The sequence below is a fragment of the Ascaphus truei genome, chromosome 1, assembly GCF_040206685.1.
Source record: "Ascaphus truei isolate aAscTru1 chromosome 1, aAscTru1.hap1, whole genome shotgun sequence".
NCBI classification, from domain to species: domain Eukaryota; kingdom Metazoa; phylum Chordata; class Amphibia; order Anura; family Ascaphidae; genus Ascaphus; species Ascaphus truei.
In genome coordinates this window covers 313594438-313737481 of record NC_134483.1, presented here as the reverse complement: position 1 = coordinate 313737481, position 143044 = coordinate 313594438, and the positions used below count along the sequence as shown (strand labels likewise).

The following is a 143044-nucleotide window of genomic DNA, read 5'->3' as shown; positions in this document are numbered from 1 at the left end:
CCCCCCCCCCCCAGAAGAATCTTCCCCCCCGCCCTCGGGGCTTGTCCAGTTTGCGCACTGCTGGTTTAGTACATGCAGATCTTTTTTAAACTGGGCACAGTAACACCACTTTTAAGGGACTTCAATCAATGGGATTAAGGAGATAAATCGAGCCCTTTGATTACCTGTTCAATTCTTTCCTATGAACCCTAAGGCCTCGGTCATGGTCAGCGCTTATGCGCTGAGGCGTGCTGCTGCTCGGAACTGAGCCCCTGCTGCCGCAATGAGAGCGGCTTTAGCAGGGGCTTGTGGAAGCGTGTGTCACACAGTTTTGAAGTTTGGCGCTCGCTGGAGCGCAGGGCCTGTCACGTGAGTGGTTCGCCCAATAAGGGCGAACCAGCTCCGCGACGTCACTGGCCCGCCCCCAGACACGCCCCAGACACGCCCACGGACGGCGCGCTGTGTAAGGCCAGGCCTGAGCCTCAGCGCGCCTCCGCACTGTTTTGGGCACTATGTCCCAGGCCTAAGGCCGAGTCCACGGTCCCTGCTGGCGTGCTGAGGCGCGCTGAGGCGCAGGGAAAACGGGTGCTTTCCCTGGCCTTGCGGTTGCTTACCGCAAGCGCTCTCAGCAGCCGTCAGGGGGCGGTCCGGGGGCGGTCCGGGGGCGGGCGCGTCACTGGCCGGGGGCGGGCCAGTGACGTCACGGAGCTGGTTCGCCCTCATTGGGCGAACCGCTCACGTGACCGGCCTGTCTCGCCGGCAAGCGGGGGAATTTTAAATTCCCCCAAGACCTGCGCTTCCGCAAGCGCGCGTAAGCGCAGGTGAGCCCCTACTAAAGCCGCTCTAATTGCGGCTGTAGGGGCTCAGTGCTGAGCGGGAGCGCGCCTCAGCGCGCTTCCGCCAGCAAGCACGTAACATGGCCGAGGCCTAAGGCCTCGTCCAGGCTGAGTGCTTGCTCGCGAGCACTACAATTAAAGCAATGGTCGTGTCAAAGCTGCGTGAGCGTGCAGAGACACGATGCTTACCCTGGTCACATGCGCGGTTCAGCCAATGAGGATTAAACCGCTCACATGATATCACGGGCACGCCCCCCATGTGCGCAACTTGCTGGCCAGGAATTGCCCAGCGCCTGACGTCACAGCGCTCGAGCGCTAGCGAGCGCGCTCCCACTCTGTACGAGGCCTAAGGCCTGGGACATAGAGGGTTCCGCCGCGCTGCTCTGCCTCGCCTGCTGAAAATGGTGCTTTTTTCTGTACTTGCAGGCGAGGCAGTGAGTGTGCACTGGGGGAGGGGGAGAGGCGGAGCGGAGGCGTGTCAGGAGGCGGAGCGGGAGGCGGGACTAGTCCCCCGCTCCGGTCACGTGACCGCTCCTTCGCTTCCCTGAGCGGCAAATTTGAAACGTGCCTGTCTCGGCAAAGTTTCTGAGCCTCCGCACGCATCAGCACGCATGCGGAGGGGGAAACTATAGCCGCGCTGATGACAGATGCAGGGGGTTAGTGCATCTGCTCAGCACGGCTCAGCCCGCCTCAGCGAGGTTGAACTTATGTCCCAGGGCTAAGGCTGCATCCAGGGTGAGCGCACGCTAGTGACATCATGCACGCCTTTAGATGCAGCGATTTGTGGCTTCGGTAGACGCGACTTTGAGGCGTGTCGGGGGCGTGACCGTGACATCATTGGGCGAACCACTCACGTGACCCAGCCATCGCGCCGCAGAATCAAATGTATTTGATTCTAAGTGCGCCTATCGCACTGGCACACGCGCATGTGCGGTCTGTGGCTGCAATCATTGCCTTAAAGCCTCGATTATACCAGTTCCGGCTGGGCGGCAGCGCGATTTGGTGACATCACCGCTGCGATCCGGCAAAGCGGCAAGTGAACTGAAGTCAAGAGGCAGCGGGAGGAGACAGAGAGGTGTGGCGGAGGCGTGGCCATGAGTGGTTCGCCCTCATTGGCTTAACCGCTCACGTGACGCAGCCGTCGTCTGCTCGAAACAAAATCTCATGCCTGCTCTCCAGTCTGCTGCCCTGCAGTTCCAGGCGGCGTGCGAGGTATGTTAGCTTTAATTGGATTGCTGCAATCTGTTTTGAAGCCGCGCTGCATATTTTGGTATAATCACGGCCTAAGGTATTTTGATCTCGGTCGCGGTAACCATGGACGTGACCTAATTGTGTTACCGTAACCTACCTCTGAACTTAATATTCAGATGACAAGTGTTTTTTTTAAATATTTTTTATCTGGTTTGTTTAGGGTTGATAAGGGTATTTCCTTTCCCCATGATGACAGTAACTTGTTTACATAATAACCCAATGTTGAGGTCTAAGCTCTAAAGCCCAGATCTAGAAAAGGGTGCTAAACTGTAGCGTGCCTCTACTCCCATTCATGTGAATAGGTGCTGATGTGTGCTAAAGCTCAGCACCCATTTGTGGATCTGGGCCTGACAGTCATACTACAGTATATCTGCTGAAGCGGTTGTTCGTGCTGTTTTCGGACAAAATGTCCATTAGTCTATGCAGACTTTTGTCTGACAACGACTTGAATGACCACTTCAGCATCTATACAATTACCCTCCGAACTCTTTCTGTGCCCCATGACATTGGGCAAGGTCATATTAAAGCTGCAGTTCAGGCAATATCCTGCATGTGTGTTTTTTTAATAAATCAGTTCTGTAGTAAGAAAAAATACTTTTAGCATTTTCTGTTTTTAAAAAAACAACTTTGAAAGACCAATTTTCTTGTAATCTATTTTAACAAACATTTACTAAGGCACTGGCCCTTCATGTCCTGTCACAAGCCCTGGCACACGCCTTTGTGAGCCCTGCCCCCCCTCTTGCACATGTCAGTGCAGGAGTGCTCATGAATATTCATGAGCTTTCCCTGAGTGACAGAAACAGAGGAAATACATTCACCATATTTAAAGATGTCGCCAATCTTTGCCGATCAATAGACGGAGAACGAATTGACCAGCAGCTATGCAGTTCTTTAGGTAAGTAGAGATTGCCCACATGAAACTATTGAAGTAAAAAAAAAAACTACATTTAAAAAAAAAAAAGCCTGAACTGCAGCTTTAAGTGGCACTCTCTGGTCCTTAAGACATTGCCCCGACCTTATTGATGTTTTGCTCATTACTAGGTAGGGTTGCCAGGTGGCTTGTCCAAAAATACTGGACACACTGCTAAAATATGCGAGACCCGCACCTCCCCCAATACATATACAAATATACCACCCCAATACCTATAAAATATACCCCCATGCCCTCAATACATATAAAAATCCCCCCCAATAAATATACAAAATACCCCCACCTCCCACTACAAATAAAAATATACCCCAACCCCCCACTACATATAAAAATACCCCAACCTCCAGTACAAATAAAAAATACCCCAACCCCCCACTACATACAGTTAGGTCCGGAAATAATTGGACACTGATACAAGTTTTGTATTTCAGCTGTTTACCAAAATAAATTCAAGTTACAGCTACAACTTTAATATGTAGCCCCCTCTTTTTCAAGGGACCAAAAGTAATTGGACAATTGACTCAAAAGCTGTTTCATGGACAGGCGTGGGCTATTCCTTCGTTATTTCATCATCAAATAAGCAGGTAAAAGGTCTGGAGTTGATTCCAGGTGTGGCATTCGCATTTGGGAGCTGTTGCTCTGAACCCACAACTTGCGGTCAAAGGAGCTCTCAATGCAAGTGAAACAGGGCATCCTTAGGCTGCAAAAAAAAAGAAAATCCATCAGAGAGATAGCAGGAACATTAGGAGTGGCCAAATTACCAGGTTGGTACATTCTGAGAAAAAAAGAACACACTGGTGAGCTCTGCAACACAAAAAGGCCTGGCCGTCCGTGGAAGACAACAGTGGTGGGTGATCGTGGGATCCTTTCCATGGTAAAGAAAAACCCCTTCACAACATAAAGCCAAGTGAAGAACACTCTCCAGGAGGTAGGCATATCATTATCCAAGTCTACCATATAGAGAAGACTTCACGAGAGCAAATACAGAGGGTTCACCACAAGGTGCAAACCATTCATAAACCTCAAGAATAGAAAGGCCAGATTAGACTTTGCAAACAATATCTTAAAAAGCCAGCCCAGTTTTGGAACAGCATTCTTTGGACAGATGAAACTAAGATCAACCTGTACCAGAATGATGGGAAGAAAAAAGTATGGAGAAGGCTTGGAACGGCTCATGATCCGAAGCATACCACATCATCTGTAAAACACGGTAGAGGCAGTGTGATGGCATGGGCATGCATGGCTTCCAATGGCACTGGGTCACTAGTGTTTATTGATGATGTGACAGAAGACAGAAGCAACAGTTTGGTACATTCTGAGATAAAAAGAACGCACTGGTGTGCTCTGCAACACAAAAAGGCCTGTGTGAGGACTCGGGGGTCATGGCGGTCGCAGCGTGATCTCCCCTCACCTCTTTCGGCTCCCACTGCTGTGGGGCTCCGTTCTCGCCGCTCCCGCCCGGCCTCTGTGGTTGGGGGCTCCCTTGTCCTCTCCGTCAGGCTGCCGCTGCTCCGCGTGCGGCTGGTGCTCGGGCGCCTGCCATTGCCCTTGCGCGCGCATACCCTCCCGTTACGGAGCGCGCGCCGACACAAGTTAATTTATTCACTTCTCTTGCATTGAAGCCACGCCCCCACCCACGCGCTGGTTACCAGTTAACCCTAAACCTTACCACCTGGCGGCCTATTATGGGGACCAATCCTGGACAGCTCCTCAGGCTCCTTCAGGCCTGCCTCCGCTTCCCATTGATCAGCCACAGTATATAGTACCTGTCCTACCTCTCTCACATCGCTCGACATAGTCTCTCTTGTGGATGTCTATTCTGGCTCTCCCTATTGTCTTTGTTACTCAGGTTACGACTCGGCTTGGCGGACTTCTCTCTTTGGCTCTCGACCCCAGATCCCTCTGACGACGCAGCTTCTTTCTCCCCTGGACCCCTGCTTGGACCCCTACCTTCTGGACCTCTCCTATCACTGGCCTTGGCTAACGGCAACTACTACTACTCTGCTCCCGGTACCGGCAAGTATTGCTACAGCTATTCCCACCTGGCCAGGCAACCCCAAAACACCACACTCCGGACACGCTCCTTCTGCTGCGGGTGCGTGCACATATACGTCCTCACCTCAGTATAAGGGATGGGTCTGGTCTACGGGCAGCACCGGCGTAACAGCCTGGACGTCCACAGAAGACAACAGTGGTGGATGATCATAGGATCCTTTCCTTGGTGATGATGATGATGATGATGATGATGATGATGATGATGATGATGATGATGATGATGATGATGATGATGGTGGGGGAGATGAGGTAATGATGATGATGGCAAGGTAGGAGAAAAGAAGAGGCTCACAAAATATAGTGGAATCAAATGATTTCAAAATGTATTAATGCATCAGAGCTTATACTGCACCGACACACTTTATTCGAGCAAATACCCAGTATGTACCTGGCAAATACCTGGAATGCGCCGCTCCTCACCTCTGACAAGCCCCGTTGCGTTTGCCTTCCCAGCCTGGGTTCATGCCTGGCTGACGGGCGGCTGATCTGTTAAATGATAATGATTAGGATTTAATAGGCTGCAATGCTTCGCGTGTCTACCAGATGGCATAAATTCATGAATTGTAATGCAGTATATATATATATACTGTGCAGTATTGCAGCCAGCGGGAATAAAATGCTTCAATCCCTGCTTGGAAAATACCTCAATGCACTCGGGCAGAAAACAATCATAAACCTCAATACACCCGGGTATACCCGAATTCGTGGGACTAGCCGAGCTCGAATAAAGTGTGTCGCCAGTGTAGTGGTAACGTTTCAGGACACAAAGTCCCTTCCTCAGACCAAACACCTCAAAAGTGATAAACAATAGCACATCTATATATACCCCCAAAGGTCAAAATAGTTACCTTCCCCAGTCAAAACCAAAAGTGTAACCAAGGAACAAATTTGTTAGAGTAACCTTGGAATGTTAATAGGTATAAGGCAATGGTAAATGAGTTAGAAGACCCTTAGCAGTCCTGGTCTTATTCGGGATCATAACCCCGTATTGGCCATCTGCAAAGAGTTGGGTCTACTTAGGAGGCTGACCCGTTATTATAGGAACCAGTGAAGCTCCAATCTTTCATTCATACCCCTAGGAGCAACCGTGTCAAGTGTATGGGTCCACTTCGCCTCTTTTTGTAAAATAATTCTCTATCCCCTTCTCTGCGGAGGGGTTTCACATGATCGATCACTTGATACCTAAGCTGCAAGATGTTATGTCCTTTTTCTCGAAAGTGTCTTGCCACTGATGTGTCTGATAATGGGTTTCTGATGTTACTCTTATGTTGAGTTATACGTTCCTTGAGTGAATTAAACGTATAACTCAACATAAGAGTAACATCAGAAACCCATTATCAGACACATCAGTGGCAAGACACTTTCGAGAAAAAGGACATACTGTAAAGATTGTCTTAAGAATACATGCAGTATACGTACAAATAATGGCAATATGTTCTAACAAAGTTTCATTTTATTTACAGCTTTTTTTCTCATTCTTATGGACTTCTTTTTCAAAAAGGACTGTCAGCAATTGATTAGAGTGGACACAACATTAGAATGCTACACTGGTGCATTATGGCACTATTATTTTCTCCTCTCCATGCTTCCAGAATAGCCCTGCTATATTATCACTTAGTAAATGACCCTACTATAATATCACTTAGTAAATGACTCTGTTTATGTATTTGTATGTTTTTCTTCCCTTTGTTGTCTGTTGCCCTAGCAACGAGACGTCATTGCGCATTTACGTCGTGACGTCACATGCGTCGTGACGTCACACCACGTGATGCCGTCAGTCACTGTGGGCAGACATCTTGGGATTGTCTACAGGACACACCATTCTCTCATTCCTCTTGTGGGCCGTCACTGGGCCGAATGACGTGGCGCTGCGCGGTAACGTCAGACGTCGGAGGCGTGCACAATTAGGTTGTGAGATTGGATGCAGCCCTGCACTTTTGATTTTGACGGGGGAAGGTAACTATTTTGACCTTTGCGGGTATATATAGATGTGCTAATGTGTTATCACTTTTGAGGTGTTTGGTCTGAGGAAGGGACTTTGGGCCTCATGCAGTAAGCGTTGATAAGGGAAATATGGCCATTTTATAGCCAAAATTGGGTTTGAGATTCAGTAAGCGCCGATAAGTGTTTCATATCGCCAGGTTTCGGAGCCGATAATTTGGTTATGGCCAGTCGGCTGCCGATAAGCCTGTTTTCGACACTGATCGCCACTTTTTTAAATCGGCTGGATTCAACAAAAAAAAACAGCTTATCGGGGCTGATCGGCACTACGAAATTGAGATGTTATGGCCGATTTCTCCCGCCAACTAAAGTTGGCAGTTTGGACGGGAGAACGATCGCTAAGGCTGCCGGAACGGCACTTAGAAAAAAAAAATCTTCTGTACATCAATGGAAGTCAATGGAGCGGGGACGTATAACAGTATAGTACTGTTTACGTTTCATTGCTCACAATACAAGGGGGATTTGCATTACAGTGTGGGGGCATTCCCTGCATTGTGTCACAGCTGACGTGTCTTATTTGCATAACATTCGACTTTTACATGTTTTCAGCATTTGCGGGTCACATTACTCATCATGTGATGATGTGGCAAGGGAAAATACTATACTACACTCTTAAAGGAGAACCTCACATCATATCACACATTTTACTGAACTCAGCGACAATTATTTACATGATGTCACACATGTCACACATGTCACACATACACCGTATATTCATGTTCCTTTACATTACACAATGCTTGTAATGTGTCACGCATCTTTAAACCTTCATGTACATCTAAATTCTCATGTTTACATCTACGTTTGGGTCCTCCCTATTTTCATGACGTCACTTATTGGACGCTCAATCTCATTGCATGTTTACATTGTAACCGTAGCATTACAAGCACTTCAACCTAACTTATACACACATGTACAGTAATTCATCATTGGGACACCTTGTAAACTCATTCTATAGCAACTATCCTCCTTACAGAAATGCATGCATATGCACACGACTATTCATTGTTGCCAACATGTGACAATAACATGGATAATTACACATGTTACACAAAACTTTTCCCACGTCAATCTCAGCCTTTTTGTCTCATTACATGACTGACTCTTGCGTTCACAAGTTTTACATGCATTGCACATGCAACTATTTATTTGCAAGCAACGTTTGTACAAAGCTTCACGTCACATCATTGCCAAATATCATCATTCCCTGGAGAATACACACAACAAATACTTATAACAACAACTACACACAGCTTGCCACACAAGTACTTTATTATGTTAATGTAACACCTTGCATTTTACTATGTCACCTGACATCATCACATACCTATTTAAAGGACGCCCATTACCTGCTCATTCACAGCTACTCATTTCAAAATGTTGCGAATGTTTAGGAGACGCAGGAACATTCTTTTCTATGACATGCTTGCTGATCAAGAGAATGATATAGGGCAAGGAAGGGACACACCGAGGGACAGTGACAGGGACAGTGACGCGGATACGACAGGGACAGGGAGAGGGACAGGCCGAGGGACAGGTAGAGGGACAGGAGATCAGAGGAGAAGACAGAGGAGACAAGTTGTGCCTCGTCCGCGTCTGTACAGGGAGAGAACCCTGTTAGATGGGATGAGTGAGGAGGAGATTGTTAGTCGCTATCGTTTGAGTTCAGCAGCAATCTTATCTCTTTATCAGGAGATAAGGGGATATTTAGATTTTTTCACAGCCAGAGGTCGTGCAGTCCCTGGGCTTGTTAAAATGCTGTGCTCATTACATTATCTTGCTTCCGCGTCATACCAGACAACTGTGGGCATAGTGGGCGGGGTCTCGCAATCTACATTCTCGCGGGCCTTAACCCAGTTTCTCTATGCACTCAATAGACGCGCTAGGAATTATATTCATTTTCCTACAGAGGCAACAGAGTGGCTGGAAGTCAGGACTGGCTTTTATAATATAGCAGGGATACCATCTGTGCTGGGTGCAATCGATTGCACACATGTTGCTTTGGTTGCACCTAGTCAGAGTGAGCATGTGTACCGCAATCGTAAGCACTACCATTCACTCAATGTACAGGTGGTATGTGATGCCACGATGAGGATAATGCATGTGGTACCCAAGTTCCCTGGTTCCAGTCACGATTCCTCTATCCTGAGGAGCTCTTCAGTCTTCCATGCGTTCGAAGAGGGACATTTTGAACCTGGTTGGCTGCTGGGTGAGTACAGATTTACATGTTCTAACACAAAACACATTTTTATTTAGGAATGTTGGCATTGTACAATTTGATCACTAATGTCAGCTTATGTGTGCTCCATTCATTATAGGTGACTCAGGATACGGAATTAGGCCGTGGCTCTTGACTCCGGTGCTAAACCCTCAAACTGAAGCAGAGGAGAGGTACAATGCAGCCCATATATCTACAAGATCTGTTATAGAGAGGACATTTGGCCTACTCAAGACCAGATTTAGGTGTCTGGACAGAACTGGTGGGGCTCTTCTATACAAGCCTCAAAAAGTGTCTGATATTATCCTTGCCTGTTGCATTTTGCACAATGTTGCACTCAGGCACAATGTACAGTCAGACCTAGCTGAGGCTTTGGTAGACGAGCATCCCACCCATGTAGCTGCTGAAAATGAACAAACAGCCAGTGGTGGCCAGACACGCCAGAATCTCATCAATTCATTTTTTTCTTGTAAGTAAAAACTGATATGTTCCAAGTTCTACTTTTATAGTTACATTATGTTATCTTAACAAGAATGTTTTTTTATATACCCTTCTGGTAGGACACAGATGAATATGGGTTGCACACCTTTCTTTTCTCTGCTGTGTGCACAAAGGGATGTGGCACCGGTATGTTATTGTTGCACAGGTTATAGAATCCCTCTTCAATTGTACTTTAGTTGTGTGTATGTCAATACATCTGGGGTAACAAAGCAATAATATTTGAGCATTGTGTTATTCCTTATGCTAAGACAAAACACATATTATGCCCATAATCATTCATGCTTCTAGTATGCTTACATACTATGTTATTGGTGCAGTGTAACATGTACATCCAGATGATGTGTACACCAGGCTGATTTACATTTTGAATGTCATTAAATATACATGGTGTTGCACATGTAACACCAAATACACACTTTGATGTGTTCTTTACGGTACTGAAGATGGCATGTCAATGTTTGCAATTTATATATTGTTCCTTTGCATTATAGGTATATTTGCAGTATGACTGATCATGGTATGTATATTTGCTGACATCTCTCATAAGATGTGGCTACCTCAATCTTCCTATAATTATTGGAACTAAAAACCCAACATATTGGTTTAAACACAAATGTTACATATATGTACTTTCTGTATCATGTATATGCATTTAGCTACTCTTGAGGTTTCATGTGCATTGTATTACAAAATGATTACTCACATTTCATCACATTTTATGTATGTTTCCTTATAATTTCCATTAATGTAATATAGAGGTATTTTGGAGAAAAGGGGATAACTGTACTTATTTGTTTACTTACGGGAGCACATTCATCACTAGCATAGACACACTTTTTAAGACAACTGTTTGTGTCTCTATCAATTGGTGTAGGATCCATGTATAACACCGACAAATGATAACACCAGCTTTATTATGGTAGCTTATATCATCATATTGACTATACTATGTATTTTTAAACGATTAATAAACACCGTAAACTATAGTTAGTTAGGTTAATGAAATATACACAGAAACGTACTTCATAACATGATGGTGATGTCATATTCAGAACATCATGCATTGGAGGGGACCATAACATCTGGCCAGTAACATTATTTGCTACAGTCCCAAACCATTTTATCTACATACCCATGTAACAAGAGATTTTAAAAATAAATGGCTACTTGGTTGTAAGTGTCCTTTACATTGGGAGAAGGAGTGGCTCAGTGAGTAAAGACACACACTGGCACTGATAGTTTGAAGCAGGGGAGTCTGGTTCAATTCCCGGTGTGGGCTCCTTGTGACCTTGGCCAAGTCACTTTATCTCCCTGTGCCTCATGCGGCAAAAAAACATTTGTACGTTCCACGGGCCAGGGACCTCAGGCTGAAACATGTGTCTGTAAATCGCTGCGTACAACTAGCAGCCCTATACATGAACATGCTCATATTATTATTATTATTATTGTTACATAGTTTCGACAGTCATACGTTCCATTACACAATAGAATACACAAATGTGTTAGCAGAGTGGGAATGGTTGTTATATAAAAAACACACCATGTCATAAAATGTTAGTAGTCATTAAAGAACACTCAAGAAAAATTCAAGAGGCACTATTTTGCAACATCATTATGTTAATTAAGTGCTTATGCAATATAGGCATAAGGGTATCACTTTTTTAATTGTTTGTTAATAAGCGCTGCAAGCAATATAAAATTAGTTCCATATGTAGTATAGTAGTCGGTGGCTCCTCCTCACAATCATCTCATATAAAGGTAGACTCTTCTGAAATCATACATTGATCCGATTGTATCTTCCCCGACATCTCTGAAATACAGCAAACACATGATGGTCAAATATGGCACCTTACTATATATGTATCCGTGACAACGCGTTACACAGCTCTATATGATTGTGTACATACACACGTCACTCACTTATATGTTACAACTACAAGTGTACATCAGTATGTAATTTTTATTATCATTTGTAGCAGCCATAACTATGTATATGAAGTGAACGTTGCCTGTATACTGAAAAATGTGCGCGCACATCTTAGTGTGCGCACGCACTTCACGCTTGGCTCCACTAACTGTTAGCGCATGCGCAAAACAAAGCGAACGTTGTGCGTTCAATACATGTAGAAAATACCAGTAAACATCACATCTTTATTTCAAATACAATGAAGATGAAACTAAAATCATTCTAAACGAGTACATCTGTATTCTTTTAAACCAGACGTGTTTGGACAGAAAGGACGGCCGATAACACAATGCGCAAATGCAATACGTGTGACGTCATGTTAAGCCAGCGTGAAACGCACGCTAACACTCCTCCCACTCAATTAACATTCGGCTAACGCCCAGGGTACGCCTACAAACACTGAGCCGCACGCATCACACACTGCAGTTACCGTTACTATAACAAAACATGACAGCCAATAGGCTTTGAGGCGCGCACGTCGCTTGAGGGCGGGACTTACATCCGTAATCCTTTTTAAGGACGCCTTGGCCCATGACAAGGGTCCCACGTCATACGTGGTGGACCCGGTTTTCAATGTTGTAGATGTTGCATGATAACAAAACAGGTATGTGTTAGAGTTATGGAAAAATGTTGCTAATATGTTTAAAGGGATAGGAAAGTACGTATATTTATTCCGTCAGCAATGTGTACTACTCTTTCAGGTTCTACTATATTGTATTAGGAAACAATTTGTTTGTGATCGCTACATGTTATGCAGTCTGCAATGTTACGCTGTATCCACGCATTGAAAGTGAAAATGGTGGTTACAAAAAAAAAAAAAATTTAAACGCAGAGTCAACGCATAACGATTGTTATATTTACCATTCTTCTAGAATTAACTCTTCGCCTGGCTGCAACTGGTCGCTCCAGAAATGCAAGGCATTTTCATCCACGCTTGACCCAACCGCTGAATCCAGTATGACACATATCTCCTCCAGGAAGCGCTCATAGGAATCGCCACTGCTTTCTTCAAATAATTGGTCGGGAGGTAGGTTCATTTCTTCGGGTTCCCATTCCAATGCATTTTCAGCTGAAAGGCTTGGTACATAATCATAGTACTTTTGTTCTTGTACAATGTGGGTTTCAGGAATGGAGGCTGCAGATATTGCAGCACGTATCGATTCAAACGGATCAGTAGTAGCGGATACATTGCTATTGCCATTAGGAATAAATATGCCTTTCACGACAATATAAGTGCCGTCTTTCAGGAGAAATTGTTTTTCCGGGGCAATCTTCCAGAAACCATAGGTGTGTTGTAGCTTATCCTGGTCACGTTCAAAAAAGTCATTACTTGATAAAGTGAATCTTATTGAGGAATTAAAATTCCGTGCATGCTTACGGTCTTGGTAATAAGGATATTTTGCTCGAATGAAATCATCAATTTGGCGTGTGCTTGCTTTCTGTCCGCGACTGTTCAAGATGGCTTCACAGATCATGTACTTATACCCTAAAAGGGGATTAATATTGTTAACGAATTCATCAGCCATGTCTGAGTAGCACAAAAGCTGTGTGCAGGTCTGTGTTATTTGCTCATCAAAATGAATGTGCTGAATGGCTAACAAACTCCTGTTTTTCCTTGTCAAGGTCAACAAAACTAACTACTTTGACTCCTTATTTCAAACGCCAATTGGATTTGTATTTCTAATTGGGTTAACAGTTGTGGTTCGTGATATGGGACTGTGGGAGAAACATTTATCCTTCTTTTATCTCGTTTCTGAAAAACATCCCTAGACTTTGAATTCGTTCACATAGTGTTTTCTTGAAAACTAACAAAGAACACTGTGTGAAAATAGTTCTTAGCCAGGCATATCAGTAAAAACACACACCTGCAAAAAGAAATGTTTTTTCCCCGCTTACATTTCTGTGTGTATGTGAAAGTCTGGTTAACTCCCTGTCTGCATGAGTTTAAATACGTGTGTATATATATATATATAAATATATCTCTCTTATAAAAATATATATATATTTATATATTATATTTTATTTTTTTTAATATTGCAGGAGTACACACAACATTGATGGCAGTAAGTATACCTTGTATGAAACCTATTTAAATGGTGAGAAACATGATTGAATTAAGTAATAAACATTTGTTTAAGCACAATACTGTTAGAGTCTCATACTTAGGATATTTCTCAAACATTAGGCCTGTATTATTAAAATAGTGTGCTTTCACAAGGAAGCATGAAGTGTATTAGTTTGTAAAATACATGTATACCAGTTTATATAGTACTATATATATATATATATATATATATATATACACACACACACACACACACACACACACACACACACACACACACACACACACACACACACACACACACACACACACACACACACACACACACACACACACACACACACACACTCAGTGTGTGTGTGTGTGTGTGTGTGTGTGTGTGTGTGTGTGTGTATATATATTATTATACATTCTGAGATGTTATTGAAACAAGAACACACAAATGATTAAAGGACAAAATTACAATGCCCAAGCAAGGCAAAGGTAAGTAATAATTTACACATAATCCTGCTGTACACGTACAAGAAAGATGTTTGCAGTTACTTAGGTGTTTTTATAATTGCATGTGACTAATATGCATATGCAATTCTTACATCAATTAACACACCCAAATGCAATGTTTTGCTGCAAAGTCAATGGCAGCTTCTCTAAACTTTGCAACTGGTTCCAGGTAGACCATTACTGAACAGACGATTAATACATAAATATTTATAACACTATTCATTAATTGAGTGTTAACATTTCCAAAACTTCACGTGTACAAGAACATACTGCACCGACACACTTTATTCGAGCAAATGCCTGGTTTGTACCTGGCAGAAACCTGGAATCCGCCACTGCTCACCTCTTGCATGCTTCGTTGCGCTTGCCTTCCCAGCCACGGTTCATGCCTGGCTGACGGGGGCCTGATCTTGTTAAATGATAATGAGAATGATTTACTAGGCTGCGATGTTTCGATTGTCCACCAGATGGCATAAACTCATGACTTAAGTAATGTGTGGCCTTTGCAAGTTGTTTCGTTTCCAAAAAAAGTTACTTTATCCCAGTACAGTATGCTATTGTGTAACTTGTCCTTGAGACTGAAGGAATAGTTGCAAAAAATGTATCAATTTAGGCTTTACATACAGTAATGTATTAAATAAAGACAAAGATCATTTTCACTTACACTATTCTACAGAGACATGAGTGAACAAGTGGAGCCCGTGTTCCAAAAACCTGACAGAAGTTATGCTTATTTGATATGGGCCGCTATAAATGCAACAGAGGATAAGATGGCAACAGTTGTTCAAATTTATCAGTATTTTATCGAAAATTATGACTTTTACAGATTTTCGCCAACTCCTCATTTGTGGAAGCATGCAATAAGGAAAAGGTTATGTAGTGACCCCTGTTTTCACCGTATTGAGCCCCAATTTGTTGGAGGGTATTGGTGTGTGTCACAGGGTTTTTCCCGTATCTATGATAATGGAGGCGGCAAAAGGCGAAGGGTCGTGTTAAAACGAAATAAGAAGCGACAGTCCCTGCCAAGCAATGCGCCAGAACCAGAACCAGAACCAGCAGCAGCACCAGCTTATCATCATGGTCCTGCCGTCGGTGACAAATCTGAGATGGATTTCGCAGCCAGTTTTGATGAAGCTTGCATGTACCTAAGCGATTTCCCGCTGACTACAGGTGGGCTAGTCCCTCTGCAAAATGATGAAAGCTGGACTGGAAGTGGGCCGGCGCCAGCGCAAGCTGAATGGGAAATTTAGTAATACTGTACTGTACAGTATGGTGAGTACTGTATTTTTGCCGTATTATTTTGGTGGGGCTGGCTGGGAACTTCTTTAGGGGGCTGACCATTACTGTACATTAAAACTTTTCATTTTGTTTTTCCTCAGAAAAGAAAACGGCTAATGGGGGGATTTCGATGGATTATATTGTACTGTATGCTGATGTTTTCCGGCCATACAGTATACTGTGTAATAAACCCGAATAAATAAAACTACTGTATGCATTTATTCTACAGTACATGTTCAGTAAATTACTGCACATACTGGGGGCGAGATGTGTTTGCAGCAGAGAGAGATTTAATAATATTGTACAGTGAGCAGGGGGTTCCCTGAGCCAGAAATTAATGCTCAGGGAACCCCCCTGCTCCTGATCAATATTATTAAAAATACGGAAAATGCTGCGTCATTACCATAGCGGATAGCCGCTAAGGCAATGAAGGGGTTAACCCACCGTGCCCGCTTTATTGTGTGTAGTGGGGATGGGTGAGGGGGGTATTTGGCCCTTGGTGTGAGTTTAGGACTTGCGGGAGGGGGGGGGGGGTTGCGGGTGCACTTAACCCCTTCACGATCGTAGCAGTTAATACCGCTACGGTCATGAAGGGGTTAAGCCCTCCCGCTACCCCACCCCCCCCCCCCCCCCGCAAGCCCTCCCCAACCATCGTTGGGGCGAATACCCCATTCACCCACCCTCCCGCTACCCACAATAAAAAAATACACACACACAGCAGCCGCCAAAAAATAAATAAATAAATGACAATAAATACATTGGAAATACATTTTTATTGATAGTGTAGATGTGCAGGGGGTCTCCGGAGCTGAACCGCGGTGGTTTTAGGTCTGGGGACCCCGTGCCCCCCGAGATACAGGCCCCTTTAGGGGGTGCCGGTAGCCCTCTGCTTGGTTTAAAGGTCCCGATCACGTGATCGCGGCCTGTAAACCAAGCAGAGCAGAGGGATACCGGCACCCCCTAAAGGGGCCTGTATCTCGGGGGGCACGGGGTCCCCAGACCTAAAACCACCGCGGTTCAGCTCCGGAGACCCCCTGCACATGTACACTATCAATAAAAATGTATTTCAAATGTATTTATTGTCATTTATTTATTTATTTATTTATATTTATTTATTAATTGTGCTGCTGCTGCTGCAAGTCGTAAACTCACACCAAGGGCCAAACACCCCCCTCACCCCCAATAAAAAAAATTCACGCACAGCAGCCCCACAATTAATAAATAAATCTAAATAAATAAATAAATAAAATCTATGTAAAACCCCCTCCCCCTATTCTCGCTTTTAAAACGCCCTGCCTTCTCTCTAATCTATGTAAAAAAAACCTCCCCCTATCCCCCTATCCCCCTATTGTGTGTGTGCGTTAAGCTTCCCTGCAAGCTATGTAAAAAAAACCTCCCCCTATTGTGTGTGTGTTTAAATCTGGCTGGCCTGTGTTTCTGAGTGCTGAGTGCTCTGCGTTTAACCAAGCAGAGCAGAGGGATACCGGCACCCCCTAAAGGGGCCTGTATCTCGGGGGGCACGGGGTCCCCAGACCTAAAACCACCGCGGTTCAGCTCCGGAGACCCCCTGCACATGTACACTATCAATAAAAATGTATTTCAAATGTATTTATTGTCATTTATTTATTTATTTATTTATATTTATTTATTAATTGTGCTGCTGCTGCTGCAAGTCGTAAACTCACACCAAGGGCCAAACACCCCCCTCAACCCCAATAAAAAAAATTCACGCACAGCAGCCCCACAATTAATAAATAAATCTAAATAAATAAATAAATAAATAAAGACATGAAGAGAAATAAATACTGTATATACTGTACAGTATATACACTGTATATATATATATATATATATATATATATATATATATATATATATATATATATATATATACAGTATACATATATACACTGTGTATATATACTGTATATATATATATATATATATATATATATATATATATATATATATATATATATATATATACATACTGTATGTGAGTGAAAAGAGAAAAAAGTAACCCGTATGGGAGCACTCAGGTATGCAATTGATATATTTGTTTATTTATTTGACACAGTGCAAAAAGGGATGAATAAACAGTACATGATTTAAAAACACTTAAAAAAGAGGCATGGACCCTTAAACACTAATGAACAGCACTAGGGAACGACACACACTGTCAACCCTAAACATGAAAAGGATAGTGACTCAAAAAACACTAGGGAGAATCAAAGTGAATCACAATACAGTAGGTTACTGGGTTTAAAGGCACCTACAGTATACAACGCTAAGGATAATGCACACTACAATACCAAAAAGTATTTTAACCAAGCAAGTAAACCAAAATCAATATATACTGTAAGTAACAACCAGAAAAGACAATTTAAAACCAAACTAACCCTTACAATACCAAGGATTACATCTATCTAATTGTAAAAAACCTTATACAGTACATTATACACAGCATTGTTTAAAAAACCCTTCCCCCCTAATGTTTGTGTTAAGCAGATTACACTGAAGGGAGAGAGATATAAAGGCCTAAAGCCCCTTCCCCCCCTAATGTTTCTGTTAAGTAGATTACACTGAAGGGAGAGAGATATAAAGGCCTAAAGCCCCTTCCCCCCTAATGTTTCTGTTAAACAGATTACAGTACATTGAAGGGAGAGAGATTTTACAGAAACACACATTAGGGGGGAGGGGGCTTTAAACAGATTACAGTACATTGAAGGGAGAGAGATGTTTCTGTTACCAGTAAATCTCCCTCCCTGCATTGCTAACCACCCTCACCCCCTACCCACATACCGTTAACCCCCCCCCCATCCTGGCCATGGCCCCTCCGCTTCTGCAAAACAGACACAAAAATTAAAACATACAAAGTAATGTCCCCTAACCCCTTAATCACCATAGCGGTTATTAACCGCTACAGTCATGAAGGGGTTAACCCACCCTCACCCACCCACCACTCGGGATGCCTACATACCCTCCCACACTAACCCCCCCCCCACCCGTGAGGCCTAACCACCCAATCAGTTCCCACAAGGGAGGCCTACCCACATACCGTTGGGGAAACACCCCACCCCCACCCCAGTACCCACAATAAAAACAGTACAATCACCCACAATAAACAGCATTCTATTTATTAAATACATTACCCACCCCCTGTGCCCCCCCCCCCCCCATAAATACAAGATTTATTCTTTTACATTCAGGGTCCATAACGCAGCCCCACGCTAGTCCCCGGTGGGCTGGCAGGGCACCTGGACAGACCTACAGTTTACCAGCAGCATTCCACAGGTTCTGGAGGCCTGCTGGTGGATCCTGCCAGCACCATGGCGCCCAGGTGGTCTCCTTGGGTCACCGTGAGCCTCAATTGGGTCCACACGGTAGGCCCAAGGATGTCTGGGAGCCCCGGGTCAAACCCACAGGTGTCTGCGGGGCCTCGGGTGGTTCCCATGGGGGTCTGGGGAACTCACGGGTGCTCACTACGGGTCCGCGGTGCCCCCACAGAAGTGGGACCACACATCATCATCCCCGCACCTACGGCTCGGAGGTGCCCCCACAGAAGTGGGACCACACATCGTCATGCCCGCAGACTACGGGTCCGCGGTGCCCCCACAGAAGTGGGACCACACATCATCATCCCCGCATGTGTCACCCGTGGAACCACCAGCCTGCTACCCTTTAGGATACCCGAGGATTCCCCGCGGGTGGTCTCCAGAGGTCCCACGCAAAACCACGGAAGTAACCCTGAATGTAAAAAAAATAAACCTGGCCAATACATTCAATACATACACCCTCCCCCCCAACACCTACAGTACAATAATGTGCAAAATAACTATTATCCAGATATGGATAATAGATTAATTGCCCATTATTAAAAACATTAACTAGCATATACAAATAAATAAAGTACTACTGACCTCATCAATACGAAGTGTCCGATGCCAGCGCCTTCCTTCTCTTGCCCACACAAAACATAGCCAAAACCAAGCCAATACATTGCAATTACATTCAGATATCAATTAACCCCTTAAACACCTTATCGGATAATAACCGCAAAGGTAATTAAGGGGTTAAGCCACACAGGCACGATACCCACCCTTCACCCATGAATTTGTACTGTGGCTTCATCATGCAACTATATATATATACTGTATATATATACATACAGAGAGACAGAGAGAAAGAGAGAGAGAGAGATATATACAGTATATATATATATACACACGTTATATACACACCCATGATAAACCAAATATACAGTACAAATAAATGTAGAAGGGTTATCAAAACCATACTGTTCTACAACCAAACACTTCTCCATACAGACACTACATTAAAATCAATTTCCTTTAAAAATCCTAACTGATCTCACAATTTACTGTACTGTATATGATCACAAACCAATGAAAAAAGTCACATTCCAAAATGCATAAAATCTATGCACCATACTGTATACATTCTGCAAATTAATCAACGTAAACAAAAATCAATTAGCAATCATTATTTAGATCTCTAAACATTTCACACTCAATCATGAACAATGAAACCATTAACAGATTCACGCCTAGAGCAGAACAATTAAGCCTTTGAAAAAATATAAGTACCGACAAAAATACAACCTTTACAGTACAGTACAACCAAGGCTATCTATCCCTGACCTTCCTCAAACACACAATACAATACCAAGGAATAATACATCTATCTAATTTTAAAATACTTTAAACTCACAAAATAATTAAAAACACATCTAATCCAGCTTTTAAAACATCATCATTTCTTACCCTGAATGTATACTGTACTGTATATCTCTCTAGACATATATATTGTACATACATACATACAGTGGCAAGAAATGATATACCACAAAAAAATAAAAATACACAGGTTAAAAAACCTTTTGAAAAAATTAACAAGTTAAATAAAATACATTTCTTTACTGTAGTTCACTTACCATTACTTGCCCCCACCGACTCCCGTTGCCCAGCTTACTCACGAACCAATCCACGATCAGGAACCCATAAAATAATAAACCATTGAAAATAATAAACATTAAACTAAAAATCCAAACCAATCCACGGGTCTTCTACTTGTAATACACCTTCATCTGTATTCTTCTTTCTTCTATCTCCTTCCGGGCGGGGCAGGGCGTGGTCTTCTTTCCATCATCGGCCACGCCCTTGTCTTTTTCCTTCTCCGGAGGTCCTTCCTCCGCGGCGTCTGGCTGCAAAATGAGACGACATAGGCTTTTAAAGGCCTATGACGTCACATTTTGCGTCATGGTTCCCACGGTCCTGATTGGACCGTGAAAACCATGTGTGTTGGCCGATAATAAAAAAATGATGACGTCACTTAAAGGGAATGAAAGCACAGCCAATCAGAATGGCTTTGCTTCAATTGCCTTTAAGATGACGTCATGAAAAGGCACATGGCCGTGCACACATGGTACTAGAGCCAATCAGAGCGTGGGAACTTTATGCCTACTCTGATTGGCTCTGGTATACCATGTGTCAGGGGCTTGGGGGAGAAAGGATGTGACGTCAATGAAAACCTGTCACGTGGTACGGTAGCCAATCAGAGCGTGGGAACTTTATCCTTATTGACGTCACATCCTTTCTCCCCCAAGCCCCTGACACATGGTATACCAGAGCCAATCAGAGCGTGGGAACTTTATCCCTACTCTGATTGGCTCTGGTATACCATGTGTCAGGGGCTTGGGGGAGAAAGGATGTGACGTCAATAAGGATAAAGTTCCCACGCTCTGATTGGCTACCGTACCACGTGACAGGTTTTCATTGACGTCACATCCTTTCTCCCCCAAGCCCCTGACACATGGTATACCAGAGCCAATCAGAGTAGGCATAAAGTTCCCACGCTCTGATTGGCTCTAGTACCATGTGTGCACGGCCATGTGCCTTTTCATGACGTCATCTTAAAGGCAATTGAAGCAAAGCCATTCTGATTGGCTGTGCTTTCATTCCCTTTAAGTGACGTCATCATTTTTTTATTATCGGCCAACACACATGGTTTTCACGGTCCAATCAGGACCGTGGGAACCATGACGCAAAATGTGACGTCATAGGCCTTTAAAAGCCTATGTCGTCTCATTTTGCAGCCAGACGCCGCGGAGGAAGGACCTCCGGAGAAGGAAAAAGACAAGGGCGTGGCCGATGATGGAAAGAAGACCACGCCCTGCCCCGCCCGGAAGGAGATAGAAGAAAGAAGAATACAGATGAAGGTGTATTACAAGTAGAAGACCCGTGGATTGGTTTGGATTTTTAGTTTAATGTTTATTATTTTCAATGGTTTATTATTTTATGGGTTCCTGATCGTGGATTGGTTCGTGAGTAAGCTGGGCAACGGGAGTCGGTGGGGGCAAGTAATGGTAAGTGAACTACAGTAAAGAAATGTATTTTATTTAACTTGTTAATTTTTTCAAAAGGTTTTTTAACCTGTGTATTTTTATTTTTTTGTGGTATATCATTTCTTGCCACTGTATGTATGTATGTACAATATATATGTCTAGAGAGATATACAGTACAGTATACATTCAGGGTAAGAAATGATGATGTTTTAAAAGCTGGATTAGATGTGTTTTTAATTATTTTGTGAGTTTAAAGTATTTTAAAATTAGATAGATGTATTATTCCTTGGTATTGTATTGTGTGTTTGAGGAAGGTCAGGGATAGATAGCCTTGGTTGTACTGTACTGTAAAGGTTGTATTTTTGTCGGTACTTATATTTTTTCAAAGGCTTAATTGTTCTGCTCTAGGCGTGAATCTGTTAATGGTCTCATTGTTCTTGATTGAGTGTGAAATGTTTAGGGGTGTAAATAATGATTGCTAACTGATTTTTGTTTACGTTTGATTAATTTGCAGAATGTATACAGTATGGTGCATAGATTTTATGCATTTTGGAATGTGACTTTTTTTTCATTGGTTTGTGATCATATACAGTACAGTAGATTGTGAGATCAGTTAGGATTTTTAAAGGAAATTGATTTTAATGTAGTATCTGTATGGAGAAGTGTTTGGTTGTAGAACAGTATGGTTTTGATAACCCTTCTACATTTATTTGTACTGTATATTTGGTTTATCATGGGTGTGTATATAACGTGTGTATATATATATATACTGTATATATCTCTCTCTCTCTCTTTCTCTCTGTCTCTCTGTATGTATATATATACAGTATATATATATAGTTGCATGATGAAGCCACAGTACAAATTCATGGGTGAAGGGTGGGTATCGTGCCTGTGTGGCTTAACCCCTTAATTACCTTTGCGGTTATTATCCGATAAGGTGTTTAAGGGGTTAATTGATATCTGAATGTAATTGCAATGTATTGGCTTGGTTTTGGCTATGTTTTGTGTGGGCAAGAGAAGGAAGGCGCTGGCATCGGACACTTCGTATTGATGAGGTCAGTAGTACTTTATTTATTTGTATATGCTAGTTAATGTTTTTAATAATGGGCAATTAATCTATTATCCATATCTGGATAATAGTTATTTTGCACATTATTGTACTGTAGGTGTTGGGGGGGAGGGTGTATGTATTGAATGTATTGGCCAGGTTTATTTTTTTTACATTCAGGGTTACTTCCGTGGTTTTGCGTGGGACCTCTGGAGACCACCCGCGGGGAATCCTCGGGTATCCTAAAGGGTAGCAGGCTGGTGGTTCCACGGGTGACACATGCGGGGATGATGATGTGTGGTCCCACTTCTGTGGGGGCACCGCGGACCCGTAGTCTGCGGGCATGACGATGTGTGGTCCCACTTCTGTGGGGGCACCTCCGAGCCGTAGGTGCGGGGATGATGATGTGTGGTCCCACTTCTGTGGGGGCACCGCGGACCCGTAGTGAGCACCCGTGAGTTCCCCAGACCCCCATGGGAACCACCCGAGGCCCCGCAGACACCTGTGGGTTTGACCCGGGGCTCCCAGACATCCTTGGGCCTACCGTGTGGACCCAATTGAGGCTCACGGTGACCCAAGGAGACCACCTGGGCGCCATGGTGCTGGCAGGATCCACCAGCAGGCCTCCAGAACCTGTGGAATGCTGCTGGTAAACTGTAGGTCTGTCCAGGTGCCCTGCCAGCCCACCGGGGACTAGCGTGGGGCTGCGTTATGGACCCTGAATGTAAAAGAATAAATCTTGTATTTATGGGGGGGGGGGGCACAGGGGGTGGGTAATGTATTTAATAAATAGAATGCTGTTTATTGTGGGTGATTGTACTGTTTTTATTGTGGGTACTGGGGTGGGGGTGGGGTGTTTCCCCAACGGTATGTGGGTAGGCCTCCCTTGTGGGTAGTTAGTGGGTGAGGGTTGAGGGTGGTTAGGCCTCACGGGGTGGGGGGTTAGAGTGGGAGGGTATGTACAGTAGGCGTCCCAAGTGGTGGGTGAGGGCGGGTTAACCCCTTCATGACTGTAGCGGTTAATAACCGCTATGGTGATTAAGGGGTTAGGGGACATTACTTTGAAAGTGTTATTTTTTTTCTCTGTTTTACTGTACAGCAGCGGAGGTTGCCATGGGTAGTGGGTAGTGTATTGAATGTATTTATTGGTTATTATGCGTTAACCCCTTCATTACCTTAGCGGCTATACGCTATGCTAATGAAGCCTCGTTTCTGAACTTTTAATAATATTGTGCAGGAGCAGGGGGTCCCCTGAGATTAGATTTCTGTCTCAGGGAACCCCCTGCTCACTCTACAATATTATTAAAAAGACAGAAATGCTGCTTCTTTACCATAGCGCATAGCCGCTAAGCTAAAGAATGATTCTTTAATGATGTGTGTGTTTTATTCACAGTGTAGATGTTCTCCGGAGCTGAAGCGCACAGGTTTCAGGTCTGGGGACCCCGTGCCCCCCGAGATACAGGCCCCTTTAGGGGGTGCCGGTATCCCTCTGCTCTGCTTGGTTTACAGGCCGCGATCACGTGATCGGACCTTTAAACCAAGCAGAGGGCTACCGGCACCCCCTAAAGGGGCCTGTATCTCGGGGGGCACGGGGTCCCCAGACCTAAAACCTGTGCGGTTCAGCTCCAGAGACCCCCTGCACATCTACACTATCAATAAAAATGTATTTCCAATGTATTTATTGTCATTTATTTATTTATTTTTTGGCGGCTGCTGTGTGTGATTATTTTTTATTGTGTTTAGCGGGGGTGGGTGACGGGGTTTATAAATGTGAGTTTATAAATAAAATAAAGAATATTATTTATAGGGGCCTTAGAACAGAAGTTCCCACGCCAATTGCGCGCTCATTGCTCTTTTGTTACAATGTTGCTGGTCTTGCGGGTTTGCAGTCTGGCAGCAAAAAGCAGTTTGTACTGTAGTACTGTGTGTGAGATAAAGTAACCAGTTCTTTTATTGCTGAAGTCGCCACTAAAAACTTTTATTTACAAATACAGTACAAAAACCGTGCAACACACAACAACATTCAGTATCCTTTGTTTAAGTACAGCAGGTACTATAGGGTAAAACATGTACTGTACAGTACAGCACAACATTACAGTATGGTCTCACTGAAAGTCCTCCCCATTTTCCAGCCATGGCCGATGCCTTGCATGGCGCAAAACGCCATTAATGCAGTCTCTAACGCCTCTCATTACAGGATCTGTAACAGGGTAATAGCGCTGCATTTCTTCCACAATCTTTTTCCTTAAATTGGCAGGAAGGGCATTTTTTTGGCGATTCCCATCATAGTTCACTTTGAACACCCACTCGCAGTACAATGTGTAGGGAACATGGTGTTTAAATATGATCAAGGCATACTTGTGTGGTATACCAGCACTCCTCACCCTATACTTCTCCCTCAGCGCCGGTGTCAGATCGCACAGGGAGATGTCGGGCACTGTTTGTATGCGAGCGGGTGTAGGAAGTCTTTTGGGAGCGGGTGTACTTGAGGCGATGGGCAATGGTAGGGTGTCTGGGAGGAAGCTTTCCTCCGGTAGTGGTCGCCGGGTTGTCTCCTGGCGTGGTCTAGATGGGGTTGTCATGTCCTCCTCAATAGCATAGTACACTGTATCTTCTGGTGGAGGGTGTGTGCTTGGTGATGGAAGGGGGTCGAAGGTACCATGCATCACATCCATGTCACCCCCCTGCTCCAGCATCGGGGAAACAGGGGCATTAACACCGAGCAAATAATGTATGCCCGCTATGTCTGCCTCTATCTTGTCCATCCGTTGATCCATCCGTTGCTCCATATGTAGCATCCGTTGATCCAGCCGTTGCTCCATATGTAGCACCGACTCCAGAAGCAGATCTAGCTTTGCCAGCACACTAGAATTCCCGGGGAGATCCACACTTAGCCCATTCAGGATCCGGTCCAACGAGCTGCTTGTGCATGGCATCTGGAGATCTGGGGGGATGGGTGCAACGGAGGATGAGATGGGGGTTCCCTGGAGAGAAGCGGCATCGATGGAGAGTGGAAGAGGTGACCTGGGGATGCCCGGTACAGGAGAAGCTGCAGCGTGGTGGAAGAGGGATGGAGAAGGTGACCGCTGGATTTCCGGGAGAGAAGCAGAGTCGTCCAAGAGCAAAGGAGACAGTGACCCGTTGATTTCAGAGGCAGCAGCATCTTCAGATGGAACCGGAGAAGATGGGGGTGGAGAAGCCGGGCTGAAGATTTCCGGGACAGCTACAGCAGAGTCGTCGAAGCATATGGGAGCAAGTGGTCTGCGGATTCGGTGAGTTGGCTGCCATGCGTCTTGCGAACCGAGCACAGTACCGTATTTCTTCTTCACATAATAAGGCTGACGTGTTTTAAAAGCCTTAGCCTTTGGGGTCAGCAGAAGGTTTTCTTTGTTGGCCTTAGCCTGTCGCTTTGCCTTTGGCTTGGGAACGGTAACTGCCTTTCTTTTTTTCAGTGTGGCAGGCACAGCAGAGGTGAGATGATTCTTTCTTCCATAGAACCGGGGATGCTCCATGTAAGCGGGAGGCACAATGCAGTATCTGGACAATGCCTCAGATAAAGATCAGCAAGTGGTGGGCTATGCAACGTGTACAACCTTTTATGCATGGTGGCCAGGTACAGGTGTTGAAAGTGGGTGGTCTGTTATGTGAGTCATTAACATATAAATACACCATCCATTTTGTGGATTCACTGCACATTGAATACACATCGACTAAACATCGAATACACATTCTTGTGTTTGTATTTCTTTCTACAGTACTCGCAGCAATGCCTGTTAAGAAGATTTCAAAGGATCTCAGCATGAGAATGAAGGAGATGTACACGAGCGGACAACGAATTGCAGATATCCAGCGCTGGTTAACTGCTTCTGGCCTCGTTGTGCCATCAAGCACTGTGTGCTATCATGCACAAGGAAAAAACAGAGACCGCAAAAAGGCACCAAGGGTAACAAATGCGTAAGTATACTGTATTTATAAAACTTAACCAAAAAAAATATAGAAAACTGTAGTGTACATCTACAGTATACCGTATTTATATAGTATATTTATTATATTACAACAGTATATACTGTAGTGTACTGTATGTGTGGTCAATTTATATTTTTTGTGCAGCAGTATACACTTTTGGTATATTGCAATTCATCTGACAACGGAATATACAGTATATGATGTGTATTTATTATGATATAACAACAGTATACCGTATTTATATAGTATATTTATTATATTACAACAGTATATACTGTAGTGTACTGTATGTGTGGTCAATTTATATTTTTTGTGCAGCAGTATACACTTTTGGTATATTGCAATTCATCTGACAACGGAATATACAGTATATGATGTGTATTTATTATGATATAACAACAGTATACCGTATTTATATAGTATATTTATTATATTACAACAGTATATACTGTAGTGTACTGTATGTGTGGTCAATTTATATTTTTTGTGCAGCAGTATACACTTTTGGTATATTGCAATTCATCTGACAACGGAATATTTATATAGTATATTTATATTACAACAGTACTGTATACTGTATATTTTGTCTATTTATATTTATAGTACAGCAGTATACATTTTTTGTATATTTATATTTACTGTATATTACAACATTACATGTACAGTATACAGTATACATTTTATATTGCTGCATATTAATAACACAATATAATTTCTTTGCATTGTAGGGAGACTACTCTTCTGGTGGACAGAATAAGTGAGGAGAATGATGAGAGGAGCGCATTAAGGGTTAAAAACACTCTTCAGGAAAACCACAATCTGACTGTATCCGAGAGCAGCATAAAGAAGATGAGACGCAGAATTGGATGGAAATATGGACGTGTGAGGTTAGTAGTGGACAGTACAGGAGGTACTGTACTGTAAAGTAAAAATGTTGTTTTGCAAACTGTACTGCGCTGTGACGCTAACATTTTTTATTCATTGTCATTACAGAGCGTACCCCATGATACGGGACGCAAACAAAATCAAAAGAGTGCTCCAGGCCCAGGCATGGATCGACAGCGGTGAGACTTTCCAGGATTGCATCTTCACTGATGAGTCTACTGTGTCGCTGGAGAGATTTGCAAGATTTGCGTTCCACAAAAAAGGCCGCATAACTTTGAAGCCACGGCCAAAACACCCTGTGAAGCTGCATGTGTGGGGTGCCATCTCTAGGCGTGGACCGGGATGCATTGTCGTCTTTGAAGGTACAATTTCTCAAATATAATGCCGCCTAATGCACTGTACTTGACTAGTGTTGCCTTACCGTATGCACTGTACTGTACTATTGAGCACTTTTCTTTTCTTGCTATAGGAATCATGAATAAAGATTTCTTCCAAGACAACATTGTGCCCGTGATAGTGCGATACATCACACAAGACTTTCCCAATGGTCATCGCTTTTACCAGGACAATGATCCCAAGCACACCGCGTCGACGGCGCATATCCTTGAGCGCGGCATCAACTGGGTGAAGACGCCAGCGGAGTAAGTGTAGTAGACCGTGTCCCATTTATATGTTCCCCACTGTTTTTACTGTGTACTGTATCTCTTAAACTAATTGTCCTTTCTTTCCAATCACAGATCACCAGACTTCAATCCGATCGAAATGGTCTGGCATCAGCTGAAGGACCACATCCGTAAAGTGGCGAAACCCTCCAAGAAGGACGAGTTGTATACAGCCATAATGAGTTTTTGGAACGATGTACTCACCGAGGAACGATGCAATAAATATATAGACCATATTGCCACTGTGTTGCCCATTGTCATCGCGCGCAATGGACAAGCATCAGGAAAGTAGTACAGTGCTGTAGTATTGTACAGTAGGTACACTATGATACAGGTAAGTATGGCACAGATTTTAGCTTTCCCAATAGTCAGAGTTTACAGTAGTTCCAGTATACAGTACAGTAGACTAGTTTGACATACTACAGTAACTGCCTACTAACTGCTCCATTTTTTCTTTCCAGAGAAAGCTGCACCAGCCACCTACTGTACAGTAGGTCTACCATAATACAGTACGCACATACAGTACAGTACAGTAACTGAACAAAGTTTTTGTTTTCTTGTCGTTCCAGGAAAAAGGGTGCACCAGAGGGGAGGGGGGGCCTTGTGTTCGTCAAATCTGCTTGTGCAGTCAAATGTACAGTATATAAACAGCAGTAATGATGTACACAAAACCTCTCCTCTCTCAATGAACTACTGTACCGCAGACACAATGAGGATACTGTTACAGTATGAAGGGAAAAAGAACAGGATGGGTTATTTAACATTACAGTATACTGTGCAATATTTATACTGTATATTTATATATACTGTATTTTTATTCTAAAGGTATTCGAGAATGTACTCTACTAGATGAGGACCTGGTGACTTTCAACACTCTCAGACACACAGAAAGGATTATTTCACATCACTGTATATTTATCCTGTATATTTTCAGTAATTTAGAAGCAGTGGCTGTTCTGAACAGCCCAGGGCCAGTTTAACAAAACAATGGCTTGGATTGGATTAGCCAGACGATTGATGCTTGGCCAGGGAGGGATTAAAAACTCTAAGGGAGGGGGTGGGTGGTGTAGCTGTACTGTAGGATTGTACTGTGTCAGTATTTCCAACGCCAGGTCACCCTAATAATTGCATTAATAAACCCCCAAAGACAAGGCCCAAATATACTAGTACAGTATACAGTACTGTAAAGTATGTATTATTGTGTGTTGATGTTTTGAATTGCTGTTAACTTGAAATGTTTCACCATTGTATTGTACTGTATTTGTAAATAAAAGTATTTTGTGGCGACTTCAGCAATAAAAGAACTGGTTAATTTATCTCACATAAAGTACGTGAATACGACCGCAATCACCATTGTACAGTAAATGGGTGCATAGGATGGAACGACAGGTGCTAAAGGGGTATAAATATGATACTGTATTTATCAGTATTGATCAAAGAGAATTGATCAGAAGGATTCCCCTTATAAAGTATACAGCACTCTATTGTCATTCATACAGTACAGTATACTGTAGTAAAAGGTAGACAACACATGGTCTTGCAGTACAGTATACTGTATTACTAAAAATCTGTCAGGTTGACCAGAATCACTGCGGATATCGGAAAATAATACAATTTTATTAATTCTACGTACTGTATATAAGGGGAATCCTTCTGATCAACTCTCTTTGAACAACACTGATAAATACAGTAATTTATCTCACACTCAGTACTACAAACTGCTTTTTGCTTGCAATAAACTAACAAACAGGGAAGCGCTACTGTATACTGTATGAGTTAGGATCAGGCCCAGCAGCCACTTTATGTTGAAAACCACATATGAAATGAGCATAAATTTGCATGAATAATTACACAAAAATATATAAAATAAATAGCACAAGTCTCTGACAGAGAGAAATTGTCCAGGTGGTGTGGATACAGGTTAATGCCCCTGTCTGATAGGACAGACTCGGGCAAGAATGGCCTGTGAGAGGTGAAAATCCAGAATGGTAGCTGGGATGGAAAGCGCTACCAACTGTGCAGGTATTGAAGTGTGTAGAAATGGGAAGGTGCCGTAGGCATCAAATGTGGAAAGCGCTCACCCAGACTTCATACACTGCGCTTTTTGCTTGCATACTGCAAAGCCGCAAGACCAGCAACATTGTAAAAAAAGAGCAAAAAAAAGAGCAATGAGCGCGAAATTGGCGTGGGAACTTCTGTTCTAGGGCCCCTAGAAATAATATTCTTTATTTTAGTTATAAACTCACATTTATATATAAAGTATATATTTATTTCTCTTCATGTACTGTATTTATTTAGATTTATTTATTAATTGTGGAGCTGCTGTGCGTGAGGGGCCATGGCCAGGATGGGGGGGGGGGGGGGGGGGTAACGGTACAGTATGTGGGTAGGGGGTGAGGGTGGTTAGACCTCACAGTACATTATGCACATTGGGCCCCCCTCCTCCCCACATTTACATACTGTACTGTACACTACACGACATCAATGCAGGGAGGGTTTACCAATGCAGGGAGGGTTTACCAATGCAGGTAAGGCTTTAGGCCTTTATATCTCTCTCCCTTCAGTGTAATCTACTTAACAGAAACATTAGGGGGGGAAGGGGCTTTAGGCCTTTATATCTCTCTCCCTTCAGTGTAATCTGCTTAACACAAACATTAGGGGGGAAGGGGCTTTAGGCCTTTATATCTCTCTCCCTTCAGTGTAATCTACTTAACAGAAACATTAGGGGGGGAAGGGGCTTTAGGCCTTTATATCTCTCTCCCTTCAGTGTAATCTGCTTAACACAAACATTAGGGGGGAAGGGGTTTTTAAACAATGCTGTGTATAATGTACTGTATAAGGTTTTTTACAATTAGATAGATGTAATCCTTGGTATTGTAAGGGTTAGTTTGGTTTTAAATTGTCTTTTCTGGTTGTTACTTACAGTATATATTGATTTTGGTTTACTTGCTTGGTTAAAATACTTTTTGGTATTGTAGTGTGCATTATCCTTAGCGTTGTATACTGTAGGTGCCTTTAAACCCAGTAACCTACTGTATTGTGATTCACTTTGATTCTCCCTAGTGTTTTTTGAGTCACTATCCTTTTCATGTTTAGGGTTGACAGTGTGTGTCGTTCCCTAGTGCTGTTCATTAGTGTTTAAGGGTCCATGCCTCTTTTTTAAGTGTTTTTAAATCATGTACTGTTTATTCATCCCTTTTTGCACTGTGTCAAATAAATAAACAAATATATCAATTGCATACCTGAGTGCTCCCATACGGGTTACTTTTTTCTCTTTTCACTCACATACAGTATGTATATATATATATATATATATATATATATATATATATATATATATATATATATATATATACAGTATATATACACAGTGTATATATGTATACTGTATATATATATATATATATATATATATATATATATATATATATATATATATATATATATATATATATACAGTGTATATACTGTACAGTATATACAGTATTTATTTCTCTTCATGTCTTTATTTATTTATTTATTTATTTAGATTTATTTATTAATTGTGGGGCTGCTGTGCGTGAATTTTTTTTATTGGGGTTGAGGGGGGTGTTTGGCCCTTGGTGTGAGTTTACGACTTGCAGCAGCAGCAGCACAATTAATAAATAAATATAAATAAATAAATAAATAAATGACAATAAATACATTTGAAATACATTTTTATTGATAGTGTACATGTGCAGGGGGTCTCCGGAGCTGAACCGCGGTGGTTTTAGGTCTGGGGACCCCGTGCCCCCCGAGATACAGGCCCCTTTAGGGGGTGCCGGTATCCCTCTGCTCTGCTTGGTTAAACGCAGAGCACTCAGCACTCAGAAACACAGGCCAGCCAGATTTAAACACACACACAATAGGGGGAGGTTTTTTTTACATAGCTTGCAGGGAAGCTTAACGCACACACACAATAGGGGGATAGGGGGATAGGGGGAGGTTTTTTTTACATAGATTAGAGAGAAGGCAGGGCGTTTTAAAAGCGAGAATAGGGGGAGGGGGTTTTACATAGATTTTATTTATTTATTTAGATTTATTTATTAATTGTGGGGCTGCTGTGCGTGAATTTTTTTTATTGGGGTTGAGGGGGGTGTTTGGCCCTTGGTGTGAGTTTACGACTTGCAGCAGCAGCAGCACAATTAATAAATAAATATAAATAAATAAATAAATGACAATAAATACATTTGAAATACATTTTTATTGATAGTGTACATGTGCAGGGGGTCTCCGGAGCTGAACCGCGGTGGTTTTAGGTCTGGGGACCCCGTGCCCCCCGAGATACAGGCCCCTTTAGGGGGTGCCGGTATCCCTCTGCTCTGCTTGGTTAAACGCAGAGCACTCAGCACTCAGAAACACAGGCCAGCCAGATTTAAACACACACACAATAGGGGGAGGTTTTTTTTACATAGCTTGCAGGGAAGCTTAACGCACACACACAATAGGGGGATAGGGGGATAGGGGGAGGTTTTTTTTACATAGATTAGAGAGAAGGCAGGGCGTTTTAAAAGCGAGAATAGGGGGAGGGGGTTTTACATAGATTTTATTTATTTATTTATTTAGATTTATTTATTAATTGTGGGGCTGCTGTGCGTGAATTTTTTTTATTGGGGGTGAGGGGGGTGTTTGGCCCTTGGTGTGAGTTTACGACTTGCAGCAGCAGCAGCACAATTAATAAATAAATATAAATAAATAAATAAATAAATGACAATAAATACATTTGAAATACATTTTTATTGATAGTGTACATGTGCAGGGGGTCTCCGGAGCTGAACCGCGGTGGTTTTAGGTCTGGGGACCCCGTGCCCCCCGAGATACAGGCCCCTTTAGGGGGTGCCGGTATCCCTCTGCTCTGCTTGGTTTACAGGCCGCGATCACGTGATCGGGACCTTTAAACCAAGCAGAGGGCTACCGGCACCCCCTAAAGGGGCCTGTATCTCGGGGGGCACGGGGTCCCCAGACCTAAAACCACCGCGGTTCAGCTCCGGAGACCCCCTGCACATCTACACTATCAATAAAAATGTATTTCCAATGTATTTATTGTCATTTATTTATTTATTTTTTGGCGGCTGCTGTGTGTGTGTATTTTTTTATTGTGGGTAGCGGGAGGGTGGGTGAATGGGGTATTCGCCCCAACGATGGTTGGGGAGGGCTTGCGGGGGGGGGGGGGGTGGGGTAGCGGGAGGGCTTAACCCCTTCATGACCGTAGCGGTATTAACTGCTACGATCGTGAAGGGGTTAAGTGCACCCGCAACCCCCCCCCCCTCCCGCAAGTCCTAAACTCACACCAAGGGCCAAATACCCCCCTCACCCATCCCCACTACACACAATAAAGCGGGCACGGTGGGTTAACCCCTTCATTGCCTTAGCGGCTATCCGCTATGGTAATGACGCAGCATTTTCCGTATTTTTAATAATATTGATCAGGAGCAGGGGGGTTCCCTGAGCATTAATTTCTGGCTCAGGGAACCCCCTGCTCACTGTACAATATTATTAAAATACAGAAATGATGCTTCTTTACCATAGCGCATAGACGCTAAGGTAAAGAACGAGTGTTTATTTATACTGTATATTGTATGTGTTTTATTGATAGTGTACATGTGCAGGGGGTCTCCAGAGCAGAAGCGCACAGGTTTCAGGTCTGGGGACCCCGTGCCCCCCGAGATACAGGCCCCTTTAGGGGGTGCCGGTATCCCTCTGCTCTGCTTGGTTTACAGGCCGCGGTCACGTGATCGGGGCTTTTAACGCAGAGCTGGATACCGGCACCCCCTAAAGGGGCCTGTATCTCGGGGGGCACGGGGTCCCCAGACCTAAAACCACCGCGGTTCAGCTCCGGAGACCCCCTGCACATCTACACTATCAATAAAAATGTATTTCAAATAATTTTTAATGTGTGGATGTTTGCGCAGAGAGAGAGCAGCGGATCTCTCTCTGCTGCAAACACATCTCGCCCCCGCCGCCCATACAGTACTGTAGTATCATTTATGTATGTGCATATACAGTACAGTACAGTACTGTATGTTAGGGCTTACAGGGGTTGTTGTTATACAGTATATATATATATATATATATATATATATATATATATATATATATACTGCATTACAATTCATTATAGGGGACGGCTTCACAGAGAATAGCTCGCAAGCGCCACCATGTGTATTTTGACGGCATTGCAGTATTGTAACCAGCCGGAATAAAAAGCTTAAATTCCTGCCGGAAAATAACGCAATGCACTCTGGCTGAAAAATATCGGAAACCTGAATACACCCGAGTATACCCGAATTCGCGGGACTAGCCGTGCTCGAATAAAGTGTGTCGCCAGTGTAGTTGAAAGTTTGGAAACAACACAGTCTTCAGCATACATACAATATTAATTAGATAATGTGAAGTCAACAAAACAAGGCCAGAGACATATTGAGTGAATTATAAGATTTATTTTTTTTGTTCCTTTTGTGAGCGAGTAACAGGCCTGCTTGTTGTCTCTTGCATTTTTTTTTTTCGTTTGCCACCAACTTTAGCCACAACAGAGCCACTTTGAGTGGCCTCTGGCACTTCACGGGCAGGGCGTATGGGCAGTGACTCACCTACAGGGCTTGTGGGCAGTGACTCACCTACAGGGCTTGTGGGCAGTGACTCACCTACAGGGCTTTTGGGCAGTGACTCACCTACAGGGCTTTTGGGCAGTGACTCACCTACAGGGCTTTTGGGCAATGACTGTTCACCAACAGGGCTTGTGGGCAGTGACACATGTGAGCAAGTTGGTACACCGTGCACAACACATGGTTGGTCCGTTTCATCTTTCCTGGTCAGTACTAACTGCTTGTGCTGTTGTGTTTTTGTGGCCTCCTTTGTAGGTGTCAGCTGGTGATGTAGTACAGATGGCAGCGGTAGGATGTCGTCAGGAACCTGCACACCAATGTGTGCTACTTGACCGGTAACATTGGGACCTGGTGACTGAAGATCAGATGAATGTGGTGAGAAGTGGCCAGCATGTAATGATCCAGCCTGTGAGGTGTTGAATCGGGGTACATTAGTCATTCTCAAGTAATTAGCTTGGGTTTGCTGAACAACTAATGCTTCGAATGAGGTGTTGATTTTTTGCAACTGTTTAGGCACTTCAATGAAGACTCTGTGGAGATGTGCCAATTGTGATACTGTTTCTTCCTGCAGTCCAATCATCCTTTCCAGCACTGTCATCATGTCTGAATGGCGACGATTTTCTGCGTCCACTATTTTTCCCTCTGAAGCTACAATTGCATCGTATGTGGAAGTTGATGGACGATTTGGCGGTAAAACAGTTTCTATTGGCACCTCTTCATGGTCACTTGATTGTATTTCAGTCTCTTCTGCGGCGTCATCCTCATCATAGTCATCATCCTCATCACCATGATGTTCTAAAAATAAATGTACACATTATTAAATGGCATGTTAATGTATGCTGTGTTACTATGTAATTGTACTGTGTCCTAAGTAACACCTAACATGTTAGCATACGTTTTATAACCTCACATTAAAAACTACCTTGACTTACGAATAATGTTTGGACTCAGTATGAAATATGAATGAATGAAAAGTTGCTCTAAACTCAGAAGTCCTACATGATAGTTCACATCACTAACACAATACATGTTGCCTTACACTTAATTTTCACTGACACTAAGTAATCCTATTTAAAGAAGATGTGCAAAACAAATAATGAACATGACAACATAACATATAGAAGAGCACATATTATATGGCCACCAACTGATACACTCACCTTCTAGTTGTGTTGAGCTGGCTGACCCAGGTGAAGACACTTGTTCCATCTCAGGTGACACATGTCCTCCAGGGGCAACTATATATAACAATAACATAAGTTTTACATTTACATGTGTAAATATTGAACAAACACTTATTGTATGTTCTGTATTTATGATTAACTAACAACATCAGTTCCTTAACCGAAAATGTGTGTGAAAGTGAACATAAATAGTTGTAATAACACTGTACATGCCTGTGTACTTAGAAGTTTTGAGTTCCCTAACATACAACATACTATGTTTCTGCAGTAATGCGTGAGGATAAATAGATTAAATTTGTACCTTAAAATCATATGTTGTGTAGTGATATCAGTATCATAATGTACATAACTATCATGAGATGACCATTCACAATGGTTATCATGAAGGTGGTCATATTGCAAAAAGTGTTGTTTTTGGTAGAGGATATGTGTGGTACATTAATCGAAGATGTGGCACACCTGAATGTGGCTGTGACTCAACAAGACAACACATGCAGTGTGTGATAATGTGTCTTTGATGTAGTTCAACTATAGATATGAGTGAACTAATGTGTGACGTACGCTTTGATAAGTAATGAGTTGTTGGGGCATTTAGTAGCTAAAGTTAAGCTTTCAAATGAGTGTGATTAACTTCAGTTGTGCTAGTCAGGTTGTAATAACGGTATTCCCTTCCCCAAAAAGCCTAATCAGCCACACCTTTCAATTACTTGAAACAGGTGAAAATGGTGTGAACTAAGTTGACCGTGAAATGAGGCTGTAATTAGTGTGTGTGCTGAACCCCACCCCCTCTGTTGAAGTGTATGCTGTGATGAGATATTAATTGCAGCTGCTTTAACACAATGGTAGATGAGCTAAGTAGTCATCTGCAGTGTTTAAGTTATGAAAACAATGACATACCATATTCTACGTGTGCCTCATTATGCTGTCTGTATATGACATAAAGCAAAAATGGACCTTTTCATAAGCAACTATAGATGTGTTAGTGCCAGTGATGTTTGTAGGCCGTTGCATGCAATTTCTTTGATGCATGCTTAAAATAGGCAGTAATGTCATGTTTGTCGGAGTAAAATCAATAAAATACACAATAATATGATACATATTTCTGTTCTGTACCTGTAGCTACTAATAATTTCTCATTAACATGTGTTACACATGTGTACTACCCTGTTGTTCCCCATCTTCGCCCACCATCAATTGCTTCCACTGCAGCATGCATTTTGGGAATTCACATGTAAATGAGCACGCAATGGCACGTGCTATATTAGTTACTGCTTTTAGTAGGACTACTACATATATGTCTATTTTGATATATATATATATATACAGAATCAGACATATACATATATAGATGCAGGTATGCTTATATTGTGAAGACAGTATAAAAAGCAGTGTAAATATGCAAAATAACTGTAAGCAACGACACGCCTAGTACAGTAATATTTATCACCTGCTGGAAATTGTGACGGATAAATTCCAATGTCACGGTCACCAGCCAAGCCTTCCACGACGACGGTAAGTAATTTTGGCCGAAGCAGCTCCTCCAATGGAGTCAATATGAGACGTTGTGGTGTGGGCCCACCTCCAGTGCCAGTAGCATGCACGCGTTGGTCTTGTATTTTCTTTTTCAATTTGGACCTAATATCATCAAATCTTTTCCGACAATGATACTTGTCCCTGACACGATTCCCACAGGCATTGACACCAATGACTATTGTGTCCCACATTTCTTTTTTGCTTGCTGCACTTGTCCGCCCTTGAAAAACATATAAAAGATATGAGGTAAATTAATAATAATATAAGCACCAGTTTCCTACACTGCTAGCTGTTCCAAGAGATATCAAACATGCTGTTTTATGTGTAATATGTGAAGCACATGAGCATTCACTACTAAACCTATACATGTAAGCAAGCTTGCATTCATATTGTATGGAGTTCTGGCAAATTGACCGCCTGTGTTTATTTGTCCTTGTAAGGCATGATAAAAAGCTGTGTTTCCACACTAATGAACATAGAAAGATATTGTGTACCCATATTTGCATATGAACAAAACTCAGATGACCTAGGATCACATGTATTTGAATAATAAATGTAAAGGTACACTTACCTACTACTGCTGCGGCACAGTTTATTCGAGCATTTGCCCGTTCTGTGCCGCAGCAGTAGCCTGGCGCGCGCCCGAGTGTGACGGGCGCGCGCCGAAGCAGCGGAAGAGCGCCCTCCGATCGGGGCGCTCTCCCTACCGCTGCCGGGTCCGCCGGGTCCCCCGGAACCCCCTGCCGCTGTCCCGCGATCGCGGGACACCAGGGCTCCCTCGGGGAGCCCTGGACGCGCGTGCAGGGGGCGCAGGCTCCCGAAGACGCGTGACCGCGCGTCTATGACGCGCGGCACGCCGAGGGGCGGCCACTAGCAAGCCGGGAAATCTCCCGGCTTGCGGATCTGGCCGCACTGCGATAAAGTGTGTCGCCAGTGTAAATGTCCATAGATACTGTCATAGTGCTCCAGAATGCCAGTGACAAGAGCTGTATTTTCCTGGTCATTGAAGCGAGGATTACGTGGCTTCTCCACACGTTTCTTCCGAGCAGGTTTAGGGTCAGAGCTTGGCTGGTGCTGACTGGACTCTCCTTCTTCCAATGGAAGAGCCTCCAAAAGCTGGCCACCAGCAAGCACGCCACCACCAGACACCCCATCAGCAACTGCGCCACCAGCAGCACTCCCAGCACCAGCACTCCCACTCCTAGCACCAGCACTCACACTCCTAGCACCAGCACTCACACTCCTAGCACCAGCACTCCCAGCACCAGCACTCCCACTCACAGCAACAGCACTCCCACTCCCAACAACAGCACTCCCACTCCCAGCAACACCACTCGCAGCACCAGCACTCCCACTCCCAGCACCAGCTCTCCCACTCCCAGCAACACCACTCGGTGCACCAGCAACATCACTCCCCTGAACAGAACGTTCACTCCGACGCGTACTCGCACGAGTAGCAGTCCCACTCCCACCAGCATCACTCTTCCCACGCTTTGCGGGCATACTTCCAGCACTCACAAAAAACAGACAAGAAATGTACAGGCAATCACACGAACCACTTCCACATATAAAACAAGACAAAGATGTAAACAAAACAACAAAGGACAAAGCTCTCCCAATACACAACAAGTCTCTCAGTCAATATGCAAATCTTCAATCGTCCAGCTCTGTGCGTCTCTCTCTCTCTCTCTCACTCCCAACAACACAGAGAATGATTAGCAGTACACGTTGCCTTTAAATATGGCGCGCAATCAAATACATGCTTGTTTCGCCTGATTCAGCAAGATTTGTGATTGTGCAACCTAACAGCACCCCGCCACGCACGCCGATACACCTGTGTGTGATCGGCTCATCATCGTGAGAGTGGGCGGATTTGTTTTCGGCTTGATTTTGAATGTATTCGGCACTTACTGCATACGGAGAGGGAAAAACGCCAATAACATGACTAATCGATAAGCTTGCCGATTTCACATAATCGTCGCTTACTGCATGAGGCCCTTTGTGTCCTGAAACGTTACCACTATTAGCTCTGATGCATTAATACATTTGGAAATCATTTGATTCCACTATATTTTGTGTGCCTCTTCTTTTCTCCTACCTTGCCAGTACTTTTGGATCCAGCTTTGGGACGCCAGGATCAACGGAAGGTGAGCACCAAAAGCAAACACCTTGAGAAATTTTTCCCTTAAACAGTGGTGTGCCATTTATAATCTCCTTTGTATTGCCATAATGATGATGATGGTGGGGAAGATGAGAGGAGGAGATGGAGATAGATGATTATGATAGAGAGGAAGAGAGATGATGAGGGACGATGAGAGAAAGGATCAGGGAGGGTATGGGGGAGAGAGAAAAAAATTGCAGTCTATTATTATAAATGGTGCCCTGAAAAAATGTTTTGCCCGGGGGCCCGCGCATGTCTAGCTATGCAACTGCCTCATCCACAAGAAAAGAGACAAAGAAGACCTCAAAAACTACAGACCAATCAGTCTATTTCTAATCACTTACATGATTTTTTTCCGAAGATACTCAATCGGCTTCAACAGATCGTGAACTTTGCCAAGCTAGAGAACAAGCGGGATTTCAATTAATACAACACAATGGACCACATCCAAGTTATACAAGGAGGGATTACCCAAAGAAATGAATACAATCTACCACTCATTTTGGGATTGGTACATTATGAAAAACATTTAATTTGGTGTACACCTCAGCAGTCCTAGATGCATTAAGCAGACAAAATGTTGAAGAAGCGTGCATTGATATTATAAAGAATTTTTACAAGTGTAACCCCCCGGCCCAGCTCCTATGGAGTCTATATATTTGGCTACCTCAGTGTATTACCTTATCAGGGTGCTGGGTGATGATGGAGAAAGGATGGGCGCCAGGAACTTTGTAGCTATGAACAAGATTGGGTTTATTTGCATGTTATTAGAATTACAACTGCTCCAGATGCATTCCTGGAGAGGCATAGTCTTCGAACATTTTCAGTAGTGGCTTAGGCATGCAAGCTGGTTTATTCATCATGGTACTTACAGTCATAATACCTTCTGTGTCCATTCGTGGGCTACCCCTTTATATCTTTGGTCCAAGTGGCCTTCGGTTTTATATCTTTCTCTGACCATCCTTTTGGTAGCGCTTCAGTACTGGGACGGCAGAGAGGGTCCCTTTCTATTGGACTCCATCTTATACTCCCCTGGGATGCTCACAGACGAAGGGTGTTGTCAAGATAATGTCATGAAGTAATCGATATTTTAAACCCTCTGGTGCTTGAGGAATTAATGACTTACACCTTTTCTTTATCTTTTTTTTTTAACAAAAGATAAAAATGCGGGATTTGAAACTGGCCAGGATGTTTCTTTGCTCTGTTCTGCATCCTGGATGGCCCACTCAAGGTGTTAACTGTTTTAACCAAGGCCTACAGACCTGGTCAGGGGAGGGTAGCTTCAAAGTAATCTGTAGGAGTGGTGGGCTCCTGCCGGTGCCTTGAGAAAGGCAGTTGGCAGTTGGCTACAGGATTTTGAAAGGCAGTTGCTACAAGATTTTGTAGGCAGTTAGCTTCAGAGTTTTATGGAGACCAGACTGAGGCTATGGAATTGCCTCTTATCAATGACCTCTTTGGGAGGAACCTATGTCCTTTGGTAATGTACTGGATAGGATTTTCTGCTTTATTCTAAGCACTGTATTTTTATATATATTAAAACATTTAATAAGTAATGCTTTGGGCTCTGAACGAACTAATGCGTGCTCTGGAGAGAATAACTTACGAATTCGGGCACATGTTACTACAACTGATTTTGTGTTAAAGTGCATAGTTTTTCCTATAATAATACTAACTTGCTGGTTCCTTGCAGAGGAGAAATGGGGGTTGCTAGAGTAGCCTTGTGTATTAACCCTGGTTGCAAATCTAAAGTCACGTGCTCACTTTTGTGCTATCCTAGGCGGTGGTATATTGGGACGGCTTGAGAGGGGATACTGTCCATTTGACGGACCTTTGCGGAGGTGAAGACTGGGTGCGCTTGCGAGCGTCAGTATTAACCCTTGTCCCGTATGCAAGTCACGTGCTAGCAGGGGGTCGTACGTGACAGGTGTCCAAAGATACAAGTCGCTATTCTTCCATGAGTCCCAAGGCTACCAGTTGAGGTAACCCCTAGGGTACACAAGCCTCCCTGCTGGGAGCGGGTACTTCTGTTCCACATACTTCTAGGGAACCTGACTATAAGAACAGGGCCACCTACCCTTTCCTAACTATTTACAGGGCTATATAAATTGTGAGACCCCTCTGCTTCCCTCCTCCAGGGATATGAGGGTGGTGCTCTTGTCCCCTCCTATCTAACCTATCTCTAACTCCCTGTGTCAAGGCAGAAAAGGGGCAGAGCTTAATGCCTGCTGAGTCACCGTAGACCAGGTGTCCAATTTAGCATGTTCTAGAAACAGGCCCCTGCCTTGTTACTTTACAACATACTGCCTGCCAGATGGGGTATCACTCAGCTTTAACTCCCTATATCCCCCCTTTTTTTTTTATTACTTAAATTTTTTATTAATCATTTTTCCAAAAGTAAGAGGGGTACAAAAAGAAAAAAAGGGGGGGAACAATACAACGGTACAAAATTGCAAATAGTCTGATTACACATTAGGAGGGGAGGAGAGTATGGGAAGGGGGGGAAGGGGATAGCATTTGAAACCACGTAACATATTAAATACCAGGTGAGGTACAACATAAATCATAAATCATGAATCATAAATCATAAATCACTCTGTTCAGAATAACTTAGTCTAAATATGGGGATAGACCTGCATGTCTAAACCAAGGGGCCCATGTTTCGGAGAATTGTGAAGTGGAACCAATTAGGTAGGCAGTGAGTTTTTCCATGTAGACTATATGCCAGATTTTGTTATTGATTTGGTTAAAGGATGGGGGAGTCGGTTGTTTCCAGTTTTTGGCGATGGTGCATCTAGTAGCATTTAGAATTTGGGAGATAACTTTAATTTATTTTTTGTTACGATTGGCCATTGGTTTTCCCAAGACTGTATATATCGGGTCCTGTGGGACAGTGATTCCCAGAACCCTGTGTATTAAAGCAAACACTTCCCTCCATGTTTGCTGAATTTTTGGACACGACCAAAATATGTGCAGTATATTCCCCCTTTCGCCACAACCACGCCAACATAAAGGAGAGACACCCGGGAGAAAGGAGTTCAACCTGGTAGGAGTCATATACCATCTATATATTAGCTTGTAGATATTCTCCTTAATCACCACACAGGAAGAATTTTTGGAGGCAGCCTCCCAGACATCTTTCCAGACATCAAGGTCCAAATTGGTATTTAACTCCTCCTCCCAGGATGTCATATATTTATCAGGGATTTGGCTATTTTTGACAGGCGTCAAACTATGGTATAGCCTGGAAGTAATGCCCTTCATAACAGGCTGATGTACACACCAGTCTTCATATAGCGTTAACACGTGTGGTTTGTTTGGCTTGTAGATGGATTGGATATAGTGCCTAACTTGGAGAAATCTGAAGAATTCAGAGGAGGGAATATCGTGGCTCGTTTGTAACGAGATGAACGGAGGGACTTTACCTTTGATGAGAATATCATTAACTCTTAGGAGTCCTTTTTGGACCCAAAGGTTGGATTGTTGGTTATTAGTGTAAAAAGGGAGGGAGGGATCTGAAAACAGGGGTTGCATGAGGGATGGGGTACCAGTCAGTTGGAACCTAACTTTAAGGGAGTCCCAAAGATTACATGCAAAAGATAACACCGGGTTTGTGTAAACCTCAGCTGGTCTGGATTTTCTACTAAGCCAGAGGAGAGTCTTAATTTCGCATGGGGAGCAGATCGATTCTTCTAGTTCGACCCATCTTTTTTCGGTTGGGTTTGAATGCCAACTAACTAGTTGCCCTAGTTGTGCCGCTCTATAGTACTTTTGTAGATTTGGGAGGGCTAAGCCTCCTTCTAGCTTAGATTTATAAAGGATATCTTTGCGGACTCTAGGACGTCTATGTTGCCATACAAATTTCAGAAATTTATTTTGAATATTGTTTAGGTCCTTCTGACAAATCTTAACTGGGAGAGTTTGGAAGAGGTACAGGATTCTAGGTAAGATGTTCATTTTAATAGTGGCGATCCTTCCGAACCAAGAGATGATGTATGGATTCCAGGTGGACAAGTCTTTTGCAACTTGGTCAAATAAAGGTTTAAAGTTTGTTTTGTATAGGGATGAGTAGTCTTTTGTTATTTGAACCCCTAAATATTTAATGTGGGTCTGATTCCATTTGAAGTCAAAATTAAGTTGAAGTAACTTTACCATATCCTTGGGAATGTTTAAGCTCAGAGCCATAGATTTAGAGTGGTTAACTTTGTATCCTGAGAGGGAGCCAAACTCCGATAGAGCTTGGAAAAGGTTGGGGAGGGAGATAAGAGGGTTTGAGAGCGTCAATAGTATGTCATCCGCATAGAGAGCTATCTTGAATTCCTTCTGTCCAACATTGATACCCGTGATATTGGGGTTCCTTCTTATTTGGCAGGCTAGTGGTTCAATCGCCAAAGCAAACAACAAGGGGGACAGTGGGCACCCCTGTCTGGTTCCGTTCGATATTGGGAAAGGGTCAGACAAGGAGTTATTCCTTTTTACTATGGCTGTTGGAACAGAGTATAACGTGTTTATGCTGTTTAAGATTTTGGGAGTAAAACCCATTTGTGAGAGTGTGGCCTTCATAAACTGCCAATCAAAAGCTTTTTCAGCGTCTAGTGAAAGTAATAATGATGAGCGTGAGGTTTGTTTTGCTACATGTATTAAATTCACCGTCCTCCTTGTGTTGTCAAGTGCTTGTCTGCCCAAGACAAAACCAACCTGATCCGGATGGATCAATCTTGGAAGAATATTGTTTAATCTAGTGGCCAAAATTTTCGCGTATAATTTTAGATCTGTATTTAATAAAGATATAGGTCGATAGCTAGAGCACATCATGGGGTCTTTTCCATCTTTTGGGATTACTACTATGGTTGCTCGTAGCATATCTCTGGGTGGGGGGAGGCCTAGAAGCATCTCATTAAATACTTTGGTTAAGTGTGGGAGGAGTGTTATGGAGAATTTTTTGTAGTAAAGATTTGAAAATCCATCCGGACCAGGGGCCTTCCCATTTTTCAAAGATTTGATAGCCTCCAAGATTTCAGGGGGTTCTATAGTTTTTTCAAGATTTATTATATCTTCTGGTTCCAGCGTGGGGAGCCGGCATTGAGTTAGAAAGTTTTGATTTTTTTTTCGCTTTTTCATTTTTAGCCGATTCTCCCACTGGGCCAGGCAGATTGTAAAGAGATGTATAATATTCCTTAAAAGCGTCACTTATAACTTTGGGGCTATTTGATATCTTTCCATTCTTAGTATAAATATTATGGATCCTAGCTTTAACCTGCTTTTGTTTTAGCTTACGTGCCAGCATTTTATCTGCCTTGTTGCTTTTTTCATAGTATTTCTGTTGGGTCCATCGTATAGCTCCCTCTGCGTTTGTCACTAACAAAAGATTTAATTGCCCTCTAACTGAGATTATTTGTCTATAGTTTTTTCGGGAGGGATTTGCTTTATGGATACTTTCTAGTTCTGATAACTTTTGTGTTAATGTCACAATGTGTTCCTTTTTTCCTTCTTTTTCCGAGAAGCCAGAGCGATCAGCTTACCTCTAAGCACAGATTTATGGGCCTCCCATAGGGTAAAAGGGGAAACGTCCGGGGTGTTATTTATATTAAAATATTGGACCAGTTCCTCTTCCAATTGTTGGAGATTTTGTGGGTTCGACAATAATGATTCATTTAAGGACCACAACCTTGTTTTGTTTTTGGTGGTGAGGCCATCCAGTTTAGTTATAATTGTAGAATGGTCTGACCAAGCAGAGGGGGCAATTATTGCGGAGGAAATGTTATCGCTAACTTGTTGGTCAATTAAAATATAGTCTATGCGTGAGTAACTGTTATGGGGGTGAGAGAAGAAGGAAAAGTCTTTTTCCTTATTGTTCATTAATCGCCAGGAGTCTACTACCATCAGATCCTTGGTCATGGATACGAGACCACGAGTTGAGGGAGCTATCTTTGGTGGTAGTGGGAGACTGGGAAATTTATCTAAATTTGGGTCCATGATTGCGTTTAAATCCCCTGCAAGAATTAGAAAACCTTTCTGGACAGAGTTTATTAAATTTCTGAGCTCCTGGAAAAAGGATTCTTGATTTTCATTAGGGGCATATATGTTAGCTATTGTCAGATGGGTAGAGTCTAGTAATCCTGTAACAATTAGAATTCTCCCAGCAGGGTCATTTTTAATTTTGTCTACTTTGAAATTTATATTTTTGTGGAAAAGTGTAGCCACCCCATTTTTTTTTTAATGGGATGATGAGTGATAGATTAGAGGGTAGTCGCTACTGTACAGCAGTGATTGATCCTCCTTTTCAGGTGCGTTTCTTGTAATAAAATGATATCTCCTGCTAGTCTTTTGGCCTCTAAAAGGGCTATTCGTCTCTTACGGGGGGTATTGAGGCCCTTGGTGTTTTGGGAAATTATATTAATGAGCATAGTGATGCTTGAAAGGTCTATGATACAGGTGAACAGAGTGATGACATATATAGCAGAAGAAACAGAGTCTTAACAATTGTAAACAGTCTGTATCGCGAACATACACCTTGAGAGATACACATATTCACTTTCTGCAGTAACAAATGCTTGTAAAACTGGGTGTGGGGGGAGGGTGGACAAGGTAGGGTGGGGTAAAAAGAGGACCCCGGTTTCCAAACTATGTTTGGGGGGATCAACCATCTCAGGTCCCGTGAAGCGAGTGTATCGCAGTCACGGGATGCGCAAACCTGTGGGGGGCGGGTTGCAGCCCAACGGCTTAATGCCACGGTGCTCCTTTGTTTGGGAGCCAAATTTTCAGAAAACAAAAGCAAAAGCAACACCCCGGTAAGTACCGGGTGGATTGTGTGTGTAGTCTTACACATCAGGATACAGAAAAACGAGGGGGAAATGAAACATCGTAACTATTTACATCACCTTATCTTTCCTTAGTTTTCTCACATTGAGTAGATCAGACTGGTATCCAGTGCTCGGCCATCTCAAAATCTATATTTAGTCTATAGGGGAGGAGAAACACAAACGGAACAGTGCAAAAAATAAATAACATACAGTAGATATCCTGCAACCAGGACATACCTTTACCCAGGAAACGGTTTCGAATTAGGCACAGGGTGTTCAAACCCGTGCCCCAAGAGCCACCAGCGGGCCGCCCCCCAGCACAGGCGGCCCATCCAGCAACCCAGTCAAAGACAGAGCCACCGTCCGAGCCACCCGCACCGAAACAGGGACACCCACAGAAGCCAGCCCGCCGACGGCCCCCGAGGACCGAGCCCGAAAACCCCCAACCCGGGCCAACATGTGTCAACTGCACAAAACATTCAACTTAGATTAGGCTGTCTATCAGTTTCTAGGTGCTTTGGGACTTTCAGTCCATTTAGAAACACAGTCAATTTTGAATAAAACATTTCCAAAGCAACCCTCGTGGTAGCCTGTATTTTAAAACTAAAACCTTTCACAGTATGGGAAGTTATCTTCAGGAGATTCTTGATAACCAGAGCGCCTTGGTCTTTGGGAGTGGTTCAAGTTAGTGAATTGACGCCAGGTGTCTCCACTCCTGTTCAAGAAAAAAAGCTTATCTAGAGTAAACGACAAGTTCAGCTATGCCTTATGTTCCGAACAACATTCCGCCAGTCTGTAAAATTAACTGGAAACTCAATAAATGATCAAGCGGGCTGGTTCTTTTCTCTTCGTGAAGTCGGGGTCTTTACCCATGCTGGGCGTTGTTGTTTAGGTGGGGGCTGGGCCCGCTGGGATGCCTCCATGTCCTCTGGCTCAAGGAGACCCATTGCTCTCAATTTCTCTTCACCTTCTTCTGGAGAGAGAAATATATGTGTTTGTTCTTGGTAGGTAAGTATTATCTTGCACGGAAAACCCCAACGGTAGCGTATTTTACTATTTCTCAATGTGTTTGTGACCTGAGCGAACATTTTACGCTTGTTCAACGTGATTTGAGGCAAATCTGGGAAAATGAGAAGCTGGACGTTGTCTTGTTCTATCCTTGGAACAGATCTAGCGGCTCTCAGTATCTCCTCCTTGCTACGAAAGTAGTGTAGACGTGTAATCACATCTCGTGTTTTTTTTTGGGTCCAGGCCTCTAGGTCTAGGCAGTCTATGTGCTCTGTCCATCTGGAGTTTGTCCTCCATCATTTCTGGTACCAAAGACCCAAAGAGCTGGATGAGATATGCGTCCAATTGAGCATTGTCCACTTCCTCCGGGACTCCCCTGATCCGCAGATTATTGCGTCTTGATCGGTTTTCAGTGTCTTCCAATTTTTCGAAAATTGTTTTAACTTGCGTTTTTAACGCGTGGATTTCTTGGGCTTGGATCTCCTGGGCAGAGGCGGTGGTGTCCACTTTCTCCTCCAAGTCCACGATACGGTCACCTATAGACGCTATTTCCTCTCTGACACTCTGACGGAAACTCTGCATCTCGGAGCGGAAGGAACTTTTGATGTCTTGGACAAACCGCAACATTTCTTTGCGAGTAAGCGGAGTATCTGTCTCTTCTTCGGAGTCAGGTTCTGGTTCTGCGTCTTCGCCAGCGATAGACGCGTCTTGATCTTTAGTTCCTGTCTTTGGTTTTTTAAAGAAGAGTGCGGCCTCCCGCGGGTTTTTTTTTGGTGTTTTGGTAGGTGGCATATTTATTGTTATTGGTCGTTGGCATATAGTTGAAGCTGATATTGTTTGGGTGATGTAAGTTTCATTTTTTCTTTTTACATTGACATAAACCCCCTCATTCCTGAAGCACCATGATCATTCACATTTTTTTTTATTATTAGGATTAGGGATGGGGAGAGAGTGTATTGGGGAACAACTCAGAGCCCTGTTTTTCAATTTTTCAGTGGTTGCATATGTTTGTGTGTTCTGTGCCTTTAACTCTGGCCAACGGCGGCCATTTTGGAGCTCCTCTGAGTTGCAGGCTGGAACGCACGGGCACCTCTCCCTCTCCTCGGAGCTCCCTCCTCTCCTCTCTCCGCTCCCACCACTGCCCTGGGTCCCCTCCCGTACCCTGCAAGCCCCACGCAAGGTTTAAGCTGCTTTGTTTTTTTATTTTCTGTTTATTATTTATTTATTTTCCTGTGGGGAGCTGTGTCTTTAAATCAGACCTGCGGCGGCCATCTTGGATGTTGCCGACACGCAGGCTGAAACGCAGGGAGCCAGGCAGCACTACTCCCTGCCGGGGGGGGTGGGGGGTATCACTTGGCCAGGATTCCCCACTCTCCCTGCGGTCAGCTGTCCGGTCGTCTCCGGGGAGCCTCCCCGTCTGTTATGCCACTATGTGTTATTCCCTGCGTGTGAGACCGGCGGCCATCTTAGGTGGCGCTGATCCTCCACGCCGGGGCTCAATCGGGACTGGAGGGGTACTCTCGGCCTCGTCTCTCATGGCCCACGGCTCTGCTCACCTCTATGGGGCTTCCTCCTCTCCCCTCCGGGACCTCGCCGCGTCACTCACCCCCTCTGGGAAGCCGCGCTTCTCCCTGCGTGAGCCTCCACAGCTGAGTCAAGATGGCCGCTCCGCCTTCCCCCTCGGCTCCCTCCCGAGCACTCGAGATCGTCACTGGTGCTGGTGAGTCTCCTACCGGCTGGTAAGCTGCTCCGGTATCCGTCTGCTGTGATAATCTTTTGCGGGGAAGCGGAGGGGGGTTGGGCAGTTTTGTCGGGGACCGCGCTGAACCTCTCAGCTCCACAGAGTCACGCACGGGCCTCAGCAGCTTCTTTTACTCACTTTATTTTCTGCTCCCTTGTTCTGTATATTTGGGGGGCTTAGCAATGTCCAATTTCTTTATTTTTTCTGTTAAAATCTCCCCCGTCTCCTGCTGTCTTATAGTGTGGTGTTTTTAATTTGTTTTGGCCAGATTGATGTTCGCTATTTCTTTGTTTGAAGTTTTGCCTGCAGGAGCTTTAGACAGACACAGCCTTTGCTGTTAGACTCCTCTATATACCTTTTAACCCCTTAAATCCATATGGTAAACCCAGAGGAGGCTTACACGAGAATACCACATGAAGCATTAGATTACATGACAATACAAGCAAGATAAGGATCCGCAAGGCTGTGCGGCTGGAAGTCACCATGTCACCAAAGTTTTTCACACCAACACTTGAAGAATTGTTCAAGACATTAGATTGGGAAGAAAATGGAATAAAAATCAACTGTGAATATTTGAGTAACCTACAATGTACAGATGACATTGACATTTTTGCCATAAGTCCAGAAGATCTCCAGCAACAAATTGGAGAACTCACCGAAGCAAGTAAGAATGTGGTCCTCTGTTGAATCCAAAGAGATGTTCAATAAATGTGTCAAGCCCCTCTTACGTGCCTATGAAGAAGCGTCATTACGCGAAACGAGTGCGTCGGCCATTTTGATACATGCACACGCAGGGATCTCAATGAGACCGCACTGAATTAGAAACTCGTTACATTGTTGCGGCACCCTGCTCGTTTATATATATATATATATATCCTCATATATTTTAACTCATGCATATTGTTGCTAGGGACCCAAGAAGAGGAGATAGAGATCACAAACTCCTCCAGGGGGAACAGTATTGGATTTACACACTGCAGAGTAAAACACTGGTAGGGTTAATTGAGCTCATAGAACTCAATCCCTTTCTTAAGTAACCGACTGCAGTGTGTGGAATCCCTTACTGTTCCCTCAGGTTAATTGATGCATTCCACATATGATTATCATAACTCTAAATCAATAGGAATTGTCAATACAGTGACCACCAAGTCTATTTGAGCCTCATTGTTGTGATGCCCCAAATTTCAATTCAAAGTCCAAGTAAGCCCCTGGACTAGGCCAGAACTTGCCCTAAGGCCCCAGTTAGGCCCGATCCCTATTTAGAGGAGTATTACAGGGAAGGCTCTAGATAGGGAATCTCCCTATTAGAGATTCATCACCCGCACCACTGCGCCAATCGGACGGACGTCCATGCGGTGACCTGCAGCCTTCGAAAGAGACCGCACGTGACCACCATCTGTAAGGTGTGAGGGAATTTATGTTGGAGGCCCCGCTGCGTGGGACCTGATCCAACACCGCTTCTCAAGTATTCCCTGGTTGGGCCGTTGACCAGGAAGGTACTCACCGTGCACCAACACTTAACATGGGGTAGTGCTACCTCATATATTGGGTGTGGGATTGTTCTGTGGACACCGGGTGTTTACGTGCCTAGGGCACCCTCAGTACTTTGGGGGGAACCACACCTGGGTGTTGGGTATTGTATCTGTGTTATTCTTGTAATATTGTGTATTGTGTTACATACTGTGGGGTTACAGTAAAACGAAATATATACATATGGTGTGGTATTGTTATTTCCAATTGTATTGAGTCCTATGAGGAATCATCCCGCCAATGCTGGGATCCCTCATAGGTGGAGGCGCTGCACTGCAAGGAGAAAGAGCTCACCCCAGGCTCCGAGAGGCAGAGGCTTAGGCCTCCTGTGAGCACAGGTAAAGCAGCACGAGTAGTTGCCGCGTTATTCCCTAGGCATAGGGAAAGGGGGTTACATATCTATGAAGCCATTGTTACTGGACAGAATTGTCACAGTTATATAGTAGATGAGGTTGAAAGAAGACATATGTTCATTAAGTTCAACCTATGCTAAATTTAGGCGACAGATACTTTATCATATATTTGTACTTACAGTATATTGATCCAGAGGAAGGCAAACAAAAAACCCCAGTGACACATTATCCAATGATATCTCATAAGGGGAAAAATAAATTCCTTCCTGACTCCAAGAATTGGCAATCAGATTACTCCCTGGATCAACGTCCTTCCCATGTTTACTTATTTGGTATATCCCTGTATATCTTTCCTTTCTAAAAAGATGTCCAACCTTTTTTTGAAGCTATCGTGTCTGCCATCACAGTCTCCATGGGTAATTAATTACACATTGTATCTGCCCTTACTGTAAATAACCATTTCCTTTGTTGCTGGTGAAATCTCCTTTCCTCCAACCTTAAGGGATGACCCAGAGTCCTTTTTACTGCCCTCAGGATGAATAGTTTTTTTGGAAGCTCCTTGTATTATTTCCAAATATTTTTGTATATCGTTATCATATCCCCTTTTAGACACCTCTTTTCTAATGTAAATAAATCTAATTTAGCAAGCCTCTCATAAGTCAGACTACCCATCCCCTTTATTAATTTGGTGTCTCTTCTCTGCACTTTCTCTAGTTCTATAAGGTCTTTTCTAAGGAGTGGTACCCAAAATTGTACTCCATATTGAAGGTGTGGTCTTACTAATGCTTTACAGAAGGGGCATAATTATGTTTACTTCCCTTAAATCCATTTCCCATTTAATGCAAGATGAGATCTTGTTTGCCTTTGTAGCTACTGCCTGACGTTGGGCACTATTGTTAAGCCTGCAGTCTGCAAGCACTCCTAAATCCTTCTCCATCAAGGATTCCCCCAATTTATCCCCATTTAATTTGTAAGTTGCCTGTTTATTCTTGTCTTCCAAATGCATAACCTTACATTTAGCTATATTAAACCTCATCTGCCCTTTACCTGCCCAAGTTTCCAGTCTTTCTGGAGAGAAATTACATCCTGCTCTGATTCTACTACCTTACACAATTTAGTGCCTTTAGCATAGATTGAGACTTTTCTCTCTATGCCAAACTCAAGGTCATTAATAAACAAGTTAAAAAGCAGGGATCCCTGTACCGATCCTTGAGGTACTCCACTCACAACTTTAGCCCAACCTGAAAAGGTTCTATTTATGACAACTCTGTTGTCTATCCTTCAACCAGTTTTCAATCCAGGTGCAAATGTTTTTACCGAGTCCAATTTGCTTTATTTTGTACATCAACCTCGTGTAGAACCGTATCAAAAGCCTTTGTAGACCACATAAACGGCATTACCCTGGTCTAAATTCCTACTTACCTCTTCAAAGAAACAAATAAGGTTAATAATGGTCTTTCCCTCGGATGTCTGTAAATGAAAAACTGCACGAATGAAAGATTTACATGGCTATCTTTATTGTCATTTTCTTCAGGTAAACAAGTTTCCAACATTGCCCAATTCCAAAGATCCTTTTATCAGTTCCTGTTACCGGATCCATTTGTATTTCTTTGCAGATTGTATACTGATTGTATTCTATGCTCATCTTTTATTACATATTTTCCTGTGAAATCTACATGGAAAATATGTTGAAGAGAAATACTTGTGAATTTTTTTTAGCTGATTCTTCTATAATAATAATAATAATAATAATAATAATAATAGCATATTCTTGTATAGCGCTGCTAGTTTTACGTAGCGCTTTAAAGAGACATTTTGCAGGCACAGGTCCCTGCCCCGTGGAGCACGTACTTATTTATTGTCATCATTTAAAATATAGTCTTCAGTGCACTCTCATGCTTGGAAGTCAAATATTTTATTTTTAAATAATACGTTTTTTTTTCCAAACTCACAAATCTCCCTGATATTGAGGTCCTTAGGCCTTGACACCTATACTTTGCAGAGTTTATTAGTTAGTAGTAAGGAACAGATCTCATATCAGTACATTTATAAACCTTTGTGGTATTTATAAAATATAAACAGTATAAATGTTCTTGTATTGTTTCCAGTGGTCCTCCTCTTGTAAGAAATCAATGATTTAGATTTCATAAAGTCAGTCAATAAAGCGTCACTCCGATATAGATTGTGTCTACAAGGGTTAAATGACTGCACACTAACAAGTGGATAAGTTACATGATGGATGAACACTGTTGTCACAGGAAGCTGGAAGGTGCATTGAATGCATATAGTGCAGCTATTAAGTATAAAAATCAGTTGTACAGTGGCAGTCAGCACCCAGTATTCAGGTACTCACTGAATCCTCACAAAATACTTGAAAATAAGAGTCCCATCAGCGTGCTCCAGCTGATTCTTCTATAATAATAGAATCACACATGCAGCAGAGAAAAATAGAACCATGGTGGTGTACTGCTGTGGTTCTATTTTTCTCTGCAGAGTTAATTAGTTGAATAGCCATGGTTAATGTTTGTTGGAAAGGTTTTAGATTGTAGGTAATCATACTGTACCTTTTCTTGGAGACAAATGATAGTTAATCTAGTATACATGTTGCATATCGTAGCCATTTATTAATCCCTGTGGTTTTACACAAGCTTTCTTTCACATGTGAAGAAGACACGCCGTCTAAAGTGGTGTAATATCTTGAAATCTAATGTTCAAACGATATCTTTGAAGAACTCGTATTACCTTATTTCCTTCTATTCCTTGTTATTGTTGCTGTAGTTTGTGGTGCATTGTAATACAGTTGGCTGCAGGCACCTATTGCATTGAAGGTCACCAGGTGACCAGGGAACTGTGCCACTTACTTGGCCATTTGTACAAACTAGAGTTGTAGCAGTCTGCACAGGGATTTTATTCAGTGGGAGACGTGCTGGAGACCTATTATTGTACGGTAGGTTCTTCCAAGGAAGATGCCAGCCTCTACCAAACAGCAGTTTTCTGTATCAACAACTAACTACTTGTCCCTGCATCTTAAAGTGACCAAGCAGGTGGTAAAACTTAAAAAAACTATATTTGGGTGAAATTGGAGATATTTGCATATAATTAAAACAGATCTTCGCTTCAAACAAAGGAAGTCTTCGTTGGGCTTTGAATCAGCCTATTTTCTTTAATCAAGATATTGTACCATGATCCATTCTGTAAAGTCCAGTTTCTGAAACCTTATCTTTCTTTAGCTTAAGTCAATTTACTTGTCCTTGTCTATGCAGTTAATTGTGGCATCAAACTTCAAACCTAGGAAACTGCTGAAAGCTGTCATTGCACGTTCTGGTAGAAAGCTGTAAAAAAAAGACACAATTATAATTTGCCATATATTGTGTAGTAGGGAGAAGAAATATTTTCTTTCTTATCTTGGACTTGTGTGTCTACTTTCTCCTCCTTTCATCTATTCTGAGTTGTAAGGAAAGGGACATCACAAAGGCAGGCAATATAGCATTAAAAAAAATTAGCTTGACAATATTTACAAGAGCATATTTGCTGCATATCCTCTGATAATAATGAATCTGCAGTATATTTGTATTGTTTCTCTTTTTTTTCTTTTAAGAAAGGTATTAGCTATAATACTTTGGTGTTTGAGATGTTTGTCTTTGAGGCCACTTGATTTCTATTTTGTCAAAATGAATAAAATGCGTTCAATGTAAAAATAAAAAGAACATATACAGGATGCAACCAGAAGAGAGAAGTGCATTGAGATGCATTACTAGAAACTCTGGACTCTGTATCTTTTGAAACAGCAGACGTGTCTTTTCTTGGCTGCTGCCATTTTAAACACTGGGGAAAGGGAAGGGGTAAGTGGCCAAGTTTGTGATGTTCATGGAAAAGTTGAGGTCAGGGAAATTATTTATACATTGTCCCTCAGCCTTTCAGTGTCCTAAATGACACGGTGTTGGTGATGGTCACCTGAGAAGAAAACAAGACAGTGGAGCTTTCATATTGTAGAGCTCCACAAGTATAAGATAACGTTTTAACATTTTGATCTTATATTTTGTAAAGGGCGTAGCCTGACTTAAATATTTCACAGTAATGCAGGATTTGTACATGCATATTATTTTAAAACAATACTATGACTGCAAAAGACTATAGGGGAACGTAAATGTACATAAAGACAAGAATAGCTACTGAATGCACTCAGTACACCGAGGATGGAATGGTTGGATTAAGTAAAATTATTTTAATTCAATAATAATAAAAATGTAACTGATTGGTGGGAACATGGATGGCCAATCACATGTGGACACAGACACTAACAAACATTCAAATATATATGTAGCCAGGTCCCCCCTCACGTACTCACCCCCTCCTCCTAGCACGCGAGCCGCGTGTGGTTGTAATTGCGGCCGGTTGCTAGGGAAGCGGTCGGGCCGGTTGCCGGGGACGCGAGCGGGCCGGTTGCTGGGGACGCGAGCGGGCCGGTTGCCGGGGACGCGATCGGGCCGGTTGCCGGGGCAGCGATCGCGTCGTTGGGGTCCCGGCGGCTGGCGGAGCCGGGCGCCGCCATTGAAAGATAGCTCGCGCATGCTCAGTTAGAGCAGGTGCGGGAGAACTCCAGTCAGCTCGTGCATGCGCAGATGTAAGCCCGCGAAGCCCTAGCCTACCAGGGAAGGTATTGGCCAGGGACTACAGATACCAGGAGCATTAGGGAACCCCATGTGACGCCAGGGAGCCAATAGGGCTGGAGGAGCTCCCTGCTTGCAGGGAATAGATACTTTTCGCGGGGTTTTTGCACACGGCAGTTGGTGACCGGAGCAGCTAGGGGAAGGAGGTAGGGTGCAGGAGTCAGTGACTCTCTGCACTAGGCCAGCAATTCCCCTAGGCCCCAGATAGCCCTGAGTCATCTTAGTGAAGTATTGTAGGGACAGGCCCTAAGTTAGGGATCAGTCCCATTAGCTATTGGAGAGTAAGAATTTGCGTGCCTTGCGGAGCAAGCTGGACTGTTATCAGGGTGGGATCGCCCCTGAGGGATTATCCTGTGTTGGAGCCGGACCTCGTGCAGGAACTCGCCTAGACCCTTTGAGAAGTCCGTTGCAGGTCCGAGCACCGGAGTGCTCGGCAGGTAACCCACACCCTCACGTGCACCAACAAGGCCTATCAACAGATAGTGGCTGCGCAGTCACACACATACACTGGTTTATGACTTGGGAGTACGAGACATTGGGTTGGGGTTACTGGGCCTGGGAAGGGATCTCTTTGTACAAGCGTTAGCGTCCGCCGTGGCGCATAAGGTATTGGCGTCCGCCGTGACGCATAAAGTGTGGGCGTCCGCCGTGGCGCATAGGTAGAGTGGTGTGATAGGCTGTGATTAGTGTCTCCTCTAGAGAGGGACAAGTGTTATATGAAGTGTGTTATTGTGTTCCTAACTAAAAGCTCTTTGGTTATCTCACACATGTGTATTTGGTTATTGTGATTGTCCTGCGAGGAACCCCTCCCCCTCTGGTGGGAGCCATCGCAGGTGGAGGTGCTGCATCGTATGTAAATACCCCTAATATAATTGCCCCAGGTTCCCGTGGCGGAAGCTCAGCCCTCCTGTGAGCCAACAGGTAATGCACCACACCTGAGTAACCTTGTATGTTCCTGCACCCACACAGTGTAATCTGCGATTGGGGGGGGGGAAACCCGTTACATTTGGAGGCGCTGCTGAGATCTTAGACCTGGGGTGCCCTGTTCCATTTTTTTTCTCTTTTTCTCAAAATGTCACCCCCGTTACCGTCCCCGTCTCGCTCTGAAGTGCGCGACTGGGCCATGGAGCTACAAGTGCCGCCGCTTCACACGCTCGCGGTGAGCCGGGTCCCTGTTGATACGCCGTCCTCATCCATACAACTGGCCCTGAGGCAACACCCACATATCCGGGATGCTGTCAAAATAAGAGTGTTAGAGCGACGCAAGGATACAGACCGGGAGTATTGCTCCGTGCTAGTGAGTGTAGGGAAGGATATAACCGAGATCAGGGGCCGTCCAGCTTGTGGCTCGCAACGTCAACCGGTTCTTGCTGTATTGTTGTCTATCCTGAACTGTCCGTAAAATCAGAACCCGACAGCTCCCGCAAAAATTTACAAGAGGTTGCTATGCATACATCACCTTCTCCCTCTGAAAGTTGTTGCGGGGCCGACAGGCCCACTCTCACTGACCATAGTCCACCCTTAAGTATGGCCCACTCGTCCTCTAAACCTGGGGATGAAATCCGAATGCTAGCTCAGGCACTCCTAGAATTAGGGCCGTCCCGATCCGAAGCTCAGACCTCACAACAGTATCGCAAGCTAAAAATCTTTTCAGGAACCAAGCCGACCCCGACGGGCGAAGAGGCGTTTGACGCCTGGAGAGAATACACGTCTCAGGTTCTAGAAGAGTGGACGTGCTCTGAGCCGGTGAAGCGACAACGCATAATGGAATGCTTACGCCCTCCCGCATCTACCACCATACAGATGGCTAAAGATCAGCACGCGGACGTCACCGCTCATCAAATGCTAGAGACTCTTGTGCGGGCCTATGGGCGAACCGAGGACATAGGGCAATTGATGAAGCGGTATTTCAATCTGTGCCAGAAAGACGGGGAGGAGCTATCTGATTTCCTACAGCGGATCCAAGCAGTCTTGTGGGAGATGCGAAAAAGGAAGAGTATTACGGCCGCCGAGGTGGACGAATACTGCCGTAACCAATTTCTGAGAGGAGCTCTACCCGAACATCATATTGTAATTATGATGATGCGCTCTTTGATGCGAGGTGACCCCCCTTCCTGGGAGGAATTAATGGATGAGATCAAAGAACACGAGGCCTACGCCCGGTTGCATACTCCCACCAAGGTTAAGGAGTCTTCCACCCATGACCCTGCTAAGGCCGCTGGGGCCAAGGCCAAGACAACCCCGACCCAGGACGTGGAGGTCGCAACTAAGGACTCAGCCTCTAAAGCTAGAGCCGCCCGTAAGCCATCTTCTCCGCCTAGGGGCCGCTCTGGGCCCAGAGACCTCCTCTGCTATACCTGCGGTAAGACGGGCCACTTCTTCCGTGATTGCCCAGAAAGGGAGGACCTCCCCGAAGACAACACTCCCGACCGAAGGAACACAGCCCAGTCGATGGTATGCAGAGTACAAACCGCCGTGTCTGACGTGGAGACCCCTCAGGGAACCACCGAGGCCCCTGCGGATGCCGACGCAGGGGGTGACGCCACCAACCGGGAAGATTACAGCCAAGTAGGCCCTGCAGCTATCGTACTAGTGTTACTAGAAGGGATATATGCGTCGGCTCTACTGGACACGGGGTCACAGGTGACCATTATATACCGCCCGTTCTATGAACAGCACCTCCGACACTGCACCCTGAGAGCGGCCGAACACGTGACCGTACGGGGGCTAAGTAATGAAGACTACCCCATCGATGGGATTGTAAAGGTTCAAATGGAAATACTCCAGCTGAATACCGGCAAGAGACATCCCATGCATGTGGCTGCCTTGGTGTGTCCGGAGCCCCAAGACCAGTGCAAGTACCCGATCATCTTGGGCACCAACGCTGACATAGTACAAGCGGTGATCCGGGCGTTTCTGAAAGAGACTAACGAGCTGCCGCTAGCCACCGCTCTCCTAGATCCAGTCCTGCGAGAAGAGTGCAACCGGGTATATGCCCTGGAGCGCCATGGGGATCTCTACAACCGTCAACGGGGACTGACGACCATATTACCACGGGGAGTGCAAAAGATGGACGTCTGGTGTTGTTATCCCGAACGAGATAAGAGCGACCAGCTGTTCTCTCTGGAGAATGCGCCTGAAGAAGAAGAGGTCCAGAGAGGGTATAGGGTACTACCCGAAGTGAGGGAGTGGACAACCAAGATCCCACTCCGAACCCACGTGTATGTCCAGAACCTCTCCCCCTTCCCGATGGAATTTGATGCCGACCAGAAGTTAGGTTGCATATATCCAGTCAGCCCTGTAGAAACCACGCCTCAGGTGAAGGCAGTGGCCGTGGATGAACGGTTAGTCAAGCTGGACTTCAACTTCAGGGAGTCGACACTGTCCAACCAGTGGAAGGAGCGGCTGACAACCCAGTTGAATCGACGACGACAGGTGTTCTCCACGAGTGAGATGGATGTGGGGTGCAGTCGCAGCGCCAAACATGCCATTCGTCTGAGTGATGTCACCCCGTTCCGAGAACGCTCTCGTCGCATCGCCCCACGGGATGTGGACGATGTAAGGAACGTCATTCACGATATGGAAGATGCCGGGATTTTGACGGAGTCTCGGGGGCCCTACGCATCACCCATAGTGGTAGTGCGTAAAAAGAACGGATCCGTACGACTGTGTGTCGACTATCGAACTCTGAACAATCGTACAATACCGGATCAGTACAACCTTCCGCGCATTGAAGAGATACTGAATGCGCTGAATGGAAGTCAGTGGTTTAGCGTGCTCGACCTCCGATCCGGGTACTATCAGGTACCTATGAATACGGAAGATCAGGAAAAAACAGCTTTCGTCTGCCCATTGGGATTCTACCAATTTACACGTATGCCCCAAGGTATATGTGGGGCGCCCGCTACTTTCCAACGGCTGATGGAAAAGACTATCGGGGACATGAGCCCGCGGGAGTGTCTTGTATACCTGGATGACATCATCGTCTTCGGAAGCACTCTGGAAGAGCACGAAGAGCGATTACTCAAAGTGATCGACCGTCTGGGAAACGAAGGATTGAAATTGTCCCTAGACAAGTGCCGGTTTTGCCATACCTCAGTAACCTACGTGGGACACATCGTGTCCGCCCAAGGGATCGCCACCGACCCCGCCAAGGTAGAGGCAGTAGTGAACTGGCCTCGTCCCGAGAATGTCACGGAGCTGCGATCCTTCTTGGGGTTCTGTGGGTATTACCGTCGCTTCGTGGAAGGGTACTCTAGTAGAGCTAAACCCCTGAACAGTCTGTTGAAGATATATCCCTCAGAGACCGGGAGGAAAGCTGTATCGGCACGCCAACCGTTTGGTGATAAATGGACGCCTGAGTGCGAGCAGGCCTTCCTGAAATTGAAGAAGTGTCTAACTGAGGCACCGGTGCTTGCGTATGCTGACCCCGAACAGCCTTACGTTCTACATGTGGATGCCAGTCTCAATGGACTGGGTGCCGTCCTGCATCAGAAGCACCCTGAGGGCCTTCGGCCTGTAGCCTACATCAGCCGCAGCCTGACACCCAGTGAACAGAGATACCCCGTCCACAAGCTGGAATTTCTGGCTCTCAAGTGGGCTATCACCGAGAAGCTCCACGACTACCTGTATGGTGTTACCTTCGAAGTAAGGATGGATAACAATCCCCTCACTTATGTCAACACCTCGGCTAAGTTAGACGCCGCTGGGCACCGCTGGCTGGCCGCTCTAAGCAGCTACCGGTTCACCATGAAGTATAAGCCGGGACCCTTGAATATAGGGGCTGACGCCCTATCCAGACGACCAGGGTTAAGTGCTAATCCAGATGACGAGGAATGGGAGGAAATCCCAGGACCCGGAGTGCGAGCTATGTGTAGCATGGCCGCTATCGTCAACGACCAAGTGGCCTTTTCAGAATTAAGAGTGGCCGACTCAGTGGGGTGCCGGTCGCAGGCTGTCCCAGCCGCCTACTGCGACCCAAAAGGGATGAACATCACGCATGACAAGGTGTTACGGTGGAAGGATCTAGTAGACTACCAAATACGAGACCCGGTCGTTAGTATCATCAGGTGAGCCGTTGAAAAGCAGAACCCAGCCCTTCTGAAACGCGCACCCAATGACTTGGTGGCCTTGCTCATGCGGGAATGGGACAAATTCGAGATAGACAATTGCTTACTCTATCGGGTGGTGCAATACCACAACCACCCGGATAGGCGACAACTAGTCCTCCCTAAGAACTTACAATATCTGGTGTTGAAGTCTCTACACGATGATCATGGACACCTGGGTATAGACAAGGCTTTTGGGCTGGTCAGAGATCGTTTTTTTTGGCCCAAGATGCGAGAGGCCGTCGAACGTCACTGTCGCCGCTGTACTAGGTGTATACAGCGCAAGACTCTGCCTACACGAGCAGCCCCCATGGGCCATCTAAAAAGTTTGGGCCCCATGGACCTTGTGTGTATGGACTTTCTGTGCATTGAGCCTGACAGCCGGGGAATATGCAACGTGCTAGTCGTCACGGACCATTACACCCGGTATGCTCAGGCCTTCCCCACTAAAGATCAGAAAGCCATCACCGTGGCAAAAATATTATGGGAGAAGTACTTCGTGCACTACGGTCTCCCCAACCGCCTGCACTCCGATCAAGGGCGGGACTTTGAGAGTACTTTGATCAGAGAGTTACTCAAAATGCTGGATATCACCAAGTCTCGAACAACCCCGTATCACCCCGAAGGAGATGCACTGCCCGAGCGCTTTAATCGAACCTTACTGGATATGCTCGGAACACTACAGAGTGCTCAGAAAACTGAATGGAGCCGACACGTAGAGGCCCTGGTGCATGCGTACAATTGCACTAGACACGAATCAACGGGATTCTCCCCCTACTTCCTCATGTTCGGGCGAAAGGCAAGACTGCCAGTGGACATACGTATTAGAGTTTCGACAGATGGGATACACAATGCTACCCATTTTAAATACGTACAAAGACTCAAAGACAGTTTACAGAAGGCCTATCAACAAGCTGAGAAGGCTACAGCTAAGTTGAACGCTGACAACAAAAGGCGATACGACCATAAGGTCAGATATCGGGAACTTCGTCCTGGGGATGCGGTATTGCTTCTGAATTTGGGAGTCCCGGGAAAGCACAAATTGGCCGACCGATGGAGAGACGGAGTGTATGAAATAGAATCCCAGATGCCGGGCCTCCCGGTCTATCGCATCAAAGACACTGATGGCCGGGTAAAGGTATGGCACCACAATCATCTTCTCCCCATTCCACAAGTAGAAGATGAAGAGACAGAGATACTGGCCACACCGCTCAACGAGGAGTCCGAGTCGTCAGAGATGGGTCAAGAGACTGTCAATAATGAGACCCACTCTGAAACTACTGAGGATCCTATGGAGGGACCCTCTCAAAGGGACTTTCCCACAGAAGGGGCATCTCCTGGAGGAGCTACGGGTAAAGGGCCCCGTAGGCCAATGCCTACTAAGGTGGCCCCAACGGGCCAGCCTTTGGATGCACAGAGCCCGTGCTTTGTGCCTAACAGAGACTGTTCAGAGACAATTATCCCCTCAAGGGAAGAGGCTGAGCCTCAGGACTGTGTTTACTACTCCCCCGAGGGAGTCGCAGAAGAACAACTCCGTAGGAGCCAAAGAGTCAGGTACCCTCCAAACCGGGTAACCTATGATCAAGTTGGGGAACCCCATTATGAGGCTCAGCAGTGGGCTCGCAGCAAAGTACAGTCAGTTATTGTGATGTTCAATGAAATGTGCAATCTGATTTAGAGCTGATAATAGTGAAATCACGGTTGGTTGTTGAAATTTTCATTATATAAGTATGTTACGCCATTTTCATTATATAACCTTTGTATATAGTTGCATTGCATGGTGTCCCAAGCGAGGACGTTGGGGATTTTACCAGGGGGAGGATGTAGCCAGGTCCCCCCTCACGTACTCACCCCCTCCTCCTAGCACGCGAGCCGCGCGTGGTTGTAATTGCGGCCGGTTGCTAGGGAAGCGGTCGGGCCGGTTGCCGGGGACGCGAGCGGGCCGGTTGCCGGGGACGCGAGCGGGCCGGTTGCCGGGGACGCGAGCGGGCCGGTTGCCGGGGACGCGATCGGGCCGGTTGCCGGGGCCGCGATCGCGTCGTTGGGGTCCCGGCGGCTGGCGGAGCCGGGCGCCGCCATTGAAAGATAGCTCGCGCATGCGCAGTTAGAGCAGGTGCGGGAGAACTCCAGTCAGCTCGCGCATGCGCAGATGTAAGCCCGCGAAGCCCTAGCCTATCAGGGGAGGTATTGGCCAGGGACTACAGATACCAGGAGCATTAGGGAACCCCATGTGACGCCAGGGAGCCAATAGGGCTGGAGAAGCTCCCTGCTTGCAGGGAATAGATACTTTTCGCAGGGTTTTTGCACACGGCAGTTGGTGACCGGAGCAGCTAGGGGAAGGAGGTAGGGTGCAGGAGTCAGTGACTCTCTGCACTAGGCCAGCAATTCCCCTAGGCCCCAGATAGCCCTGAGTCATCTTAGTGAAGTATTGTAGGGACAGGCCCTAAGTTAGGGATCAGTCCCATTAGCTATTGGAGAGTAAGAATTTGCGTGCCTTGCGGAGCAAGCTGGACTGTTATCAGGGTGGGATCGCCCCTGAGGGATTATCCTGTGTTGGAGCCGGACCTCGTGCAGGAACTCGCCTAGACCCTTTGAGAAGTCCGTTGCAGGTCCGAGCACCGGAGTGCTCGGCAGGTAACCCACACCCTCACGTGCACCAACAAGGCCTATCAACAGACATAGTGGCTGCGCAGTCACACACATACACTGGTTTATGACTTGGGAGTACGAGACATTGGGTTGGGGTTACTGGGCCTGGGAAGGGATCTCTTTGTACAAGCGTTAGCGTCCGCCGTGGCGCATAAGGTATTGGCGTCCGCCGTGACGCATAAAGTGTGGGCATCCGCCGTGGCGCATAGGTAGAGTGGTGTGATAGGCTGTGATTAGTGTCTCCTCTAGAGAGGGACAAGTGTTATATGAAGTGTGTTATTGTGTTCCTAACTAAAAGCTCTTTGGTTATCTCACACATGTGTATTTGGTTATTGTGATTGTCCTGCGAGGAACCCCTCCCCCTCTGGTGGGAGCCATCGCAGGTGGAGGCGCTGCATCGTATGTAAATACCCCTAATATAATTGCCCCAGGTTCCCGTGGCGGAAGCTCAGCCCTCCTGTGAACCAACAGGTAATGCACCACACCTGAGTAACCTTGTATGTTCCTGCACCCACACAGTGTAATCTGCGATTGGGGGGGGGGGGGGGAAACCCGTTACATATATATTATTAATAAAAAAAACTAGAGAGGCGCCTCTCTCAGCTATATTGAGTGTAAGCTAGTGCATATTGTATAATGGGAGGGAGTATTGAGACTACCTGGTAGCTGTCATGTGAACACAAATAGTCAAGGATCAAGACGTAGTGCACTGAGTGTATTCAGTAGAGATTCTTTTCTTCTTTATGTACATTTATGCTTTATCCCTCCTTGCACCGTACTCCTTCACTGACTTAAGCTAACGCAAGAGCTCTCCCTCACCCCCCAACCATCCAACCCCTTCCTCTACCTCTTCCCTGGTTCATACAGGAAAACGTAAACACAAATCTGAGAGAATATTTACATGACTCCAGTGGAATCTAATGTCTACAATGGTTCCCAGAAAATGTGTATATTACTGAAGAAGGATCTATAAATATGTGCTTATAATAATATAATTTTTTATGTGTACAGAAGTATTAAAATACAGTTCCCTAAATATGCACTGTATTCCAGTGGCATGCTCCTTTGTATACAAAACAATTTCACAGAGCTTTGCTGTGTATCCTGTGCCATGTATTTCATCTGCTTATCATCAGACAACCAAAGATACAGTACACATCCTCATGGATTTTCAACAAGGAATTACTGTGTCTATACTGTAGGATTCAGTGTAAAATGGCTTATAAGATGATTCCATGTGTCTTTGCACACTTTAGTGCAGAACTGACCAGTGAATATATCTTGAATCCAAGTACATACCATGGGGCCTATGCAGAGAGCAGCGCTATTTCGAAATTCGCCATTTTTTGGAGAAAATCGAGCAGAAAACAGCAGAAAATGGCGATTTCCGAAAAACGCGCCAATTTTTCTTTTCTATTTGTAAAACTCGCCTCGCGGCTGGCGAGAACCTCAATCTCGCCAGTTTTAAAAATATCCTAATGCAGAGAGGCGCGAACGGCATCTAGCGGCTGTTCGTGCCAATAAAATGGCGCGATTGTCTCCTTTTTGCCTCGCCAGAAAAAATTGGCAAGAAGCTGCCGCTCGCGGCCATTGCAAAGGGAAAAAAAAGGCGCGAATTTGTTTTTACACGTTTCTGAAGCGCGCATCTCGCCAATTTAAACTCGCCACACGCATCCATGTTAAACATAGCAGAATTCGCACTTTTCTGCATATGGAGAATAAAACTCTCCAAAAAAGCTACTTTTTAATAAATTCGCCAATTTTAAAATTCGCTGCTCTCTGCATAGGCCCCCATATGTGAATAAACTGTATAGTAGAAGTACTTTCCATTCTTTCTCATGTGTTTTTTATTTAATATTTTAGATTTAGCCACCCTTTCCCCCAAAATTGTTGGCTATTTTCTATATTGATGCTCCTCTTTTCCTAACCAATTTTTTCATTGTTTCCTCTTTGCTCTCCGCCATTTTTTATTTTCTCCTGCTTAAGGATGTCTACAAAAGTGATCTAAAGCCGTCTTGTTTTCTCCATGGTCAGCAAAACATTCTTCTGCAGTTCCACTGCTAGTCTGTCCAGAAGGCCTAATTTCTATGTACGTGTACTGCATTGTGTGTATTCAACATATACTTACAACTCCAAATGTGGAGCGAATGACACAAAAGAAGGAACGAAAATCATCTTCTTATTAGTGAGAATACCATCTACCAATTGCTTCACAGTATCTTTTGGCTGCAACACGGGAAATATTCTGAAACACAAATAATGTGATCTGTGTATCAAGTCAAGTGGTGGAATTCTGGGGTAAGAAAACTGCACAAAGTATATAATGGAAAAGGACTTCATTGAAAGCAATAGGAATTTTCAATTTGATATGAGTTGCAATTTGTAATTTTTTAAGTTGCGATAGTGCTGATTCCAGTGTGATTGTAGGAAAACTGCAATTGTTTTGACGCAGTCTTTCTACGATTTTGCTATGATCTGCTCTATTGCAGCTTAATAAATCCCATAGGCCCTTATTCTGTTAGGTGTGATAGCACAGATGACCTACTATCGCATATAAAGCCCCGTTATAGTCAATGGGACGTTTCATGCGATAGTGCAGATGACCTGCTATCACACCTTACAGAATAAGGGTCATAGACTCCAAAGCCAGCATTTCTAAATGGATATAAGTCACAGCCACTCTGCTGCCAGGCAAATGTAGCACTGATTGGTTCTGGATTCAAAATCATAAGCTCACTTACCTGATGAAAGGCCATTGTGGGTTTGAAACATTGCTTTTTTGATGTACTTCATGCTCCGTTGAAAATATATGGCAATTGGCTGTCACCAGAAGATGTCTTCTAAGAAGTGATCGTTATGAACCAATGCTGCAAAGACCGCAGGTCTAGCAAATTGAGTGTGTAGTCTCCTCTTTACTATATTACAAAATCATAGTGAAACCCTATCTTGATGTCTGCTACTAAGATGAGTACAATGCTTATAAGCTTTGAAGTACCTTATTGACTGTCTAGGATATTTGGTATCGGCCGTTTTGCTGCGACCTGTGAGGAATCAGGGCATACGCCCCCTCGGCTTTGCCCTTCCCTGCCTGCCCAACCGGCCACTGTTCCCTCTGCTCCTGCCTCTCGCCGTGAACCCCCCCCCCGTGGCTCTAGTATGCCGCGGTCACTGCCACTGGGCGCGCGCTCGCTCCACTTACAGAGCGCATGCCACACAAGCTAATTTATTCACTGCACCAGGTGGTTAGCTCCGCCCACCGCCCGACTCAGGATCCAGACTCACACCCCCCAGCCATCCAGCTGCAACAAGACAGCTCATCACCCCCTGTCCTATCACAAGAGTCCCGTCAGCTCACCTCTGCCCTGCCTCCTCCTCTGATTGGTCCACTGCGCTTTATTACCCCTGTAGCTCCTATGCAACCTCGCTCTGCATAGTTTCGTTTGCCTTGTGCTGTTGGATTCTATGCCCAGCTCCCTCTTACCTTTCAGATCTTGTTACCGAACCAGCTTGTCTTCCTACCCTCTCTGGCTCCTCGATCCCGGCTATCTCTCGACCTCGCTTACCTCTCGGACCCCACGAACACGGCTCAAGGACCTCTACGACTCGGACCACTCCTACCCTCGACCCTTGGCTTCGGAGCTCACTATGTTACTCTCTCTACGCCCGGATCTGGCAAGTACTATGGCAAGTTCCTTGTACCCTCGGCCTTGGCCACTCTATCAATCCACACTCCGGGCTGCGGGTGCATGTTCTACTCACTCTCCACCTCAGTACTGGGGGTTAGTCTGGTCTGCGGGCAGCACAGCGTGACACGACCAAATCTCTGCTGGTGTTTAGCCGCTACTCACCTCGCTGCAAGGTCCTCTCGCCACTGGCCACTTTGCTGCCAAAGTAATTCCGTAACTTTACCCCTTACCCTAAACAACCCTAATCTTATCCCCCTAATACTAACACTACCCCCTAACCTAAAAACCTTAACCCCTTGCCCTAAAACCTCTTACCCTATCCCCTACCCTAAAAAGCTTAACCCCTTACCCTAAAACCTCTTACCCTATCCCCTACCCTAAAAAGCTTAACCCCTTACCCTAAAACCTCTTACCCTATCCCCTACCCTAAAAGCTTAACTCCTTACCCTAAAACCTCTTACCCTATCCCCTACCCTAAAAAGCTTTACTCCCTACCCTAAAACTTCTTACCTTATCCCCTACTCTTAAAAGCTTAACCCCTTATCCTAAGACTTTACCTGAAACTCCTTACCCTAATTCCCTACCCTAAAACCCCAATCCTTAACCCCCTACCCTAACCACTAAATTAACCCTTAAATTAAATTAACTTGGCGAAGCGGCCGCCAGAGTGTCCAGCAGCGCAGCGGCTTTGTCTGCGTGTCACTCTATAGCTAAACGCCAACGGAGACTTGGTCATGGCGGAACGGCCATGTCCAAATTTCTAATTCCACCTTAATGATGTTTCAGGAACATTATGGACATATGCTCATTTTCTATGGGCTGATCGGACTGACCTCTCCAATGTACTGTAGCAGCCAGCCCGATTCAAGATGGTATTACTCTGACAAATCCCACTGGCATTGCAAATGCATTCAATTAATACTTGGTGGGATGTGCTACTAACTTATATTAGCAAAACGCAACCCAAACCACAAACATAAAGCTCATTCTGAGAGAACCCCTATAGCCCCACCCTCTCCCAACACTGCCCACAATTCTTAATTTGTCCCAGTATCTGAGGAGATTACACAAGCGTTCCTCAAATTGAAACTGAGCAGCCAATGTGGACCTGACCTACTGCAATCAAAGTTCCTATGACTTGGTGCCCCAGCTATTGCCAAACCAATTGCTTCCATAGTCAACTCTATTCTGTCTGCAGGCGCGTGGGTCACGTGGTGGCGCGTGATGTCACGCACCACGAGCTCCGTGAGTGGCTAGAAGCAAGACGGCATAGAAAGCAGCATATTGCAAACAGCCTGTGCATGGCAAACAGTGCACGATTGACATAAGTGATTTACTTTGTATCAATTCAAGACTACTACATAGTATCCACTACGGATCAACCAATCAAGCACCCAAACAGGCCACACAGACTTGCTATATCAGCTAGGAGAGGCAGAAGATTAAACACACTTCCTGGTGCGCTGCACACAATACTCTTAAGTGAGGAGTGCCCACTTGGAGAAACTCAGCTCTTATCTAGAACGTTAATAATATAGAAGAGAACTAAAAAAATTGCAATCCTCCTGGGAGAAGAGGAAACCCCAGCAGAACTGGCTGCACACTAAAGTATATCAGCACCTGTCACACGTAGGGTTGCCAGGTGGCTTCTCCAAAAATACTGGACTCAATGGTGAAAGGTGCGTCAGGTCACTATGTCCAGGGAGGAAAATACCGGACACATACATATCCAGTATTACAGTACCTCTCATTTTTTACTGGACAGTGTCCAAATACAGGACAGTCCAGTTCAATACCGGACACCTGGCAACCCTAGTCACTTGCTGAGAGATGCCTACTAACCCCCACATCCCTGTGTGTAACTGTTACTATTGTTCAAAGAGAAATTAAACTGCTCGCCTATATTGTATTGTATTGTATGTCTTTATTTATATAGCGCCATAAATGTACATAGCGCTTCACAGTAGTAATACATATCATATAAATAACAAATAATATAAAAAATAGATCATGGGAATAAGTGCTTCAGACATACTGTAAAGGTAACATTAAGGAAGGAGTCCCTGCTCCGAGGAGCTTACAATCTAATTGGTAGGTAGGGAGAACGTACAGAGACAGTAGGAGGGAATTCTGGTAAGTGCGTCTGCAGGGGGCCAAGCTTTATGTGTCATGTGTCCATGATTATCCAGTGCTACTCAAATGCTTCTTTAAGCAGATGTGTCTTAAGGTGGGTCTTAAAGGTGGATAGAGTGAGTGCTAGTCGGGTATTGAGGGGAAGGGCATTCCAGAGGTGTGGGGCAGAAAGTGAGAAAGGTTTAAGGCGGGAGAGAGCTTTAGATACAAAGGGTAGAAAGAAGACATCCTTGAGAAGAACGCAAGAGTCGGGATGGTGCATAGCGAGAAATTAGGGCTGAGATGTAAGGAGGGGCAGAAGAATGTAAAGCTTTAAAAGTGAGCAGGAGAATTGAGTGTGAGATACGTAATTTAATCGGAAGCCAGGAGAGGGATTTCAGGAGGGGAGATGCGGAGACAGATTTAGGAAAGAGTAGAGTGATTCTGGCAGCAGCGTTTAGGATAGATTGTAGGGGAGACAGGTGAGAGGTAGGAAGGCCGAACAGCAGGAGGTTGCAGTAATCGAGACGGGAGAGAATGAGGGCCTGAGTCAGAGTTTTAGCAGACGAGTAACAGAGGAAAGGGCGTATCCTTGTGATATTGCGGAGGAAAAAGCGACAAGTTTTAGAAACGTTTTGAATATGAGAGGAGAATGAGAGTGTGGAATCAAGTGTAACCCTAGGCAGCGTGCGTGGGCTACTGGGTGAATGATCGTATTTCCAATAGCAATGTGGAAGGAGGTAGTAGGGCCAGGTTTGGGAGGAAGTATAAGGAGCTCTGTTTTTGCCATGTTAAGTTTCACTCGGCGGATGGCCATCCAGGATGATATTCCAGAGAGGCATTCAGAAACTTTGGTCTGTATAGCAGGTGTAAGGTCAGGGGTTGAAAGGTAAATATATGTTCTAAGTCCTATAAATGATAAGGTAGGTGCAAAGGAGGTATAATATATATAACCAAGAGAACTCAAGAGAGAATTGAGTAAAGAACCCCACTGGTCTGCACTCATTACCTAAGTAGTAGTATGATACTCCTTGTTGCCAAATATGTATACACACGAATCCCTGTCAGGGTATGGAACTGACGAAAAAACAAAAAAGTGATGTATTAAAACTTTTTTGTTTTTTCGTCGGTTCCATACCCTGACAGGGATTCGTGTGTATACATATTTAGCAACAAGGAGTATCATACTACTACTTAGGTAATGAGTGCAGATCAGTGGGCTTCTTTACTCAATTCTCTCTTGAGTTCTCTTGGTTACCCATGTATTGTGTAATCATTATACCATAACCCCTGTTATTCATGTTCTGTGTAATCATTATACCTTACCCCCTATTATTTATGCTTTGGCAATACTGAAATGTTCTTTCGTCATGACAATAAAGCTTATTTGATTCAATTTGATTGACCTGCAATATCAGCTACACTACCAGAAAAGACAGTACGTAGACACTGCACTCTGCTGCCACCCTGCGGATTTAAAAAAAACTGCTGCAACATACAGTACTCCTTTATTTTCAGTTGCAATGTTCCCCTTTGCCTCTTAGGCTGCGGCCAGGCAGGGAATGGGCGCGCTGGCGCTCGTGCGCTGTGCCCTGCTCGGCCGGGCGATTTGGCTAGGCGTGCGCTCACCTGGGGGTGCGGCCGCGACGTCACGGTGCTGGTTCACCCTCATTGGGCGAACCTCTCAAGTGACGCGCTTGCGTGCGGCAAATTCAAATTTGCTTGCTCTGAGCGCCACACACATTGCCGCAATGTGTTTCAGTGCAGCCAGTGTGAGTGTGCCCGCTCAGCACCACCCTGGATGAGGCCTTAGGCTGCAGCCACGCTGCCGCTGACCGTGCTGGCCGCACGGTGCTTGGTGAGGTTACTTCTCACAATTAAAATTTTGACGTCCCCGCTCACGTGGTGCATGCGCTCGTGCGTGGCACATGCTGACTCACGCTTGGCGCTTACATAAACAAAAAAAAGTGACTTTGAACCGCGCTCAGCTTGCCTGCAAGTCCCCCACGCTCGCGTGTGAAATAGCTAGGACACCCGGCGCTCATGCTTGGAGAGCTGGTGACGTCAACGCTCTCAAGCATAAGCGCGGTGGCCGCAGCCTAAGGCCGTGAGTATACCCAATGCGGCCGGTGACGGAGCCGCGCGGCTCAAAATAAAATTGCAACAATACATTTTAATTGTATGTGGCCAGGTCCCCTCTGGGTTCCCCAAGCCCCCCTTACCTCCTGATCCACTGCGGAGGGGCGCTGGTGCAACCGGCGGTTGCGAGGTAGGCAGGAACAGGTGCCATTAGGAGCAGGGAGGTTGAGTAGGGTGACGAGTCGCCGGAGGGTTCTGGCAGCTCCCTTTGCAGGGCGTCGCCATGTTAAATCATGCGCGTGCTTGCGCATGTGCAGAAGTAAGGTTTAGCGGTGGCCATTAGGGACATAGGCTCCGCGGGGCCTACAATTCCCAGCATCCCCAGGGGCTACACCCCACATGCAGCCAAAGAGCCAATAGGGCTGCAGAGATGACGGGGCAGCAATTAGATACATTTGGCGCGCTTGGGACACACTAGTCAGTCGGAGCTGGGACAAGGAGAGGGTAGGGTCAGTGTGCAGGGTGTCTGTGACCCCTGCACTAGGCCAGAGACCCCCTTAGGCCCCAGCTATTCCCCAACTCCCCCTTTGAGCTTGTGGCTGCTGCAGGGACCATCCCAGTAGATAGGGACACTGCCCTGTAGTAGAAGCATGAGGGACACAGCCAGGAAACGGGGAGACCTGGCATCTGGTGGTCTGGGACCAGATCACCACACCGAGAGAGATTATTACGGTGGGACCCTCCAGCTGGATACCACTCCACGTGGAGGCGGACTCGACGACGGCATGGGACCCGATGGGCCCTTGTCTTCAGCCGGCCCTACTGGGTGCTGGAGCACCGGCAGGTATCTTCAAGTGCACCAACAGATCACGCTTTAGTTGTGGGCAGCGCTGTTGCACACATTGGGTGGGTTGACTCTTGTGGACACCAGGGTGGTTGGATGCCCAGGGGCACCTCAGTACTTTGGGGGAATATCCTATCCGAGTGTGAACACTGTGTTGTGGGGTACTGTGGGTTTACGGCCATGCGTGGCCTATTTGGTGTGGGAGTTATATTGTTATTCCTTTTTCTTATGCATGTAGTAAACTGTTATCTATATCAGTGTGTGTATTATTGCATTGGGTCCTGTGACGGGGATATCCAACATACTAGGATCCCGCACAGGTGGAGGTGCTGTCACCAGACAGATCAGCTACACCCAGGTTCCCAGCAGCGGAGGTTCGGGCCTCCTGTGAGCTACAGGTAACACACCACACACTCAGTAGCCGCCATATCTCCCATAGAGTGGGGGAAATTGCACTACGTGTACATACCTAGCGTGACGCACGTGCAGACAGGAATTGCAGGGCGACAGACAAGAGAACAGACCTGGGAATTTTTTTTTTTCAGGCAAAGGCCACGTCACATGAGCAGTACAGCTAATGAGGGTGAACCGATCATGGCCACACCTCCACCACACCTCCCTGTCTTCTCTGGCTGCCTCCTGCCTGCAGTGCACATGTCGCTTGGCCGTGTCGCAACTATGACATCACCAGATCGCACACACGCCCATCCGGAGCTGGCATAATCGAAGCCTTACACCGATATGTGATTATACTTGTAAACATAAGACAAGGAACATTACCCTGGACCCCAAGGACCAAAACTAAGTATCCTTCGGAAGGAATCTGCCTGCCCTACAAAGACTAATATTACTATCCCCACTCATAGGCTGCTCCTGTAATTTTTAGCCTGTTCACTTTATGTTAGCTTTTTGTCTATGATCTAATTACCTGTCAGTCCACATCACACAGTGTTATCTATGTTTCCTGTTATTAATTCTATCAATAGAAATCCGTGAGTACAGTTGTAGGTCTCCCATCTTTTTAAAAGGTACATCACCTTTAAAAACAATTTTTAGAATTTTCACCGCTGTTTGGTGTGCGCTCCATAGGATCTCTTCATCCAGCGGGCTCTACCCACGGATCCCTCCTCTCTGCATAGATTTATTACCAGATCCTAAGCAGCACCCATTTATCGCCACTAACGCAACGATCACACAGGGAACATAGAATGTACTTGCCTAGGCAAGAGAGAGGACCCCTTTAGAACAAGCACTCGTAAGGTGATGAAGGGAATGAAAGTAAATAAACCTTTAATTAATCATTAGGGTAACAGGAAACACAAAACACTTAAAACCGAATTAAATAGTTAGCTCCCAGTCCTATAAGCTAGGCTGGTTGCCATATCGATCTAGGGAACCCTAAGTGACTGGCATAAGCAGGATGGATGTTTAGCTTATGCCTCAGTGAGGTATAGAAATGTAGATGATTATTGTCCTATCAGAGATGTACCGGACAGGACACATAAAGGTATACCTACAATGAATGGATGGTGACTCAAGGGGAGTACTCATAGAAAACTTTAGTGAGTGATAGATGTACAGTGTCACGACACTCACATGCTAGATATGTATAAAGATCAATACATCCAGTAGGGTACTCTAATCGTCAAGAGTCAACTATAAAAAATTATGTATAAGGGTCCCTAAAGACGACGCATGAAAATATAAAGTTAAGTTAAAAGGCTACTATGTAGCTAGGGAAAGGCTGGAAGCCAAATGCACGATATGTGCAAGAGACTTCCTCATGGCACATTCACAATCTCTATCAGATATATAGTGCCTCAGCCTATTCGGAAGTGCTCACACAGATAGATATTGATTGATGAGCTACTCCCCACGAACTTCCGTGGAAACGGCACAGTATGGTTAAGTAAAGATGTGTAAGCAAATTATATTTCCAAGTATAACAGTGTTGATTCCTGAACCCACAGTGTGAAGTTACATAGAGTGAGTTGGTACTGAGGTCTTGACCTAATTCCAAGACCAACTTAGTATAGATCAGATGTACTCTATACAGCTCCCACCCGGTGTGGTGTATTAATGAACACCACCGGACGTTTAGTTAGCCGGGTGAGGAGGGAGGTAATGTTAGATAACACTCTTAGTGAAGTGTGGGGAGTCTATGCTAAGGTCTGCTGTATGCCTCACTAGGTTATCAATCGATAAATGAATGGAGCCTCTGTGAGTGTGACCTAATTCAATGACCCACTTAGTGTAGGTTAGATATACTGTATAAAGCTCCCACCCGGTGTGGTGTATTCATGAACACCACCGAGCATTTAGTTAACCGGGTAGGGAGGGAAATGGTAATAAATAACGTTATTAATACAGTGTCAAGTGGGTGATTGCGTCTGTGAGCCTAATTATGATGGTATCAATTGCTCAGTTCCCCCTATGCGAGTTAAAGGTGTGCGGTTTAGGTTAGGGTCTACTCAATTATTATACATAGATAATTACACGATGAGTAATACCAGTTTGGCTGAGACCCAGCTCCATAGCACACAGTGTCAAATTATAATAACACATAGATCGAAGACATCCACCCGGCGTGGTGTATTAATGAACACCACCGAACATTAGCTAGCCGGGTGGGGGGAGTCTCATTTGGGAGTAACAGGACGCCTCGATACAGCTCACCCTTGCAGCGTTTGCCTCGGAGCTGCGCTCGACACCGCACTGTCACGTGCTGACGTCACGGAAGTGCGTCCTCCACCGACGGCCGTTTCGCGTCGCTCTGACGCTTTCTCAAGGTGGCCCCGCCTCTATGGTAGCCGATGGATTAAATAGGCACGCGTTGTCATGGCAACGGTGGCGCTAAGGTAAGTATAAATCAATAAAGCATGTGTTATGTGTCTCTTTATTGTAAAAAGTAATGGCAGGTACCTGTAGAATGACCTGAATGGTTGGACGGAAATGGGGGTGGAAAGAGAGTATGTGGCACAGGGTGCAAGAGGGCAATGTTTACTTTAAATAATTATAATTTATAAATTATAGAGTCTGTACTGGGGGTATTGGGGCATAATGGTAATCCAGGAATTATATTTAGTTAGTAGATCTAAAAATATATAGTGGTAGGAGGGGGTAGAGATCATCCTCCGATGTTGGGGAGCAGGGTGTGGGGTGTATAGGGAGTGAACGTGGAGTAACATATCATGGCGTTATGTACCAGTGTGTGACCTAAAAGGACAAGTAGGGCATTGTAGCCCAGATGTTTGCTGGTAGGTTACTGTTACCCCACCCCCCAAGGGGAACCAGATCCTTAAAGTACAGTACTTGGGGTCATAGCACGGTGTCTGGCTTCATGTCAATTTGGTTCAACCAATAAATGGGGCAGACATGAATCCCTCATTCAGGCCCTGTGGGTACAGAGTTCCTAGTGTATAAATCCACTTCGCCTCTTTTTTCAAAAGTTCACGATCCCAGTCCCCCCTTCTAATTGATTCTGGAAGTTGGTATATGCCTTTAAAGCGTAAATTCGAGATGTCACCCCCATGTGCAGTGTTGACGTGTTTGGCCAGTGGGGTGTCAATGTTATTCCGTATGGTCCGTATGTGTTCAAGGACCCTCCTTCGTAATTGTCTGCTTGTTTTCCCCACGTATTTTTTGCCACATATGCACACCGCTTGGTAGATTACCCCAGTGGTTCTACAGTTTACGAAGTGTCGTATTTGGAACGTCTTGCTATCATCCCAGTTCCCCAAAGTTTTTGTGACCTGAGCATATTGGCATGCACGGCACCCCTTGCATTTATAATTACCCGGGGATCTTTTGTCAAGCCAGGTACCCGAGGAGATTGGTTCAAGGTGGCTATGGACCAAAAGGTCCCTGATGTTGGTCGATCTCCTACTGACCATTGTTGGTCTAGGTTTCAAGACCCCTCGTAGGTCTGTGCCCTCCAAGAGAACATGCCAATGTTTATTGACAATGTTGGCGATGGTTTGCCATTGTCTGTTATATGTGCCAATGAGGCAAATGGTTTTCTGCTCATGTGGTTTTGGTTTAGGATTAAGCAAAGATGCCCGATGTGTTTGCTTTGCCCTGTTGTTGGCCTTCCTAACGCTGTTTTTACTGTAACCTCTAGCGAGGAAGCGCTGGCGCATGGAATGTGCTTGTGTTTCGGATGCCTCATCACTAGAGCAATTTCTCTTGACTCTTAAATATTGGCCCGTTGGAATGCCCATTAAGAGATTCTGAGGATGGTGACTGTCGGCATGTAGTAAACTGTTTGTAGCAGTTGATTTGCGGTGTGTTGTAGTCTCTATTCTACCATTGCTGGCACGCGTAATTCTCAGATCTAGGAAGACTATGCTGTCCGGTCCGATATCATAAGTAAGTCGTAGGTTGAGGGAGTTGCAGTTGAGTTTGTTAATGAATTCAACAAACATGGTACGAGGTCCGCACCAGAGAATGATAATATCATCGATATATCTTGCCCATAAGGTAATATGGGTAGTATATATCTCATTCTCCTCTGTGAACACTACTTCTGCCTCCCACCACCCCAGGTACAGGTTCGCATATGAGGGGGCACATGTTGTCCCCATTGCAGTCCCCTGCACCTGGTGGTAGAGTTTGTTATTAAACAGAAAGTAGTTTTTGGTCAATACGAATCGTAGCAATAATTCAATGAATTTGTTATGCTTCGTGTACAATAGGCCCCTAGTTTTAAGAAAGTACAGTGTAGCTTGTATGCCGTTCTCGTGTATTATGCTTGTGTATAGCGACTCCACGTCCATGGTGATGAGGAGCGTATTTTCATCTACCACAATATCATCAATACGTGTGAGTATATCAGTGGTATCTCTCAAATATGACGGGAGTGCTACTGCAAACGGTCTCAGTACTTTATCTAAGTAGACACTCGCCTGTTCACTCACATTATTGATCCCGGAGACGATCGGTCGTCCCGGTGGTGGCCTTGTAGGCTTGTGAATTTTTGGGAGGCTGTAAAATGTGGCTATTTTGGGGACTTTATTGTACATACCATTCAGTTCACGCTTGCTAATTACTTTGTCTGTCAAACCTATATTGAGGATGGTAAACAGTTCCTGATTGTATTGAATGGTGGGATCCTTTGGGAGGATCTCGTAGCAGGTATGGTCGGATAGGAGTCTTAAATTCTCTCTGATATACTCCTCTCTTTCCATAATCACAATGTTCCCCCCCTTGTCAGATGGTTTAATGACTATGGATCACACAGGGAGCAAGACAACTTCGGTAAAACACTAGTTATCATTCTATTTTTGATATGTCATGTTAATATCATGAAATATTATGTATTTTAATCAATCTGATGCTTCAGGGGTTAATAAAAGGTACAGTTTGTGTTTAGAAATACAGTATATTGGGTTTATGTCAGGTCAAGACTTTTCCTGGGTCTGTGCTGGTCTTCAAAGAGGACTTAATTTGGGGGGGGGGCTATTATTTGTGAATAATTACTGGTGCATTCTAGAGAGAGGCGACACACAGGTTATGCTTTTGTTTAAGGACTTTATTAAAAATGAGAAGATCATGTGACGTTATCTACTGTACATGCTAAGAGTTACATGTGTACTCTCGTGGCAAGGAGAAGCATGCAATTAGACCAGGCACGTGAGGTCTAGAGGTAATAAGGGGCAGATATCCATTTGTCGCTCAAATTTAAGGGCAAGATGGCCATACTTTGTCTTGTTACGTCCGTCATAACCGCCTGAATGTATTGATGTGACTCATGTGTGTCTACGTACTAGAGAATGGAATTTATGAGTGCATTTATATAGAGGCAAAACGTAAACGTCGTTTGGAAGAAGTTTTTTTACTCTGTCATGCAACTGTCAATCTTGCAGCTGATTTATGACAGGGGTGGGTTTATGTTCTTCCAATGGGGAAAAAAATACTACATAAGGCTTAGCAAGGTATTATGATAATCAGATATCAACAAAAGTGTGTTTTTTGGACCAAATACATGAAGTATCATTCCTGCGCCAGTGACCTCTCTGGGAGAAAATCCTGATATTTGGTAACGTACTGTATAGGGATTTCTGTTTTCTGTTTTATCCTGTTATTTTAAGAAACTGTCCTGCATTTACTATAATTATATGTTCTTGTAATCCTTTTTCTGTAATCTAAGCACTATATTTTTATATATATTAAAACATTTCATAAGTGATGCGTTGGGCTCTGAATGAACTGTTGCACGCTCTGGAGAGAGTATTTACATATTCGACACATTTTGCAACAACAGATATGTGTTAAGTGCATAGTTTTTTCTATAATAAACAGGGACCCTTGTCCCATATGCAGGTCACTTGCTCACAGGTGTGCTGTACGTGACAGTGGCTAGGTTTATAATCATGGTCGCTACAGAATGCTCACAATCCTATCATGTAGAATAAAAGTGGTTGTGTGAAAGACCAAGAATACATATAGTTCCACACCACCAGATTTTTCTAGTCCTCACCTTGAGCTTGGATTTTTTACAAAGCCAGTGTCAACAAATACAGGGCAAACGCATGATGTCTTGATTCCAGTCTTCTGTAGGACAGAGAGCTCAGCTGTCAGTGCCTTGTGGAATCCAACTGAAGCAAACTTTGTGGAGCTGAGGATTAAAGATGAACATTATAACATGGATTTAAAACAGAGTGTCAGGCGGTTTGGAATATAGTACATCACACACAAAAAAAACCCCATCAAGCTTTCACAAGCTGTGCAGTATGTCATTCAAGTACCATTTACATGTTGTGACAGAAACCAGGGGATGGTAATAAATTCCGTATATAGGGCTCCCAGGATACTAGACAGTTTCTATCCTGTTTGGCCTGGGAGTGCAGCCTTATAATACATACACTCCATCCCACAGTTTGGCAAGCGCTGGAACTGAGGGATGAGAGATCCAGACCAGAGTTTGTCTGCTGCCTGATTTCTGTCACCTGTCATGCTAATTAGGAATCAGGTATGAAAGACTGATTTCCTGTTTGCTCTGGTCTCCCCACAAGAGCCAGGAGGCTGGAAGGCTGCTGAACTACAGAGGGGAGAAGCCTCTTCCCCAAACAGGTTCAATCTTTCTGTTCATTTGTGTAAGACTGCAAAAGTACCGTGTTTTGATGTTGGAAGTGGAAAAGCCACGTCCAACCCTGAGTCAGGGATATCTAAGTTAAGTTATCGCTCAGGTGAGCAGTCTTTGTTTTGCTTGTGTTTCTGTTGTATGCAGTGTGGCAGTCTCAGTGCCTGGGACTGAATAAACCAGGCATAGCCTGTTTAAAGGAACAGTACGTGACGCCTCATCATTTAACCTACCCTAAAAGACCGTGTTCTAAACAGTCCCGGACAAACGACGGAGTCCCGGAGTAAGCCGTTTGTCACATATGGTGGAGAATGCGGGCAGAGCACTAGGGGGTCTGCGGGTTGAAGAACTTTGAAAGAAAAAAAAAAAAAAAAAAAAGTTTTTTTCATCCTCTGCAAACAAGATGGAAGACGTGGTGGGTGCGCTGGTACGCAATGTCGCTGCCCAGAAAGACACGAATGAAACCCAGCAACAGCTGTTAATAGCCCAGCAAGAAACTAATGCAAACCAGCAGCAGACGAATGCAGCCCAGCAACAGCTGCTAATAGCCCAGCAAGAGATTAATGCAAACCAGCAACAGGCGAATGCAAACCAGCAACAGACGAATGAAGCCCTGCAAAACGCGATTGCAAACCAGCAAGAGACAAACCGCTTGCTGAGAGAGGAGCAACAGCGGTTCGCTCAGGGCTTACAGCAGGAACTCGAGATCCTGAGGGGGACTATCAGTAACCTTCCACTGGCAGCGGCAGCCCCAGTTCCGAAAATGACCAGGGCAAGCCACTACCTTCAGAAGATGGGACCCTCGGATGATGTGGAAGCCTATCTTCTCACGTTTGAACGCACGGCACAGAGAGAGGGATGGCCAGAAGCTGAGTGGGCTGGTCTAATCGCACCCTTCCTAAGCGGCGAACCCCAGAAGGCTTACTTTGATCTAGAGCCAGCCGAAGCTAACGTCTATGCAAAATTGAAGTTCGAGATCCTCGCCCGCCTCGGCGTAACCACGGCTGTTCGCGCCCAAAGGTTTCACGCATGGTCCTTCACGATGGATAAAGCCACCCGAAGCCAGATGTATGACCTCATCCACCTCGCCCGGAAGTGGCTACAACCCGAGATCAACTCAGCCAGCCACATCGTGGAACGGTTGGTCATGGACCAGTTCTTGAGGAAACTTCCCTCTGCCTTACGCCGTTGGGTCAGTCGGAGTGACCCCCACAATGCGGATGAGCTTGTGGCCCTCGTAGAAAGGTACAATGCAGCAGAAGAGCACCCGCAACCCATAGTTGTGGAGCAACCCCACTACCCGAGGTTCCAGGACTCTTCCAGAGATGGTAAAAGGGTACCGGGGTTAAGGGGCGCTGAAGAGCGGCGACCACCTTCACGCAGCACCAGCAACAGTGGTTCGCACACTAAGGGCAATAGCCAACATGGGGAGCCGGGAAAAGGCTCTAAGTGGGACACAGACTATGTACCTAAATGTGTAAATTGTCATGAGAGGGGCCACACAGCAAAAATCTGCCCACTAAATGATGAGCCCATGCAATGCAACAGCGTGGAACCTTATTCGCTGTTGTCCCAATGTATGGGCCCTAGCCCAGAGGACCCCTTGAATAACCATCTGTGGGCATTTGTAAAGGTTAATGGTAAGAGGGTTCGGGCACTTCTTGACTCTGGGAGCATGGTCACACTAGTGTCCGAATACCTCTTGCCCATTAAGAAGAAACAGGGAAACAGTTCACAAAGAGTGGCAATTTGTTGTATACATGGGGATAATCATGAATATTCCACTGTTGATGTTTTTTTTGAAACAGAGTTTGGTTCTTTAGATTTCAAGGTGGGTATTGTACCCAAACTGGCACATGATGTGTTAATAGGGACCGACTTTCCCCATTTTCTAAAAATGTGGTCCCCCGCTCAGAATAGCGCCCAGAGTTCAATAGCGGACCATAACGAAGTATTAGAAGAAACAAATCCTTTCCCTTTTTCAGAAATGGAGGTTGACGAGGGCCCAAATAAGAAGGGGGAAAAGGAGGAGTGCTGTAAAATTCCCTTCCCCATCACTACTTTGGTAGGGAATACCCCAAATCAAGATGTTGAGCAGACACTTACCACCCCAGAACCGGATAAGACCCTCGCTGACCTAGAGGTCAGTCCTGGGAGTTTTAAGAAGGCCCAGTGGGAAGACCCCACATTAGCGGTAGCAAGGGGAAATATACGGGACCAGAATAGTACTCCTGGCCAACCAGATAGGTCACTTGCTTACCCCTACTTCGAGGTAGAGAACGACCTAGTATATCGGGTTGATAAAAGGAAATCAGTTACAACTAAACAATTGTTGGTACCACGGACATTCCGTAACGTAGTATTACACCTCGCACATAGTCATCCATTGGGGGGACACCTAGGGGTGGAAAAGACAAAAGAAAAGGTTCTCCGAAGCTTCTATTGGCCTGGGGTTCTGGCAGAAATTACGAATTATTGTTCCTCATGCCCAGAATGTCAGATCACCGCCCCGTTCAAGGCGTACCGCAGCCCATTGGTACCCCTTCCCATAATAGAGGTACCATTTGACCGGATTGCTATGGATCTAGTAGGACCCCTAATAAAGTCTGCTAGGGGACATCAGCATATATTGGTAATATTAGATTATGCCACCCGATATCCGGAGGCAGTTCCCCTACGTAGCACCTCAGCTAAAAACATAGCAAAAGAGTTAGTAGTTCTGTTTTCCCGGGTCGGGATTCCTAAAGAGATTCTATCTGACCAGGGAACACCATTTATGTCCCAAGTAACAAAAGAGCTATGTAAACTCCTAAAAATCAAGCATCTCAGAACCTCAGTCTATCATCCACAAACAGATGGTTTAGTGGAAAGGTTCAATAAAACCTTAAAGAGCATGTTACGGCGGGCGGTTGATAAAGATGGGAAAAACTGGGATTGTTTGTTACCGTACCTGTTATTTGCCATTAGGGAAGTTCCCCAATCATCCACAGGCTTCTCCCCGTTTGAACTATTGTATGGCCGACACCCAAGGGGCTTACTGGATATAGCCAAAGAGACTTGGGAACACGAGGTTACCCCTTACAGAAGTGTAATAGAGCATGTTGCCCAGATGCAGGACCGCATTGCTGCAGTCCTACCCATAGTGAGGGAACACATGGAGAAAGCTCAAGAAGCACAGAGGAATACGTATAATAAGGGTGCTAGGGTCAGAATTTTTTTTCCAGGTGATAGGGTACTAGTTCTGGTTCCCACCGTGGAGAGTAAATTCCTTGCTAAATGGCATGGGCCATATGAGGTCTTGGAAAGAGTGGGAGAAGTAAATTATAAGGTAAGACAGCCAGGTAGGAGGAAACCTGAGCAAATTTACCATATAAACCTACTCAAGCCCTGGAAAGATAGAGAAGTCTTGTTAACCCTAGTACCCCCAGGTCCGTCAGAGAATCAAGAAACTGACCCAGAGGTTAGCATAGCTGAAACCCTGTCTGTTCATCAGAAACGAGAGGTTCAGAATTTAGTGAGAAGAAACAAAGAAATCTTCTCTATACGGCCAGGTAGAACTAGCGTAATTGAACATGACCTAGTCTCTGAACCAGGGGTCCGAGTTAACCTTAAACCGTACCGAATCCCAGAGGCCAAAAGAAAGGCTATAAGTTTAGAGGTTAAAAAAATGCTAAAACTAGGTGTAATTGAGGAATCCCAAAGTGGGTGGAACAGCCCTATAGTCTTAGTCCCAAAGCCAGATGGTACAACAAGGTTTTGTAATGACTACCGGAAACTAAACGCGGTGTCAAAATTTGATACTTATCCTATGCCCAGGGTAGATGAACTTGTAGAGAGACTGGGCAAAGCCCGATATCTCACAACCCTAGACCTAACAAAAGGGTACTGGCAGGTTCCCCTCACAGAAAGGGCAAAAGAAAAGACAGCCTTCTCAACCCCAGACGGCCTCTTTCAGTATAAGGTGTTGCCTTTTGGCTTACATGGAGCTCCCGCCACATTCCAAAGAATGATGGATAAAATTTTAAAACCACATGCTCGGTATGCTGCCGCCTACCTGGATGATGTGGTAATCCATAGTGAAGATTGGCAATCCCACCTTCCAAAGGTCCAAGCTGTGCTTGACGCAGTCCGGTCTGCTGGACTAACTGCTAACCCCGCTAAATGCACTATTGGTCTGGAGGAGGCCAAGTATCTGGGATATTCTATTGGCAGAGGTTTACTCAAACCCCAAACACTCAAAGTGGAGGCGATACAAAATTGGCCAAGACCAGTTACAAAAAAACAAGTAAGGACTTTTTTGGGGTTAATTGGGTACTATAGAAGGTTTATTCCCAATTTTGCAACTAAGGCAACCCCACTAACTGACCTCACAAAAGCAAGAGGACCGCTAATGGTAAAGTGGTCCCCCGAAACCGAACAGGCCTTTAGAAGCCTGAAAGAAGCTCTCTGTGCCCAACCAGTGTTGGTCACACCTGACTTCTCCAAAGAGTTCGTAGTCCAAACCGACGCATCTGAGGTTGGGCTGGGGGCGGTACTCTCCCAGGAGTCTCAAGGTGAGGAGCACCCCATCCTTTATTTAAGTAGGAAACTAAATCCCCAGGAGAAAAATTACTCCATAGTAGAGAAAGAGTGTCTCGCAATAAAGTGGGCTGTAGAGACGCTCAAATACTACCTGTTGGGGAGAAAATTCCGGTTGGTCACAGATCATGCACCCCTTACCTGGATGTGTCAAAACAGGGAAAAGAATGCTAGAGTGACCAGGTGGTTCCTAAGCCTACAACCCTTTAAATTTTCTGTGGAACACAGGTCAGGGCACAAACATGGCAATGCTGACGGGTTGTCAAGGATGCACTTCCTAATATCCATGGTCGCTCATCCCTCGAGGTCTGAGCTGGGGGGGAGGATATGTGACAGAAACCAGGGGATGGTAATAAATTCCGTATATAGGGCTCCCAGGATACTAGACAGTTTCTATCCTGTTTGGCCTGGGAGTGCAGCCTTATAATACATACACTCCATCCCACAGTTTGGCAAGCGCTGGAACTGAGGGATGAGAGATCCAGACCAGAGTTTGTCTGCTGCCTGATTTCTGTCACCTGTCATGCTAATTAGGAATCAGGTATGAAAGACTGATTTCCTGTTTGCTCTGGTCTCCCCACAAGAGCCAGGAGGCTGGAAGGCTGCTGAACTACAGAGGGGAGAAGCCTCTTCCCCAAACAGGTTCAATCTTTCTGTTCATTTGTGTAAGACTGCAAAAGTACCGTGTTTTGATGTTGGAAGTGGAAAAGCCACGTCCAACCCTGAGTCAGGGATATCTAAGTTAAGTTATCGCTCAGGTGAGCAGCTTTTGTTTTGATCTGTTTTCTGTTGTATGCACTGTGGCAGTCTCAGTGCCTGGGACTGAATAAACCAGGCATAGCCTGTTTAAAGGAACAGTACGTGACGCCTCATCATTTAACCTACCCTAAAAGACCGTGTTCTAAACAGTCCCGGACAAACGACGGAGTCCCGGAGTAAGCCGTTTGTCACAATGTTAATAAACATACTACTTGCATAAGCAAAAACAACCATGCCAATACAAATCTAGCTGTTTTAATATAGCAATTGCAAGATAGGGGTATATGCTGCACACCAACAACAACAAAAATGAATAAATTGATACAATTACCGGTGCTGCCGAGAGCAGTGAAAACCTGTGAGCAATCCAAATCTGCAGTTCAGGGCACTACGAATTTGTGAAATGTAAGTATTTATGGCTTGAATAAAATAGTTTATATTTCACAAATACGTAGTGCCCTAATTCGCTTTTTTCCGTAATACGGAATTTACCATTGTTATATTACTCCACATCACTGTTACAAAGAAACAGTGTGCCAAATCACCGACTTGTTTTTACAGATGTGCCAAGGTAAAGTGAAAAATTAGCGGATGATGAACATACTGTAGGGAATAATTCAATGTTGTCTAAAGCAGCAAATCGCAGTAAGTGCTGGACAAAATTTAATTATTAAGAGTATAGAATAGATTTGTTTTAAAACAGCATTATATACAACGAAGAAAATATTTCACATTTCCTTTTTGTGTTAAGGTTAATTTTGTTGCCCTCTGAAAATTATGAACACTGTATTCTTTAGGGTTGTTAAATATTGTTATTTACAGGGTTATTTCCCTCTCATGTCTTCAATTTTTTAATTTAATGAAACACCTATTCTGGGTCTGGATGGGAGTAACACCAGCTTTGGATAAGACAGGCTTATCGCCATGTTATTTGAGGCTAACGCAAGGCAGTGCTAACTTCACATGGCGTTAAGCCTATGCTAGTGAGATAAGTAATGGACATGGTTTTTGCATATATTTAGCTTTTCCCCCAAATTTGTCTCCCTGGTTGTTCCTCTGCACGTGTCTCTTACAGTAATAGATTGATATGTTTTATATTACAAGACCCCTTGAGTGCCTACATTTTTATGATGTTAGATACGGATCCCCCTTGGATTTTGTTGGTTGTGCTCCCCAGGCAATGTATACCGCTGTACCATACTGTATACCCAAAAGGCACTAATAACAGATGATCATTTTTCTTCAGTAAATCAATCTCTTGTAAGTATTGAAAGAATTTCCCATAAATACACAGGAAATGTGTTGTTTGGTAAAGAACCAGAGTAATTTATGATCACACATTATAATGAACACATACTACAATAACTACATTAATACTTCACATACCAATAATCCACCATAAATGGAACTCCAAAATGTCCAGCCGATGAAGAGATAGTAACGATGTGTCCATGATTGTTCCTCATCATTGATGGAAGAAATGCTCTTGTGGTCTTGAGTGATCAGAAAAACAAACAACTAATGTTTAGTCGAGATTACTACCCAGTGCTGTATTTATTAATAGAGCTCACATTGTGTTAAGTGAAAAGTGCTATTGGTACCACAGGTAAATTAATACACGGTTAATGGTTACCCAGGAAATGTCAACCCTAGTTGTGGTGCATTAACATCAGTGCTGATCAGCCTGCAAGTCATGGAAGGCAAAGCAATTCTTGCACATCCTTCAAGCATTGATATAAAAGAAGTCTATAGAGGACATATTATAGAATCAAACTATTAAAAAGGTGCAATCCCATCTATTCTCTGAAAAAATACTGTATGTTTTCCTTGCCTGTCACATTCCTGCAGACCCCTCCTAAACTTTATTGGTCTTTTGTAAGGCTTTGTCCATAGTGAAAGCGAGCGTGAGTGCTACAGTGCTACTTGCCACGCGCGAGCTTTCCTCTCCAGCAATGTGTGGACTGTAGGTTTTTGGAAAGCAAGCGAGGGGGTGGGCACGGTCATGAAATGGAGGGGGCATGTCAAGGAAGTGTCATGCATGAGAACACACCTTTAGCAAATAATAAAATGCATAATGCCATGCAATTTACAGAAGGAGTTTGCAGAAATATATATATATATATATATATATATATATATATATATATATATATATATATACACACACACACACACTATGTCATGCATGAAAACACACCTTATTAAAAACATTTTTTAGAAAATGTGATGCAATGAAATATGCATTGTACACTACAATTTTTTTTACCAATTATATACAAGTACTGGACCATACATCAGAAATTTCTCTCCATAAATTATCACTGCTATTTCTGTCATGGTATGAATTAAAGGTCCACGTTTGTAAACCTCAGAAATCAAATTTTCACTATTTGAGTTGTCCATATTCTCACAGCAGGCACAACTCAACTGACAAAACGTAATTTGAACAGTATCCAGGCAGAATAGCTTACTACATTTTCATTGGCTGTTAGCCGCTCACATGACCAGGCTGTCTCGCTGCAATAACAAACAAGTTTGTCTCCTCTGCTTTTGGTATCCTTGTATCTCACGTGCACGTGCAAGCTCGCGTTCACTATGGCCATGCGCTTTGGAATACACACGTTTGTTTGTATGCGAGCTATGTAGCTCGCGCCATATCTTGCACTATGGACAAGGCCTTAGTGAAAGAAAATCCTTGCTAGTGGGAGAGGGCAAAATGGCAGGTAGAACAAGATGAAGCTGGCATTCGAACCTGGCTGAAGTCACTTGACTTCATATACAGCGGAACACGCTGGGGATCCCAGGAGAGGAAATAGCAACTATAAAAAGTCTCCCTGATACAGTTACAATCCCGGAAGCTACAATGATGTCCAAGTCAATCATTTGCATTCAGGTTAGTATTTGTAAGTGAAGTTTATAAACAAAAACAATTTGCTCTTTTTTCACAAAATTATCAACTTTGTAAAAGAAAATATGTTTTACAGCACCATTGGCTTTAAAAATAAATATTATTATTTCTCCCTAGGTCAGAAGCAGGGGGTTCCCAGAGCTGAACCTCATTCATTTTAACTCCGGGGATCCCATGCTCTCTGAGATACAGTACTTACATTGGCAGGTGATGCCGGTATATCTTGCATGTTTAAAGCCAATAGGAAGCCGAAGTGATGATGTGGCGGCTTCTTATTGGCCCGTGGAACCTTTAAACACACATTTTCTTGGCCCAGCCAGAGCTGTTAACAGCATTACCTTCAGATGTACTGTATGTACCTCTGAAAGCAAGAGGTCCCCCGGAGCTGAAATAAATGTGGTTCAGCTTCGAAGACCCCTGCTTCCCACCTAGTGGGAAAAAAACTAGAGGTAAAGTCATTTGTACAGGTCACATTACCCCAAATGTATGTTACATTACCCAAAATTCAAACACAATAGTCAAAAATTGATCTTTTGTGATAATGCTAAATCTGAGAGATTAGACATGTAAACGCTCCCTCAAATATGACGTCTAAGATCAGATGCATTATAAGGAACCACAACCCTCTCTAATAGCGCGTCTGAGATCAGATGCATTGTAAGGAGCCCCAGCCCTCTCTAATAGCGCGTCTGAGATCAGATGCATTGTAAGGAACTCCAATCTTCTCTAATAGCGCGTCTGAGATCAGATGCATTGTAAGGAACTCCAATCTTCTCTAATAGCGCGTCTGAGATCAGATGCATTGTAAATTATTCTGTATTACGTGCAATTTTCACATGCAGGGAATTGCAGGGAACCCATTACGGATGCCAAGGGAACCCAATTGTTCCTAAGAACCCCTGCTGAAAACCACTGGCTTAAATACTGTGTGTAAGAATGGAAGGGACAGGAAGTTTACACTCACCCAAAAATGAGCAAGAATGTTCACTTCAAATATTTTTTGGATTTGGTGATCCTGAAGTGTAAGCAGGTCAGCGCTGAAAATTACCCCAGCATTGTTAATCAGGATACTAATATCGCCAACGTCCTCCTTCACCTGGAACAAAAAGTAGTATACATAAATAGAATGCCATATAACAGTTTGCTGTAAGGCAGGGGTGCGCAAACTTTTTTGTCTGTGCCCCACTGCCTGCGCTCCCTCCCTGCTCGCCTCCCCCCCTTAACTTTTCTCCGGCATCATCTTACGTTGCGGCATCATTTGACTCCGTGTTGCCATGGCGAAGCATCACCAGAAGCAGCCGGACACAAGGTAAGGGATATGCAGAGGCCTTGCGTGCTTCCCTGGCATTAAGTTTAAGTTTGCGCACCACTGCTGTAAGGAGCATATTACCTGCTACAGGAACACATTTTTGTTATTTCTCAAACCCATGGCTAGCTAGCCCCTAAGGTCTACTAAGCAGTTAACCCTTGGTATCCCAATAGGGTCCTGTAAACTCTGGCATTCCCACGAGTAGGCACATACTGTAATATACTATATTAGTTAATATGAGCTTAAATGACCACTCAGAATTTAAGCAGCATTGAATTGTAATATCTATTATTATTATTATTATTATTATTATTATTATTATTATTATTATTAGTGTTGCAACGTCACCTTATCGGCTGCTTTGTAGATTTCCTCACGTTTGCTGCAGTCCACGACATACGCGTGAGCTGTTGCTCCTATCTTCCTGCACTCTGCCGCGGTTTCCTCCACACCCTTCTACATAAACACAAACATATGCATAAAACAGCAACTTGGCCAAGGTTATCTATGACACTACCACCACTTGCAATGGCTGCCAGTACCCCCAACACTAGAGGGGTTAGCAAAGGAAGATGTCCTGATGGAGCATATTTAAGAGATAGAGTTTGGTTTGTGATTGCAAAGATGCGGGATGAAAACTATAATACTGCAGAAAGGTGCAATACCCCAATTACTTTTACCCTTTGCTCTTTTCATTGCTACTGTATGATATTTCTGATTCCCTTTGACATGCGTGTTGCACAATATACTATACGGAACAACAATATTAGGAAAGATAAATAGTAACATAGCAGCAAAGTCCATTCATGGGGGATCTAGTGCGAGACAGCAGCCATATTATTAGTCCTGTCTTGATGCAAAAATTGCTGCATAGAAAAGTCACTGTAAAAAACAGCCCACAGAGTGTACACTCTGATGCATTGAACATCCAAGACATAGATGTATACATAAAATAAATCACAAACAAATATGGATACAAGATGAGGACTGGTAATCAACATTTTAATGACTCCTGGTTAGAGATAGGCAAATATTATGGGCGGAGTTTGATCCACAGCAGATCAGCCGGTTCCTTTGGTCCACTGATCAATCTCAAAAAAAAGGGAGATATTTTTTTATTATTATTATTACCAATACACTCCACGAATTCCGCACCTCGTGAACTTAATTGCAGAATCCAATCCGTTGATTCTACAAATCCATCAACGGATTGTATCCAATGGCAGATTTTGATGAATCTGCGCGGATTAATACAAACCAAATCAGTCCACAGATTTTACACAGCGAAACGGATTTTGGGGTAAAAATGCGAGAAAATCCGGGAAATGGATTTGGGCGGATTTGCCCTTCTCTACTATTGGTCACTTAAGGATGCCTTGCCCTCAATTTCAGCATTAACATATACTGGTTGATTGCTTTTATACTTGTGAGATCTGTCAGTGTAAAGCAATTGTAATATACCGAATAATGCAAAATTGAACTGTATCGAACAAAATCCAAACTGGAGCTGGTTCTACATATTAGCTAAATATCACGATTATGCGATTTGTATCCCTATTGAAACAGTGCTATCTAGAATCAACACTCGATAAATAGCATAGGTGCGAATAATAATGTAGCCATGCTACTTTAAATTCAAAGTGTCAGTAATTCACTTGTGCTGTATGAAACCATTGTGTGCACCAGAACAGTTACCACTGTTTCGTGAAGGAGGTACACAAATAATTAAAGAATGAATGGTTTTCCTGTGGAGTGCAAGCACCATCATGTTCTCATTTTTAATCTTTCAAAACTGGTATGAAGTTTTTATTTTTGGATACCAAGGCCCTCTTTATTATACAGTGAAGCTTCCAAATGAATGGAGCTTAAATCTTCCCAATATTAAATAAGATCATAGAAGCTTCAGTCTCCTACTATTTTCATTGAAATTAGTTACTATTTAGTGTTTACATTGCCTTGGCTTGTAGAACATAGTATGTATACATATGAGAGAAGGGCCGCAGACTTATTTCCCAGGACTAGAGAAACGACCAGCCCCCTCAACCCCCATTTCACACCTCGCAAGCCCCCTCTATTTACCTCCCTCTTCTCATGATTTTTATCTTCCCTCCGTCTCACCTCTTGCTCTCCCTCTCTCCATACATGTATTTCTCTCCCCTGCGTCTCTCTTAGATCAGGGACATGGGTCAAAAAGACAGCGCTAACCCGCGCTGACCCGCGCTGAGGCGGAACACTTACCCCCATCATCCCTACTGAGTGCAGCTTTACATGGCGATCTGCACGCTTCCGCAGATGTGCGGAGGCGTGTCCAATTGCAGCCGACAGTAAAATTTAATTTTTCCCGCTTAGAGAAGCGGAGGGCCGATCACGAGACTGCCAAAAGCCAATGGCAGTCCGTGACATCGGTGCTGTGACGTGCGCACTAGCCCTGCCTCCCGCCCGCCTCCCACCCACCTCACAAGCACTCTCGCTGACGCTCATGCAAGGACAAAAAAAGCTCCTGCTCAGAGCATGAGCGTCAGCGCTGCTCAGCGCTGTATTTTTAACCATGTCCGAGGCCTTAATCTCTCCCTCACCCCCTCGCTCATCTCACTCTCTCCCTGTCAATTACCCCATGCTTTCAATCCCTCCTCCTCACACTCATTCCCTCACCCAATCCCCCCACAAAATACTCCACCCCTCCAAATACATTTAAAAAAAAAAATAACCCCCACAAAATCCATATAAACCCCCCAAATCCATGTAAAAAAAACCCAAAAAAACACCCAATCCCTATAAAAAAAAATACCTATTAAAAAACCTCTCCAATACATATACCCCCCCCCCCCAAACAGGCTCGCCGATAGGGGGGAAAGCGGGGACATCTGTCCGTGGCTTTGCAGTGGAGAAAGGCCCCCTTGAAGTCTGGTGCCAGCGGATGTCAGGACCAGCTTCCGGTGTCAGTCTCGCCTAGATGTGTCCTCCACCTGGACAGAACCTTTCCCCCAGTTCCAAAAGTAGGGCCCTGCGTTGGAGAAGGGAGAAGGCAGAGGGGCAGCAAAGAGATAGGAGTGGGTGGGAGAGTAAGAGGACGGGTGGGAGAGTGAGTGAGAGAAGGGCATGGAGAGTGAAAAACTGTGTAGCCCCGGTGCCCTCCATGTCCCAGAGACCCCCCTCACGAAGTGCCGAGCGGTTGCGGGTGCCGCCGGAGGCAACGACGGACCCCCCGGCACAACGCGAGGGTGGGGGCCAGTGCAGGGAGCGTTGAGAGCCTTGGGAGGCTCGGCGGCGTACCCGGCAAGCGGGGGCTGCCATTGCGGGTGCGCACGCATGCGGCGTGTTCACGCATGCGCGGTACAGGCTAGGAAGTTGTTGCAGCCCTTAGGGAGTTGCGCATGCGCAGTAGGATCGCGCACGCGGCCCCAATACAGACACAGCTTCCACGGGACTACAACTCCCATGAGGCATAGAGAAGCAGGCACCAGGTGTCTCAAGGTGGCCAATGAGAGACCAGGATTCCTAGACAGACAGATTGATACATTTCGCGGGCTTAGAGCAATGGCAGTTGGAGCTGGGAGTAAGAAGGGGAAGGAAGGGTGTAGGGAGCAAGTGGCTCCTACACCAGGTAAAGTCCCCCAGGTCCCAGACAGGCCCCAACTCCCCACCAGGTTAGTGGGTAAGTAATAAGGGACGGCCCCTGGGTTAGGGACTCTGCCCTTAGGTGCGTGTGGTGTGCAGTCTTGTCAGTGTCACGGCTGTCAGTGCTGTGAGGACTGACAAGAAGGCATAGTGTGTAGGTTGCAGTGCGTTGCTGCAGGTGCTGGGAGTGTCAGTGAGTGCCAGGAGCAGCCAGGGGAAGGAGGTAGGGTGCAGGAGTCAGTGACTCCCTGCACTAGGCCAGCAGCCCCCTAGGCCCCAGATAGCCCTGAGTCACCAGTAGTTTGAGTGTTGTAGGGACAGGCCCTAGGTTAGGGATACAAAAAAGACACAGCGCACAACGCTCATAGTGCATTACAAAATATTATTGACATATATAATAAATGGGTGAGTAATGTGCGTACATCAAATACAATAATAACGAGCAGTTTCGGGATATTTTACCCAACGCCTCCGGAGACCAGGAAAGGTGTCCTTGCAGGAGTGATGCTGCTGTCCTTGATATTGCAGGGTCCTATTGAAATTGGTGCACAACCTCTGCTGTTCCTTGCTCCCCTAAGCACAGGCAGGCTGGGAGATGCTGATTCCTGCAGTGCTGCAGCAGGGCAGTCTTTGGCATCAGCTGGGCGCCAGCACTCTCCTCCGTGTGAAGCGCTTCCTGGATCGTGACGTCACCACGGGGATTTCGGCGCCGCTCACAAGCAGTCAAAGTCGCGCAGTAGGGTGCTAGTATGAGGCTAGAACACTAGTAAACCTTGTCCTACGCGTTTCGAAACGGAACGTTTCTTCTTCAGGGACTAATAATGAGTGGATTCAAGTAGAAGCTATATATCCCGCGATCGTGCCTCATTGGCTAACCCCTTAGTTCTATTGTCCAATAGGGAACCAACGGGGGCGGGGTTAGAGTCCCGAAAACATACGTCACTAGCTATGATTAACAAATGCAAAAAACTTTGAACAAACTTTATTAACAAAAACACTGTTAACCAAGACGTAGTTGATGGGCTAAAACAAAGGAAAAAAGTGTTAAAAACATAATAATTACACACAGAAATCAATAATATCATTGCCCTATGGACCTGAATAATAGGTAGTGAGATATAGGATATATAAGACGCATAAAAGTGTTAGAAAGGTTCTGAACATATTGAGCAGCAGAATAGAATAAAATTGAAATGGTTAAAATGATTACAATGTCTAGAGGCATATTATAAAATAAAAGGACATAATATGATATAAAAAAATCCTTGTAAAAGACTTAAAATAGAGAGTTACTTTTAATAGATGATTAATACAGAGACCAAATATCTATGTCCTCGTTTAGACCTCCTGGATACAAGGTGTTTAATTTATGTATCCAGAAGGTTTCTTGCCTGGATAATTCCTTAACCCTGTCCCCCCCTCTCCTATTCTTTGGAATATGTTTAATCCCTTTAAAAAGGAGGGTTGAGGGATCACTGTTATGGCATGTTGTATAGTGTTTGGAGAGACTGTGTTTCATGAACCCCAGTTTAATGTTCCGCAAGTGTTCTAGAATGCGTACTTTTAGAGCACGTTTTGTGCGTCCCACATAAAAAAGACCACAAGGGCATTCTAATAAATACACTACATGGTCAGTGTTACAAAGAATAAAATCATTAATATTAATAATATCACCGTTTGGGCATTTAAAAGTTTTTTTATCAGGATGCATGTGTTTGCAAACAGAGCATCTCCCACATTTGAAATTCCCAGTTGGTTTATTGCTCAACCATTGCCTCTCCCCGCTAGGTTGTTCTTGTAATTTAATATCACTAGGGGATAGCATATTTTTTAAATTCTTAGCCTTCCTATAAATAAATTTAGGGAATTTCGAAAGGTGGGTGCCCAAAAACGGATCATTTGAAAGGATTGACCAATGTTTTTGTATAGTTTTCTCAATCCTGTCAGTCATTGAGTTAAAATTTGTAATAAAAGATACATTGCACTTGCCCTCATCTAAGGATTTTTTAGTTTTTTTATCTCTTTTTATTAGCATGGATTTCCTGTCTATTTTTCTTATTTTCTCCAGATCCCCTTTTAATTTTTCCAGACGGTATCCCCTCTCCAAGAATTTAGATGTTAAATCTTTGGCTTGATCCTCAAAGTCTTCTACAGTGCTGCAGTTTTTCTTTAATCTATAATACTGGCCCCTAGGGATGTTGGATATCCACGTTTTTTTGTGGTTACTTGTAGCCATAAGGAGGTTGTTTGAATCAACCTCCTTAAAATGGGTTTTTGTTACCACAGTCCCATCTGGTGATGCCTTAAGATTAAGATCTAGGAAGTGTATTTCGCTTATATTCTGTACATGGGTAAAGGTCAGGTTCCTGTCGTTGTTGTTTATATATTGTAAAAATAGATTAACTGAACACTGATCACCATCCCAAATGCACAGAATATCATCTATGAATCTGCGCCACACAATGATATTCATTTTAAAGGGGTTTAAATTATCATTATAGATGTAGTCCTCCTCCCATTTTCCCATATACAGGTTTGCGAAACTGGGGGCAAATCTTGTGCCCATCGCAGTTCCGCAAACCTGCAAGAAAAAATCATCGAGAAACATAAAATAATTATGCTTCAGGATGTATTCGATGGATTGTATTACAAACTGGCTATTCAGAGGATGCAGGGTGGCGTCATTCATCAAATAAGATTGGACTGCATATATACCTTCTGTATGTGGGATATTTGTATATAAGGCCTGCACATCACAGGTTAACCACCTGTAGGATTCTTTCCACACCACACCTTCCATCAGGTTCAACACTGATGTTGAGTCTCTCAGGTAGGAGGGAAGTTTTGCCACATGTGGTTGTAAAAAGAAATCCACATATTGGGATAGATTGGATGTTAAACTATCGATTCCCGATATGATCGGTCTACCTGGCGGGTTTGTTAAGCTCTTGTGTGTTTTTGGGAGGTGGTAGAAAATCGCAATTTTTGGGGAACTACAGTATAAAAAATCATATTCTCTTTTTTCAAGGACATTATTTTTGAGGGCTTCATCAAGGAGTTCTTTTAAAGGGACTAAAAATTCCCTGGTGGGGTCCCCCACCAGTCTTTTATAGGAGGCGGTGTTGTTTAGGAGTCTGAAGGCTTCACCCTCATAATCCTTCCTGTCTTGTAACACAACACCCCCCCCCTTATCAGCCTGCCTTATGATCAGGTTCTTATTTTCTTTAAGGAATTTAAGTGCAAGTGCTTCGTTCTTATTTAAATTATGTTTAAAAACATTACTGTTTTTAGCATCATTGGTTAAAAGGTTAAAATCTTTGTTGACCATGTTAAAAAAGGTGTCTATATAGTGGCCTTTGGAATGTGCTGGGTAGAAGGTCGACTTCCCCCTAAAGTGTGTATGTGTACAGGTTTGGGCCCCCTCTCTGGTCTCGGGCTGAGTGGAGTCTATTGTATTATTCTCAGCTATTGCTTGTTGTGGAGTATTTTCTCTATCCAGTTTAATAAAATGCCTCTTCAGAGTAAGATTACGTACAAACTTCTGAAGATCTGAATATAGCTGAAAACCACTTAGACCACAGGACCGGGAGAAGGTCAGGCCTCTATTTAATACTGTTTTTTGGGCATCTGTCAGAATAACAGTAGACAAATTAAAAATCCCATTATGGGGAGTTTTTCTTATGACATTTCGCAGTCTCTTTTCTTTAAGTCTGGCCCCCCCTCGGGTCCCCCGCCTGACAGGACCCTTTTTCTTCTTTCTTTTACCTCTGGTTTGTGTACTGCTTCCAGAGTCTCCCCCTTCTTTTGGGGATCTATATGTCTGTTCCTGACGGAGTCTAAAAAACCCGAGGGTGGGGGGGTGGGCCGGTGATCTCTGTCTGGGACTTGGTTTAAAAACTCTTTGATTAAAATTCGACTCATATCTAACATATTCTCTTTGTCCTCGGGTTTTTTAGACTCCGTCAGGAACAGACATATAGATCCCCAAAAGAAGGGGGAGACTCTGGAAGCAGTACACAAACCAGAGGTAAAAGAAAGAAGAAAAAGGGTCCTGTCAGGCGGGGGACCCGAGGGGGGCCAGACTTAAAGAAAAGAGACTGCGAAATGTCATAAGAAAAACTCCCCATAATGGGATTTTTAATTTGTCTACTGTTATTCTGACAGATGCCCAAAAAACAGTATTAAATAGAGGCCTGACCTTCTCCCGGTCCTGTGGTCTAAGTGGTTTTCAGCTATATTCAGATCTTCAGAAGTTTGTACGTAATCTTACTCTGAAGAGGCATTTTATTAAACTGGATAGAGAAAATACTCCACAACAAGCAATAGCTGAGAATAATACAATAGACTCCACTCAGCCCGAGACCAGAGAGGGGGCCCAAACCTGTACACATACACACTTTAGGGGGAAGTCGACATTCTACCCAGCACATTCCAAAGGCCACTATATAGACACCTTTTTTAACATGGTCAACAAAGATTTTAACCTTTTAACCAATGATGCTAAAAACAGTAATGTTTTTAAACATAATTTAAATAAGAACGAAGCACTTGCACTTAAATTCCTTAAAGAAAATAAGAACCTGATCATAAGGCAGGCTGATAAGGGGGGGGGGTGTTGTGTTACAAGACAGGAAGGATTATGAGGGTGAAGCCTTCAGACTCCTAAACGACACCGCCTCCTATAAAAGACTGGTGGGGGACCCCACCAGGGAATTTTTAGTCCCTTTAAAAGAACTCCTTGATGAAGCCCTCAAAAATAATGTCCTTGAAAAAAGAGAATATGATTTTTTATACTGTAGTTCCCCAAAAATTGCGATTTTCTACCACCTCCCAAAAACACACAAGAGCTTAACAAACCCGCCAGGTAGACCGATCATATCGGGAATCGATAGTTTAACATCCAATCTATCCCAATATGTGGATTTCTTTTTACAACCACATGTGGCAAAACTTCCCTCCTACCTGAGAGACTCAACATCAGTGTTGAACCTGATGGAAGGTGTGGTGTGGAAAGAATCCTATAGGTGGTTAACCTGTGATGTGCAGGCCTTATATACAAATATCCCACATACAGAAGGTATATATGCAGTCCAATCTTATTTGATGAATGACGCCACCCTGCATCCTCTGAATAGCCAGTTTGTAATACAATCCATCGAATACATCCTGAAGCATAATTATTTTATGTTTCTCGATGATTTTTTCTTGCAGGTTTGCGGAACTGCGATGGGCACAAGATTTGCCCCCAGTTTCGCAAACCTGTATATGGGAAAATGGGAGGAGGACTACATCTATAATGATAATTTAAACCCCTTTAAAACGAATATCATTGTGTGGCGCAGATTCATAGATGATATTCTGTGCATTTGGGATGGTGATCAGTGTTCAGTTAATCTATTTTTACAATATATAAACAACAACGACAGGAACCTGACCTTTACCCATGTACAGAATATAAGCGAAATACACTTCCTAGATCTTAATCTTAAGGCATCACCAGATGGGACTGTGGTAACAAAAACCCATTTTAAGGAGGTTGATTCAAACAACCTCCTTATGGCTACAAGTAACCACAAAAAAACGTGGATATCCAACATCCCTAGGGGCCAGTATTATAGATTAAAGAAAAACTGCAGCACTGTAGAAGACTTTGAGGATCAAGCCAAAGATTTAACATCTAAATTCTTGGAGAGGGGATACCGTCTGGAAAAATTAAAAGGGGATCTGGAGAAAATAAGAAAAATAGACAGGAAATCCATGCTAATAAAAAGAGATAAAAAAACTAAAAAATCCTTAGATGAGGGCAAGTGCAATGTATCTTTTATTACAAATTTTAACTCAATGACTGACAGGATTGAGAAAACTATACAAAAACATTGGTCAATCCTTTCAAATGATCCGTTTTTGGGCACCCACCTTTCGAAATTCCCTAAATTTATTTATAGGAAGGCTAAGAATTTAAAAAATATGCTATCCCCTAGTGATATTAAATTACAAGAACAACCTAGCGGGGAGAGGCAATGGTTGAGCAATAAACCAACTGGGAATTTCAAATGTGGGAGATGCTCTGTTTGCAAACACATGCATCCTGATAAAAAAACTTTTAAATGCCCAAACGGTGATATTATTAATATTAATGATTTTATTCTTTGTAACACTGACCATGTAGTGTATTTATTAGAATGCCCTTGTGGTCTTTTTTATGTGGGGCGCACAAAACGTGCTCTAAAAGTACGCATTCTAGAACACTTGCGGAACATTAAACTGGGGTTCATGAAACACAGTCTCTCCAAACACTATGCAACATGCCATAACAGTGATCCCTCAACCCTCCTTTTTAAAGGGATTAAACATATTCCAAAGAATAGGAGAGGGGGGGACAGGGTTAAGGAATTATCCAGGCAAGAAACCTTCTGGATACATAAATTAAACACCTTGTATCCAGGAGGTCTAAACGAGGACATAGATATTTGGTCTCTGTATTAATCATCTATTAAAAGTAACTCTCTATTTTAAGTCTTTTACAAGGATTTTTTTATATCATATTATGTCCTTTTATTTTATAATATGCCTCTAGACATTGTAATCATTTTAACCATTTCAATTTTATTCTATTCTGCTGCTCAATATGTTCAGAACCTTTCTAACACTTTTATGCGTCTTATATATCCTATATCTCACTACCTATTATTCAGGTCCATAGGGCAATGATATTATTGATTTCTGTGTGTAATTATTATGTTTTTAACACTTTTTCCCTTTGTTTTAGCCCATCAACTACGTCTTGGTTAACAGTGTTTTTGTTAATAAAGTTTGTTCAAAGTTTTTTGCATTTGTTAATCATAGCTAGTGACGTATGTTTTCGGGACTCTAACCCCGCCCCCGTTGGTTCCCTATTGGACAATAGAACTAAGGGGTTAGCCAATGAGGCACGATCGCGGGATATATAGCTTCTACTTGAATCCACTCATTATTAGTCCCTGAAGAAGAAACGTTCCGTTTCGAAACGCGTAGGACAAGGTTTACTAGTGTTCTAGCCTCATACTAGCACCCTACTGCGCGACTTTGACTGCTTGTGAGCGGCGCCGAAATCCCCGTGGTGACGTCACGATCCAGGAAGCGCTTCACACGGAGGAGAGTGCTGGCGCCCAGCTGATGCCAAAGACTGCCCTGCTGCAGCACTGCAGGAATCAGCATCTCCCAGCCTGCCTGTGCTTAGGGGAGCAAGGAACAGCAGAGGTTGTGCACCAATTTCAATAGGACCCTGCAATATCAAGGACAGCAGCATCACTCCTGCAAGGACACCTTTCCTGGTCTCCGGAGGCGTTGGGTAAAATATCCCGAAACTGCTCGTTATTATTGTATTTGATGTACGCACATTACTCACCCATTTATTATATATGTCAATAATATTTTGTAATGCACTATGAGCGTTGTGCGCTGTGTCTTTTTTGTATCCATTTGTTAGCTCCAGGGGGTTTCTGAGCCCCCCCATCCCATCACAGCTGCAGACGCTCAATTCTAGTTTAAGTTGTTTATTTCACATATCCTTCACTTTATCACGTCACGATTTAGTTTTGCGCACTATTACCTTTTTTGTTCACCTAGGTTAGGGACCCTGCCCCTTACTATTAGTGTTAGTTAGGGACTCAGCAGACGCTGCGCGTCCGTCCAGAGGGTTGGGCGCAAATCTTCGTTGTTGCTGCAGAGGCCATCCGGGTGGGATCGCCCCGGACGGTAGTTCCTGTGTTCATTCGTCATCGGATCCTTTGCGAAGCTCCGTTGCAGGACCGAGCACTGGGGTGCTCGGCAGGTAACCCTCATCAAGTGCACCAACGATATATCAGATTCACACGGGACCAGTGACTGCGCAGTCATACATATCATCTCACTAGGAAGGGTCGGAAACGTACTGTGTGTGTGTTTACTGGACACGGGGTGGGATCACCTGGTGAAGGGGGTAGCATCCTGCGAGACGCATTAGTTAGTATCTCCTCTAGAGAGGGACACCTGTTGATCTGTTGATTGTTATGCATGAGTATGGTTACACTAGTAAAGGTATTGGTTGTTATACATACTGTGTGCTGAGTGATATATATTGTCCTGCGAGGAACCACTCCCCCTCTGGTGGGAGCCATCGCAGGTGGAGGCGCTGCACCGAGTACAGGGTTACTCATAATATACTTGCCACAAGTTCCCCGTGGCGGAAGCTCATTCTAGAACACTTGCGGAACATTAAACTGGGGTTCATGAAACACAGTCTCTCCAAACACTATGCAACATGCCATAACAGTGATCCCTCAACCCTCCTTTTTAAAGGGATTAAACATATTCCAAAGAATAGGAGAGGGGGGGACAGGGTTAAGGAATTATCCAGGCAAGAAACCTTCTGGATACATAAATTAAACACCTTGTATCCAGGAGGTCTAAACGAGGACATAGATATTTGGTCTCTGTATTAATCATCTATTAAAAGTAACTCTCTATTTTAAGTCTTTTACAAGGAATTTTTTATATCATATTATGTCCTTTTATTTTATAATATGCCTCTAGACATTGTAATCATTTTAACCATTTCAATTTTATTCTATTCTGCTGCTCAATATGTTCAGAACCTTTCTAACACTTTTATGCGTCTTATATATCCTATATCTCACTACCTATTATTCAGGTCCATAGGGCAATGATATTATTGATTTCTGTGTGTAATTATTATGTTTTTAACACTTTTTCCCTTTGTTTTAGCCCATCAACTACGTCTTGGTTAACAGTGTTTTTGTTAATAAAGTTTGTTCAAAGTTTTTTGCATTTGTTAATCATAGCTAGTGACGTATGTTTTCGGGACTCTAACCCCGCCCCCGTTGGTTCCCTATTGGACAATAGAACTAAGGGGTTAGCCAATGAGGCACGATCGCGGGATATATAGCTTCTACTTGAATCCACTCATTATTAGTCCCTGAAGAAGAAACGTTCCGTTTCGAAACGCGTAGGACAAGGTTTACTAGTGTTCTAGCCTCATACTAGCACCCTACTGCGCGACTTTGACTGCTTGTGAGCGGCGCCGAAATCCCCGTGGTGACGTCACGATCCAGGAAGCGCTTCACACGGAGGAGAGTGCTGGCGCCGAGCTGATGCCAAAGACTGCCCTGCTGCAGCACTGCAGGAATCAGCATCTCCCAGCCTGCCTGTGCTTAGGGGAGCAAGGAACAGCAGAGGTTGTGCACCAATTTCAATAGGACCCTGCAATATCAAGGACAGCAGCATCACTCCTGCCTGGACACCTTTCCTGGTCTCCGGAGGCGTTGGGTAAAATATCCCGAAACTGCTCGTTATTATTGTATTTGATGTACGCACATTACTCACCCATTTATTATATATGTCAATAATATTTTGTAATGCACTATGAGCGTTGTGCGCTGTGTCTTTTTTGTATCCATTTGTTAGCTCCAGGGGGTTTCTGAGCCCCCCCATCCCATCACAGCTGCAGACGCTCAATTCTAGTTTAAGTTGTTTATTTCACATATCCTTCACTTTATCACGTCACGATTTAGTTTTGCGCACTATTACCTTTTTTGTTCACCTAGGTTAGGGACCCTGCCCCTTACTATTAGTGTTAGTTAGGGACTCAGCAGACGCTGCGCGTCCGTCCAGAGGGTTGGGCGCAAATCTTCGTTGTTGCTGCAGAGGCCATCCGGGTGGGATCGCCCCGGACGGTAGTTCCTGTGTTCATTCGTCATCGGATCCTTTGCGAAGCTCCGTTGCAGGCTGCTGTGAGCCTAACAGGTAAAGCACCACACCGGGTAACAGTAGGTTCTCCGCACCCACACTATATCTGCGATTGGGTAGGGGAATACCCGTTACAAATGGAATGGATGGGAGGGAGAGATGGGGTTGTACGAGAGGTGTGGAGTGAGAGAGAATGGGTGTATGAGAGGATTAAGAGTGAGAGAATGAATGGAAGTGGGAAATAAAGGGGGAGAGTGCGAGAGGGAAAGTTAAAGAAAGAGAAAGGAGGGGGGAGTGACAGTGAGGGATAGGGAAAAAGAGGGGAGAGAGTGAGAGGTGGGGAAGAGTGTTAGGGGAAGGGAGTGTGTGTATTTGGAAGAGAGAGAGGGAGTGTGAGAGAGGGGAGTGAAATAGAAGGAAAGGGGGAGTGTGAGAGAGAGAGGGAAGTGGGAGAGAGGGGGCGACACACAGGGCTGCCCACAGAAACACCTTGCCCCATTCAACAAACCCGGGATGGCTGTTGGCTGCCCTGATCATAAACATTCATTTGCATGTACTGTTAGGTGTATTCTGGTGCCTAAAGATGTCTTATCGCATAGTATTTCAAATAGATTCATGGCAGCCGAGTAGAAGATATTAATAGTAGGTTTTGGTGTCTGCAATTTATCGTTTGTGCCAACCCAATGATCCAAGTCCAACCTTCATTTCACATCTTATAGCAAGTGGCTGCTCTGACTGCTCTGTCAGCAAGGCTCAGTGACATTGGTCTGGCCTCTTTTTCAGATATCCCAACAGATATGTTTCTTTTCAATGTATTACTAAAGTGTATATGTAAACAGTCCATAACGTGCATTGTTTGGAATAACACTGATATTGGATCACAGAAAACAGTGCTCAAAGTACACTTAAAAAAAAAGTATAAAAACGTACAAGGGCCCAAGTGAGGAAGGTCTAACAAGATCATTTGTATTTATGAACTACTGTAGAACAAGGGAAAGGCACATTGTAAAATGGATTGTTTTGAAAAAACTAAAGTGAAAAATGTATAATTGTACATTAAAAAAAAATAGTGATATGCTAGTGACAGTAAGCAGCAGTTCAAGGAAAATATTCATTGTGCTTTCTGCAGAGGGAGTAAACATGAACTGAACATGAAAAACACAAACTAGCCAGCCAGGTCAAATAGCATTAGTAGTAGGGCACAGTACAAAGGGCAGCAGCCCAAGTCAAGTTAACTCAGTCATTCCCAAGCCGTTGACTGTAAGAAAAAAATAACAATAAATACAGTGAATTGATATTCCATTTTATTTTCTTAACAGGAAACAAAGAAGCCCCAATACACATTAAATATGTCAAGGTATTTCATTCATTTCTCTATTTTTTTTTTCTTTTTGGAAGTATTGGTCATTTAAGTAAATCTTTTGTCAAAACATGTTGAGCCTGCAACCATGTCAAAGTAGATCCTTTCAGCAGGTACCTACATTATTAATGTTATACTGTATCCTTTGTATTTCCTCCACCGCATAGAGAAGATAGGAAACAAAACAATGATACACAGTAGTCAATAACATATATTGGTGTACATTTTAGGTCATTTTTCCAGAAGCACTTCAGTTGGCACAATATATATATATATATAATTTTGGGAGACTGGGGTTTGATCTTGCTATTATTGTGTAAGTTTATTTTCTTCGTTTTTTATCTTCTTATCCCTGCCCTATATTTAATCCATTTATAGGTAGGTGGGCCAGCAAAATATTGCATGAATTGTAGTGTTGACATGAGAGAATTATGTTTCAACCTCAGCCATGTACTGACTTTGAAGAGGCTGTATTTTTTGTCTCTTGTCCTTACTATTTATGTTCCACGTCCCCCTAATACAGGCGTTCCAAACCTGAAGGACTGGCCCAGTATGGTGGCACTAAAGAGACAGGAGCAATATAATGTATACTCTGGGAGAAAGTGACAAAGAATAGGGAGAACATTGAGTGACAAATGCACATATAGAAAGGTTAAGAAAGAGTGAGACAAACTATGGCAGTTTCCCTGCACTAATAACACAGTTAAAGTTCCACTAAGTGGAATTCTAGTTCTTTGGGGGTCCCAAGCAATCTTTCTTTGCCCACCAACTACAAAATTGGGTTCCCGGGACAACAAAAGCATTAACAGGTGCCCAGTTTAAAGAGTGCCCTTTAAACTTGGCCATCACAAAAGCATTTGTTTGGCCTCTGGGAGGCACTAGTTGGTTCTTGTTTAAATTACAAGTAGTAGTTGAAATGTAATTAAAGTACAGTACTTTAAGTGTGTTGATAACCACTGCTAGTAATTCAAACAAGAACCAAGTACTGGTTGTATTAAAGCTGCAATCCTCCAAGAAGCCTATAGGAGTTCAACTAATACAATATCTTGCCTCCTGAGCATTTCTTTCTCGCTAAAACAATTTTTTTAGTGTTAAAAATAATAACTTTATTTCCTCCCAATGGGACTCAAAGTGTTTCACAATTACAGTATAGTGCAGCGGTGCGCAAACTGGGGGGCACGGCGGTTACAGAGGCCCCGCACTCTTCATCCGGCTTCGGACGCCGCAACGCTGCGTCAAATGACACCACGGGGTCATGTGATGTTACATGACTCCATAGCGTCATTGGACACTGGCACAAAGGTAAGTGTGTGGGGGGGAGGCGCAATACGGGGGGAGAGTAGGCCGGGGGGCACAGCACCAAGTCTGCGCACCCCTGTATAGTTAACGGTCGGCAGCACATACAGTAGGGACTGTTAAAGACACAGTCCCTGCCCAGATGAGCTTACAATCTATGTTTCTGGTGACTGAGGCACCGAACCACTCCATTTCCTTGATTTTCTTCATTTCCAGCATTTGAGGTTACCATAGTAACCACAGACTGCAATGGACCCTGAATCCCTCTTAACTGCACGTAATTTACTCACGAGTGTAATATTCAATGAAAAAATTATAAAAGTATTTCCTGGAAGGACAAGATGAGATCTTTTAAAGTAAAAATAAAATAATATGGCAATCAGCCCAGACTGATGCTTTAATGTAGCATATAGCATGTGTACCATAAGGTCATTTTAGACTAAACACAAGATCAAAGGCTATCTGTCTATTGTGACATGGTGTAACAAGAAGAATGCATTGTTTTAATTCAGTTCTCTCTGCTCACCTTATTAATGTCCCACAAAACCAGCACGCTCTGGAGTTTGGCAAATTCAGTTGCTGTGATCCTTCCTATGCCATGACCAGCCCCTGTGATCAGAACAATCTCCCCCCTCACCGACTTTCTCTTCAAAGGAATGAACAGCTTCACAAATGACTCCAAGTATGAATAGATCACAGTAAGCAGCAGCAAAAGGATTTCAAGGAAAATATTCATTGTGCTATCTGCAGAAGGAGTCAACCTGAACTGAGGAAAACACAACCTAGGAAGCCAGGTTAAATAGCACTAGGACGTCACGCCCAATTCAAGTTAACTCAGTCATTGCCAAGCAGTTGACTAAAAAAAAAATCTATCAATAAATTCACTTAATTGATATTCCATTTTATTTTCTTAACAGTAAACAAAGAAGCCTCAACACATTTCCAATATGACAAATTATTTGATTAATTTCTGTGTTTTTTCTTTTCATTAGTATCGGTAATTTAGTTCAACCTTTTGGCCAAAACATTTTAAGCCTGCAACCATGTGAAGGTAGACCCTTCCAGCAGGTACCTACACTATCAGTTTTATACTGTGTGCTTTGTATTTCCTCCACTGCATAGAGCAGTGTTTTTCCACCTTTTTTTAGCTATGGAACCCTAGAATTATTTTGTGAAATTCTGGGGAACCCCAACCCTCTCTTCCCTGCCCGTCTCTTTCCCCTTCCCCCATCTTACTCACCACCATCTCACTCTCCCACCTGTCCGTCCCTCTTCCCCCTCCTACACTCCCTCCCCGTCTCTCTTTTCCCCTCTGATGCAGTCACACTAATATAGAATTGAAGCAGGGGGCTCTGGAGCCGAACCCCTTTAATTTCAGCTCCGGGTACCCCCTACTTCTGGAGATACTTACCTCCAAAGTAGGTACCGGTAGCTGCTCTGGCTCAGCAAGCAGGACTTTCAGGTTTGAAGCTCCTGCATCACATGGGCCAATAGTAACCGGCACTGATGACGTTGTCACGGGAGTCCAGGAACTTTTAACACCTTTTACCAGAGATCACTAGCACCAGACGGGACAAAGATTGTTGAATAAAATGGGTTTATTCTGGCAAAGCCAGCAGACATAACAAAATACACAGAACAGGGGAAACTAGGTGCAGGGCGCCCGCTTAAGGAAGTGACAAAGATGAGATATTAGGGGGTCTGGCATAACAACATAACAGCATTTAGGATGAAACCATTTTGTGTGAATATTTCAATCCGCCATCTTGTCTTGTCTCTGTGAGTCTTAATTTCTGTGTTACATTTCTGTATAAACAAATGTGTGAAGCAGAAAATATAATGTTTTCGCTCTTAGTTGAATTTATTGACCCTTCCTCATCCAATCAGCTTCAAATTGAAAGTGTAAACAAGCTAAAGGTTATGAGAACCCATGAGATAAACTAGTTCTCACACAAATGCCAGGTGGTAGGATAGGCACATCCCATTTAACCCCAGAATGGTTTCTAGCTGACAGGTAGTTATACAATATTATTATGTATTACAAAATGACATCAGCTTTAGTATTGTTATGTATTACAAAATGAGGTAATGTTTAGTGACATGCAAGCCCCCCCATAACGGGGTGGAGCTTTAGGATTTAGGGTATAAATATATGGCATACCATGTTTATTATTTAGAGAGCTTTTGTTTTGAAGCTGTCTCCGTTGTGCACTTGACTTGAATAAATTCACGTGTTATTCTGTTTTCAAAATAACCTCAGACTGTGTTTTTTATTTACGCTTTTCTCAGATGGCGCATTCCGAAATAGGGACTCAATATCATCGGAATCGAGCACCCGGATGAATCACTCCTCCATCACTCAAACCTGAGCGCTCATATGAATCAAGGTAAGGCTACCTGCATTTTTAGACAAACAGCCTGATTAAATTGTTTTGAGTGGTGCGTGGAGCTGATTTTTGAACGGTGTCTTATCTGATGTGACGAGTAAGAATCCCTAGCAGTTTCACGTGAATTTATTATTCTCTGTTCCTGTATTCATTTTAAAGTGTAAGAGTTGTTAAGAGTTGTTAGGGGCTAAGGTAAGAGTCCCATTAAAAGTTTTGGTGTTTTGGTGATGAAGGTGAGTGTTTGTGTGCTTAAAGGGATTGTTTTCAGACCGTCCAGGGTTGTGATAAATATTTTTGTTGTCTGAGCAGGACGGGTCCCTGATTGTACATTTGCTCTGTTTTGTCATTTACATACCAAGTGAGTTATTCATGGAGATCTGGTTAGAAAGTCTTATCTGTATCCATGTTATAAAAGTATAAGGTTTATCAGGACTGGGTTGGACCCGCTGAAGTGATTCAAGTTTTTCTTTGGTATAGTTATGGTGAGAAAATGTGATTGGGGAACAGTCTTGTGACAGGTCCTTATTTGTATATTTACACTATTCAGAACAATAACATGCCAAAAGAGTTGTACGTAATCAGCTTGTGTTGATTATTGTAACGCTAAATTGTACAGGTCAATTAACAGTTGATTGCTGTAGCCAAAGTATTGTACAGGTCAATTAAATTTGATTTCTGTAACCGAAGAAGTATTGTACAGGTCAATTAAATTTGATTTCTGTAACAGGGGAATAATGGGAAACCAAAAATTCTCAAAGGATTGTGTGTCTGCAGACGAAATAATAAAGAATGAATACAGAGAATGAAAAGAGACAATATAAAGATATTTTGTTGGCCAGAGAATGGCACTGTTTGTACTATTATCAACAAATTGCGCAGATGTTTAAATGAAGGAGGGGTCTTTTTCTGTGGGATTGATAAGCTCAGGGAGCGCCGTCTCGTGTGTTTTTGAATCCCACATGGAAACATACCTTACGTTAATATGGGTCAAAAGAATTATGTTGAGGGACAGAAGGGTCCCGCTGCATTAATTTTTACCATTGCCAGGACAGAAGTTAATATAATAACAAGTGAAAAAGAAAGTGAATAGGAAAGAAATAGCAAGTGAATTTGCCGATAGATAATCAAGGCATACAATGGTGTTGAGGAATTAGGTATTGAGGGTTATTTTAATGAAAGGTTTATATGCAGAAATTGTGATACAATTAGAGACTGTGTGTATATTGTTTGGAAGGGACAGAAAGTGTTTGGAAGGGACAGAAAGTGTTATAAGTGTAAAAAGGTAGGACATGTTGCCAGTAATTGCAGAGCAGCCCTAAGAGAGAGACGAGAACGGAAAAGAATGGAATTTAAAAGGTTTGTTCGCACTGGCCACACGAATGGGTCTTTTAAACCAGAAAATATTCTTTTTCCTTCTGTTCTAATGGCAACTGGAAAGAGAATCAGAATAACAGCAGCACAGACCGCGCCAAAACCCCCCTTTTTCTCCAAAGGAATGTGCAAAAGATACGAAAAGTTAACTCAAAACTCAAAAGCTCCGGAGCATTAAAAAAAAATTAGTTTTAAAAACAGGTTATTTATGAGAAATTGATTCACTGTGTAGGAGAGAAGTTTGTGTATATGTTCTTTGTGTGTCTGTATTGTGGTTTCTGTATTGTGTGTAAACCAGTAAAAACATGTCAATTGCATTTCTATAGGATTAGGATATGTTGGAGAGATTTTTAAGCTCGCACGTATTGTTTCAATTATATATGGTGTGTTCATAAGTTGATCTAACCTCAGTTTAGTTAATTGTCCCATTTTTATTTTTGAGAGGCCATATTTTTGTTTTTGAAAGATCATATTTTTATTTTTAGAGAGGCCATAATTTTTTTCGGTTTTATTGCTGTGGAGAGAGCTCCATTTTTAACTTTGAGCTGAAGTTTCAATCCAGTAATTAATATTTAGAAGACGGAGAAACTGTTTTGTTATCTGCTTTGCACTAAAGGTCTTTTTTTTGGCGAAACGCCCAGGCTGGCAAATTGCCCAAGATAAACAAGCTCTGAAATTTTTCACTGAGTGTCTTTTAAAAAATAACGCTGTCAGTGTGTATGGCACTCTGCAAAGAGATTATATTACAAGAAATTTAGTGTGAAGTCCTATACAAAAGCATTTGACTAATCTGAATATGTGATATATTTTATAACTTTTAACCATTTATTTTTTCCATAGGTGTTCTATTTTATTATAAGCAGTAGTTATTGTTAAAATATTTGTAGAATGTTTTGCCAAAGTGGTGCATTGGGAGTCACCTCTCGTTTTTGGATATGTTCTAGGTATAGAGTTAAAGGACAGGTGATACCTAGTTGCAAATACAGTTACATAAGTGAGCAGGGTATATATAATATGCAAGGCATTTCATATTTTTAGCAGAATAGTTACAATGGAGTGTTTGGGGTGGAGGCCTGACTGGAATTGGCTAGGGGCATTTGTCTTAGTATAGTAATTGTTTAATTGGGAGTGAACACATTTTTGACCATGACTTTGGATAGTAGTGAATTGTAGTGTATGAATTTATATATAGCGTCAAAAATGTACTCAGCACTTCACAAAGAATACAGTAGAGGGAATTATAATAGAATAGTAAGTGCAGCAAAATCAGACAATAGGAAAGGAAATCCCTGCCCTTAAGAGCTTACAATCTAAGGTTTAAGGGAAATTTACAGAGATAGCAGGTGAGGGAATAAGTGCTGTAGATGGCAGTGCTTGGCCACAATGGGTTTGGTAGGAGTGACTGTGTGTGAAATAATAGCCATGAGCTATTGGGATGTTTAATTTGTGGGGCAAGTTTTAAGGTTAGTTAGTATTTTATGAAAAGGTTGATACCATTTGCATCGGAGGAGATGATAGTGAGGCATGAATGAGAGCAAGTGTGTATTGGGAGAAGAGATATTGGTCTGTAGTTTGAGACAGTGTTTTTGTCCCCACTTTTGAAGATTGGGACAAACTCTGGTAGTTTTCCAGGTCTTAGGGATATGGCCTGTAGAAAGGATAGAGTTGATTATTGAAGCAATTGGTTTGACAATGGATGAGGCCCAAAGTCTTAGGAACTTAGATTGTAGTACAGTCAAGTCCACATTAGCTGCTTAGTTTTAAATATGAGGAGCATTAATAGGAGATACCTCTGTCTATATGCGGATGTTAAGACAGTAGTAAACACATTGATACTGCACCGACACACTTTATTCGAGCAAATACCCGGTATGTACCTGGCAGATACCTGGAATGCGCCACTCCTCACCTCTGACAAGCCCCGTTGCATTTGCCTTCCCAGCCTGGGTTCATGCCTGGCTGATGGGCGGCTGATCTGTTAAATGATAATGATTAGGATTTAATAGGCTGCAATGCTTCGCGTGTCTACCAGATGGCATAAATTCATGAATTGTAATGCAGTATATATATATATACTGTGCAGTATTGCAGCCAGTGGGAATAAAATGCTTCAATCCCTGCTTGGAAAATAACTCAATGCACTCGGGCAGAAAACAGTCACAAACCTCAATACACCCGGGTATACCCGAATTCGTGGGACTAGCCAAGCTCGAATAAAGTGTGTCGCCAGTGTACAAGAATTTGTTCCTAGTTATAAATTATCTCCCTATGGGACACTTATGGGATGACTTATGACTATCAGTAGTTCAAAGGAACAAATTAAGGACCATCTATTGGTAATAAAACAATTAATAAGTATTGTATGCCACTAATACATTTTTTGAGTCTCTCTAGGCATAAGGTATGATAAAAGTGCACCTACACGAGACGGAGTTAAAGGTCAAGTAGTTCCTAAACAAGCATGCTCTTCATCCCAGATGAAAAGGACCATACTAACCACCAATACAGCAATTAAAGTCAGAGATTCCTGGATCCACGTGGCTCTTATAAAACTCATTCCAGCTCCACCAAAGACCAAAGTCACCTAAAGCACAGGCGTATCAAGTTAACATTTTGACGAGACATAAACTTTGACCGTTAACCAACGAGGAAAATAAGATACCAGGCAGAGGACTGATCTTATCAGGAACATTTCCTTTTTTCAAAGACTCAAAACATTCTATTTTTTCAAAGACTCAATATTCCTGATTTCTATCAGAACATTTCATTTTTCAGAGACTCAATATTTTTATTCTTTTATAGTGTGTATAAGTTAGATTTTTAAGATGTATGGACCATTGGGTCTGCGAAGGTATAACCCACAGAGAGATGACAGGATTGTCATGATGATGCTCTGCGGAGCTTTGTCAACAATACTCATCTGTCTGTGTTCCTTATACATCGCAGATATCTATCACCATGGTCAAGGTAACACTACACAAAGCATCTCACCCACAAACATCACAAAGTCCACTGGTACATCCAGAAACAAACAAGACTTACATTTAACCCCTTGGGAAAGAGATAATACATTTATGGACACATGCAGAACAATATACCAGAAATCTGGTATTAACGAATCTTGCTGGGTATGTGGATATGTGCCTCATAATCAGGAGTCACCTTGGATTGGCATTCCTTATACCCAGGAAGAATTAACTCCTGCAGCAAATGACACACCAAGATTACCAGATATGTTGACTGGACAATTCTCCAAAGAATTTAACAGAGTACCGTTATTGAATAATATTCCAGTGGGAGGTTGTCATATAAGCAGTACAATTGGAAATGTTTCCATAGGTAAAGTCCTCCCTCCCACAAATGACACTTGTTTTGAACTAGAAATATATGTAAACAAAGACCGAAGATCAATTTCCTATTGGTACAAATGCATAGATAACAGTACACTAAATCAGACACAATATAGAGCAAAACAAATAGCAGCAACAAAATACATAGCTGCAAACACATCTTTATCAGTAGATGCAATTTTTCGTGGATGCAGAAACTTTACTCTACCACGTGGAATTTATTGGCTCTGTGAAAAGTGAGCATATAGAATCTTACCTTGCAATTATATAGGATCTTGTTATTTAGGGAAAGTGGTCCCTGCATTTACATTCACCAAAGAATTACCTGCAGGGCGTCTCAGAAACAAGAGAAAAACACCAAACACTGCAGGACTGAAAAGTAGTTTATGGAAAGAACAATTTTGGGCTAGTTTATTTCCAAATGTAGGAGTTGGGTTACTATATGACAGGCTTAATACATTAACAGATGTGTTAGATGAAGTCCTCAATCACACTACTACAGCCATAGCATCACTAAACCAAGAACAGGTTCAGATCAGGCTGATGGCCTTACAAAACAGAATGGCTTTAGATTACATTTTAGCATCAACTGGAGGTGTATGTGCCCTAATTAAAGAACAATGTTGTGTTTTCATCCAAGATCAGAGTAGCAAGGTACAGCATGAGTTAGATAAGATAGAAGAAATTCAAGAAAGACTTAGGAAGGAAGGTGACATAGACTGGGACCCTTTGGGGCTGACTGGATTGGTAGGATCACTAGGAGCAAATTTTTTGAATGCGGTAATGTGTGTGATTGTGATACTCGTTGTCATCTATGTTTGTGTTAAATTTGTCAAAAAGGCATGATCCACAAATATGCAACCCCCTCTGCAGACATAATGCCATTGTTTGCAGAACCAATCTACAGCAGTCCCTTGAAGAAAGAAGATGCCAAGTACAATGTTCTAACTCTGGAAAAGAATTTGGCTATAACGCCATACTACGAGACTATGACTACATTTGGCAGGCACCCTCGTGCACTGTCCTACACCCTCAAGCAGCATTATGAAATGATGGAGCACCCTTGTGCCTCCCAATGTGTTTCTGGACTAACATCATACCAATAATTCTCAAAAAACAATGTTTTAAAGAATCAGAGGAGGGACTGACAAAGATGAGATATTAGGGGGTCTGGCATAACAACATTGAAGGGGTGAAGATCATCGGGAAGCGCAAAATCATGTAAAACAGAAGAAAATTCCCTGATGGTGCAGTATTGTGATTGATATGAAAATAAATATCAAGGTGCAGTGTGCTAAATACTCACAAGTGTAGAGTGAGCAATGTTCCCATAAAGGTTTCTTTCTGAATGGCAGCCCGTTGGACCGTCAGACAGGTAAATGGAATGGTAAGTGCTGGAGACCTTAAATGAATAACATAAACACGGACATAGTGCAGACTGTACAAAATCTCTTTAAAAGTAAGTGTATGTGCAATGCACTCACATGGTATAAAAAGGTAATAAGCGTTTAGATCACACAGGTCGGATCTGCATACTACATACAGATTAATTTGTCATTGCAACTGTATGCCCCTTACCACCTGAGGAGAGAGTGTGTGCTTATATAAACCTACCTGTAATGTGATGCATACTGTATATGTCTTGATGGAGACATATGGATATATTCCTTTAAGACCTCCAAGTCTGTTTGCATATTAGACTATTTGCCTATACACATATATTCATTGAGGGCACTACCAATATTATTACGGTAGTCATAGCCCTCATATCGATCCTATACCCACCACCGAGGATTTTATCATTCACTTTGTAAATATTAGTTCACAGGGTTTGTGTCTATAGAACTTGTCCTCAGCCTGGTCGGGATTCTCCAGAACATCAATGCCAAGTGCTCTGTTATTCCGAGCAGAGCACTTTTGAAAAGCCTGCCACGAGCCTCATTGGATCAAGCCTAAGAGTGTCTGGTACTCTGATCGGGCCGTCTCCTTACATTGCCCTCGCTGGCTATCCTTAAGATGGAGCAAGGAGCACGGATCCTACAGTGTCAGCCATTCACAAGCTGGAGGCTCGTCCTTGTGACGGTAGGGTGTAGCCGGCCTTCATTAATAAAGGTAGAGCCCAGCTGGCTGCCCCTGAAACCATATGGCAAGGGATGAGAGTGCCAGCTCTTGGGTCTCATATTGTACCTTACCGTGTTGTCCTGTAATTCTGTTCCCCTTATACTGTCCCCCATAGGGTTATAAGCTAGGAATCGTGTATGTAGGGTTAACTATGTAAGCCTAGTGGGCCAGTTAATGCATTATATGCTGTATTCCCTTGACTCATGGTCCCGTAGCTGCCTGGACAAGCTTATAAGGGGGTTGCCTTGTATGGGTGGCCCCTTATAAGAAATAGCTGCAGGGCAGACTTCTGGAACATGAAGGGGATATTTGGAGGCAAACAGGGTTAACATGTATTGCCTGCCAGCAAGGTATTAGAGCTGGTGTCTTAGAGCAGGTTTTGGAGGCCAGTTCACAGACCCCACATTTTAGGTCCACGTGGTAGAGTGTTTTAAAACTACAATGCATTTTGTGTTTGTGCTGTGAGCTGGACTGCATACAGGACAAAAGACAACCAGAGGTAGATTAGCATACAAAAGAAGTGCAGGTTTGTTGCACATGGTGAGGGGGAAGGACTTTGAATAGGATATCTAGAGTAGAAAGCCTTTGTTTCACCTAGACACGGTGGTGCCAGGGAAAACAGTTGTTGGATTTCAAATTCATAGGCACGATTTCCATTGGCAAGTTTTGAATTCACCCCTCCTTTCATTGAATGCACTACCACAATCCATGCTCTAATTGGCTACCAGCCCCCACAATGTATTAGATATGCAGCAAGCACTATATAAGGAAGAGCAGTGTATCAACTCTCTCACATTTCTGTTGGAGATTTGAAGAAGACAAGCAGCTGTTGGCGGGCTTCTTAAATGTGCTTCTGAGTGAAAGAGCTATTCACACAGGGAAACATAGAGAGGCCCTGTTAGCAGGCTGGAACCAACCGGAGCAGACAGGGAAATGCCTTTTGCTGAAGCAGGAGCCCTGCAATTATGAAAGGGCTCGATCTCAACCCCCAGACACCAGTAAGTGTGTATATTCTCTGTATTTTGTATTTCTGTGTGTTTCCAAGGTCTTATCCAAATAAACCTCAATTTATTTCACTGCCTTGTTTTGCCCTGTGATTGATCCCTTAAATATAAATGTGTTAAAAGACCTGGTCTCCTGTGACAGTCCTGCTGCACCAATCAGAGGAGTGGGTGTGCTTAGGTGCTCAGGGCCTCCCCGTGATGACGAGGATGCCGGCAAGCAGGAAATATGAACTGGCCAATGGAAATCATGACTACGAGCTCCGTCTCGGCAACAGCTTTCCCTGGCAAGCCCATTACTGCCTGCTGGGTAGGCGCCACAGAGTCTGGATAGAACAAAGGGTCTCACCCGCTGAGAGTCCATCCACAGACCTGATCGCGGCCCTTCTCCGCCTGCCAGATTGCCCGACACCTAGCTGCTCCCAGCCTCTGCTTTTGATCCACACTCTATGCAGGCACCTTGGCTAATCGAATTACTGGGGATGCCTTCATAGAGATGAATACACAGTACATTGCATTGGGAAAAGACCTGCATTATAATACATACGCTACCCACAGAACATTCTTGTTTAGCGGGGACAATTACAGTACTTACAGATATAAAGTCCAGAAACACTTTACACATATTTCGGTTCCGTTTGCCCCCCAATATCCCCTATATCAGGGACCCAATCCCAGGTTCTGACTTTTCTATCTAGTTCCTACCGAGGGGTCAAACACACATATTCTACCCAGCCTATGAGCTCACATAGACGGCCAGGGAAACATGGTTTTAAAGGGTTAGAACACACACACTGTATCTGCCATAGGACTGCACATACGCGGCCAGATACACACGGTTTTAGTTATCTGGGCTTCACCCTTATTTTGTGAGGCCAGCTACCCATACCGTGACAGACGTCATGACTTCTTATTGGCCCGCAGGCCGGGAAATATCGGAACATTGGACATATTGTGAACCCTGGTAGCCGAGGAGAGTGGCTACTGGCATCTAATTCACAGGTACGTATCTCTGGAAGCAGGGGGTTCCCAGAGCCAAAATTAACAGGGTTCGCTCCAGAGAACCCCTGCTGCAACTAATATATATATATATATATATATATATATATATATATATATATATATATATATTTATTTATTTTAAATTGCAAAGAAATCCGCCCTCTTGGATTGCCTCTTTAATATTTCTTAAAATAAAAAGTACGCTTCGGTGACTCCGTTTCAATAAACAATATCATGGTCCGGGTCAGAATGGTCAATTTGATCAAAATCTGATCGACTTTGACAACTTCCTTGTCAGGAGCAGCTTTGAAAATCTGGGGAATTATGCATGAATATATCTTTACAGCAGAATTGGTAAACTCATTCAAATAGAAAAAAAATTGTATATAAAAATATACATTTTTATTTGATCTGTCACATGTAATTGCTTTGACCCAGAATTTTGCCACAGAATCTTTAAAATATAGACCGCATTATGCCAAAACAGGTTATTCATTAAGTACAATAGTGCCGATCGGGCACTACCACATGGAAAATACTCCCATTCAAGTCAATGGGAGTTTCCATGTGGTTGTGCCCAAACTGCACCAATGGAGTAAACATGAGTTATAGGCAGTTCTAGGTTGTGATAGTGTTTTTCTCCTATTGCTACTTTGTACAATCTGGAATTTCTTAACATTTTCTCTGAGGAGAACAATGAATTCTTGACCTCATGTTACAGTGAGTGAGAGCTAAAAAAAAGTTAGGAGGTTCCACCCACCAGAGATTTTGTAGGCAGTACATATTAAAGTGATAAAAAGAAATAAGCGCAAATAACACCACTTTAACAGAAAAAAACAAAAACATACTGTCCTTAAGAAAGTGCAGCTCCTGAAACAGGACTCAATCCCAATCCAAACAGCAAATGATGAAGAACAGCAGGTGCGCAAATTTCATAAGGACATGGAAGAAATAAAAACACCAAATAGTGCAATATTGTCTAATTCAGAAATAAAGAACCAGTATTGTAGATTCTACAGATTTTGCACTCACGTGTTAAATGTGATATTCAGGCAGTGTGGTTGTTAGGAGTAACCAACTTTGATTGTATCCAGACAGGTACTCCAGATCAACACAGGCAATATTCCATAGGAGGGGAGGGAAAATCCACATACAGAAGGAGAAAAGCAAAAATAGTATAATATTGCTTTATTATTAAAAAACACAAAATATTGCACTTACATAAGTGTCTTTGTGGTGAGCATTCAGACCACCCTGGGTCAATTGGACGGATTGCATTCCACACAGCAACAGCTTCTGCTCCACACCCGATACAGCATTCACTGGGCTGAACGATCCAGTCCTCCGGTTTGAATGTCCCAACAAAGTGTCCCTTAGTAGTGCACGACTCCACCCTACGCGCGTTTCAACTTGTTAGTCTTCCTCAGGGGCTAAGTATATATTAAAGCACCAATCTGCCATTTTGTGCATTATATTATATATATCTTTTTTTCTTTTTATTTGTTAGGAGATCACTTCTTGCCTTTCCCAACACTGTTTTCATTTTTGCTGATGCTTTGTTTAGGATATATTAGTGTTTTATATAGCTAATGTTCGGGAGGCTAAAATAAAACTCTCCGCATAGCCCAGGGCAGTCTCAGACACTGGCGATCAGGAAAACCCTGATTTTTAACACTGCATTTTAAAAAGAAAAACTTAAAGAGCAGGACATGCTCAGGGGGCAAGATACTAACATAATATGAATTAAACTCAATATTCTTCGTAAATGAAACTCAAATAGGCTTCAGAGGGGGAGTGCTGCTTTAATATCTGTGCTTCAAAATTAAAAGTCTAACTTCAAATGAACTCTTATTCCTTGTGGGTTTTTTTCTGACATTTTGATACAGTACACTCGCCAGTCAGGAATGATGTCTAAATGTGCAAGTTGAAGACTGAGGTTGTTGAATGTGTATATTTTGCTGTATCTTTAACACATCATAAACACTTATCAGTATCCCAATGCTCTGCATTTTACAATGTGGCAGTGAAAGTATGTTACGCAATCTCATGCCGGTAAGAATAAAGCTCAAAAGTTGAATGTTGAATGTAGACTGTAGAATGCAATACATTTAAAAAAAAAAATCATAAATGCATTGTAGAAATAGACCAAAGGTTACATTGGTCATAAACAGTGTTCAACGTGTGATGGCACTAGGTCGTACAGTACTGAACCACTACTTTTTAATATACAACTTCAGATTACCACTGTTTATTTATTGACAGACTAATAATGGTTCTACTTTCTATTTGAAAAAAATATATTTTTTGTAGGAAATCCCTTTCTCTTTCTAATTTGTAAGTATAAATGATCTATACATAGTTTAAATATTTAGAAGATATGGTTTTAAAAGTTTTCTCCAATGCTAAATGTAGAGTTTAAGGGACTTATTATATATGGAGTCAATGGGGAATTGTGTCTGAACACAGCCCGATAGGCCACTTCGGCACATATAGCATAAGCCCCTTAGTCAGGTATATATATCAATACTTTATTTTGAGCCACTTTGACCACTGTTGATGAAGCTATAGCAGTTAATATCTACAGACTGGAAGCTAATGTCTTTGACTAGTTGTGAAGCATATGCAATATAATTTTTATTTGTACAGTATTTATATTAAATAATGACATTGGGATGCAGAAAATATATTAGCTGCGGGCACAGGGCACCTGCTTGATTCAGGTGCATTGCTAAATTTCCATTACCGTAATGATTATTGGAGATGTGCAAAACTGTTAAAATGCATTGGCTAAATTTTAAGGGTTACATTACTTTCTTTAGTGAGTACAGTTTTACTATTAATGTGACGTTAACTGAGGTTAACGTAACAGTAAATGGCCTAAGAGTTTAGGGAGTCAGGGTCTTTGTGCCATTAGACTCCTTCAGTTGAGATTTCATTGTGACTTTTGGTTTAGAAACCTCAAATACATCTTATTTGTATTATCTTAAACATGCATGAGGATAAAAAAAATTCCTTTGAAATGCTTCCAACTAGGAAATTAGCCAATTGCTTTTGCTAAAAAATAATAATAATAATAATAATAATAATGGTGCTTTGCACCTGAAGTCCCTCAATGTTTTCCTTCTCACTCAAACAAAACAGAATAAAAAAAGGTTGCAAGGGTGGAACTTGGGACCATTGCTTCTACATTTTAATAGAGTAATTATGCGCACTTATATTAGCTACGAAACATTTTACAGTTTTGTAGACGTTGTAAATGTGATTGCCTAGAGAACAGAGAAACAGATATTGAAATTCTTGCTAAATTTGAGTATCAATGATGCATTACATTAGATGGTTGGTTATCTGACCTAAACGGGACCAATACCGTGTTGGATAACAGAAAATGACGTATAATGCGGAAAATATTAACTGACATTTGCACCCTCCCCTTCTCACTTACCAGGCATACTGGCGAAAGCAGAAGAGGACGACTGAAGACCATGGCAGCATAACAGGAGGAAGACAACTAGCAGCTGGAGAAGAGGACCATGTCAGCGGAAGAAGAAGTTGAGACAGCGGGCAGCGGAAGGAGAAGATCTATAATCGGAGCAGCAGCAGAGCATCACAGGAGAACAGCAGGGGAGGAACGCGAAGTAACACAGGCAGACACTGGAAGTCAGACACCGGTCAACTTCCGGTGTTACAGTGTGTTCCTCCCCTGACGTTCTCCTGTGCTGCCCTGATCCTGCTCTGATTATATGTCTTGTCCTACTGCCGCCCACTGTCTCACCTTCTTCTCTCCGCTGACATGGTCCTCTTCTCCTGCCGCCAGCTGTCTTCCTCCTGTTCCGCTCCCCAGTAAGCCTGGTAAGTGAGAAGGGCGGGATGTCGGATAAAACGGAGTGTCGGTTAACCGAAAGTTGGTTAACCGAGACTCTAATATAATTAGAAATGTGACAATGTGTGCTTGCTTGAGCTTTAAGATTTCAGACTAAGAATCTCCTTTTGAAATAACACTATATTGAGAAGGCCGTATAGTACAAGCATGTACAAATTGGCAATAGTTTAGCCAGTGTTTAAACGGCTGTCTGTATTTCAATCATTTTCTCTTATCCTGCATATATTATAGCAGTGATTCTCAACCAGGGTGTTTCTTCCCCACCCCCCTTTCAATATGTGCATCGATACAATCCACAAAATGATAAATAATTAGCTACGTTGCCGGTTAATCCGCTCTCCTGTGATCGATCGGTGAAGATTCGGCTCACAGGTTCACCAAATGGCTGTCAGTACAGCAGAAGAGGACCCAAGATGCAAAGTTCTGCGGGGGAAATCATGTGAGCAGGCAGTTACTAGTTACAATTGGTGCAATGCTAGAGAGTGCAGGGTTCAAAAGGGGTGTGCCATAGCCTGTTTCAGAAGGGGAAGGGGATGTGACTTTATAAAGGGTTGCTATAGGAACAAAAAATGTTTGTTACATTATAATACATTATAAAAATGTCATTCAGAGTGGTTTAAAAAAAAATGCTACAAGTATTTTCTCATAGTACAGAACAGATTTATTTGAAAAAAAAGGTGTGTGCGCTATTTTAAGTGAAACTTCTTTTGTCTTGTCACATAAATTGTATTTGTGATGGTGATGTTTTTAATTAAAAATTAAAACACAATTTCAGTGACAAAATGCAAAGAAGTTTGACTTAGGCCTGGGACATGGTTGCACAGACCCCGCTGAGCCGCGCTGAGCAGATGAACTTACCCCCTTCATCTGTAATCAGCGCGACTTTAGTATCCCCTTCCGCATGCGTGCGGAGGCTCAGCAAATTGAAGGAGACAGCCAGATTTAAAATTTCGGCGCTGAGGGGAGCGGAGGAGCGGTCACGTGACCGCAACCATCCAATGGGAACGAGGGACTAGCCCCGCCTCCCGCCACGCCTCCGCTCCGCCTCCGTCACGCCTTCGCCCCGCTCCCAAAGCGCGCTCACTGCAAAAAAGCACCAGCTTGAGCTGGCGAGGCAGAGCAGGAGCACGGCTCAGCGCAGCCCGAGGCACCATGCCCGCAGCCTTAGAATGTGCATGCTCGGCACACTACACTAATTGCCGAGCAGCAAATTGCACTTCTATATTTATACCAAATGTGAATTCCTTGTGTTTTTGTGTCTGTGACTGTGTGTGTGCGTGTGACTGTGCTTGACTATCTGTGTGTGTGTTACTCTGTGTGTGTGTGTGTGACTCTGTGTGTGACTATGTCTGTGTGTGTGTGTGTTTGACTCTGTTTGTGACTATGTGTGTGCCTCTGTGTCTCTGTTTCAGCACCGAGATCTCGGGGGACACAGCTCTCTCACAGCTCCGTGGCACAGTCCCTCCCTTCTTCCTACCACAGCCTTGTTGCAGGGTCTCCTTTTTCCCCCTGCCCGGTGTTGCCCCGGCTTGGTTTTCCCCCGGCTCCTCTCCTTCCCCTCAGGCCGGCATAGGCCCACGGCGTGCATTCCGTGATGCGTTTTCGTTACCACCAATGAAATTTTCCCCATCAAAACCATGTAGCAAAGAGTTTTCACAAAACACGCGTAGAATATTGCTTGGTCTGCAGCTTTAAGGGATTCACAAAACTGCACCTTTCAACTTACAGTAAACATAGGAGATAATGGGGGAGAGGCAGGGTTGCAGACCTGTCTGAGACATGCGAATGTGCTCATCAGTGATATTTTCATGTGCTGCAACAGAAACATTAGATTCAAATTGATAGACCAAAAGCACGACTCACCTGTCTTTGAGTGGGTCCACTGATTTTGCATCTCTTTGACCCAAGCGTAGCTGTACAAGGGAAAGGGAATAGGTGGTATGATAGCTTTTATTGGACCAAGTAGTTGACATGTTTCGAACCTCTCAGGGTCCTTTATTGGGCACGGCAGAAATATAGAAACACAATATTATATACAAGAGGGATATCTGGTTACAATGGATGTTGAGAGGAAGTGGGAAATAAGATAAGATAGAAACAGGTAGCGCGATGTGAAAATGAACAGTAATCTATTGAAATGCAAAGGCGGCATAGGCAGTAAGGAGACGTGAGGAGGGAGTGGAATGGGACAAGACAGTGTATGTGCATAAATATCTATGTAGTGGGGTTCCCCTGGCTCCACCTTGTTACCTCCGCTGCAGGGGTATTGCGAGTGCCGCCGGAGCCAAGCGGCAGACCGCCGGCAATGTCTGGAAGGGGGGGGCTGAGCTGGAGCACTCTGGTGCTTCGGAGGCTTCGCGGCGGCCCGGCAAGCACAGGGCACCGCCATGTTGTATCGTTGCGCATGCGCAGTGCAGATGTGCAGATGTGCGGTGGGGCACCCCTGGTAGGTCGCGCATGCCCAGTGTAAGTGCGCAAACGGATGGCCAATAGAGAGGAGGCTCTGAGATGGGACTACAATGGGACTACAATTCCCATCAGCATCAGCAGGTACACATGATGCCAGGGAGCGAATAGGAGTGAAGGATTGCTGGCAGGAGGAAGGGGAAGCGTGCAGCAGAGACCACACTAGCAAGTGTGTCCTGGGAGTGCAAGGGGATAGGAGGTGTGTATTGCAGGGTGTCAGTGACCCACTGCATAGGCCAGGAATCCCCCCAGTGCAGGCCCTGAGTCACCACCAGCTTGTGGTACTGCAGGGAACAGCCATACCCTTTACTGATATTAGCAGACAGGGACACAGTATTTTTCTGCGCTGTTTGGCGATCGGTGGTTTGGGATCAAGCTACTGGACGCAAGTGAGGACTCGTGAGAGACTACGCTGGATCCGCGGATCCTTTTTGAAGTACAGTTACCGGGTGCTGGAGCGCCCGGAAGGTATTATTATTAAGTGCACCAACACCGGTACCTGCAGGCGCTGATCCCGCCTTGGGGGAGGGTTCTTTGGGGACACTGGGGGTTTGAGTGACCAAGGAAATGGTCCAGTACATTGGACACGGTGTGGGGTGCACACGGTGGTGGGTAAGGGACAGTACTCACAGGTGGAGTGTCGCAAGGCCACTGATATCTGATTATTGATTTGCTATATATATACACATATGCACTGTGGTTATATGTGTGATATTCGTATGTTCTTGCTCTGCATTAACATAAAAGTAAAAGGTTACAATATTGTGGATTATTATTGTTATTTTTGTCCAGGGGAATCGTGCTTATTGGGGATCCTGGGCAAGTTGAGGCGCTGCCAAGTACATTTTGTTGCCCCAGGCTCCCAGTTAGTGGAGGTCCAGATCTCGCTGAGCCAACAGGTATATACAGCACTAGTAATCTTTCTATGTCAGCAGGAAAGAGTGTTTCATCTATTTACCCAAAATCACTATTTTAATGTCTGGTTATCTATATCAAGAATTTCACTTTAGCCAAAATAAATAGGAGTTAAAGAAGCACTCCAGCTTAGCACTCTTTAGTTGCCTTTACATTTTACTTTAGGTAATGACATACTTACCGGTAGTTATTCCTCTCAGTAGAAAATAGGACTACTGTATGTATATGCCACATCATGGGCATGTTCTTTTGCAAACTGAACTGTGTAAGATCTTCCCACATCTCGCTGGCTAATGTAAGGATGGTTACTGTGTGTGTTATTTACTGCAGCTCTGACATTAATAGCTAATGTATATTTATCCAGACAATTAAAGTGTGTTGTACTGTATTGCTGTAGATTATTTTCATGGGTTATATGTTATCAAACAAAAGTAAAATAACTGTAGCTTTTCTACATCATGCAGTCTAATTCACCTACTAAAGGACTAAAGGAATTTACTAAGCAGGCTTCCCTTTCCAAACTAGCACCCAAACCACACTGTTAACCTCAAGCACATATACACAGCAGGTTACACCATTTTTAAAATGTTCAAAATATGAAAATACTTTGTAGGTCATACCTAGGAGCTATGAAAAATGAAACATGAAATACAGTGAATGTAATATCCAGAAATCACCTTTGCAGTCTGCAGGCCGTCACTGTTTTATGCGCTTGAATGCATAAAGAGGCTACAGTGCATGGAGATTCCCCATTAATTTCCCAAACTTCTGCTCTTTCCGGAACAGCTCACTGCTACTGAGTAAAACACTAGGACAGGTAGAAGTGGTAATAGCAGGTCTGTCTACATGTGATGTTCTTAGTGCATTGGGACACTGGTATCAATGGTTGATATTGTATGACAAACGCTAACACATCTTTATGGATGGTGGGGGTTGTCCACTCAAATGTCTTACTCCACTTACTGTTCTAAATGCGTGCGTTAAGTGGGTTACAAGATGATTTCTTTTTGACTATACAGTTGCAACATATTACCTAAAACAACCTAAAATCTCAATACCAGTTATTTAACTGCAGTCAAACTGCAAAAACTGGTTGGGCCATCAGACAACATGAAGATTGTGTACATGGCACAAATAAATTATACACTATATGGACATATAAAACTAATCAACCAGTGTTATTAACTGTGTTACACCCTTCTACAATACACCTTTGGGGAAGGGAGTATCAGTGTTGCTATAATTGCTTGCATTTGACTATCAGATTACACATCTATTGCACTACATTAAATAATATAAATGTGTAACCTTGCAGATATTGTCTATGCTTAATTTCTTTATCTCTTGTCTGTCCTTTTTAGCCAATTTAAAGAAGACTAGTAGGAAAGGACAAAGAATGGCCTACTGATGTCAGTCTGTCTGAAGTGCGAAGAAAACAGTTTGAACTGCAGTGCCACGTGTAACTTTGCGCTTTATTTCCATATACCCCAGGTACCAAAATCAGATTGATTTGGAAACTCAATTTTCTGTCATTGCTATATTGTAAAAAAATGAAACAATTATTGGGATGGTAGGGACAGCCAGACATATAAAAGGTTAAACCCGCTAGCTGCCCCTGCCCATCAAGATAGCGATCTATTTAATAGGTTAACCTAGCCATGTTAGGTCGCCAAAATGTTTTGTTTTCCCCATGTAGGACAGTTTATTCCCGTTGTGTATTCTGATGTGTGCATTTTGATAGGTTTCATTGTGTTGTGAGCTCGTAATTCACTTAGCCTGGCCAGCACACAATCAAACCTTGGGTGGTTATCTGTTTGGGGCTAGGTGAGGTGCTTGAGAACACTGGGTAAGTGGGAGAGGGCTTGGACTCATGTTGGTGGAATATGAACAACGGGTGAACCATGGGTTAACCCACCAGGCGCTCAGAAAAAGAACAAAGCTGTTAGCTGGTATACTGTATAAAATATAAACTTAGGACAGTGGTCGCAGCAAACCCCCAGCTGAGCAATCAAGTATTTGTATAAAATACATATTTCTCAGCAACTGGCTTATGATAAGCACCAATGAAGTTTGAGACAAAGCAAAGATAAACTCACGGCTGGGGGATGTAGTATAACAGCTGAGACATCCTCTTGATGGTGAAGACCACTGATCCTGCTGCAGGAACTCCTCTTTGTGACGAAGTATATGACCGGCACTTTCTTCAGCTGCCAACCCTGCACCCGCTCCGTCGCGGTGGGTGGTCACGTGACCGGCGGCAGTGTCGGGACTTCCGGGTTCGGCAGAGGAGCAGGGGAATATCAGCAACAACCCGGTGTGCAGGCTGCAATCAATAGCACAATGGAAATCCTCGGCCTCTGATTGGCTCAGTGAAGATAATCTTTTTGCAGATTGGTTGGCACCCAGTTTTCCATGGTTTCAGATTGAAGCCGGGAAAATATGTACACCTACGCTGACTAGAGCTTCAAGGTTATCCAGTGGTTCATAGCTAATCTTGGTGTCAGAGACTAGCAGGTAATTTGATCGGAGAATCGAGAGGCAGCGCCCAGCACCTAGCAAGCTTGGATTCCGCCATAACCCCCTATTTTGGTGAGTTCAACCTGTACAGTGTTTGTGCATTGGGTTGCTCCTGTTGGTTCCAGACGAAATAAACTTATTTTATTTAACTCCTCATTCTGTTTGGTGCTCGCGATCGCTGTGTAACTATCTGGTCTTCTGTGAAAAGTATTATATCAGTATGAAATTATTCACCTATTATGTACATATATATTTAGAGAACCACTGAAATGAAAATAACTGCACAATGCATCATATCGGCAGAGAGAATTTATTAACATTTTCTTAAGCCTATATATAACCTGCCGTCACTGTCGGAAAATTCTATCGTTCATTCCTGTCTACTCATGTGCTCTTTTCCTCCCTTGCTTGGTTTTCTATGTCGTATGGAATTTGGGGCTGGGGGGGTGGTTTATTGGGTTAGTATGTATGTGTGTCATCTAGTTCAACAGCAGTGGAGCAGTTGCTCTGAGGATTTCTGGCATCTAAAGGGAAATAATGTGTATTTAAACTTCCCCTGTAAGGATTCTGCTTGAAACGTGCCGGCTTTTCACTTCGGTCCAGGTTTTCTGTCTCTCCTGCCCTTTCTGCTCTCTGTTGCCATTTTGGGTACTGGCAGCCTGCTTTTTAAGGCTGCAGTTACCATAGGGAGTCGCCGAGCAAAGTTCTGTGTGTTTGCAGCTCCTGTCGGTCTTTGCAGTTACGCCTTATCCTCTTGCTTGTTTCGAATTCCTGTTACTGACCCTGGACAGTGACCTTGACCTCGCTGCCATCCGCCTGCCCTGACCGCCGCTTGCCTCCTCGACTTTGCACCTCTGCCACCAGCCCTGACCTCTGCCTGTCCCCTGGACTTTGCAACTCTGCCGTCAGCCCTGACCCCTGCTTCCATACCGACTACGGATACTCTTACAGGACTCTGTCCCTGGGTTGTGGTCGGTTTATTTGTATCCCTACCTCAGCCCTGCGGGTCCGCCTCATGATTTGAGATGAGCCAGCCCAGTTCTGGAACAGCATTCTTTGGACAAATGAAACTAAGATCAACCTGTACCAGAATGATGGGAAGAAAAAAGTATGGAGATGGCTTGGAACGGCTCATGATCTGAAGCATACCACATCTTCTGTAAAACACGGTGGAGGCAGTGTGATGGCATGGGCATGGATGGCTTACAATGGCACTGTGTCACTAGTGTTTATTGATGATGTGACAGAAGACAGAAGCAGCCGGTTGAATTCTGAAGTGTTTAGGGATATATTGTTTACTCAGATTCAGCCAAAGTCAGCAAAGTTGATTGGACGGCGCTTCACTTTACAGATGGACAATGACTGAAAACATACTGCAAAAGCAACCCAGGAGATTTTTAAGGCAAAGAAGTGGAATATTCTGCAAGGGCCGAGTCACTCACCTGATCTCAACCCGATCGAGCATGCATTTCACTTGCTGAAGACAAAACTTAAGGCAGAAAGACCCACGAACAAACAACAACTGAAGACAGCTGCAGTAAAGGCCTAGCAAAGCATCACAAAGGAGGAAACCCAGCGTTTGGTGATGTCCATGAGTTCCAGACTTCAAGCAGTCATTGACTGCAAAGGATTCTTGACAAAGTATTAAAAATTAACATTTTATTTATGATTGTGTTAATTTGTCCAATTGCATTTGAGCTCCTGAAATAAGGGGACTGTGCATGAAAATGGTTGCAATTCCTAAACGTTTCATACAATATTTTTGTTCAACCCCTTGAATTAAAGCTGAAAGTCTGCACTTCTATTGCATCTCGGTTGTTTCATTTCATATCCATTGTGGTGGCGTACAGAGCCAAAATTATGAAAATTGTGTAATTGTCCAATTATTTCCGTACCTAACTGTATATTAAGCCATTAATTTACATAGCGCTTCACAGCAGTAATACACGTGACAATAATATAAATAACAAATAATGCAAATAACACATAATGGGAAGAAGTGCTTTAGACATAAAAGTAACATTTAGTAAAGTAGACCCTGCTCCAAAGAGATTACAATCTAATTGGCAGGAAGACATAACGTATAGAGACAGTAGGAGGGCGTTCTGGTAAGTGCAACAGGAGGAGTACACAGAGCGCAAGAACTCCTCTCGTGGGTAAATGGAAGTTCACAGGAATCAGATCAACATGTATTAAAAGAAAAGAGAAAAGATCATGGTACAATACAGTTTAATTAACAAAAAAATCCTTTGAGCAGTGAGCTCCAGTACACTCACATGCTCCACGATCATTAAAAGCAGTTTAACCAACTCAGGGTTAGGAGCGACGCCTGCAATACAGCAAACACAGCTCACACGAATCCTCTGGGTAGGGACAGTCTCCTCTGCATCAAAACAGCGTCTGACATCACAAGACTTCCTCAGCTTTCCTCCAATGGTAAGGGGGGAGTAGCAGGATACAGAGTCAGCGTCAGCGTTGAGATCTTTACAGCGGGAGAACAGCTGGTTCGCAGAAAGCGGCAAGTGGCTCCACACGGCTCCACACAGCTCATGGGTCACTGCGCAATTGAAATTAACCCTACGCGTTTCATCCGGGTATTCGGACTTCTTCAGGGGTGCATGGATACAGACTCATCTCAAGACATTAAATAGTCCCCAAAAGGGGAGGGGAAAGGGCGGGTGCAATACATCATAGCACAAGCCATGCCCACAATGCAGAGATGTACACATACAGATAGCAGCCAATGTTAAATGGACACAAATAATGTATAATGGTACAAATACACAAAATTTATATAATAAAAAATATATACATAGAATTTATATAATAAAAATATAATAAAAATATGTATACGCAAATAGACAATTAATACAATAAGGATCCAGCTAGGACCTAAGTGGAGACAAAAAGGAAAATCAGCACAAGTAGTATAATAAAAATGTCATACAATAAAAATCAACGTATAAACTTATAAAAATAACGTATATTAAAAGTTGATATAAAAAGGATGTCAATCTATGTGCCCATAACAAGTATAGAAACACACATATGAACATCAATGTAAAAAGGAAACCAGATCAATATCGATGTTAAGACCTCTTGGCTTAAGTGTACGTAATTTATGTATCCAGAAGGTTTCTTGAGCTGTTTTAATACAGTGTCTGTAGTCATCTGTTTCTGTTGGCAGTACCTATATGTCACTACTTTATTTGGTTTAGTGACATTCAGTCAATGAGGATATCTACTATCTACCTAGCTGTTTGTGTGCTTACTACTGCCTATGTGCTGTGGATTTATTTCACAGTCACACTAGTTGCACCATGGGTGCTAGTCAATGGTGGCTGCACGCATGATGTTCACTCCCGGTAACATTTTGGGTGGTTCTGAATAGCACATATTAACAATAGGTGGACTCTATATTTTATTCGTTTGATTACATCATTCTCCTCATTGCTGTTACCATTTATTTGTTAATTGGTTTGCTACAGATTCAGAGGGTTTTTACCCTGACTATATGCACCATCAGTCCCATATACCCTACTATTATTAATTGTAGTTGTGGTTTTCCATCAATAAACACTGGTGACTTAGGTGCAGGTTATTTGTGATTTAATTTCTTTTTACATTTTTGTTACACAATTACCTGGTAATATATGTTTTAAGTAATTCTATTACAGATATATTTTAATTAGTGGTGTGCAGTTAAGTGAATTCTTTCAGGGGTCCAATCATTTTGTACTCCTTTTTTTCTGATTCACTTTCAGCTCACTGTTTGCACCCACCTCACGATTACCAATTTATATTTAGTTTATCATTTACTCAATTAGTATGATTTCGTGATCACTCCCTACTCCCTCCCTCTTTTCTACTTTCCCAGCATAACCACCCAAAATATCTAGATAAACACTTCAGATCATTCTTCCTGGCCTCGGCCCTTGGTGAGAAATAGGGGAGTGGCCATTCTAATACATAATAGACTACCCTTACAAGTTGTTAAGACCCATGTAGACGGTGACGGACGATACGTCATAGTGATTGGGATGATACACAGCCAAATGATCACTCTAGTCTCACTATAAGCCCCACGCGAGCAAACCCCGCAGATCTTCACGCAATTCTTTGACAAGTTACACAAAGCAGCACAAGGTTGTGTGCTCCTGGCGGGAGATCTCAATAGAACATTAGACCCTGACCTAGACAGATGCACGGGGACTAACCAACCACAGAAACATGACGTACTAACCATAACCCAAGGATTAAGAGACTGTCAGTTAATAGACATTTGGAGGGAGCAACATCCTACGACAAGAGAATATACCTTCTATTCGCACCCTCACGACAGATACAGCAAGATAGATTACTTCCTGATCTCTCATAAGGTGGTTCCAGTGGTTTCCCATACAGGGATCCATGACATTTCATGGTCAGACCACGCACCAATAGAGCTGCGGTGCACATTACGATCGCTGGACAGGCCCGGAGCGAACTGGAAACTAAATGAGCTGCTACTTAAAAACCCAATATCAGAACGGGAAATAGGAGATAAAATCAAGGAATATTTTGAGCTCAATAATGGAAGTGTGTCTTCACACTCCACGCTTTGGGAAGCCCATAGGGCGACCCTTAGGGGACTCCTAATGAATCTGGCAGCAAAAACAAAGAGAGTAAAAGAGGCTCAGATAAAGGAATTGCGAGAGAGAATAGCACACCTCTCCGCACATCACATAGACAATAAACAGAGCGACATCCTGAAGGAGCTCTCTGACACTAAAATTAAACTCAATCTGTTGCTAACCTCCAGGGCCGAAAGGGAGTCTAAGCGTAAGGTCTATGACAAGGCCAATAAGCCTTACTTGCCAACAAACGACATAATAGGCTCTCAAATTATTGTATCTCATCAATCCGAACAAAGGGGGGGGACCTTACCTCCAATCCTAGAGGAATAGTCGAGGAGTTCAAACGATACTACGAGATTCTCTACGACGGAGATAAGGTCAGCCACACACAAAAACTGGAGAGAAATTAAGGAAATTCCTGAAAGAGGCACAACTTCCCAAATTGAGCAGAGTGGAAAGGGATACACTGCAGGGGGACTTTACGATACAGGAGCTAACCGAGGTAATAAAATTAATCAAACCCGCTAAGGCCCCTGGGCCAGATGGCTTTTCAAATTTATATTATAAAAAATATCTTAAAATACTAGCTCCACATCTTCTGAAATTATTTAATGACATCTTTGCCGGGCAGGGGCCTCCTTCCCAGATCAAATGCTCCAGGCCTCAATCTCTCTGATTCATAAACCAGGCAAGGACCCAGTAGACTGTAAGAGCTACTGGCCCATTTCCCTGATGAACTCTGACATAAAAATCTTCTCTAAACTATTAGCCAACAAGGTGGGTATCGTCCTGCCCAGATTGATTCACCCGGATCAGGTGGGGTTTATCGGAGGAAGGCAAGCAGCAGACAATACTAGACGGATAATTGATTTGATTGATCTGGCCATAAAAAAGAGTATCCCGTCTATGATACTAAGTCTGGATGCAGAGAAAGCCTTCGATAGGATAGACTCGACCTATCTGAGAGCAACACTAGGGGCGTTTGGCTTTGAAGGACGTGTCCTGGAGGCCATATTAGCATTATATAACGGTCCTACAGCAAGGGTGCGACATCAGGGCTACCCCTCGGAGCAATTTAAGATTTGTAGCAGGACACGGCAGGGGTGCCCCCTGTCCCCATTGCTGTTTGCCTTATGTATAGAACCCCTGGCGGCACACATCCGCCTAAGCCCCGATATTGCAGGGATAGATGTAAGGGACCAATCCCACAAAGTGGCGCTGTACGCAGATGACGTGATCCTGACGTTGTCAAAACCACTTACCTCTCTGCCCAATGTCTTTGAGATTCTGGGAAAGTTCAATCAAGTTTTGGGGTTCAAAATTAACCAGACCAAATCCGAAGCCCTCAACATAAATCTGCCAAGACCGGTAGAGAAATTAATCGAGCTAAACTTCAATTTCAAGTGGCAAGCCTCCTCTATCAAATACTTGGGAATGTACATTACTAAAGACTATAATTCCCTTTATAAAGCCAATTACCTCAGGCTGTTTCAGACTTTAAGGGAGGATCTCAGGGTATGGGCGGGGTAGGGCATTTCCTGTTTTGGAAGAATTCACAGCATAAAAAAGAATCTCTTGCCAAAGGTGCTTTATTTGTTCCAGGCCCTGCCGATACCCTTGGTTCGGGCTGACATCCTCTCCTTACAATCTAGAATCATGAAATTTATCTGGCATAACAACAGCCTGCGAATTGCAAAAGGCATCTTAACAAGGCCAACGATAAGAGGAGGTCTAGCGGTACCTTGCTTGATGGCATATTATAAAGCAGCTCAATTATGCCAAATTATCCAGTGGCACTCAGATCTGTCTCTGCGGAGGTGGGTGGCGCTGGAGAGAGACTGCTGTGCTCCAGTTGAGCTGCACAATTTAATCTGGCTACCAAAAAGATGTGGTAACACAGTAGGGATGCTGCTGCAGGCCATGGTGAACTCTCTAGCGGTGTGGGGGAATACGAAATTTAGACATAACTTAACGACTAGGCACTCCTTGATGACTCCGTTATTAAACAATCCGGATTTCGCTCCAGGGATGACCAGTAATAATCATTTCATAATTTGGACGCAGTCGGGATACAATCGGCTGAAAGATCTGGAGGGGAGGAAATTTATTTAAACTTTCACACAAATTAAATCAGAGAAAGGCTTGCCAAATACCGAACTTTTTCGTTACCTCCAGATCAGAGCTTTTTACAATAAATTCCCAATTTGGCCAGCAAGGACCCATTTTGAGCAGCTGTGTTCTAGAGAAACAGACACAAGGGGACTTACCTCTAGAATGTACAGGGAGGTAATTTTGTCCTGAAGGACCTGATGAACCCCAACTGAACTACATGACAAAATGGGAGACAGACATAGGGGAGACTCTAGAGGACGAAGACTGGGCACACATCCTACAAGAGGCAGCCAAAAGCTCCATCTGCTCAACGTTAAAAGAGAACGCATATAAAATCCTGATGCGCTGGTATCACACCCCACTGAAACTGTCTAAATTTGTCAGCGGATACTCCCCGCTTTGCCCAAAGCAATGCGGGGAGGTAGCTGACTTACTACACATGCTGTGGTCCTGCCCGAAGGTGGTCCCGATTTGGGAAGACATTAGGGAATGGATACAAAGGATTCTCAATTTGGAGATCCCCCTGGACCCGTGGCTGTTCCTCTTGAGCAGGCGGATTCAGGGATTGCCAAAGTCGGAACACAAACTGGTTGCACATTTCGCAACCACCACCAGGTGCGAGATCGCAGCAGTGTGGAACCAGCAAGATCTACCAGTAATCCCCAGAATTAGGAACAGAATATGGCATGTCTGCCAGATGGAACAGTTGACGAGCTGGGTCAACGACACTAGCCTCAATTTCCTAAAAGTCTGTGCACCGTGAATCGCCCAGACAGACATCCCCGGGCTGGATGCCAGCGCAATTTTGCATTAATAACTATAGATGCGTTCTCTGGTGACTAAGCAGGACTCATGACTACGTAGCTACGAGACAGGTAGGAACCCTCCCAGCACCGAGAGACGCGAGAAAGAAACAACATAGGCGGAGACCAGCTAGCCACAACTAAATAGGCAGACGCCTGCCGACCCTGGACCTTCCAGCAGAATTCCCCCCCTCCCCCAGTGTGTATACCCGTTGTTGTCATGTCTTGGTCACGTCGGTTAGGTCTGTCCCATCCTGTGAGTATATGTTGTATGTCCAGTGTCGACTACGAAAGAACTCAACCCCAGGTCGCGAGGTGTGGGGTGGAAATGCTTATATGTGAATTATGATGTGAAACAATGGTCGGTGTTATAATGTTCAAATTGTATAACCTAATAAAAACTTTGAAGTTGAAAAAAAAAAAAGGCGATTGACCTAGAACGTGATGGCATCGTGCAGACTGCCATCACGGACGCGCAAAGTGAGAGAAAAGAGCTCCACCTGGAGACCGCATTGCAGCGCTCCAGCACATCCAGGCACTCATCAAGGTCAGCGAAATCAGTACAATTTAACGTGTCTAGTGTGACGATGGAGAGGATTTGGCCCGGGATTAAAGGGGTTACACCCCAATTGGCCACCCTCTAACCTCACCAGGGAGACAAGGGGTTAACTGGGCTGAGGCCCAGATGTGTGATTTAACCCTTGTCATAACCTGAAAATGTATATTCCCTGTTCCCCCATGTTTTATTGTTAATCAGTGTCTGCACCACACACACACTAGAATCCATCCGGGAGCACAAGGGTTAATAGTTCTTTAATGATTATAGCTCTATGTGTAGTTTTCCCGCCTTTTCAGGCACCATTTTGCAGGTCCCCATTGGCCGCCATTAGGGCTCAATGCATTTCAATAGAGAATTGTGCTGTTTTAGCCCTGTTTCCTGTAAAGACCAGCAGGTGGCGTCCGAGAGGGAGAGCGGCGGTTTCCCATTGAAAGTCAATGGGCCCATGGACTTCAATGGAGATTCCTCGACGTAACTTTCGAAGAACAAGTTGGCTGCCGTCCAGACCGCAAACCGCAAAGCGGATACAATGTCCTTTAAAAGAGTTAAAATCACTTGAGTCAAGTTCAACGTTAATTGGCGTGGGAATAAACAGTTCTAAGGCACCTACTGCTGCGGCCAAGTTTATTCGAGCATTTGCCCGTTCTTGGCCGCAGCAGTAGCCTGGCGCGCGCCCGAGTGTGACGGGCGCGCGCCGAAGCAGCGGAAGAGCGCCCTCCGATCGGGGCGCTCTCCCTACTGCTACCGGGTCCGCCGGGTCCCCCGGAACCCCCTGCCGCCGTCCCGCAGATCGCGGGACACCAGGGCTCCCTCGGGGAGCCCTGGACGCGCGTGCAGGGGGCGCAGGCTCCCGAAGACGCGTGACCGCGCGTCTATGACGCGCGGCACGCCGAGGGGCGGCCACTAGCAAGCCGGGAAATCTCCCGGCTTGCTGTACCGGCCACACTTTAATAAAGTGTGTCGGTAGTGTAGAAATAAAATTCTTTTTGCCCCTAGTTCCTAGGCTTCCCCCCAATCGACCACAACCGGGTCCCCGAATCCTGGACCCCCAATAAGGGTCGAACCAGATAGAGCGGGTCGCGCCATAGACTTTGCCGGCGGCGGCAGAAACGGCTCTGAAAAATGACTAAGTGTGAAATGCTGAATTTTAGGAATCCATATCTCCGGTTCCGGAGGGACCAGAGGATCAGGGTTTGGGGTATCTGTAGTCACTGCTCCGGCATCACTGCAGAACCATCCTTGACCCTCTTGAACCAACCCGACGGAGTATGGACCCCCTTGAAAGTTCGGGACTTTTACCATTGATTCCAATGGGAGAAAAACCGCATGGTAAAAAAATGACTAAGTGTAAAATGTTGAAATGTGTAAGTCCATATCTCCGGTTCTGGAATGCCCAGAGGGATGGGATTTGGGTGACATGTAGCCAAGGTTCTGGCTTTAATGCAAGCCCATTTCCAGCCCCCTCAGACCAACCAGACGGAGTATGGACGAATGTAAAGATTTGTGGATTTTCTCATAGACTTCAATGGCGGCGGTTCCCCATTGAAAGTCTATGGCAGGAAACCCAATTGACTACAACGGCGGAGTTGCTCCATTGAAACCCATGGTGGCGGAGCCCATTGTTTTCAATGGGGATTTAGTGAAAAGCTGAGATTTCTTTTTAGCGGAGATTTTTGTATTAAAGTGAAAAATGCTTTACTGTGCATTTGTGTATCTCTGGTTCCGAAGGTCGTAGCAAGTCTCTTTTTGGACCATATGGTGTCCCAGTTCTGGCAATGAGAACTGGGAAGTTTGGACCTGCTAGACCCAACAGAACCGGATAGTTTTATGTTTAATACTGTGTCCCAAGGTATGGACAAAGACCCAGAGGAAATTCTTTTGCATACCAGGATAGCAGATGGCCCTAGAGGCGACCCAATGTCTAGGACTTAAGTATTGTTCAAAGGGCTTTGTCACCCTCCCTGTTTACCTGTGGGCGGAGAAGGCTCAAACCAGAGCAGTTTTTAAGTGTTCCATTTAACACCTTCCAACAAAGGTTTTCCTGCCAGAAATCCAAATGGGTAGACGGGCTGGCATTCCATTTACATATGTGGGGCTACAGAAATGAGACCCCAGAGTTCTACTGTGCCTGTGTCAACTAGCAGGGGGGCATGTATCAAAATGTCTTCCCACGTTAGTGAGTGGCTGGAGGTAATTGCAAACCAATCACAGGTACTTTGTGTTAAGGATAGAGGGACAAAAGGTTTATAAACTGCTGTCCACCCTATATCCTTTGTCTTCATGTGTTCATTGTCTTCATGCCTGCAAGTCATCAGGCCTGTTGTCCTATACCATCTTGATTGCTGAGAAGAAATGCCATGCAATGTCTTGGGCTGATTGCTGTATGAAACTGCCAGTCCAGATGGTACTGTTTTCATCATTTTCATCTTTTAAATAAGTGTCTATATTTTGCTGTTATTTGTACATTTTTGTGTGTTCACCTTTATCAAGGAATAAATTACATTTTATCATATCTAAGTCTCGTCCCAGTTCAAACCCAGGTATATACAGTGGCGACACTGTTTATTCGAACACGGCCGTAGCCGCGGTGTGGGGGAGCCGGCGGCTCATTTGGGGATTTCCCTGGCGCGTGCAGTGCGTCACTCTGTCGCCGGTCACACGGCCCAGGGTTCCCCGGCATCCCCGAGGGCTGCAGAGGCAGCAGGGGTAAGGGGGACGCTGCGCGCAGCTTTGCGCAAGCCAGGGGGAGCAGCCAGGGGTTCGGGGAAGGGGAGGGGAAGGGGAGGGGGGCATGTTAATTAAACGCGCGGGAAGGGGAAGATGCGGCAAGATGCGGCTCGCTCGCGGCTCCGTTTTGGCACCAGCCGGAATAAGCCCCGTTCATAAGGGGCACAAAACGGGCAAATGTTAGAATAAACTGTGTCGGGCCTGTATATATTTATATATATTTTTGGTGTAAATTACAGCCTGTCACAAGCTACCGTGACAAGCTTGTAATTAACTGGTGGCAGCTGGCGGGACTGAACTGGACCTGGATTACAGTATTCTGCGGGGTACTGTGATCCAGTGGGAACTTGATGGTAATTGCAAGTTCCTGGGACTAAAGATATTGAACACACAGTGTACAACATATAACACAAGATATGGCACCTCCTCACTGTTCCCCTACTTGTGAGAAGCATTGCCTCCAGAACCAAAGTGCCGGCCATCCGTCTGACTGGAGCCGGGCACCAAGACCGGAGGAGTGTATCAAGTCGGCGCGGGGACCAGCAGCCAGCAAGGCTGAGAGAGAGAGACAGCAATGGGTGAGCATGAAACCCGGCAGGCTGAGCAAAGATCCACAGCTGCAGCTGCTGTAACCATCGAACCGCCCGGAGAGCAGGGAATGGACCCAGCTCCGGGACGGCAGAGACTTGTGGAGGGAGCGGGTGGTCTTGGAAACCACGGAAGTCTTGCACCAGGAGAGGTAACGGCCGTTGCAATGGCCCGTCCATTTTCCCTGAAAGAGCTAGCACTGGTGTGTGCGTTGGGCAAGATGTGGTTCCCGGCGAAGTGGACCCAATTCCTGGCGTCGGTACCACACTTACCCACTTATCCCCTCCCTGAGCCCGGCGCTCAGGCAACTCCACTCTGGACTCCGTTGCCCCTTGCTGGGGTTAGTCCACCGGTGGCGGAGAAGCACCGGCAGCTGCTGCGGCACTGCCAACAAATGGGCCACAATAATGCCCAGTGCCCTGACCGTGCGCGGTCGGGTGAAGAAGCCCCTCAGGGCAACGCTCACGAGCTGCAGAAAAGATGACCCAGTTAGCGGCATCCTCTGATGGCTCCCGCCCAGCCGGGGCGACAATCCTCCTCGGGACGTCTACTGGAGAACCTGGACGGGCTGCATCAGCAACAGCGGCGGAGAGCAGCGGCCATCCACCGGATCCCGGCGGAGAACTGGCGGCGGCGGAGAAGAAGCCGCCACTCCGGCATCGTGCCGGCGGCAGTTTTATTTGGGGGGAGGGTTGGGGTGTGCGGGAGGTGGGTGTTTCACATGGTTTGATGGAGTCGGCGATTCTCAGCGATGACCGGAGCCCCACAAACCACGCGGCGACCCTGCATCACCGCCGGGTACTGCTACGGCAGCTACTCGGGGCTCGCCCATGGCGGCGGCGGTGGCAGAAGAGCCGCGATTCCGGCAAGGTGCCGGAGCCCTTTCTGAGTTGGGGGAGGGACAGGGATTGCGGGAGGGGGGTTTGTTACCTGGTTTGCATGGAGCTGTGTTTCTCCACAAAGACCTGGGACCCCGGTCCTGCATCGTTTCCCCTGTGCCAACCCCGGGTGCTGCTGCGGCGGCGACCCATTGCTTACCGGCCCAAATGTTGCCGGCGGCAGCCACTCCAGTCCCCCTGCAATTGGGACCAACGAAGGCGGCAGTCTCTGCGGGGACCAGCGAGGTAAGCCAGACCAAGTCGCAGACTGACCCTGACTTATTTTTCCCTATGACTGTACCCTGTTGTTTCACTCTAGGGGTGACTGGGGGGTGGCAGGAGATAGGGGCACCAGGGGAGGGGAAGGAAGGGCAGCTTGTAGGGCAGTCAGGATTCCCCATTACCCTGGCGGAGCAGCAAGGGGACTCTCAGTTAAGAGCCCCACTGTTGCAGCCTTGCTATGGGCTGGAGGTATCAGGGGTTGTGGCACAGTTAGACCACCCCCAGATTACCTGCCAGCCAGGAGCTAAGGTGGGTGCATCTGCATCAGCAACCCTGAGCTCATCCCCGGTAATGGGGAGACAGTGTCAGGGAGATGGCCTCACTCAGGTGTCCCTAGGGTCCAGGCTAGGATTAGCTAGGGAGAAGCGGAGTGAGGGGAGGCTGCAGGTAGGTAGCCAGCCTCAGATCTCAGTGAGAGAAGGAGGGCTAGTGGTAGCCAGGGAGGGAAAGCAGCAGGTATTGCAGCTAGAGTTTCCCGTTACCCTGGCAGAGCCTCAGGGGGTGTCTCAGATCAGCAGCCCCCTGTTGCAGCCTGGCTATGGGCTGGGTGTATCATGGGCAGTGGCCAGTTTGTGCCACCCCAGGGATACCTGCCAGCCAAGAGCTAAGGCGGTTGCATCTGGAGAGATGCCCCTGACCTCATCCCTGGTAAGGGGGAGACAAGGTCAGGGGGGTAGGTGCACTTAGGTAGTTCCAGTGTCTGGGTTAGGATTGCCCAGGGGAGAGAGGAGTGCAGGTGGGCTGCAGGGAGCTAAGCAGCAGGCTGAGGTGCTGGGCCTAGGGGAGGCTAGGCAGGGAGGCACCGTGGAGCAGGGGGAGATAGGAGGTCAGTGGGGTGTTAGGCAGCTGGCAGAAGCTAAGGATGGGCTAGGTAGGCAGAAAGTCCCTTGTTCTGACTGGCCAGGAGTGACTCCTCTGACAGATCCCCCTGGGTTCCCAAAGGAGAGGCTGTGGGTAGATAGGCAGCCAGGGAGGATAGTCAGGAGTATAGCAGAGCAGCTACAGGGTGGCACAGAGCCTGGGCAGGTAGGGTCCCTACAGAACAATGACATAGCCCTTTCCCAGACTTGGTTGACAGGAAAGCGACGGTCTGTGCTTGTCATGGGAGACTCCTGTGGCGGGTAGGATCTCGGTGGCCGGAACAGCACGAGCGTAGTATGGGGTCACAAGCAGGGGTCCGAGGCAGGCGGCAGGTAGTGAAGTCAGGTAACAAGCAGGGGTCCGAGGCAGGCGGCAGGTAGCGAAGTCAGGTAACATGCAGGGGTCCGAGGCAGGCGGCAGGTAGCGAAGTCAGGTAACAAGCAGAGGTCGGCAACGAGGAGACTGGAACAGGACAGGGGAGCAAGGACAGGTCTGGGGGCAGGGACTGAGAACAGGAACAAACAGGGACAAGCCAGATTACCAGCAAGGGCTTTTACTGTGAACAGACTCAAATACAGGTACAGGTACAGGAACAGATCAGGAATCAGAGACATGAGCAATACTGGAGGAGTCTGACATCAAGCAAAGGCAAAACCAACAGACAGGAAGCAAGCTATAAGGACAGAGACAGGAGCAACAAGAAGACAGACAGACAGAGGAACCCAGAGCCAACAGAAGGCAGCAGCACACCCAGTGGACAAGGAAGCTATGGCTAGGCAGGAGGTCTAGGCGACCCTGACATTACTCCCCCATCTCGAGAGCGTTCTCCGGACGATCCTCCAGGCTCTTACCGGAGGCCTTGATTAAAAGTGGACTCAAGGTGACCCACCTCTGGTGGTTTGTCAACGGGCAGAGGGTACGCCACAGGTACATTGGGTGCTGCAAGGAACCTCCGAATGGGCGCGTTCAACCCAAATGCAGGGGCAAAAACATCAGAAACGTGGGCATCAAAGACGGGTGCAGCCTTTCTACATGAGTCAGTGGGGACACAGAGTTCACTCTTCGTGGTCTCTTTTTGTGACCAATATATCTCTTTTAGTTTTGGAATCTGGAACTTCCCAATGGATACGTTCAACTCCATTGCAGAGGCATGGACATCAGGAATGTGGGCATCAAGGACGGGTGCAGACTTTTCACATGGGTAAGTGGGAACATAGAATTCACGCTCCATGGTCTCCTTTTGTGACTGCCGTTTCGTGGTATCACCTAAAATCTCATTAAGACCAGCTATTTGATTTTTCAGCTCTTGAAGCTGTCCTTCTGCACTTCTTTTCACACTCAATGCAGTTGTCAGTTCGGCTTCTTTGGAGTTGAGTCGCGACTCCATATCTCCCAGCTGATTCAGAGTAAAGCTTAAATCTTCTTCATTTCTGATCTGCAGCTGCCGGTACTCGTCCCGGGCATTGTCCAGCTCCAGCTGCAGCCGGACCTTATCACGGGCTGTGTGTACCAATAATTTGCAGGCATCGGCCATTTTGACCTCATAGCGCTGTGTCAGGCCAGCCACTTGACAGACGGACACCTTCTCTCTCTCCTCCTTTTTGGCAAGCTGTGTCTTGAGCTCAGTGATCTGCGCCTGCAGCGCTGTGAGTTGCTGAGATATGTGTTCAGCTGCTAGCTTTAGCTCTTCCTCCAGCGAGGCTCTGGTTATGCTCAGTGTGGCCTTCAGCTCCTCATGCTGTTCTTTGGGGACACACTGGGTACTCAAATAATCTTGCAGCATCTTTATTTTGTAGGCAGTCTGGAAACTTTCTTCCTGCAGAACTTGCTGCTTTTCTTCAGCATTCATCCATTTCTCCTTGGTGTCCTGCAGATGTGTACGCAGTTCTCGCAGCTGACTCTGCAGCATATCTTCTGCTTGTGTGCGCCGCTCCAGGGAGACACGTTCTTCTTGCAGCACTCTCTCTGCATTCTGCAGTGCTGTCTGCACATATAACTTTTCCTGGGCCAATTGTTTCTTCTCCTCTCCTAATTTATGGAGTTTCTTATCTCCTTCACTGACTTGGACATAGAGATTTTTGCACTCTTGGGTTACAGTTTCAAAACTGATATTTAACCCTTCGAAGATTTCTCTCAATGAACATAGTTCTGTGTTGAAGTAGCAACTCTTCTCCTTAGAGGCTTCCAGCTCTGTAGTAAGCCTGTGAACCTCTTTCTGAGATGCTTCCAGTGCTGCGTCAACTTGAGCCATGAAAGTCTGGTACTGGGCAGAATCAGCGTAGGCCTTCTCCAGCTTACTTGACAAGATCAACCTGTCATTCTCCAACTGATATTTTTCTTTTTCCCAGTCACCCTCTGCTTTTTCCAGCGCTAATTGCATCCTTGACTTTTCTTCTATCAATAGTCTGTTCTCCTCTTCTGATTCATGGAGTCTTTTATCTCCTTCACTGGCTTGGACAGAGAAGTTCTTACTTATTTGGTTTATAGTTTCAAACCTACTATTTAACTCTTCGGAGGCGTCCCTCATTGAACGTATCTCTGTTTTCAAGTAGCATCTCTCCCCCCGATCGACTTCCATCTCTTTTTTGAAGTAACAAATGTCCTCCTGGGAGACTTTAAGCTCTGTATTTAGCCTGTCAATTTCCTTCATAGAACTTTCCAGGAATTCGTTACTTTTAGAAGCGAGGCGCCGATTTTCAGCAGCATCAGCATATGCCTTCTCCAGCTCACCTGACATGACATCCAGGTCACTCTCCAACTGGTGCTTTTCTTTTTCCTGGAGAACACACTTAGCAATTGCTGAGGATAGACAGCTCTGTAGTGCAGAATTAGTTTCTTGCTCCTTATCTAAACGTCCATAAAGACAATCAATCGCTTTCTGTGCAGCTTGAAGCGTCTGAGTAGGGGCATCTTTCTTCTCTTACACTATTCTTCGGATACGTCTGTGAGTTGCCTTAAGCTGCAGCATATCTCTTTCATCAAATACAGACTCTGAGGTTAAATTTTCATTCTTAATTCCTTCTGCAACTTCCACAGTAATGCCTCCCTTCTTTTTCTTCTTCTTCCTTGCTTTGAGAAGTTCTGGAGAATCAGTGGTACTGTGTTCACATTTACTGCTCAAGACTGTTTGCGTGGGAGCCATCATTTCAGACATGGGGAAACCACACTTCCCAAGAAACCAGTAAAGAGGAAATGTGTCTTTAAAACAGAAGCATTAGAATGAACAACAGGAATATTAGACACAGAGACACAAGATAGGAGAGCTGACCTTTTGAGACTTTAGCATCAGTCACAGAGATTTATAAATGCAAGGAAAAAACATAGACAGAGAAACCTGTAGTTATATCTGAATCTTTAGGCATAAGGCGTAGGGATATCA

General features: G+C 44.3%; 1 protein-coding gene across 1 annotated transcript; it reads right to left on the bottom strand.

Moving 5' to 3' along the window:
* Positions 1-52941: 52941 nt before the first annotated feature.
* LOC142497556 (17-beta-hydroxysteroid dehydrogenase 13-like) lies at positions 52942-106010 on the bottom strand. The gene is made up of 7 exons (XM_075605515.1): positions 105756-106010; positions 89578-89685; positions 88885-89016; positions 86399-86505; positions 79073-79210; positions 66002-66118; positions 52942-54778 (listed from the first exon to the last, which is right to left on the bottom strand). Exons 1-7 carry the CDS (start codon positions 105963-105965, stop codon positions 54688-54690), a joined length of 903 nt encoding a protein of 300 aa, XP_075461630.1. The 5' UTR covers positions 105966-106010; the 3' UTR covers positions 52942-54687.
* Positions 106011-143044: the final 37034 nt, after the last annotated feature.

Bases quoted from the DNA above. Each gene is read 5' to 3' on its own strand.
- LOC142497556 (XM_075605515.1), bottom strand. From the start codon at position 105,965: ATGAATATTTTCCTTGAAATCCTTTTGCTGCTGCTTACTGTGATCTAT. The intron at 86,506-88,884 runs GTGAGTGTAAAC...TGATCACTCAAG, and splicing joins ACATTCTTGCTCATTTTTGG to ACCACAAGAGCATTTCTTCC. The intron at 79,211-86,398 runs GTATGTGAAGTA...TTTAATCCTCAG, and splicing joins CCATTTATGGTGGATTATTG to CTCCACAAAGTTTGCTTCAG.